Source organism: Musa acuminata, chromosome BXJ2-3, assembly GCF_036884655.1.
Source record: "Musa acuminata AAA Group cultivar baxijiao chromosome BXJ2-3, Cavendish_Baxijiao_AAA, whole genome shotgun sequence".
Taxonomy (NCBI): Eukaryota; Viridiplantae; Streptophyta; class Magnoliopsida; order Zingiberales; family Musaceae; genus Musa; species Musa acuminata.
In genome coordinates, this window is record NC_088340.1 from 8,639,053 (window position 1) to 8,779,397 (window position 140,345).

The following is a 140,345-nucleotide window of genomic DNA, read 5'->3' on the forward strand; positions in this document are numbered from 1 at the left end:
ATAAATATAGGCTCACAAACAATAGTTTTCTCTATCCAGTCTCGGTAGCAAAATCCAAGTTATTCTATACATCTATCATCAAATCTGTCATAAGTTTTCTTTGGCAACTTCCAACTTTAAACACATATTTCCATACTCCAGCCTTCTATGATAATAAAGGCATAAAGAACAGCAGGTTGTCATGTGTATTTTTATAGGGCAGAGAATTATCTTAAACAAAGTAACACTAAATGATAGCTTCACAATCTTTTGCGTGCATTTCAAACACCAAAGAACAAGAGTCAAGATATCGGACAGTCACTGATGGACAATCAATGACGAACAGTACAACAGACTATTTAGTATAACAAAAATTCCAAACACGCTAATTATATATTATCCCCTGTAATTAGTTATTTTTAGTATTTTGATCCTATACTTTGAAAAGTTAGGTTGAAATCCTTATAATTATTAAAGTAAACTGTTTAACATCGTTTTTTTCTCACAGCATCTTACTCCAGGGAGAAACGGATAAAAGATAACTAATTACATGAGCTAATTTATAATTAGCCATCGCTGGTGTGGTCGCCAAATTCCAAGTCCCTGGAACACATTGGATCTAGAAGTGCCGCCGAATCACGAGATCCTAATGGCTGAACATATATTACGGCTCCAAACAAAGAGTGATAGGCTAGAAAACCAAGAATGCTCCAAAAACTAAACAAAAATTCAATCCATAAAACCAAAAGCAAGAATGTTCCAAGCTTCTTTAACATGAACGGAATCGGCAAGAAACATCAGCCTTAACTCCGATGCTAATCTTTCCAGTACCAGCTCAAGCAAGATCGAACAGATCGCCCAAAACCAGGAGCGGACTTTAGGAAATCAAGGATCCGCCGAAGATTGAACAGCTACTCAAACCATCGAACCAAAAGCAAGAATGCTCCAGGGTTCTCTACCGTGAATTCTATCAGCAAGAAACATCAATCATAACTTCGATGCCAACCATTCCAGAACCGACTCAAACGAGATCGTACGGATCTCGACAAGATCACGAACGGACTAAAGAAATGCTCCTCAGAAGATCCAACGCCGGCCATTCCAGATCGCGCATCAAACAAGATCCGGTGCAACTCGCGGTACCAAGAAGAAGCAAACAAAACCAAAGGTATGATATTCGTCGGATTCCTCCAAGGAGTGAGAAAAAAGGACACCGACACAAAAGGTAAACGACAGGAAACCGAACAAGAAGGAGAGAAGAAGAAGAAGAAGGGAAAAGGGATCGCAGGGAGTGAGACTCGAAATCCTCACCAAAAAGCTTCGCCCCTTCGCCTCGAATGGCGTCTCCTCTTCTTGATCTTTAACTCCCAAGAACAAGAAAGCAAAGCACCGGCATACTCCCGCCCATTAGAACTCGCACAAATGCCGGAATCCACCGGGGTTCTTTAACTCGATTTAATCGCCGGTTTGAGATCCGAGCAAGAACCGCGTTCCCTCTAACCCCTCCCCACCGTCCCACTCAGTGTGTGGTTTACGGCTGACGGTCACAGGGTGAGAGAGAGCGGAGGGAGCTGCTTTAAAGTGAAGGAGTTGAATTCACCGCGCCGTGTGATTACCGATGCCACAACGAGGCTCTCAAGGTCCCACGCCACGTGGACGCCGTACGATTCCTGTGAATCCTCACGTTCGGTGAGTGGCACCGTGGGAGTCGTGTGGTTCGTGATCGAGGAACACTTTGCCGCCCCTGCGATGGAAAGGGTCCCACCGCTCACACTACCGACGCACCCTAAGGGACGCGAGTGGTAGAATAGGGTAAATGACTGACGGGTGAGAATAATATCTCAGGGGTGATTTGGGTGACCGGGAGACGGGGTGTCGGTGCGTGGAGATCACCGAGAGGTCCCGGTTCGCTGCCGTCAGTCATTCAGCTATACGCCCGACGCGTGCCGGTGATAGGTGGGGGAGATGGGTCCACGACAGCCATACGCCGGTTGTAGTTCCGTAGTCCGTAGATGACAAAATAATCGAGGCATCTGCAGGTGTATGATATGGAGAAATGATGTAAATCCTGTGGAATATAATACCAGGTTGTGCCAGCAGACCAATTATTTACATTAGCAATAACAAGTTCTTTTGATTTCAGCTTCATAATCGTGCTAATGGAGTCAGGTCGATCGTGATGCTAATGTGAGGTAGCCTTGTAAGCTTCCAAGCCAAATATGGTAGAACTGAGTTGACGATCAAGCGGTAGAGATCTGGGCAAGCAAGACAGTGGATAGATGATACAGAAAAGAGATGCAGAGTGGTAGGTTGACTGGCTGGCTGGCTGGCCAGAATGCGAAGTGGTAGGTGGGGAGGCAATTCCCTGAAGGGGGCCAGTACAGAAAAGAGAAACCAAGTCACCATCTCACTGTACTCCAACTCCTGATGGGCAAATGTGACAGAGATGCAATGTGTGTAAACCGGTCATCACCGGAGTTGCGACGAAGGGAAAGGCCAAAATAGTCGATAAACGAGTTTACGTGGATGCAGTGGTTGTCCTTCGCTGTGGCCCAAACCGCAATTATGTTCGATGAGATGTGTGGAAGATACACCGATCATATGCAAACGGAGTTGGGAGGATGGATCTACATGCGTCTTACATGAAGTTTGTGAGCAGGTTTGCTTCGGTAACCAAAGATGATGTTTTTTTTTTGGGACTAAACTTAAAATAATTGTTCGGCTAATGGGATGAGGAGACCAAAGAGCATATTCTAAACCAGCAACATGTGATGCGTGATTAAGCTTCTTCCTAGTAAGGACAGTGATAAGTGACTGTAGATTCAGAGCAAGATGTACAGATCGCATAGAGTTGGGTGATGCAAGCTGAGGATGGGTGAGTGACTCGCAAGGCAAGCAGAAGAAGGTTCGGCACGAGATGGAGGGTGTGATGTTGTACAGCCACCCACCTCACCCTCTCCGCCATATTTTGGAAGATGTGAACTTCCTTTTCGGACGTCTGCATTGTTTTGCTTGAATTCTAAGGATGTCTGTTTCGATTCCTTTTCATTGTTCGTCGCCAAAGTAAGAGACTACGATGCAGTGATATTGTTTGTTTGACACATTAGTCAAGTAATTCGCATGATCGATATAAATGATGTAATGACATTAATTGCAACATCTAACAGTTGAGATGATTCTTTCATCTTTGTATCCAAATAATATCTATCAATCATATTTTTGTTGGGTACATACTCAAAATTAGAATACACCGTAAACATAATGAACATGGAACCACAATTCTTACCGGACGGTATAGTGAATTCGCGTGGTCCACGTCTACTACAATCGATCATCATCTCTCGCCGACAAAAGCTGTGCCGCACTAAGTCCACGCACTACTGGCGTCCGACGTGTATGCATGATGGACGCCGTATGACCACGACCACGTCATCATTCTTTGAACATCGGATGCTACCTTGATTTCTCACGATTTCCTATGAACACACGTCACCATTTGCGACGATTTCTCACAATTCCCATGCATGTTGTGTGAGCCAACTCACGATCGAAAGCATGCAGTTGCATCGAAGGATTGGGGAGGGGGTTTAGCCATCATGCATGCCTTCCCGCGCCAGCTTTTGCCACCCCTCTCTGTCGCCTGCCTCTCGTTCGTGCATCGTCTTGGCAACCGCCCTGATGAAATCTTTCGACTGGGGTGCTTCTGCTTCTTGAACCTTCGGTTTTATCATGACTGATGTACTTTTAGCGAGTATCGGATCCAAAGGGACACGACAGCATCGAAAGATCGCAAGTAGGTGTAGGAGAAGGGAGCTTTCTTTAATCGGCTATCGCAAGATCCCATTGTAAAATGCTTGTTGCATGTCATGGGTGTAAGATCGACGAGTCGGAGAGAAGGAAACAAAAAGAAATATGGAAGCGTAGTTCTTTATTTATGGATAGATGTGGCTACAGAGTCGTGGATATAATATGTTGTAGTACGTCGGCTATGGATGGGGGACATGGAAAATTAAGTTGATCCGATGCAGCTTTTGACCAATCGCCATGGGAACCTATATAAAAAAGAAAAAGAAAGAAAAGGCAAACATCAGGGACCGTCGGTAGAGCTGTCGCAGTCGTCATTTTAAATGGCCAATGGAAGTATTCTTGGAACAAAGGCCTCTCCTCTGTGGAGGAAAGATGAGAAGGGTAAAGCTATTTACGTGGACCACCGGAAACCCTACTCTTTTTCCAAAGCTCAGTTACGCAAATTGGAACTCCTGCACCAGATTAGGTTTCTTCGAACCTGTTTTATCAAGCAGATGAGGAGGGGCTTGCAACTGACCATCCCAGTTCATGCGAAGTCGACAGGTAAAGGGTGTTATCCGACTGGATCCATCGACTTACGATAGACAGACATGTAAGTATGTTCCTCCGGTTGATGAACCAACTACCCATATCGACTTGTATTGTCACATCAACATCTCGTATCTATAGTCCACCCACAATCTATAAAGGAGTTTGGAAGTATCGTCCGAGATACCATTTCCGAGCCTCGGGTTCCAAAGGACTGATTTTGATAGGCGAGCGTCATCTTGGGAGGTGTTTATGGTAATTGGTCAGTCCAAGAATCCCTTCTTGTCCATCAAGCAGCTGCTATGGACAAGGATGGAGAAAGCCAGTTACTTTGGGGCATCTCGTGGTCCTTTTGAGATGTGGTAAGAAATTTGGTTCTACCAAGCTAAGAAGCATGGATGAAGGACGTCTTCGTGTTCGACACATGTCGGACACTCGTTGGTGACCTTTTGCTCATATGATCATCATGCGATAATCATATGCTTTGTAAAAAAAGAAAAATTATGAATGAAGATCTGAATATTATTAAGTATTATTTGATGCACTCAATTTTTATCTCGAATATTTAAATTTAAAATTTTTATTTATACTATTCTTTTATTCACATTTCCGAGTCAATAAATACTATAAGACTCATGTTAGTCAAATATGATATATATAAATATATATATATATATATATATATTAAAAATTACATGTGTCATCGTCTTGTGCATATTCTAAGTTTTTTACAAATTATGTATCAGCGAGTCCGTGCTTCGTACCATCTCTACTCCCCTCTCTCTCTAACTCTCACATATGTTTGGTTTAGGGTGATACGAATACTACACCATCAATCCAATATATTGATATATAGATCTAAATCAGAATGTCATAACCCTACTGAAATAAGAAATCTTAATCAAATCCTTAATTAAAATTAAATTATAATTCTAACATCCTCCCTTAATTTAATTTTTTTCTTAAAACTTTCAATAATTTTGGTAGGTGCTCAAATGATTCCATCTTTAGAGGCTTTATAAAGAAATATTTAACTTATATTTACTTCTACAATATCTAGACGGTTATTTTATTCACTTGATGTCTTATAAAGTAAAATATCATGTCTATCATTATTGATTAGATTTTTTTATAATTTGGAAGTCAAAGAATTATCACAGAAAATTTTAGTTGGCACACATATATATATATATATATATAGTATGTGTATGTTTGTATGTATGTATGTAATAACAATAATAATAATAATAATAATAATGTCTAACTGATAAACTTACTAATTATTTTGAGTTGCAAGTGAAAGTACTAACATCACTGTTTTGTCTAGCAACTAGTGCAGATGCTTCATTATAATCTATCCCTTTTTTCTACTTGTAGCTATTTGCAATTAGTCTAACTTCTCTTCTTATCTTAGCTTTAGAGATCCATGAAATAATATTTTTATCTATCTTTCTTGATAGGTTAACTTCATTCCTCTTTTTATCTTCTTCTCCATTAAAAGTCAATTTTTTTATTCTCTGAAAAGCGACAAAAAATCTCTATCATCCATCACATCTTTAAAATAATCCAAAATATATTTTTTAAATCTTCCAATACAAAAAAAATTCATCATAATTTTTTTTAATCTCTAGTAATCTTTTTTAAAAATCAAATTTAGACAATAACAAAATCCAAAATAAATTATAAAAGCCATCAATTATACTTTCAATCTTCTTTTTTTAATATGATCAAACTTTTGATCTTTTTCTATTAATTAATGGGCATCATGGTGATTTCTTTATTTAATTATCTTTCTTCTATTGTAATATAATCTATCGATTGATTTCTTGATCTCCGTAGATCATTTTATTTGATAATTGTATAAGTAATTATTCTCTCTCTAATTTTTTTTCTCTATTATTTCTATCTCCTCTGTCTCTCTCTACTATTTAAACCTAAATGACAATATTATAATCCTAACGAAATAAAAATTCATAATTCAACTCATATAATTATTAAATTATATATCTTTCCCCTGTAATAATGTTATGGTAAACAACCTTGAGCCGTGGCTTCGGGGCCGACGCGGTTCGGTTCGAGTCCGGATGACAGGGGATCTTCCCGAGACGGCCTTCGAGCCCGTCGGGGTGGTCGTGTGAGGTGGTCGGGACGGGACGAGGTCGTCATTTCCTCAAGGAGGCTGCTCCTCGCCTGGGTGCCTAGCGGGAAGCCGTCGTCTTCGCACTTGCACAAAGGTCGGGTCGGGGTGCTCGGCCCGACTACTAGTCATAGGTGCCCAGCAAGCCAATCACATGAGTGATGACACGTGTGACTTGATACAGAATCTTTTTGCTTATTATATTTTGGTGTATATCACTTTATAACTATTGCATAAATGCATACATATATTGTGATGTCCTTGGATTTGTGCAACGGGAAACGGATAAATCACGATAGTGAGATCGATTCACCTTTAAACACATATCCTAAATAATTTCGGTCATAGGTTACTCGAGAGGGATATCGTGATAACCGGACAGACTGGTGTGCTGTATACCCATTCATATGATGGATGTAGTTGGTCTCATAGCTGCTTGTGTAGGGACACTAAGGATACAATACATGTGCTCATTGGAGAATGAGTTCACTGATTGATCCGCTTATGGAATGCTGGATGGTTGATGATGCCTTATTGTCAGACAGCGATTCCGTAGTCCTAGTGGTGTATCTGGTCCTTAGACTTGAGACACCAATGATGTCCTGTATGAGTGCTCCACTCTTTGATACCAGACTTATAGGTTTGGCTGTCCCAGATCTAGTACAGCTGGTCATTGGGAGTGGTAGTTGACCTTACGAGGGCTATTGAGTGTCGATAGAGGATCATCCACTCTCGGCGTCATGAGAGGAATATCTCATGTGTTCTTGCTCAGACAAATCCCTGGCTAGGGTCATTCGGGTTGAGGGAGAAAGAGTTCTCCGGGAGAATCCGATTAGAGCGAGACTCGAGTAGAAACCGTATGGGTTTGACAACACCATGCTCGATATACGGTCTCTGGGATATTAGATGGATGAGGGACTATAGGTACACGGTAACTGAGGATAGACAGGTCCAATGGATTGGATTCCCCTGTATCGTCTGGGGACTACGGCATAGTAGCCTAGTACGTCTGTAGTCGATGAGTCGAGTGAATTATTACAGAGATAATAATTTACTGAGTTAGAAGGAGTTCTGACAGGTATGACTCACAGCCAGCTCGATATTGGGCCTAGAGGGTCACACACATATGGTAGGCATTGCGATGAGTAGAGGTTCGGATATGAGATATCCGACGGAGCCCTTGTCTTATTGGATGCAGATCCAATACCCACTAGGGGAGGACCCATTAGGGTTTGACAGGTGACCTCTATAAATAGGAGGGATTCAGAGCCCCATAGGCTAGAGAGCTCTTGCTTGCCTTTCCTATTTTCCTCTCCCTCTCCACCTCAGAATAGGCCTGGAGTTTTTAGGAGCGTCGTCGCAACCCTGCTGTGTGGATCACCGCTAGAGAGGAGGACGCTTGACCTCCTTTATCCTCTCATAAGGATTTGCAAGGAAACAGAGATATACAATCTCCCTATGTAACACAATCTACTCTATACGCAGTTTCATGTTTCACGGATTTTTTGCGTACCAATCTTCGCACGACGACGAACATCTCTTTGGGAATCAGGGATTTTGTTTTCTTGATCTTCCGCTGCGCATGTGATGTCGCCCCCTAAGATTTCCCAATAGTGGTATCAGAGCCAGGTTGTTCATGCAAATGATTGGTTTTGAACTGCGTGTGTTGTGTTTAGGAAGAATTTTGATGTCAAAAATTGTTGACGCAAAAACAAGGAAGGGCAGCAACAGTTGCTACCCTCGATCTGCGTGCGTGCAGCGCAACCGAAGGCGGGCAGCACGGGGGCTGCATCTGCTGCAGCCGGCCGGCGGCCTACTTGCAGCAGGCTTGCTGCCGGCGGGGCTGGCAGCCCACGGGCAGAGGCGCCGTAGGGCAGCGGCGCCTGCCGCCGCTGCTCCCGCGGGCGAAACCCCCCCACAGGGGTAGTCGCCCGGCAGGACAACACCACCTGCGGGGGCGGCGGCACCCGAAGGGGGCGCCCACTCGCAGCGGCAGCGCCGCCAGCGGGCTTGCCGCCTGCAAGCGAGGGCAGTGCCCTCGCTCCGCCGCACAGGCCGCCGCCGGCAGGGTGGCGGCAGCGATTGCAGCGAAAAGGGGAAAGGGCATTAGGGTTTTCTGGGCAAAAGATAGTTTTGCCCCTCGGAATTTGAGAAATTCCAGTTTCTGTCTTTTGCCCAAATTACAAAAATACCTCTATGAATTCAGAAATTCCCTATAATGTCTCTGATTTCAGAAAATATTAATTAATTAAAAAGTTTAGTAGATTATTATTTTTTTATTATTATTATATAGTAGTCCTACATGATGATGATTATTTATACATGTGATGTATGATGTGTGGACGGATGATCATAAACCGTGTGATGTGTATACCTATGATTATTATTATTGAGGTCTGCGAGCCTTCATTATATTTCTCATTTATTGTCGGACCTACGTGCCTATGATTAAGTTGTAATCACATGAGGAGGCGCAGCGGGAGCGTGGATGCGATAGTGGGACCCACAAGACGGAGGATCGTGATGCATAAAGATGCATCAAGATGTCGACGGAACCGACGAGGACGAGATGGACGATCACAGGGCATGGAGATGCACCATTGCACACATAGATCTTGATGTGAGTGATTAGGCCTACTGGCTCAGGCCTAATCATATTAGGTTGTGGTCCATGATCATCTGGTGTAATTGCTTATACACATAGTAGATATGTATATATATTTGCATGCGATGTAGATATATATTAAATATGTATATGTGTGACATGTCATATTAGGAGACCAAATCATAGAAACATCTCTCGATAATATTAAGTCGGTAAACGTGAGGCAATTAGATTGACCCACGTGGCCTTCTATCGTTATAAGTAGGAACCGATTCCCGGTGTAGGTTGAGTTGCTCGAGTCCCTCGAGACTCACCTATATCGCGATTCGCTATCTTGCTTATCACATAGAGATGTCACCGGTGACCTGAGGGCATGGTATACTTGGTCGAGTCCCTCGAGGGTATATCATCAAATCAGACTCATCTTGTAACGAAGGTGTTGACTTAACCAAGCATCATGGTTGGTTGAGTCCCTCGAGGCCATGGTGATTCGGAGGCCGAACAGGACGGGAATCACAAGGAGTTGTGATCGACAAGAGTTGCCTACCTTTTTGGCTTAGTGTGATTGGTTGAGTCCCTCGAGGTTACACTAAGACGCTGATTGGATCCTGATCCCCACTAGAAGTCTGCTAGAGACTTCCGTTTCACGTGTTGAGGGTGTCGCGTGACTCGTTAGTAAAATAGTGTGAGCATATTAAGATAGAAGTCCATATCTTAATAGTTTATTTCTTGCAAAATCTGCATGTTATTCATTTCTGCTGTATCTTTATTTTCAGAAAATGTGGCTTTTAAATCCCTTACGTGGCATACTTGATGTCAACCGCCTCACTGGTCCAAATTATACGGATTGGCTCCGTAACTTGAAAATTGTTCTCACAACGGAGAAAATCATGTACGTCCTTGATACAGTGATGCCTGCGCCCGAAGAAGGGGCAAACGAGGATGAGATCGCTCGCTACGTGAAGTACATTAATGACTCCACTCTTGCTCAGTGCTATATATTGGGCTCTCTGACTCCTGAGTTACAGAGACAACATGAAAAGATGGATGCCAGATCCATTCTCCTACATGTTCGCAAATTGTTTGAGGAACAGGGAAGGACTCAGCGATATGAGATATCTAAGAGCCTCTTCCGCGCTAGGATGACTGAGGGGACACCGGTTTAGAACCATGTCCTAAAGATGATTGAGTGGATAGAGAAACTCACAGGTCTAGGAATGGTCCTAGAGGATAACTTGTGTGTGGACATTGTACTTCAGTCCCCACCAGATTCCTTTTCACAGTTCATAATGAATTTTAATATGAACAAGCTTGAAGTGACTCTCCCAGAACTTCTCAATATGTTGAGGGAGGCAGAGAGTACTATCAAGAAAGAGAAGCCAGTTCTTTACACTGGTGAAACCAAAAGGAAAAGGAAAGCAGAAAGGTCCCTTAAGAAGAGAAAGGGCAAGGGCAAATCGGGTAAAGCAAAGGTTGCTAAGAAAGACCCAGCAAAGGACAAAGGCCAGTGCTTCCACTGTGGTAAAGATGGGCACTGTAAAAGAAACTGCAAAGAGTACCTTGCAGAAAGGGCGAAACAAAAGCTTGATGAAGCTTCAGGTACATTCATGATCAGTCTCCATTTGTCAGACTCTTATGATAACATATGGGTATTGGATACCGGTAGTGCTTATTATATATACAATTCGTTGTAGGTTCTCGTAAGGCCTAGGAGACTAGAGAGAGGCGAGATGGACCTCAAGATGGGTAATGGAGCAAAAGTTGCTGTAGTAGCTGTTGGCGAGGTCGCCCTACATCTGCCTAGTGGAGCTTTTATTGCATTAGATGCATGTTATTTTGTTCCTTCTATTATCAAAAACATTATCTCCATTTCATGTTTAACAGTTAGTGGATATAAATTTGTTTTCGAGAACAATGGTTGTTCGATATTATTAGATGATAAGATTATCACGAAAGGAACATTGCATAATGGTTTATTTATGTTAGACACCACTCCACATATCATGAATGTAAATGTGTTCAAAAGGAAACGAGATGAGTTGAACAGTGCATACCTGTGGCATTGTAGGCTAGGTCACATCCATGAAAGAAAGATTCAAAAGTTACTAAATGATGGATATCTAGATCCATTCGACTACGTGTCATATGCAACTTGTGAACCTTGCATTCGTGGAAAATTGACCAACTCTCCATTTAGTGGAATTGGAGAGAGAGCCACTGAGTTGTTGGAATTCATACATAGTAATGTATGTGGACCCATGTTAACTCATGCCATTGGAGGTTACTCCTACTTCATTACATTTACTGATGATTTCTCAAGGTATGGATATGTGTACTTAATGAAGTACAAGTATGAGGCCTTTGAGAAATTCAGAGAGTATAAGAATGAGGTGGAGAACCAGACTGGAAAGAGTATCAAAACTCATCGATCAAATCGAGGAGGTGAGTACTTAAGTACAAAGTTCACTCAGTTCCTCAAGGACCATGAGATATTATCCCAATGGACACCTCCTTATACACCTCAGCTCAATGGTGTCTCTGAAAGGAAAAATCATACATTATTAGATATGGTATGGTCCATGATGAGTTTCGCTGACCTACCCATCTCATTTTGGGGATATGCCCTAGAAACCGCAGCTTACCTTCTGAACATAGTTCCAACTAAGTCGGTAGTGTCTACACCATATGAGATATGGAAAGGGAAGAAGCCTGATCTTAAGGTTGTTAAGATTTGGGGCTGCCCTGCCCATGTTAAAAGACACAACCCCGATAAGTTAGAATCAAGGACAGAGCGATGCAAATTTATGGGATACCCCAAGGAAACTTGTGAGTATTATTTCTATCATCTCGAGGACCAAAAGGTCTTTGTAGCTAAGAGAGCAGTGTTCCTTGAGAAGGAACACATTCTTGGCGGAGACAGTGGGAGAATGATAGAATTGAGCAAGGTTGGAGAACCAAGCTCAAGCACCACTCTACAGCCCGAGTCTATTCAAGTACCTAATACACAAGTTTCAACTTTACGCATGTCTGATAGAGTATCCCATCCTCCTGAGAGATATGTGGGACATATTAGAGGAGATGATATAGAGGATATTGATCCTCAGACCTACGAGGAGGCTATTATGAATATAGACTCCGGGAAGTGGCAAGAAGCCATGAATTCTGAGATGAATTCTATGTACTCCAATAAGGTTTGGAACCTAGTTGATGTGCCCGAAGGTATTGTACCCATCGGTTGCAAGTGGATCTTTAAGAAAAAGATCGGAGTAGATGGAAAGGTAAAGACCTATAAAGCAAGGCTAGTGACTAAGGGGTATCGTCAAAGGCAAGGTGTTGACTATGACGAAACCTTCTCACCCGTAGCAATGCTAAAATCCATCAGAATTCTATTGGCTATTGCAGCACACTATGATTATGAGATCTGACAGATGGATGTGAAAACCGCATTCCTCAATGGAAACCTTGAGGAGGAGGTGTATATGATGCAACCTGAGGGATTCATGTCCAAGAACTGCCCAGATAAGGTGTGTAGGCTGCTTAGATCCATTTATGGATTAAAGCAAGCTTCCCGAAGTTGGAACATAAGATTTGATGAGGCAATCAGATCTTATGACTTCATTAAGAACGAAGATGAGCCTTGTGTATACAGAAAGGTAAGTGGGAGCACTATCACCTTTTTGGTATTATATATGGATGATATCCTGATCATTGGGAATGACGTAAGAATGCTATCCACAGTAAAGGCTTGGTTATCTAGACACTTCTCCAAGAAGGACTTAGGGGAAGCATCTTATATTTTGGGGATTAGAATCTATAGAGATAGATTCAAGAGGATGCTTGACTTGTCCCAGTCCAAGTACATAGAAACCATTGTCAAAAGGTTTGGCATAGAAAATTCCAAGAGAGGTCTCATACCGATGAGACATGAGATATCGCTTTCTACGAGTATGTCCCCAAAGACTCCAGAAGAAAGGGCGAACATGGATATGATACCTTATGCCTCAGCAATAGGGTCTATCATGTATATCATGCTATGTACTAGGCCTGATATAGCGCATGCTCTGAGTGTCACGAGCAGGTATCAGGCGGATCCAGGCTTGGAGCACTGGAAAGCAGTAAAGTGTATCCTTAAGTACTTGAGAAGGACTAAGGATCTTTTACTAGTATATAGAGGTAATAGCCTTAAGGTTGAAGGCTACACTGACTCAAGTTTTCAGTCTGATGTCGATGATAGCAAGTCAAATTCAGGGTATATGTACACCCTGAATGGAGGAGCAGTGTGCTAGAAGAGTTCCAAGCAAGATACTACTGCTGACTCGACCACAGAGGCGGAGTACATTGCTGCATCAAATGCAGCAAAAGAGGGAGTCTGGTTGAAGAAGTTCATCACAGATTTGAGAGTCGTGCTGGGTAGTGAGGAGCCGATCTCCCTATATTGCGATAACATCGGGGCGATTGCTTAAGCAAAGGAACCTAGGTCTCATCAGAAATGTAAGCATGTTCTGAGGATGTTCCACCTTATCAAAGAGATCGTAACCCGAGGAGATGTAGTAGTGGAAAGAGTTCCATCCGAAGATAACATTGCAGATCCACTGACAAAGCCGTTGTCTCAGATTTGTTTTGAGCGTCACAGGGGTCTGATGGGGATCAGACACATAGGTGATTGGCTTTAGGGCAAGTGGGAGATTGCTAATCATAGGTGCCCAGCAAGCCAATCACATGAGTGATGGCACGTGTGACTTGATACCGAATCTTTTTGCTTATTATATTTTGGCGTATATCACTTTATAACTATTGCATAAATGCATACATATATTGTGATGTCCTTGGATTTGTACAATGGGAATCGAATCGTGATGAGATCATGATAGTGAGATCGATTCACCTTTAAACACATATCCTAAATAATCCCGGTCATAGGTTACTCGAGAGGGATATTGTGATAACCGGACAGACTGGTGTGCTGTATCCTAAATAATTCCGAGGGTAGTTCCCTCGCCCCGCCGCACAGGCCGCCGCCGGTAGGGTGGCGGCGGCGGCAGCAGCGAAAAGGGGAAAAGGCATTAGGGTTTTCTGGGCAAAAGACAGTTTTGCCCCTCGAAATTTAAGAAATTCCAGTTTCTGTCTTTTATCCAAATTACGAAAATACCCCTATGAATTCAGAAATTCCCTATAATGTCTCTGATTTCAGAAAATATTAATTAATTAAAAAGTTTAGTTGATTATTATTATTTTATTATTATTATCTAGTAGTCCTACATGATGATGATTATTTATACATGTGATGTATGATATATGGACGGATGATCATGGACCGTGTGATGATCAAGGAGCACGACGTAGGCGGGCTGGCCACACAGGTGTGTCTCGGGAAGCATGGAACCGAGGAGCACGACATAGGCGGGCTGGCCGCGCAAGCGTGATCTCGAGGAGCATAGAGTCGAGGAGCACGACGCAGGCGGGCTGGCCGCGCAGGTGTGTCTCGGGGAGCATAGAGCCGAGGAGCACGACGCAGGCGAGCTGGCCGCGCAGGCGTAATCTCGAGGAGAATGGAGCCGAGGAGCACGACGCAGGCGGGCTGGCCGCGCAGGTGTGGTCTCGGGCATCATGCGGCCGAGGAGCACGACGCGGGCGGGCAGGCCGCGCAGGTGTGGTCTCAGGCATCATGCGATCGAGGAGCACGACGCAGGCGAGCTGGCCGCACAGGTGTGGTCTTGGGCATTATGCGGCCGAGGAATGCGGCTCGGGTGGAAAGGTCGCCTTAAGGGGAACTTGGCAGTCTACGGCTGAGAGATGCAGCTCAAGCGGAAATGCCGCCCTGAGGTGGACTCGGGTAGCCTACGGCCGAGGGACACGACTTAGGCAGGGAGGTCGCCCTGAGGTGGACTCGGGTAGCCTACGGTCGAGTCGTGTAGATACCGAAGGGGGTTAGGTCGGAGCTAACCGCGAATCGGGAGGCAGTCAGATAGATACTGAGCCTTCGCTCGAAAGAGACTTAGGCAGGGCCTAGATTCCTTTTACGAGGACTACATCGAATAGCCACCGCGGGGTGCTTGACTTCTTCTATGGAGCCCGCTACTAGAAGTTATCCCTTCTCCTCACGACCACCCCGGCCTACGCCGCGATGTACCGGTTAGCCCGTTGGAGCATCTCTGGCACTGTGGTGGGAGATCGCTCCGTGAGGGACCAGAGGAATATGGAAGATTGCAGGCCTATCATAAATGCCTGCACTAAAAGAGAGGGGTGAGTGTCCGGCAAACCCCGGATTTGTGTGGCAAAGAGATCCACAAAATGTGAGAGGGGCTCGTCCTCCCTTTGTTTGAGTCCGAGGAGCAGTGCCGCGGAAGGCTTCGGCCGTGCATATGCTATGAAGTGGAGCTCGAAGTCTTTAACGAGCTAGTCGGAGGAATCGATCGTTCCGATCTTCAAGCCGCCATACCATGTGTGGGCCGGCCCTCTCAGAGTGGTAGGGAACGCTTTGCACATCAAGGCATCAGAGGTTCCATATAGCACCATTTGGGCACGAAAAGCAGCTACATGGTCCGCTGGGTCGGTGGAGCAATTGTAAGCGTCCAGAGAGGGGAGCTGGAAGTCCGGGGGGACTGTCTGATCCCGTATCCTGGGCGTGAAGGGAGACCCTCGGTGTGCTCCCTCCCCGAGCTCTCCCTTGGACCTGCGAACCTCTTTCTGCACCTCATCGAGTCGTTGGCTAACGAAGTGCAACTGGGCCCGTAGGGAGTCTGAAGAGAGTGCCTCGGGTTCTGGGCGGGCGCTCGGGTTTGCCATCACTCGATCCCCGAGTGGGGCCGATCGGACCCGAGGCGAAATGGGGGGCTCCGGAGGTGTCATGTGGGCTCGAACGGGTGCCTTGCGTTGTCGCAATGGTTCGATCGCAGGCTGGTGCGCCAGATGAGAAACGAGCGGGATAATGGTTTGCACTATACCCATCAGAGCTCGGACGACACGGGCGAGGGGTCGACGGGGGCACCGTCGGGCGGTGACAAACCCGGGTCGTTGAATATCCGCCAATATCGTTCTGAGGTCGTAGCGGGGTGTTCGTCACGATAGTCTCCGTGCGGGGGATGTTCCCCTGAGGCTTCAGTCGAGTGCGACCTCTCAGTCGTGGGCTCATCTGAGCCGCTCTGGTGATTATCCGACATTCTGGGTCCCCCTTCTAGCGCCAAAATGTTGTTGTAAACAACCTTGAGCCGTGACCTCGGGGCCGACGCGGCTTGGTTCGAGTCCGGATGACAGGGGATTTTCCCGAGACGGCTTTCGAGCCCACCGAGGTGGTCGTATGCGGTGGTCGGGACGGGGCGAGGTCGCTGTTTCCTCCGTGAGGCTGCTCCATGCCTGGGTGCCTAGCGGGAAGCCGTCATCTTCGCACCTGCATAAAGGTCAAATTGGGGTGCTCGGCCTGACCCCTCCGACGATCAAGTTAGTTGATGTGAAGGAGATTTCATATGAAGAAATCTTTTTGGTGTGTCTCTCCCCCCCCGTTCAGAATGCGAGAATATTTATAGGGAAGCTTACTGTTTCATGATGTGCCCGCTTGTAGGGGCAAGCTGGTAGCGTTTGACATTGGTGTTGGCGTGGCATGAAGAACCGAGCTTGAGCAGGCGTTAATGTGCCTCGACCGACGTTATGATCCGTTTGACCAGGAGTTATCGTGTCGATCGAGGCGTGAGGTGTCATGTGACATCAGTCGAGTCTTATCATAATTGCTATCAAATAGGATGGATCAAATTAGTGATATCATACCCTTACCCTTCTCTCATGCAGCACAAAGCAAATCACCATGTTTAGCTTCATCAGCAGCGCAAGTCTCCAGCAATTTGTACTTCCCAGATTCCGTTGGCAATCGAAGATGGAGACAGAGAGGGAAGGGTAGAAAAGTAGGGTAAACAATCCATGGGGAACCGACTTGCTGTGACATCCCTTTGACGCCCTATTGCTTCTCAATCAACCGTCTAAGACGAACGCATCCATAACCAACGGCTCCGATCACCTTCTCCTTCCCTTTCCCCCAAATATCAAATTACGAATCCCGTTCCATACGAAAGGCCATGGTCAAAACATTACCTAAATTAAAACAGACGCATAGCGAGCCAATCTCTTAAGAAAGAGGAAGATGAGGTAGTTTCGGCCAAAATATCCCACAATCTTATCCCCGATGTGGACTCCGCTCTTCCTCCTCCTCCTCTATTTCGCCGCCGCTGATCATGGCGGAGCCACCATCATCTCCGTTACCGATCACGGAGCCGTGGGCGACGGCAGGTGCTACGACACGGTGGCGATCCAGGCGGCGATCGACGCGTGCGCAGGGGCGGGGGGCGGGCGCGTGCGGTTCCCCGCGGGCGGGGACTACCTGACCGCCACGGTATGGCTTCGAACAGGTGTGGTGCTGGAGGTGGAGGCCGGGGCGCGGATCCTCGGAGGGAGGCGGCAGTGCGACTACCCGGCCGACCCGGCGCGATGGTATGTAGTGGTGGCGGAGGGGGTGCAGCGAGTGGGGATCACCGGCGGCGGGGAGATCAACGGGCAGGGCGAGGCGTTCGTGGTGCGGCGGGACCCGCGGAAGAATGTGATGGTGAGCTGGAACGCCACCGGATCGTGCCGCGGCGACGAGTGCCGCCCGCGCCTTGTCGGCTTCATCGACTCCGTCGATGTCGTCGTCTCTGACGTCACCCTCAACCAGACCGCCTACTGGTGGTGCGTTTCGCTCTCCCACTCTCTCTCTCTCTCGCTTTCCTTAGTATTGAAGTACATAAACACCCTATCTCAGTCCACCCTCGAAGCTGAATTTTTCTGACCAACGTTAATTTGGGTTGGGTTAATGCTTCCCTCAGTTTTTAGGAGCGTTTGGCCCATTTCATGTGGGCTGAATGTGCCCAAAATAGCTGTCAATGGGCATTTGTTCTCTATTTTATTCATTTAATTCGTTCAAAACAATTGATATTCGATCTCATTTCTTATGAGGAATTAATACCTTGTAGATCATGACGCAATTAAACTTACTAGGACAGGGAAATTGAAGTGATGGCATCTTTCTCTTCTGCAGTTTACATTTGGTGAGGTGCGATCACACATTTATCCGTAATATCTCGATTTATGGAGACTTCGACTCGCCCAACAACGACGGGATCGATATCGAGGACTCCAACAACACCTTCATCACGAATTGCCATATCGACACAGGGGACGATGCCATATGTCCCAAGTCCTCCACGGGACCTGTGCACAACTTAATAGTCACGGACTGCTGGATTCGGACCAAGTCATCTGCGATCAAGCTTGGAAGCGCGAGCTGGTTTGACTTCCGGAGATTGTTGTTCCACAACATCACCATCGTGGATTCGCATAGAGGACTCGCAATGCAGATTCGAGATGGAGGTACTTCTTCTTTCGTATGCTTGCCTATGCTTTGTTTTTGGCAGTAACAACAGTGATGATCTACGCAGGCAATGTGAGTGACGTCGTGTTCTCCAACATCAGAATAAGCACGAAATACTACGATCCATCATGGTGGGGAAGAGCAGAGCCAATTTATATCACAACCTGCCCGAGAGATCCGGGTTCTAAGACCGGATCCATTTCAGACGTTCTCTTCATGAACATCTCAGCCGTGTCGGAGAACGGAGTGTTCTTATCGGGTTCACCGGGAGGACTCATCAGCAACCTCAAGTTCAAAGATATCAATCTGACGTACAAACGGAAGACGAAATATCCCGGTAACTTGTACGATTACCGGCCGGGGTGCAGGGGCATGGTGAAGCACCAGACGGCGGGGATGACGTTGGAGCACATCTCAGGACTGGAGATGGAGAATGTGAAGATGAGGTGGCATCGGAGCAACGTCAAAGGGTGGAATAATCCTCTTTCGATCACACCTTCCACCGTAAACAAACTATCTTTCAAGGAATGGGCCTCTGAGATCTGTTAGCAATTTATTGGTCATCGTTCATCGTTCCGGCATGGAGCACAATAGATTATTACTCTTCTGAATGCTCATATAAGAAGTAGAGATGGAAACAATAAAAAAGAAAGAACACAGGGAGATCTATTATGTAAGATATATAATATAACTTATCTTAGACTTTTGTCTATATACTCTAAGGGCATGCACAGACGCACATCTGGTCCTGTGAAATAATAAGAAGAGAGAAGAAAGGATAGTTCCTCTTTGCAAATTGACAGCGATCTTAGATTAAAGATGGTGCCTTGTAGATCAAACATAAATCTTTAAACAGATGACATAGATCTTTAAACAAATACATCAAAAGATACGCATCGTTAAATTAGATCTAAGTATTTGATTTTAATCCAGGCATAAAGATTATTTTCGTACTTAATATAGCATATTACAGTTTTTAGCTTGCAATTGGTATCAAAACTTAGGTTTTTCAGATTAAATATAGTAGATCTATTATTTTGTTTACGATGCATGATTGATCCCTTTTTCGCTTATGATCGACCTTGCTACGAATCTGTTGATGGTAAAATTGTGCTGGGTAGCGCAACGCAGCAGGCATACGCGGGCATCACAGTGCCCATGCGACGATCGATCGCACATGGCCAGAACCCGTCCATGCGATGATCGCATGTAGATCATCCAATCTAAGATCTAAGATGCATCGTAATCCCATTATCATTATCCCATCCCAATTAGTAAGATGGCATCGCAATCCCATTATCATCATCTGACCTCTGCTCATCCATTGACTATGGAGGTCCATGGGCCTGCCATAACATGATCCGCTAGATCCTTCTTCTGCAACCTTGACCGGATCCGGATCCGGATCCGGATCCGACCAATGTCCGGTAACTAAAACCCTGATTCCTAATAAAACAGAAGCAACCTTCGAAATCGGACTATCTCGTGAGCCGGTCACCAACTCACGTAATTGGGTCTTCCAACGGGACGAAGACAAGACGAAGGCCCGAAGCCTCCGCCACACGTCTTGACAAACCGAAACTCGAACTTCCAACTGGGCTAACGTTTATGCTCGACGAGACAAAATGAGATCGGATCAAGTGAATTAACTACGGCGCAGTACGCCGGACGGAAGGAAGCTCATTTTTAATTTTGGCTTGGCGGGCACTAAAGCAGCAGAGTAGCTGCCTGTGGTACCATTACCAGTAAAGCGACAAGAGGCGTGAGTAGTGGACAAAAAGCTTTCGCTTCGCTCCCTCCCCGATGCGCTCCTTTACCACATCATTTCAAATGGCCTTTCCTGTTTTTTTACCATCTCACCCCTCGGCGGCTCAGCCGACGACACACTCCGTTCGATCATGTCCATTCTCGACATTCCATCAGAACCCTCACTCCCCATCCCACTAAACCTACCCCTTTCCCTCTCAGCCTCTGCAACGCCTTGCGGCGTCAATGGCCAGGTTGTAACCAAAGCCCGAGGGAATGATGTCGAAGCAACCTGGAAGAGAGGCCAGGGCGGAGGCTGTTGTGCTCCTCCTCCTCCTCCTCCTCCTCTTCTCCTCTGCTGCGGCACTGACCACCGATGGCCTCGCCCTCCTCGCTCTCAAGTCCGCCGTCTCAGTCGACCCTACCGGTGCCCTCGCCAGCTGGCTCGACTCCGACGCCAGCCCCTGCTCCTGGACCGGCATCACCTGCCGCCTTGACCGCGTCGTCGCCCTTTCCCTCCCCGATCGCGCCCTCGCCGGCTACCTCCCCTCCGAGCTCTCCCTCCTGTCCGCCCTCGAGTCGCTCGCCCTCCCCGGCAATCGCCTCTCTGGTCCAATCCCCGCCGCCCTCGCTGCCCTCGGCGGCCTCGCCGAGCTTGACCTCTCACGCAACAACCTCTCCGGTCCCATCCCGCCCGAGCTCGGTCAGCTGACGTCCCTCGCTCACCTCGACCTCTCCTCGAACATCCTTAGCGGGCTCCTGCCCCCGGCCATCGCCACCCTTCCGCACCTCTCCGGCGTGCTGAACCTTTCCTGCAACCTGCTCTGTGGTCCGATTCCGGCGGCGTTCGGCGACATTCCGGTCGACGTGAGTCTAGACCTCCGGCAGAATAACCTCTCCGGCGAGATCCCGCAGGTTGGGCCCCTCCTCAGCCAGGGACCCACCGCCTTCGCCGAGAACCCAGACCTCTGCGGCTTTCCTCTGAAGAACCCGTGCACGACCCCGAGGCAAGACCCCAAGATCCCCCAGCCGAACCCTAACATCAGTCTGAACCCCAGCGATGCTACCCCTCGTCCAATCGATGCGGAAAAGCGGAGGAGGTCGGCGAGCACGATCCCCATCCTCGCCGGTGTTGTGCTGGCTTCCATCGCCTCGATCCTCCTCCTTCAGTGGCACTTCCGTCGGCGGAGCGCCGCCGGGGAGGGCAAGGCCTCCAAGATCGAGATAGGCTCCTCGCCCGGCTACGGTAGCTCTGCGGTGGGGGGCTCGCGAGCTGAGGAGCGTAGGGAAGGGCACGCGTCGGAAATTTACGCGGCGGTGGACGAGGGGTTTGGGATGGAGCTGGAGGAGCTGCTCCGGGCGTCGGCGTACGTGGTGGGGAAGAGCCGGAGCGGGATCGTGTACAAGGTGGTCGTGAACCGGGGGGCCTCCTCCGTTGCGGTGCGTCGCCTCAGCGAGGCAGACGACGACGACGATCCCGGGGCCGGAGCAGGCGACGAGTGGCGGCGGCGCCGAGCGTTTGAGTCGGAGGCGATCACAATCGGGCGGGCGAAGCATCCCAATGTGGTCCGCCTGCTCGCCTACTACTACGCCCCGGACGAGCGCCTACTTATCTACGACTACATTCCCAACGGCACGCTGCACGCCGCCCTCCACGGTCAACTTCCAAATCTGTGTACCGTTATCTTAATTACTATGCCTACCGTCGATCATTCATCAAATGTCGTGAACTGCAGGTGGACCTCAAAATCCGACGGCTTCGACGCTTCCGTGGGCGACGAGGCTGAACATACTTCAAGGGGTTGCGCGCGGGCTAGCTTACCTGCACGAGTTCAGCCCCCGGAAGCACGCCCACGGGGACATCACGTCGTCCAAGATCCTCCTTGACGACGACTTCCGGTCGCACATCTCCGGCTATGGCCTCGCTCGTCTCGTCTCCTCCGGGTCTCACCAGAAGCTGGCCCACTCGGCGTCGAAGAAGTTGGCGGTGCCCAGGGCGGGGAACGGGTACCTGGCCCCGGAGGCGCGAGGACCGGGGGCGTCTTCGGCATCATCGACGCAGAGAGGGGACGTGTTCGCGTTCGGGGTGGTGGCGCTGGAGGTGGTGACGGGCCGACCGGCGGACGCAGATCTGGAGGCGTGGGTGCGGGGGGCGTTCAAGGAGGAGCGGCCGCTATCGGAGGTGGTGGACCCGGCGCTGCTGCACGAGGTGCACGCCAAGCGGGAGGTGCTCGCCGTGTTCCACGTCGCCCTCGGGTGCACCGAGGCCGACCCGGAGCTCCGGCCCCGGATGCGGACCGTGGCCGAGAGCTTGGACCGGATCGGCGCGACTCGGTGACCCGGACCGCCCGGTGCGTTTTGTTTGTGTCTCGAACTGCTGTACCTTTCTCTATGCATGAGTAGGTAATATTTTTATTTAGATTAGAGCAGAGAGGAAGGGCTTCTTGTTCTACCCAAATTGCACGTTATTTGGGGGGTGGGGCGGCGTTGGTGGTAGTAATGGTGTTACTGTCGGACCAGTTTTTGCCACTCTGAAAGAAGGTAAATTTGGGCGTTGGTGGTGGTGGTGGTGGTAATGGTGTTACTGGCGGACCAGTTTTTGCCACTGAAGGAGGTAAATTTGTTGTTATTATTAGTGATGGCAGCACTCCAGCTTTGGCCCGTGTACGTTTGTCCGTCTCCGGAGTGCAAGCTGATGCTGTTCTCTGCCGACTGCCCAACTCTGGATTCTGTGATATTCTCTTTCTCTCTCTTGTAAGAGACACTGGTGGGTTTAAAAACGTTAATTATCATTTTTCTTGTTTTGCCTTCTTTAAGAGAAAAATGCAATTGAGTGCATGCTATTATATATAACACAGCAGAATCAGAAAACGTATCTGCGTCACTGAAAAGAAGCTTGTCTTTTCGACAAAGCTATTGCTACTACTAAGGCTGAAGAGTGCATCTCAGCACATGGTGGTGACTTGGTTGCCATGTTCATAGCACGGTGGTGGTGAAGATGAATGGGGACAGCAGGAAAGTAAAGCCATTGTGCATAGCATAGTTGGTGAATGATGAGACACAAAAATATGCAGGGTGCTATGTGGTCGTTCCTTGAGAATTCACCAGCTACATTGGGCTTCCCTTCCTATCGGGACTTCCTTAACTGGGCCGAGTGATGTTTAGTTCTCTTGATGCACTTTCTCTCTCTTTTAGAGCAATTTTAATGGGGAAATATGCTGCATAAAAGATGCAGTCAGTATTAATCAGTTCATTAAATAGCAGCAGTCATCTGACGCACCTCACAGGCGTAATGCAAGCAGGCCTGGAAATGAATTGTGTTGGTCCCCTTGCATTCATTTCCTGCTAAATCCATGCTTGTAGATCCATAATGACTTGAATTTGCATGGTGGATGGACCACGACTACTGGTGAGATGTACTCTGATCTCTCAGATGTTGATGCGAGCATGTATTGGAATTATATAGCGGAACATAGGAAACAAGGAACAATTAAAAGCATTAGCATCTGAGGAGGAGGATATGCTACCAAGATCTCCATGGACGAGGGCATCGTACTCCAATCCCATCTGCCACAAGAATTCTTTCAAGTTACAGATTCTTGGCATCGATGGAGGTCGATTCCAAGGTCAATATCTTGACGACAGCTTAGGAATTAATTGGAGCAGAGGCGCTTGCGGATGTCTTCTGCCGAATCCATTTCAGCAATCAAACAATATTTCCACCACGTCCGGAGAGTTCACGGCAACAACACCACTGCTCTCAACCTTCTGATCGAGAGTTGACCCTATCAGTTGTCTCACCACCGTAGCCAACAAAAGAAATGTCAACGGGATCGTCACGCACAAACAATAAAAAAAAGGATGCAACTCACATTTCACCACACCTAAAGAGGGTCGGTCAGCAATCAATCTGCTTTGCAAGAAATCAAAGGTCCGTTTGTCAGAACATAAAAAACTTAGTCAAAAGCGACTCGGCCGTTCCCATGCCATGAGGCGTTGAAATCAATCTCTCTACTTTGATACTACGGACGTGAGTGATTGAGGAGACCCCAAATGCGATCGAGGGCATTGTTAGCCTTCCTTGCTCCTATGTTGATCGTCTCATCTCCATCCTAGTTTGACTAATTCGGAGGCAACGGACGGAGTTAGGTGAGGCTTATTAGATTATCCAAGCAGACACGTAAGTTCGTCGAATTCGCGAATTATAACATCATATATGTGGATGAAGCTACAGGTTTTCTCTTCCATGTCGCTGGAAAAGATCACCGGCACCGATTCTGATGAAATCTATCATCTCTCCATCTGCAATTTTGAGCACGAGAAATGGCAGATCACGTTTCGGAAAGTGCATAGTTTCTCTTAGGAGACGACAATAGAATTCAGTTGATGTGCAATTTTTAGCTCTGCAAAGCGAGGGAACACATGAAAGAAACACGAGAAGCTTTAGATGACATTATTCCAGGGAATAATAGTTTCCAAAATAATGATCTGCTGCTCGTACCGTCTTCTCCTCTGAAGAAGTAGATCGATGGAAATATCCATACAGGGGACAGTCGATGAACAAAAAACCCAGGCTGGCTTCTTTCTTCCTCCATAACCCGAAAGAGCTAAGGTTTTCATTCACTTATCGAACCATTGTTCGACTAAATTCTATCTTATCCTTTCTCTGATCGAGTAGCCAAAGAAGGCACATGACGAGTCAAATCAAGAGAATACAAAAAGAGGAAGGAACAGATCAAATCGTCAATCAAAGAGTGAGGAGGGTAAAGCGTGAAGATTCCATGAAATGGGGCACAGCTTGACAAAAACGTGAACTCTTATCTGTTTCGTCGTTCCCGAAGTGGGATCGCTCGACACAAACATCGTCATTCGGAGGAGGTCCGAACAAAACGATGGATAGAATTGACATCGTTGTTTATGTTCATTTTTGTGTGCATCGGCAGCCTGTTGATGTCTCATCTCAACACATAAAAATTGCCCCACGCCCCCGCCTCCTTCAATCATCAATCATCCGATGAGTAGGGGGTGGCTGGGTGCCGTGTGGGTTCCACTTGTGGCGTACGGCCGCACTCAAAAAGGACGGTGCGTATCGCTTCCCTCGACCGATCCCATCCTTCCAATCATGAACGGACGGTCAGAGATCCTCCATGCTTTAAAACAAACGACCAAAAAAGTCAAACTTCCGCCCTCTCTCATGCACAATCAAATTAACGGGACCCCAAATTAGCAGTAATAATAATAGCAAATAATGAACGCCTCAAATTCCGTTCCCGCAAGCTTTCTCCGCATCCGTTGCACTTGGCAGAGGAACCCACCTCTTTTAGTGGGTCCCACAGGAGTGCAAAGGGCGGTGAGAGATCCACGTGGGAGGTGAGAGGCTCTTTGGGTACGGATTTGGGGACGCCAAGAAGTATCCGTGAATACCTCGAACAGTGATCTAGTGTAGATTTTTCTGGAGAATGTTATGTTGTGGAGGGCAATTTAGTCACTCAAACTGTATATATGCAGCGGCGGAGGCCAAACTTTGATTAGTTGACGGTCGTGAGAAGAAATCCGTGGAGAAAATATGTATGAATTTAAAAGGGGGAGGGTCAATTTCAGAGATTTGTGGTAGAAAATTTTGTGTTCTGACCACGTTTCATCGATTCGTAGATGACGAGCTGCCCAGGATTTCGGAGACTGCAGTTGTGTATTGACACTCGGGGAATTCGTCTCTGCTTTTGGAGGATTTGGAGCCCCAAACAAGGTCTTTTTCCTTCCTCTTTCCGGAGTTTCTTCGATGGCGATATGGCGGAAGCTTGAGATTTTGTTTCCAATCTGTTCGTGTTAAGGAGCTACAGCTTCGGATCTTCTTAAAAGTTTTGGTGAAGGAATTAAAATATAGATTCTTTTGAGGCAGAGCAGCTCAAGAAGAAAGAAAGAGGAGTGATTTAGAGGCGAGAAGAGGAGGATAAACGAAGGAAGTGATGTACGGTTCTCCCTTGGCCTCCTCCTCGTCGTCGAAGGGCCTAAACCTCCCCCACGCGCCCACCGTGCCCTTTGGCGGCCACCGGGAGGAGGACGCTGCGTCCGAACTCTTCCGCGGCCACCCACACCATCACCACCGTCAACAGATGAACCCGGGCCTCCTCCGTTACCGTTCGGCCCCGAGCTCTCTGTTTGAAGAGCCCTGCGAGAACTCCCTCCGAGCCACGCTGTTGAGCGCCGAGACCGAGAACAAGGGCGGCACGGTCGGTTGCCAGAGGAGCCCTCAGTTCCGGCAACCGCCACCTGTGCCCTCTTCCGAGATGGTCAGCTCTCAGCAGAGGCCTGCTTACTCCTCTGCTCTGCCGACGATGTACCATCACTGTCAGCAGCAGCTGCAGATGCACAACATGCCGAATCATAGCTTGGCAGAGATCTCACATCGGGCGGTGGGATCGATGGCGACGGAGATGCAGCGAATCGAGAACGGAGCCGGCAGGAACTCCACCAATCTCACTCGGCAGAGCAGCTCTCCCGCCGGTCTTTTTTCTCCCATGGACGTGGATGCTGGTAATAATCTCTTCCTCTTCTCCTTTTGGACTAGACAACTATAGATTCATCTCGATTGACACAGTTCTTGTTTGCGGACTATTACTGATTCTATAGCAACAGGATGACTGTTGTGAAACGTTGGAGCTTTTCAGCGTTTCACTTGTTGTACTTTACCACGTACATGCCGTTGGATGAGAAGCAAAATAGAAATCAGTGAACGCCTTCTTTTACGGGGAAGTGGGAACAGGCGGTCGATATAATGTTGGCCGAGGAAAACAGCGGAGAATTGGATTATTGGACTAAATTGTTATTCGTTCGATGTGTGTGTAGGTTATGGTAAGATGATGGGATTGGATGGTTTCGGAAATGGGGATCTCCTTCCCATGGGAGACGCCGCAAACAGGCTCAAGGATCAGATGAGCTTCCTACCGAGGCAAAACTCCCTGATGTCTAAGATCCCCGAGTTGGGGAGCGAGGAGGTACAGAATGGAGGGATGATGATGAAGCATGTGTCGGGTCTCAGACATCAGCTCAGCCTGCCCAAGACCTCGTCGGAGATGGCCGCTGTCGAGAATTTTCTACAGTTTCAGGATGCAGTCCCGTGCAGGACCAGAGCTAAACGGGGTTGCGCCACCCACCCGCGGAGCATCGCCGAGAGGGTTATTACTCTCCTTCCTCCTTACTAGTTAGTAGTTTACTCCATCCCTAAGCTTCGATGGGCATGATGATGCTTAGCTATCGAGCATGGATTTTGTCAGGTGAGGAGGACTAAGATCAGTGAGAGAATAAGAAAACTACAGGAATTGGTTCCTAACATGGACAAGGTAATTCTCGCTTGTAATAGAATTCGACCGCACCACTCTGAGAATTGCATGGATGGTCTATCAAAACTCCTATTTTGCAGCAAACCAACACTGCCGACATGCTAGATTTGGCAGTTGACTACATCCACGATCTCCAGAAACAAGTCAAGGTATTGTAATAAATGAACCATGCTGGTCTCGTGATATCTTCAGTTCACGTCCGTCCTTAAGATTGCTTTTGATATCTTTATTTTTGCGTTGTGGACTCTGTTTCAAGGCATTAACCGAAGGCCGGGCGAGCTGCACCTGTTCACGGAGCAAGCAGCAGTCTTAGCTGAGCTCACGAGTTCCAGATTGCTCAAGACAGACAGAAATGTAGGTGACGATATCTGAATTAGAATTGGAATAAGCTTTTTACTGGTGGAGGAAGGCCCGCCGTAGCATAGCCATGTTGCTTAAGACATCATATACGTGCTTCGTCTTTATGTATTCCTGTTTCTTTCAACCAAGAAGATTTTACCAAGGATGATCGATTAGATGGTAAACACAACTTTTGATCTCAAGAAATCAACAACGCTCTTACATTGCTTATGGTAATTTAGATTGGCCATGAATGGTCCGTGCATCATCCACGCCAAGTCTTAATCCCATTCTTCTTTAGATGGTTATGCCAAAAGAAGTGTCATATATATGCAACTCAATCTTGAATCAGAAAACAGAGTTCCCTTTTCTCGAGAGGAAGATGAACTGTGAGGATGAAGAGGGAGAAGAAAGGTAGAGAGCAGCTGGAACCAACGAGGCGATAGCTCCTGGAAGAAGAAAGGCGAAAAGCAACCTTCTTTTTAACTCTCACTGTCGGTGGGAGTGATGACCACGTCATGGTAATACGTTCCTTCTTCTTCGCCTCACCATCCAAAGTCAACTCACTTTGTGTCTCGGCACAGCATCAAAGATCGCACCTTTTAGACTCCGCCTGTGAAGAAGCTGAAATCTCGATCTGTTTCCTTTATTCGAGGGCAGAAGTATCGCGAGAGAGAGAGACAGAGACAGAGATATCCGCCTCTTGCTTGGGTTAAATGTGGAGGGTAGATATAGTGATAGAGAAGTTTACACGGCAGGAGCGACGTCCAATGGTCAATACCAATAAACATCAGCGACATGGAAGGGAAGCACAAAGCGGCGATGGTAGCTGTCAAGTGTCGCCGGAAGATTCACATGATTATCGCCAAATCGAAGAGATAAAGGTGGTACGTATCCATTGCCTTCAAGCAGGCCATTGCCCATCCAAGCATGAGAAACATGTTACAGAGAGAGCTCCTGCGGTCAGACCAATTTAGGCCTCTTGCAGTAGGTTGCAAGAGCTTCATCACATCGGCGAAACACAAAATGCTCATCCAATTCACTGGGATTTGCAGTCATGCTATTGAATCCAAGGAAGTCTTGAACTCCCACAATTGGACTCTGCTATTCTCATTTAGAACAAAATAAAGGCCTTCAAGGAACAGACAATGAAAAGAAGAGGCGCCCTCGTCATAATATCTGACAACAACAAAGAAGAGACATGAAAAGAAGAGTCGATGCGACACAGAAAACAATTTTCTCAACTATTTCCTACATTAAGAGTGAGAGTGGAGTGGGAAATCAATACAAAATGGTGCCACGTTAATCCAGTAACAGATTCAGTAGATAGGGTTCCACGAAGAAATGTTTGACTTGTCTGTGACTTGCGCATGTAAGTCAACTTCCCGAGTTAAGCTTTTGAAGGCGAGTGTGATGCTACAGAAAATTGCATGTTGCGCTAGCACAAGCACAGCCAATCTTGACGAAGTCGCTCGAAAGGAAAAAGTACTAGAAGACATCAACCGGGTAGTGATCACTGACAAACAATGTCGGCTTCCATCACTCGAGACATCCTTCCTAGTTTCCATGTAAAGTTCCGATGAAGCTCCCATGAGGAAGAAGAAAGTCCATGAACTCAGCCTTTGGCAGTCAACAGGGAGTATTATATGTAGCACGGTAGGCTTCTGGAGCTAAATTACGCTTTGACGAAAACACTTGGGCTGCAAACAGATACTTTGGAGGAAGTATGATGTCAAGTAATGGAAGCACATCAATGGGAATACGAGCATACTTCTTTGCATGTTTGTTGCAGCCATTTTTGATTCTTGTAAAGCTTCCAGAGACTACTTCACTTTCAACCTAAGCTGAAAAGTAAGCGAACATTGCGCAGTGCCTTCAAATTCATAAAGCTTAGAATAATAATTCAACAAGTATTGTGTAGTTGACCCACAAATAAAAGCTGTGAAGAAATGCCTAAACCATTGAGCCATCCAAATCAGATAGAAAAATCAAGCTGAGAGACATGCATCCTACTAATGAAACATTACACCTGAGAACTCAAGACTGTCATAAAGATTTCACATGCTACTCTTTCCAGGCCAAACAAGCAGCTTTTCGAGTGTCGCCATTCATGGCTCGTATTCTTGTTGGGCAAAGCCGGTATTCCCAAAGATACAAGTGTCGACATTGGGAGTAAGCATCTTACAAGCTAACTTAGCCATGCAAGTGAAGACTGCAGACGAGAGTCTGGCAAGTACGACAGTCTCCGGGAATGATTGGAGCAAGATCACTGATAATTCTCATCATCACTCTCAACGCGTGTCGTCCCACCATCATTGCCTTCGTCAAGCCCAACCTTATACTGTTGGGAAATGGCACAGACTTCTCTCGAGGCATTCCTCATCGAGTAGGGATGTAAACATCCGTTCTTAGGACAGATTATAATTGAGGAGACTGCTGGCCAACTTTTTGATCTAAGATTTTGTGCGTTGCTTCGACTGTTTCCACCTATTCTCTCGCTTTCTTAGTTAGCTGTTCGGCACTTATTTTGATCGTTCACCCGCATTCTCATCTTTCGTTCTTCTTTTTCTTTTTCTTCCCTTTTCCATTGACCAATACGAGTTCTGTCCTTCTTATCCATTTCCCTTCACGTTTTGCTTCCCTGTTTCCCGGCGTGTGGCATCCGCCGCACAGCAACACCCACGAGAGAGCAAAGCGAACGCTGACAACATACCTTCCGTCGTCTATCAAAAATTTCTCTCCTTTTTCTTTCATTTTTTATACTTGTTTATGATGACTTTTGATCGTTGACCAACTGCCTTGCAGGCGCTCGACGAACACACCCGGGTGAGGCTAACCAGACGGAGAACACCGTGCCAACGCACGAACGGAATGGCCCCACCCTTGCCAGCAACCGCAGGCGGCGAAGGCACAGAGGAAACGTAAGCGCCAGCCGAGCCGTCCACGAGCTGGTGAGTTCACTTCCCGTGACATTTCTGTCGATTTCGGCGATCTACCGTCCATTTCGTTTGATCATCAATTTATACGGACGTCGGTGATCGTTCTGCATGTCGATCCTGTGGTGGAACCGCGAACCATCTCCCACGTCTGAACGGCTCATGGGTTTCTCGATTCCACGCCTTCTAGTGGCGGTGGGCCCCATCGGCGCACGCGAGCCGTGTTCGCGCCATTCTGTTGGGCCACCAAGATCCAACGGTTGCCATCGGAGATCAGCTTTGCACGAAACCGTGTACGCGCTCCAAGTCATCAACGACTGCGATCGCGAGGCGTCCCCACACTAGCCGCCCCTAACCCTGGCGCGGTTCCCCGTCACGCCCGAGACACGGACGACCGGTTCTCCCCAATCGCCAAGGCCAATCCCACAGAGGATTTGGCACTGGGACGAGACGTTGGGAGCGCGGCCGCTGTGAGCGAGCGGAAAAAGCTGTTCCCTAACCTGATGGGTGTAGGAAAAATCCATCCCCGGCCGCACTCTTCCGTCATCTCCGACAATTGTACTATTTTAGCTCAGCACTGCATTTACTATGCCTCCAAAGCCCAAGTCTCTCTCTCCCTCTCTCTCTCTCTCTCTCAGAGACTGCCTCTCTTTCTAAGATCAGGAATCTCCATTGAATTCGATTCAAAGAAGAATTTCTCGGTGACAGGCTTTTTGGTCTCACGTCCTTCTTCTTCTTCTTCTTATTCGATACTGGGAGGATTGGTGTGGCTAGAGGGAGCGAGGACGACTGGGATGAGAATGGACCGCCTGCGGCAGTCGTCAGAGCGGGCTTCGGTGGTGGCAATCGAGTGCGTGGCGGGAAGCTCCAAGGCGGAGGAGTGGTGCGGGGACATGCTGCAGACCGGGGACGTGGTGGAGGAGATTCAGATCGGAGGATCCCCGGCCGTCCGCTCCCCGTTCAAAGGCGGCAAGAGCGGGGTACAGAAGCTGCTCCACTCAGCCTTCAAGCGCGGGGACACGTCCATCGAGGTCAGGGTCCGGCGTTGCGGCGGCGCAGCGGCGGAACTCCAGGCCTGCATCGTGCCCCACAGCGCAGCAGGGCGGCGCCAGTACGCGTTGCGCTGCATCCGCGACCCCAACTACGCCGTCAGGTTCGTAGACCGCATGGAGAGCGAGTGCATAGCGTTGCAGGGTACGGCCTCTGTCCTCTTATGACTCCCACAGATATCACTATGAATTCACCTTCCAAGTTGGACAGGGCATATTATTCTTACTGATTCTTTAGCATGTACTTGTTGGCATGAGGCACCCAATTTCTTCATTTAATCTGCAAACTCCACTTTAATTCAATTCAATTCAATTACAAGCTATACCACAGATAATATAGTGCCTTTATTATCCTGTTAGTTAAGTAATTAACCTACTATATCGTAGAAGATTGTAGTCGTTGGAAGAACCTCAAGTTTAGATCAATTATGGGAAATCTATACATAAAAAACCTCAAAGATCATTGACATGTTCCTTTGCATGACTATAATTAAAAGGTTATACTTCTGTATCCTATCTTGAACGAGATTCATACAGCTTTGTATTGAGCGAAGATTCCTTTCTATACTCTTACTCTCATGTGCAATACTGGATTCCAATTTGTTAGGATAATTGCCAAGCTAGCAATAGTATATATACCATAAGATTCAAACTGGGATGTCGGAAAACAGTTGTGTCTCAAAATCTTGACCAAAATGTGAATCACTTTTTCAGGAGTTGGTCAAAATTTCAGCTATCATTCAAGCACATAAACCATCTCGTTGACTCCATAATTTGGATGTATTTAGAAGTTACTACCTTAATGAAAGATGAATATAATGCATGAAATATGAGGAGTTGTTGCCAAGCCATGAAAATTCTGAAACCACCACCAATAATCTCATTCATTCTCAAGGTTCAAGGAGCTCGAGGGTGGTGTGTGCGCTGAGCACTGCCAAGCTTCAGGATGGGTATGTTCCGTACAATTGGGAAAAGAAGATGCAGGAGTTTCTCCCAGTTTCCAACTCAAGCTGCTTCCTCTCGATGCTGATTCTTCCCAAGGAATTGGACCCGCTCGCTTCCCGCTACAACTCCCTGCAAGACACCTTGGCCCGTGCAAATGCTTGGCTCTGCTCCTCTCAGACTTCAGGAGTCCCCATCGAGTTCATGAACGTCCAGACCGAGGCTCTCCTAACCAAGGTAATCTTATCGACGCCATCCATGGATTGCTGGAATGAGTTACACCAGCTGATGGATATGCTAGGGAGTCTCGCATTGTTTTCCCACAGATATCTGGGGAGACTGCCTCTGCAACCGTGAATAGTGGATCACTATCGGACCTCTCAAATCTCGCAAATGCTAGCCTTTATGGGTTCGAAGACTACCATGGGGTCGACATTGGAGTGGTGAAGGCAGTCCGGCTTTGGTACACCCCAGCCGCTGGGGAACTGGCAGTAGACATTAGGCTTCAAGAAGGTGACACGAAGTTGGGCTTAACGATAAGCCGCACCGAAGAGGTTTGCTGTACTCTCTCTCTCTCTCTCTCTCTCTACCTGGCCGAAGCACGAGATCATAACCTGACTCGAGCTGCATTCTTGACAGGGTTTCATCCACATTTCTTCGGTAGATGAAAGTGACAATGAAGCAGCTTCAACACGATCGGGCCTCGGAGATCTGTTCAGACGAGCACGGAACTCTTCCAAGCTGCTAGTGATCTCAAGGGTGTCCAACGAGAAAGTCCTCCCGTGGATGGTGTCTTCGGCAGGAGCCATTCGTTGCTTCGACACCATCTCGCTCGGCCAGAAGCTGTCGTTGCATAGGCATGCGTTGAAGCCCATCCGAATTCATGTTCTGCTGTGGGAGCAGGCATCAGCTGGTGCGGTCGCGCGGTACAACGCGGCGCCGCCACTTTGTGTCCCATTACCTCCATCAACGGCTGAACTGCCGGTGCATCTCGTTGTCGCTGATGCATCTAAGATAGGGCTCGAGAGGGACACTGCAGGCGACGTTTCATTCAGGTTTAATGAAATCTGCCTGTCATAGCAGCCGAGTCCGACCACTTCGCACGATCGCCTCCTCCATTGTATATATCAGTTTCAGTGAGTTGAGAGCAGATCTGTTCCTCCCATATATATTACTTCTATAGCTGTGCGTGCGTGTGTGTGCGTCACAGATTAGTCCGAGTGAGGTTAGATCATCAGTTATCTTTGTAATCTATAAGCTGTAAGACTGTGCTTTGAGTTGAAAAGTGAAGTAGTCAACCTTTCATGGAGCTATAAGATCAGAATCACAAATTGATTTGGGCTGAAGGATACGCTTCTTGGACGTCGTGCTTAGCCCAGAGATAGTGTTGGCCCCAAGGAAATGAGATGGTAACAGAGCATGTACACTGTTTAATCAAACAGACAGAATAAAGCTTCTCTGTCTAAAGCTTCCCCGCCATGATCTAAAAGCCTTAAGAGTTCTGCATCTTTTGCTTTGCTTTGGATCCCGCCTTGGTTTTACCCTTGGAACCGGCGTCCATAGAAGAAATGGTGTAGCCATTAAGAGCTAGCTGAGTCGCTCAATGAACTCACCGAAGCTAATCGGCGAACCGGCAGTGATGACTGCTCCATTAACCTCTCGAGAGTTCAGTCCATCAGCGATTAAGTTAAGGCGGCCACCAACCCACCACCATCATGGTGTCTTTATTCCCTCCGCTTTCATCTTTTAAATACAGCCCGAGGTCGGCCTTCTTCCGCACCTTTATGTCTCATGCTTGCTCACAAAGACGGCTTCTCCATGAAAGGAGTCATCTTCCTGGACAAAGCACGCCACCATCCATACACCGAAAGAAAGGAGAAGTATTCGCTGTCACCTACTTTGCTTGGAAATCAAGGTTAAGTTTCCCGGGGGTGGGGCACTTCCGGGCTGCGTTCCCGGCAACATAAGCCGAGAATATTGGCGGGAAGGCAGGACCATGATGCTGGTGGTGGAGGTGGTGGACGCCCATGATCTTATGCCCAAGGACGGTGAAGGCTCATCGAGTGCGTTCGTGGAGGTGGACTTTAGCAACCAGCGTAGCCGAACTCGAACCGTTCACAAGGACCTCAACCCCGTGTGGAACCAGAAGCTCTCCTTCCGCCTCCACGACCCTGACATCCTCCCCAAGCAGAGAGTCGAGGCCAGCGTGTACAACGAGCGCAAGACCTTCCCTAGCCGCAATTTCCTCGGGAGGGTGAGAGTACACGGCGCAAACATCGTCAGGCAAGGTGAGGAAATCCTTCAAAGGTTCCAGTTGGAGAAGAAGTGGCTTTTTTCTTCCATCAAAGGTGATCTTGCACTGAAACTCTACATCTCCCCTGAACCAAAGTCTCCTCCGCCTCTTCCACTTTCTCCCACAAACCACAACTGTCCAACCTCTGCTGTCACTGAATCTGATACCATTACCAGCAAGACAACCGCCACTAATAGCACAATCGATCCTGCTGCTTCCACCGAAGCCCTTGCAGTTGAAAGTACTTCTTTATCCACTGACCCAAAGCCAGCTGCTACTGAAGAAGCAGAGTTGAACCAAAGACCAACTGAAGTGAAGCTAGAGACCACTTACTGCATCAACAAGCATCAGGTCTCGCCGCAGCCGGGGAAATCCGTCGAGCAGCAGAGCCCTGCCACTGTGCCTGTGGTGCCGATCATGGCATTCCAGCAAGTCCACTACGGGCAGGCCCAGCCGAGCCGCGCAGAGGAGTACAAGCTCAAGGATACCAGCCCCCAGCTCGGGGAGCGGTGGCCGCATGCGAGGAGAGTGGGATGGATGGGCATGGTCGGCGGTGGCGACAAGCTCACGAGTACCTATGACCTCGTCGAACAAATGTACTACCTCTATGTGCGCGTTGTCAAGGCCAAGGACCTGCCCCCCAACGCCATCACCGGCAGCTGCGACCCTTATGTCGAAGTGAAGCTGGGTAACTACAAGGGCATCACCAAACACTTCGACAAGAAAAGCAGCCCTGAATGGAACCAGGCGTTCGCCTTCTCCAAGGAGCGCATCCAATCGACGGTCCTCGAAGTTTATGTGAAGGACAAGGAGGTGGCGGCACGGGACGACTACATCGGCAGGGTGGTGTTCGATCTCAATGAGGTGCCGACGCGAGTGCCTCCTGATAGCCCATTAGCCCCCCAGTGGTACCGGCTGGAGGACCGCAGGGGGGACGGCAAAGTGCGGGGCGAGATCATGCTGGCGGTGTGGATGGGGACGCAGGCGGACGAGGCCTTCCCGGATGCGTGGCACTCTGATGCGGCCACCGTGCAAGGCGAGGGGGTGTCCAACATCCGGTCCAAGGTCTACGTCTCTCCCAAGCTCTGGTACCTCAGAGTGAACGTCATCGAAGCCCAGGACGTGCAGCCCAACGACGGAAGCCGCCCCCCGGAGGTGTTTGTCAAGGCACAGGTCGGCAACCAGGTGCTAAAAACCAGAGTTTGTCCCACAAGGACGATGAGTCCGATGTGGAACGAAGACCTCATTTTCGTGGCGGCCGAGCCATTCGAAGAACACCTGGTGCTGACCGTCGAAGATCGCGTGCACCACACCAAGGATGACTTGCTCGGGAGGATCGTCCTGCCGTTGACACTGTTCGAGAAGCGACTCGACCACCGACCGGTTCATTCCAGATGGTTCAACATGGAGAGGTTCGGGTTTGGGGTGCTCGAGGGTGACCGGCGAAAGGAGCTCAAGTTCTCGAGCAGGATCCATCTCCGCGTTTGCCTCGAAGGAGCCTACCACGTGATGGACGAGTCCACCATGTACATCAGCGACACCCGTCCGACGGCGCGGCAGCTGTGGAAGCAACCTATTGGGGTACTTGAAGTAGGCATCCTTAGTGCCCAAGGATTGATTCCGATGAAGATGAAGGACGGCAGAGGCACCACGGACGCGTACTGCGTCGCCAAATACGGCCAGAAATGGGTCCGAACCAGAACGATCATCGACAGTGCCAGCCCGAAATGGAACGAGCAGTACACATGGGAGGTCTACGATCCCTGCACCGTGATCACGCTCGGAGTGTTCGATAACTGTCATCTGGGAGGCAACGAGAAGCCCGCGGGAGGAGGTGGAGCAGCGCGGGACATGAGAATTGGCAAGGTGAGGATCCGGTTATCGACCCTGGAGATGGATCGGATCTACACGCACGCATACCCCCTCGTGGTTCTCCAGCCATCCGGGGTGAAGAAGATGGGGGAGCTGCACCTGGCAGTGCGCTTCACATGTTTGTCCCTGGCAAGCGTGATCTACCTCTACGGCCACCCGCTGCTCCCGAAGATGCACTACGTGCATCCCTTCACCATCGGCCAAGTGGACAGCCTGCGGTACCAGGCGATGGGCATCGTGGCAACGAGGCTGGGGCGAGCGGAGCCACCGCTGCGGAAGGAGGCGGTGGAGTACATGCTGGATGTGGACTCCCACATGTGGAGCATGAGGAGGAGCAAGGCCAACTTCTTCCGGATCATGTCGCTGCTCTCGGGGACCATCGGAATGTTGCGGTGGCTGGACGACGTGTGCCACTGGAAGAATCCCATCACCACCCTCCTCGTCCATGTCTTGTTTCTCATACTCATCTGCTACCCGGAGCTGATCCTGCCGACCATGTTCCTCTACATGTTTCTGATCGGGTTGTGGAACTACAGGTTCAGGCCGAGGCTCCCGCCCCACATGGACACGAAGCTGTCGTGGGCGGAGGCGATACACCCCGACGAACTGGACGAGGAGTTCGACACGTTTCCGACGTCGAAGCCGCATGACCTGGCCCGGATGAGGTACGACCGGCTCCGGAGCGTGGCGGGGAGAATACAGACGGTGGTGGGCGACTTGGCGACGCAGGGGGAGAGGTTTCAATCTCTGTTGAGCTGGAGGGATCCGCGGGCCACCAGCCTATTCGTGCTCTTCTGCTTGCTTGCAGCGGTGTTGCTCTATGTGACTCCATTCCCGGGGGTGGCACTGATGGCAGGGGTGTACGTGCTGCGCCACCCCAGGTTCAGGAGCAAGCTGCCGTCGGTGCCCGGAAATTTCTTCAAGAGGCTTCCTTCGCGGATCGACAGCATGCTGTGAGACGATGATGCCGAGTCAAACAACATATAAGATTTGGTATTGGTAGTGTTAGTAGTCAACTTTGTCGTGGGATGTTCTGTCAAATGATGTGTGGGTTGTTAAAACTTATTTGGTCTATCTGTTGTAAGAAGCTGATGCCATAACGTGTGACCTCACGCTTGCCGTGTGATATAAGCCTTTCTATTCCAAGCTCTTTTCACCGGTCATGAGAAGATGAACTGAGGACTAACCCAATCCTTATTCTCGCCCGCCAGCAGCATTGATAAATGAGGAGGATCAAAAAAAGAGCTGAATAAAAGCATTAAACTACGACGAGCCTACACAAATTATATATGCATTCTTACTCCTCCACTTAGTTATGCTTTGGCTTTGATGGATTAGAATAAGGTTCAAAACATATAGTTTACTAACTCGAAAAGCGATGCTCGTGATGAAGGAAGGAATCTCAAAGATAATATACCACTAAGAGAGACAGAACATGTCCTTTATCTTTATCATCGCAACACAAATGACAAACTAAATGTTGCAAGAATAGGAAAATGCTAATAGGAACATGTCCACTTGCATCATTAATCATTAAGTTGAGGCCTTGAGATACCTTATTTCTCACAGATAGAAGACAAGTTCATGTGGTACAGAGAAAACCTGGCACCGAAGTTGGGCTGAACATGTCTGGAACAGCTTCGTTGGCTTCGATCAATGGCAGGAGTTTCCTATATTTCGACAAAAAGCAAGTTGTAAAATGAGCAATGGATCGAACATCCAAAAAATGTAGTAAATCTTACCGGTAGAGCCCATTGCAGACGAGTCTCCTATGGTTCAAAGAATTTCCCTTCGGTTCTTAGTCTTCCTGTTTTGACGAAATAATTGTCTTCGAATTAACTCAACTTCAATACCAGAAATATCAATCTCGATGGCCATTTGGATAACATAAACTTAAACTCACGTGACGATGGGGAACAGCATAAGTCTTCCATCGATCTTGAAGGGTCCTGCAGCAGGCCAATACAATGATGCACTACCAACAAATACATTGGTAAAAAAGAAAAGACAACCTGGAAACTGATGGATATAATAAATGTCAATAAGAAGAATCAACAAGATCTCAGTAATGAAGCAAGGGAGGAATCTAGAGTAATCTGATGTTTTATGTTCATATCATAATTTTGTTTCTGCAATTTCTTGAACAAAATCAAAATTACCTTTCAGGGTCAGGTTTATCAAGAACATGTTTATCAAGACCAGAGCCAACAAAAAAAATGCTTACTAGACATCAAACATTATTCACCACAACCAAAATCTTACTAGCGTCCTCTGAGGGTTGGGGCCAGTCACAATTCATGGCATGAGAAACACCTACATGCAGTTTACTTGCTATGCTAGGCATAGAACTTGTCAAGGTTGCAGAGATTTCTGACATTTAACTAATGCTTGTAAAACTTTAATGGTTATGTTATACATGCGACTCAACGAGATTGCACATGTTTCCAACCTTGACAACATACCAATTGAATTCATAGAATGCTTAATGCTAGACAATCACAAGTGAATAAGCTCAATATACTAATTAACAATGAATTCGACTACTAAGATATGTTTAAGATCATGCAGAAGTACTACCACCACGAAACCATTTCAAGAGAGCCCATAATCAATAAGCTTCGGAATGTGGATTAAGGAGAGGAAGATTTACAAAGCAACAAACTAGTCGAGGGTTGTGATCGCTAACTATAATGCCCCCAACCCAACGGAGAGTCAGGACTGCCGGGAATGGTAAAACGCTGCAGTTCTCATAAGTTTTCCTGTGAGAATTGCTAGTTCATCACATAACTCAATCAGTAATCTCATAAAAAATCCATAAATACAATATATAATAAGTTTATCACATAACATCCAAAAATAAACTTATTACATCATGATTCTTAAAAATTATAAACATTAAGACAACACATTTTATTTCCTCCAAGCGAAACCATAGACGCGATCCAAAAAATTTTTATGAACAAATAATGGTCAGTAAATACCAAAACTCATATGCTAGCAAGACTTATTTCAAAATAATATGTTTCTAAAATTCTATATTTTGTATGCATTCATACTTGCATTTAAAAATACACATAAACTTCCCTTTATACTTATAAAAGATCAAAACATAAACTTCATATGCATTTCAAATCATAACTTTTTATAACTAAGTGATCAAATCTCAGCTCATGTATAATCATAACTATAGCTGAGACTACATATTAGAACAAAAGTCATAAATCCAGACAAGATCAAGAACCATGTTTAACCCCCGTGATATTGGTAATACATTTGCCCTTATGTGAGGGCCCAAAAGAAACTAGTTTTTAACTTATAAACAAAAACCTCATTTGATAATACCCATGACTGTTTAAACAATTGAAAATATCTTTTCAATGAATAAGATCATAAGCATATCATTTCAAATTTGACATAATATATTATTTAAAACTACAATAATCAAACATTTTCTTATCATTTTAGACAAATGTAATATTGACATAGATATGTTCACAAAATAAGTAATTGATTTAACACTTACAAATCATATAATTTTATCGGTTGAAAACATTTATATTATTACTTTTGTAAATAAAATGAACAGAACCATCGGATACTTATCTAGACTATTAAAACCAACACAATAATTAAGATTCTTCCTTTTTTCTCAAATAATTCAAATAGCATAAATCAATATAATAAAAAATAAAAACCTAAAATTATATTAATCTTTAATTTATTCCTTTATTCTTTCCTTCCTTAATAGTAATCTTTTATTCTTATTCTTACTCTTTTCTTTTTTTTCCTCTCTAATATAATATTACATTAAAATCAATTAATCTATAATCGTATCTACTTTATCATAAGACATACATAAATATAGTTTTTATAAATTTAAAGTAACTCTCTTGATATAAAAATGAGACTTCAGTAAAATCACATACTTTTTTCAATTTCTTCTTTTTATTTTTTATTTTTTATTATCTTTCCTTTGCACTTCTCTTCCTCTTGTTGTAATACCTTCCCACACGTCATATCAAGTCGACGATGGCTTGTTGTGCAACACCAACTTCCCTTTTCTTCTTTCCTTTTTTCTCTTTCTTGCCTCATGTACCCTCTTCTCTATGTATAATCGAGCTCACATTGTGGTACCGCATCTTTTCTTTTCTTTTCTTTTCATTCTTTCTTCAGACTCATTTTTTCTTACATCTTCTCTCAAGCAACCAAGCTTATCCCCCAATAGCACTCCCTTTTAACTCTTTTTTTTAATCATTATAAGATAAAATCATATACCAAACAATGATCAAGATTCATATTAGATCGAACTTTACCATAAACAGATCAAGATCCTTACTTTCTATAATTAAAAACCTTGATGAAGAAATCATAAAAGAATATTATAATGCTTACCTAGATCGATACTCTTTGGTACAATCTTAATCCTTTGATCCCAAGATGAAGTCTTATTTTTGTTCTAGAGATCCCCAAGGAAAGAGTTTTTTCCCATGAGCATAGGAGAGACGGCTTTCGAGGAAACCAATACATGTTATGCACTAAAACACCCTAATACCTCATTTTTTTCAAATATGCTCACCTTGGTAATACTAATTACACTTATGTCCCAAATAAATCTTATGGGTATTACATTTTCCCCGAAAGAATAAGTTTATTCCTCTAAACATAACATTCCTGAATTAAAAAATAGTTAAGGATAATTGATCAACCTCTAAATACCCTAATACCTCACTATGATTACTCCATTACATCTTAACATATAATATCATCATTCTTCTTAAAATTTGGTTATTTCTATCAACATAGGTTGCTCCTCATATGATAAATCTGTATCGCAAGGATTACATGATCTGGATCTTGAATATATGTCCTCAACACTAACATCATGTGAAGGTTTCAGTTAGGTAAACACTTTGATAGTTTATCACAAGGTTCTGGGCTCGAATCCCACCTTCGTTACTTACCCTCTGCACCAAAAAAAAAATTATTGGCATCATGAGCTCCAACGTTTGAAAACCTCAAATAATATAATACATCTATAGCTCAACTTGCCACTTATTGTATATCTCATGATATTCATAAGACTTACACGTAATTAATATTACCAAAAAAGACATATGTAGAAAAATGATATATTAGGATATTTTAATGCATAACATCTATTATTTCTCGAACCTCATCTTTCTTTTGCTCATTGGAAGACACTTTCTCCTTGGGCATCTCTGGATCAAAAATATGGTTTGATCTTGGTATTGATAGCAAGAGATTAAATCGTACTAAGGAGGATTGATCTAGGTATGGATCATGAACCATTTTATTATATGATCTATTTTATTATTTTTTTTATCAAAATTTTATATTATAGAAAGCACAAATCTTAATCTGTTTATATCATAATTCCATCTAATATGAATCTTAATCTGTTTATTTTATAATTCGAACAAGTATTTTGATCTAGTATGAATCTTGATCTCTATTTAGTATATCATTTGATCTTATAATGATTAAAAAAAATAAAAAGGGAGTATCATCAGGTAGCTATGAAAGAATAGGCTCGATTGCTTGAGAGAAGAGGGAAAAAAAATATATGAAAGAAAGAATAGAAAACAAAGGTCCTACCAAAGTATGAACTCTGTTATATATAGAGAAAAGAGGGTACAAAAGAAAGAGAAGAGAAAAAACAAAAAGAAAAGGGAAGTTAGTGTCATAGCAAACCGTCAACTTGATGTCCCATGTCTTGGAAGGTATTGCAGCAAGAGGAAGAGAAGTGTAAAGAGAAAAAAATTTAAAAAAAGAATGCCACAAAGCAAGCCTGTGGCTTATTGTCGTGCGTGAGAGGAAAGAGAATTAAATTGAGCATATATATATATATATATGATTTTATCAAAATATCATTTTAATACCAATAGAGTCACTTTAAATCTAGAAAAGTTATATTCATGCATGTTTCTGAGCTCTTATATACTTTTATAATAAAAAATAAAGAAAATTATAAATTATTTTGTTTTAATCCTTCAAATATAATATGATCCTAGAGGGGGAAAAAGAAAAAAGAGTAAGAATTCTTATACATGAGCACACTTAAGAAAGGAAAGAAGAAATAGACATTAATATGATTTTAGAATTTATTCTTTATTATATTGAAGAAGATGAATGATCGATCTTAATTATTATATCAATTCTAATAGTCCACAACCAAAACTAATATATATATATATATATATATATATATATATATATATATTTGTAATCAATAAAATTATATGTTTTGAAAGTGTTACTGAATTATTGATTTAAAAATTATCTACATCGATATTACATTTATTTAAAATGATTGAAAAATATTTGAATATTATAATTTTAAATGATATATTATTTGTCAGATTTGAAATGATATGTAAAACTTGTTCATTGAAAAGATATGGTGATACAATATTGAATGGTATTGCCCGGTACGGGCGGTACGTACCGGTCCAACAACATACCGGTACGTGGACCGCTCGGTACCGCTACAGTGCTACAGTATTACACTGTAGCAGTGCTGCAGTGCTACAGTGCTCGGTACGCCCTGGTGTACCGCTCGGTATACCGGTATCGTACTATACTGAGCCAACCTCGAAACATCGGTATGGTACGGTATTGCATACTTTGATTTTAAGTAGCCTTTAATTGCTTAGTGACTTTGGCTATAATCTGACCTTACCAATGAGGTTATACATTGTTTATGATTATAGAAGCTAATTTCTTCTATGCTTCTAGGCTTTGACATAGGAATAAATGCGTTATCAACATCATGGGGGTTAAAGACGGTTCTGAATTTTATCATAGGATATAGTATGATCATAGTCGTTGATTTGTACCCTACAGTTATGACTATTTAAGTTTAGATGTGAAGCGCTAATTATATTTATCTATAATTAGTAAATGGTATCCTTTTGCGCCTAAATTTCGATGCTTATCGAGTTGTGTTTACTTGTACCTCTATTGTCAAAAATGTTCATACCAAGTCTATAGTCTCCCTTAAAGAAAGAAAATGTGTTGTTTTAATGTTTCAATGTTTCTAACTTTTGGGACTATGTAATAAATGTTTGTTTGGATGTTATGTAATAAATACATAGTCTCCCTTATGTATTTGGAAGCAAGGATTACAATTTTGAATAATACCGTCTGTACCGGGTGGTACGTACCGGTGCATCAGCAAACCGGTACACGGACCACCCACTACCGAGCGGTGTATATATATATATATATATATATATATATATATATATATATATATATATATATATATATATATATATACGACGTCGCGTCGCCTCGGCGATGTTGCCAAATTTTTTTTTACTTATATATATATATATATATATATATATATATATATATATATATATATATATATATATATATAGGTGACGTCGTCCCGCTTGGGGAGAAGAGAGAGGCAACATCGCTTCGACGATGTCATTGAATTATATATATATATATATATATATATATATACATACCAAACGATGATATACCGCTAGTATACAGTATCGTACCATACCGAGCGAATGTCGAAACTCCGGTACGGTATGATATTTCAATCTTTGTTTGGAAGTATGATTTGTTATAGATGTTATTTATGAATATTTTGTAGGATGACTGATTGAGTTATGTTTGGGTGCATGGATTTAGGTTTTGGGTTTTGTATGGGTTTAGGCCTTACAATTATTGCAGAGAAACTTATGAGAATTATGGTGCTATGGATTTAGGCTTTGCAATTCTCGTAGAGAAACTTATGAGAATTATGGTGTTACATCGCTCACGGCTTTCCGCTGGTTGGGGGCATTACAATTTATAATATTAGAGCCAAGGTTCGCAATATCGTACCGTACCGGTATTTCGACCTGAGCTCGGTATCGGTATGGTACGGTGTACCGAGCGGTACACCCAGGCGCACCGAGTACTGTAGAACTGCTACAGTGCACTGCCACAGTGTACTGGTGCACTATACTGTTACTATAACAGTGCACTGCAACAGTAAACTGTACTATTATAGTGACACAGTGCATTGCAACAGTGCACTGATACAGTGCACTGCAACAGTGTACTATAATGCTACACTGCTACAGTCGGACTGGTACCGAGCGGTCCGCATACCGTTGGCCTGTCGAACCGGTACGTATCGCCTGTACCGGGCAGTACGATTCGGTATGACAGACCTTGATTAGAGCCTATATCATGTTAAGTTAAGAAGGTTGTTAAAAAGAGACAATTTGGGAGTCTACTTTCTAATATGATGTCTTTGAAGTTGAATAATTACTTGACATAAGGATCAACGTACAAGTGATAGTCATACATATTTGTGATTATTGCATAGTTATTAATGCTAATGATGTTTTGACTATCTAGTTGAATTTAAGATGAAATATTTTGATATTGTCTTTCTAATTGATTGGTAGAAAGAAATATAAAGGTTATTTAATCGTGTTGACATTCAATCAAGGTAATATGAAGTTGATAAATATTATAATGATATATTAATACTGGTACTTCCTAGAAGAATTGATTGAATTATTATTAGATAAAGGTTGAATTTCTTATTGATTTAATACCTTGTATTGGATTGACAATGAAAAGCTCCCAATGAAATGACATTAGTTAAATTGAAAGAATTATTGAAAAACTACTATTTATTCATGATAACATGCAGCTCATGCCACACAAAGGAGCTTAAAAGCTCCTGATAGAATGACATTAGTTAAATTAAGTTGATTACGAGAACAAGTGCAACTTCTGTTCTTTCTTGTACAACTTCCTAAATAATTAAGCATGAAGAAATGAACTATGAAACTAATTCCATCTAGTTTACACGGGAACCCTCAAACTATAACCACAAGGAATATTACTAAAGACACAACATAACACTATCTTATTTTAAAAAAAAGAACATTTTCAATTTCGATTGGAATGCAGACCACCTTTTTTGTTAACACTAGTCTCACCACTCAATAATTTCATTCATGTTGCATCAACCAAAATGAAATTCATTCAATATCTTATTGAAGAGCGAGTGACATAGAACAAAAGGATATCAAAGCATTTATAAATCCAGATATAGTACCAATATCTCATACAATAACATTGAGAATAAATGATTGTACACTACTGACATCGTTTTAGAAAAAGATTAGAAACAATTAAAAAAAATTATTTAATTTTCTTTTCTTCTAATCGAGAATAAACAAACACAAAGCCAGAAATTGAGACAAAAAAACTAGCATCATGCTGAAGAACAGTAATTTTTTTAAGTAAGCAAAACATACAATCAAAAACTTCATTTACTAAGATTAAACATCAAAACAATCATAAAATCACATAGGAGACTTGGTTGATTTTGTTGAATCTCGGATTTTGATGATGAAGTCAATTGTCATTTGTTGTCTAACCTATATGTTGAGATAAGTGTGCAGGATTAACTACGATGAAAGTAAGACATGCAGCAGGAGTTGCGCCGGAGTCATGACAATGATCACGTTGGGAGTTCGAGAGCTCGACGGAAGTTCGGACAGTCGTCGGAGGTTCTGCGGGAACAAATCCGAGAAGTCCATAAGCTTGCTAAAGAAGCTCGTCGGAACTCGCCAAGTGTATCGTCGCAAGTCCAGGAGTTTGCCGGAAGTCCGCAGGAGCATCACCGAGGGTTCATCGGATGATCGACGGAAGTTCGCCAGAAGCTCGCCGGAAGAACCGATTGACGCACCGGAGCAAGCTGCAGTAAATGTCTAAGGAATAATCGTAGTTAGCAAATTGATTAAGTTGGAAATGGGAGGTGATCCCATTAACTTAATCTTGGGGCAATTGGGCCCCTGAAAAACCCAAATCGGGCCGAATGGATCAACCCATTCGGACCCTGATTTCTGCCAGGCGATTGAACCGCCCAAGGCAGGAGGTTGCACCGCCTGGGCTCAGTCTCCGAGCGAGACTGGGAGGTGCAACCGCCCCAGCCAGGCGGTGGCACCGCCTGGGGCTCAGTCTCCGAGCGAGACTGGGCGGTGCAACCTCCCCTAACAGGAGATGGCACCGCCTGAGCTCAGTCTTCGAGCTCTGGCAAGAGGTGCAACCGCCCCTGACAGGAGGTGGCACCGCCTAGAGGCTCAGTCTTCGAGCTCTGCCAGGCGGTGCAACCGCTCCAGTCAGGAGGTGCAACCGCCTGATCCCGGAATTCCGGGAATTGACAGTTTTGAGCTCCAAATTTGAACTGGGTTGGGGCTTATAAATACCCCACCCATTCAGCACTGAAAGGTAGCAATTAAACATCGAAATCTTGATCCTTTTCTGTGATTCTTAGAGCTCAAAATTGTTGTAAAGCCTAAAGTTCTTCTCCCTCTGTTCTTCCAAGTTCAAAGTTGTAAAGAGAGGAGAGAAAATTTCTGTAAGGGTTGTCTCCTAAGCCCGTCAAAAGGAGTGAAACTGTAAAAGGGTGGTTGGCCTTCGCCTATTGAAGGAAGGCCTCTAGTTGACGTCGGTGACCTCGTCGGTGGAGGAAGTCAAAAGTGGAGTAGGTCAAGATTGACCGAACCACTCTAAATCTTGGTTTGCATTTACTTTGAGCATATTATCTTTACTGCAAACCTCCTCTGAAGCTTACTGCCTTCTGCGCTTTTACGAACGGGTTTCAATCCTTTTACTTTCCGAATCAGTGTTTAGACGTAAATCTGCTTTTTCGTACGATCATCATATTTCAGATTGCGTTTACGTTTTGAGCTTTACCATAACTGCAAACTGCCTTCATACTCTTGCTTAAATTGCATCTTGCCTAATCAAGTGATTTACGAATCAGCATTTAAACGTAAATCAACATCTTCGTACGAACGTCGGATTTCAGTTTGCGCCTATATTCTGGTTTTCATTATAGCTGCAACCTGCTTGCATAGATTAACTTTAATATAATCTTGCTTAGAATCGGATTTTACACAGAAATTTTTTTTATCATTCGAACGCAGTTTCGTTTTAATCGCAGAAAGTTTTCCGCTGCACTAATTCACCCCCCCCCCCTCTCTTAGTGCTCTCGATCCTAACAGATTTCTCACTTGCAAATTTTTTTTCCATTTTTAATCAGTAATTATCATGACCATGTAAGAAGAAGAACAACTCAATGATGAGCCGCCTAGAGGACATTCATGCACTAATTCATTTATAAAATAGGGAAGAAAGGACAAAGAAAAATAAATGAAAAAAATGAAGATGCCAACACCATTTTCCATGGTGACCATGGCCAAGAAAAATCATATGCTTTAGAAACCTGAAATGGTGCAGCCACCGGAAGATCTGCAACCCATCGTGCTCAAATAACCTCAATACAATTGACCCACGATCCTCTCAGCCCCATCATGGAATATGTTCATATCACTAATTACTTCAAAATGTAAGTCATAACACGTTATTCCTCACACAGATTCTGAAATTAGTATTAGATAACAAATAATAATACATGAATTAAGTTAACTACATTCCAATTCAGAAACGTTGTGAAATAAAACAAATTCAAAGAAAGGTAATCACGACAAAATAAACCAATGCAAAATAACAGGAAATGAATTTAGAATTTTCGTATCCACTCGTAAATTGGAAAAGCTAGAATGACAATGGTATCTACACCGGCCTCTGCGATTTCCATTCCAAACTAGAGTACGACACCAACCCAGCAAGGCCATGCTTAATCATCCTCACCATCCAATACCACCACATTTTATCCTTATATTAGAGCATTAAAAAAAAAGCATACCTATCATCGATCTGATACGAAAATCCACACATTCGCGTCGACAATCAAACAGATACGAACCGAAATCATATCTTTAATTCTAATCAAAATGTACAGCATAGAATATTCATCGAGACCGAAAGAAAAAAAAAGGAGAAGAAAAGAAGGTTGCTTTAAATACATCAATCATAATGTAATACTAAATTTAAAGAAAATAGCAAAATATCTCATAAATTAAAAGAGTGAGTCAGAGACAAAAAAACCCGAAAGCGAATTAGATACTGTCCCAAGGCTACTTCTCGCCCATGCTTGGCTTTGATGGCGCAGTTCACACGCATGGGGCACATCTTGGACCTCGGAAGCCCTAGCCGTAAAGCGTGGGCAAGCTCTGCGAGGAAAACGATCGGAGGGGCCAGTCGATGGGAGTTTAATGACCGTCCCTTCCTTGCCGAGATGGCCGGTTTGGACCTGGATCTCACGGATTTGGATCTCACGGACAAGATTCAAAATTGAAGATCCAAGCGTTGGATTTGATCTACCCGATTCATTTATGTCGTCAGCATGCAACCTGACTTTGCGATCCAAAAATTAAACTAAATGGTAAATCTCAATTTGATAAGGGACTACCAGGTAAGCTATCAGTAGCCCAATTCAAAAGACGCCTGTGAGGGTAAGGAAGATCCAACGGACTTACGGACTTATGAGCAAAGGACTTAGGACTCAACGATGGGCGTCAATCTGATAAGGGACCATCAGGCCAGCATCGGTGTAGAGGTGTAAAAAGACAAAGGAGATCCCGTGAACTTATGAGTCCTCTATTCCCATACTTCTTAATCAACGTGGGACTAAACGTTCTTATCATAATTTATTACATAATTTGATGTCCGGAAATAAAAGAAGAAAGCACTCTTCTTTTTTTATTTATTAATTTCTCTGGAATCTTCCTTTATTTCGGGCCAAAAGGAAGGGAACATTTCTTTTTGTTGCTTATTGTATGCCACCGTATGCTGACAAGAGAAAGAAAGACGAACCAAGTATACTGCCCGACGCCGGAAGCCACATGAGCTCTTTCCCCCTCTCGCTAACGCGAAGTCGTACAAGCATCTTTCTTTACGCTTTGCTCTTCCAACTCGCTTTCTGAGAGGTCTCTTCGATCCGTATACTCCTTCACCTTGCTTTCCTTTTCATTTTACAGAAGTCGTAAAAGATGGCCAAAATCCCTACTTTTCATAGAATTATTTCCTCGTTTGACAAGTAAAGCCAGAGAACAAAGAGAGGAGGACGTCAAACCTAAACCATGCGTTCCCCCACACAATGTATTTCACCTTGCCATCAATTCATCTATGCATCTTCAAATAAGACTCGAATGCATCTCTCTCTCTCTCTCTCTCTTTTCTTCGCTCTGGAAGTCAATTCATTGCCGAGAGATGGCGGTCGCCAACAACAAAGTTAATCCTCGTGCAATGCCTGATCTCCACTCGCACGCAATGCCAGGGGTTGATCCACTCACTCGTGTCGTGGTCGAGCGAGCCAAAGGGAGCTCAGCGCACGGAGCCGGTGAAAGTATTCGGCAATGGCTAGCAAAGATCGTGCCATCTGCCTGGTCGTCAAGATCTGGTAAAGCCGGTGAAGTGTCTGCTGCCGCAGGTTATCTGCCTGAAACCATTCATGCTGTCATCATTACCCACAATATCTTACTTCCAGTATTGGGTGAATTCGCAATGCTAAATACAAATAAAATTTGACTTGCAGTGCACAACAAAGAGATGCTATGGAACATCGACTAACATGATTTTTCTGAAGCAAGTGACGTTTATGCCAATCTTAAAATGTTGCGGCTGCATTTGGTCATGAGAGACTTGATGAGCAACCTTATATTTTCTGCAAGTATTCTGATCAGCAAACCAACTCCTCCTTTTCTAAATGCATATTCTAGAAATGCATGTAGACCCATCATTCATATATTGCTACTATAGAATTTGCTTTCATCCTACCATGCTTGTCAAATGATATCAGTGTTCTTTGTCAAACTCCAAACCACTTATTCAACCTACATTTTTGAACATTGTTTTCAGTGGTTCAAGAATCTTGATATAGATTATGGTCTAGAAATCAACGACAACGAAGCATAAAAGTTCTATCAAGTTACCACCTAACCCATGACAACAGATACCCCAACAATGACTCGGCATAATAGCGAGTAGGAGTCAACCCAATCCACACAGAACCCACCCCTTCGACGGCATCTTCCCCACACTTGAGTCAGGATGCCAGGCCTCGACTGGTTAGAAGTGAATCTATGAACGTTGTCCTTTACACCAAGAAAATAAAAAAGGAATAGTTATATAGAGCTGAAGCTTACTTGTCGAATGAAGCCCTCTAAGGTGGTGAGCTTGTTCATGGCCATGGCCATCTGACCCATGTAATCGGCCACGTTGGAGGGGTAGCTCAGCGCGTCGGAGGTGATGGTGTCCGAGAGAGATTGGTTGAGGGCTTCCAGTCCTTGGCTAAGTGCTTCCTCCGTCTCCTGCGTCGACTGCTGCAGTCCGCAAACCCCCAAGATCTGCTCCTCCGTCAATGGCTCCATGTGGCTCAAAAGCATCTAACAATCATAATCATCGAGCACCATCAAGGAGAGAACTCTCATGTAGCATATGCAGCGAAAAGTAAAAGGCGTATGAGATGACGCTGCAAGTGAGTCTCGAGCCTTAATTTCTAGGTCAAGTTACTGAAGGGTCGAAGGACAATGCATAAGAGACGGAAAGAATTAACTGGCAGGTCATGCTTGCACGGCTCAATGGCTGGTTGCGTAGAATGGTCTGGTTCTTCATCCCTTTCCAGAGCAAAACCAGCACACCTTTATGGCATACAAGAAGACAATACCACTTCCCTTCCCGTTGCAGGTAATGGAAAATCTTTCTTCCATCATGGTTGCCATCAAATGCCCATGCCTCCTACTGTACTTCCACATCACCCCATGACAGTCATGTCAAAATAGTATCTACTGGAGAATTGAGCTAAACCGAGTTAGTAGTTACTTAACCTTTCCATTAAGCAACGACTCCATCTTCCTTTTAACATTTAAGAACTACATATATAGATGAATAAAACTCTTCGCCCAATGGCTGCAATGATATTCCAAGTGTAGTGGTTCATCTTTGAACAAATGGCGACAGAAAAAGACTGTCGGCTGGAACAGATGATTATTCAAATGAGAATCTTACCATTTGGTGATGTCATTCTCAAGTAAACTAACTAAAGGTCCTCTTGTCTTGCTAAACAGCCGACACTGTCTATTTAAAACCCTGTTATACTTAAATGTGTTCTCTGTTAGGTTTGTCATGGCAACTGTTAAGAGTACTGACAGGGTCCAGGGTTTGATGGATATGATTGACCAGTCTCGGATGTAATTGCTAGTTCTACGTTGGGTTTTAATCCCCAGTGTTCTCGACACGCATGCATGCAAGAGATCATGTTAAAGGTTTGGGTTTGGGGTAGGTTGCGAAGGACCTTGATGAGCTCGGAGGGGCGGAAGCCGCCCATCCACATGAAGCAGCGCTCGGCGGGGGTCATCCATACGCCGGAGATGAGGTGGAAGACGTCCGACCTGATGACGATGTTCTTGAGATTCACCATCTGATCGTGGTGCGCGAGGCAACTGTCGACAAACATCCGTAGATGGTTCTCCGGCTGGTGCTCCTGCACCGCTGCACGGAGCTCGCACATAAGCCTATGGTGCTCCTCCAGCCACCTCATGTATTCCATATCGAACATGGCTGCATCTGAGGTCGCACCATCCGCATCAGAAGTAACCCCGCATACCATTAACGACATTGCAACGAAGATACAATATTTGGTACAGGATGTTACCTGCGCTGAGCCCGCCGACGACGGCGGGGAGGCCTTGATCCTCGAGGAGAGCTCCACCACCAAATGATAGACCCTTCAATAAGCACGTCTGTTTTGTTTAGAGATTGAAGGAGGAGTTGGAAAGGGCGTTCGCTGGCGCAAACATGTGTACGAGAGAAGAGCGTAAGAGAATTGGTACTTGTGATCTTGCCCTTTGAAGCTCTTGCTCAAGGTGAGTGAGCTTGATCCTACTGGTCTCTAGCTGTTGAATGTAGGCCTGCAGAACGAAAGGAGGAATTGTTGGCCACAAGCGACAGGTTTTGGGATGACAGATTCTCATTCTGCGTTAATTGTCTGACCTTCTTCCTGAGCCTGCTTTTCCTGGCTGCCTCCCTATTCTGTGCAAGCCTTCTCAATGTCTGCCCACAAATAAAATAAACACAATAATGTTAGACAGATCTTATACTTCCAAAGAAACAGTTAAGAACCAAGTATAGAAAGATCTACACTAGCTCACCTTAGGATCTGATGTCTTGGACCCAGATGTGCCCTTTCCGTTCCCTTCCTTCTGAAGCCAGAAAGATAGCATAATGTACACAACAAGAACATGCAAAGAAGAAAGCTCTGAGAGAGATGGATGGTAGCTTGTCAACCTTAACCGATGCTGCTTTGGAATCCTTTCCTCGCTCAGGCAGAAGCGGGAGATCATTTTTAGTGTCGCCCAACTCCATGGCCTGGTCCGATGACTTCTTAGAGCCACTGCTTGCTGGAGAGTCCAAACTCATTCCACCCTATGAATAATGGATATCATATGAACTCCTAACCATACAACAACCACCAAAGACTAAAGTAGATGTATCGAAAGACCACGGAAGCGCAAGCGAAGTCGAATTCTAACCCGGCGTACCTTTGTCGAAGGCTCTACATGCATGGGCTGAGAAGGGAAAATGTTCAAAGTCTCTGCACATATGAAGTCATGTAAGCATTAGATCCCCTCGAGTTGCACCTCAAAGCAACATCGAACCAGAAGACTATAAATGGGCAACGGTTCCTCTTTAAGAATAAAAGGGACCAACTTTTGACTCCACAGACAAAATCATGACAGAAAAATGAAACTTTTCCAGAGAGAAACAGACTCATAGGAGATTGTGTGTCTGACAGAGAGCGAAAGCAAAAGAAGCATGAGACAGATGGAGTCGGAAAAAAAATCAAAGAGATTACAGAAATCGATCTCTACACCTCGGAAAAGAAAGAGATCACAGAAATCGATTTCTACACAAGAACTTCCAGTGTAATCATTAGCTGTTCGTTACATGTCACAGTCTACAATAAATATCGAGATTATTCAGATAAACTAAGTTTGAGAAAGATTAGATGCCAGATTTGGAGTCTTATCAGCCAAAATCTGGCCAATTACACGGTACGGCAAGATCTGTTGGGCATGATGTTCTCATGACCCAAAAAGGCTCCTGGGAAAGGAATCTCAAATAGCCATCTGATTCCCGTTCTTCATCCTGCTAGTTCCTTTGGTGTGATAACCTTTTTTTGGGTGTCAGGTAAGCATGTGATATATAGGCGAAGAAGCCGATATCAGAGGGTATTAAAAGAAGCGACGATGGAATGGAAGGACTCACGTCTTTGTTCTTGAGCCGGCGATGATGAGTGATCCTGCCCATCTAAATACATGAACAGTGCTTGATCCAGCTCTCCCAAGTCGTAAGCTCCGGCCTCGTTGCTTCTCCTGCATCATATCAGCACAAGATTTCCAATAACAACGAACAATCGCCCCAACTCATGCTACTACTCCTGAAATGAATTTAAGCTAACTTGTCGCCAAGAAAAGAACCCACTTCCATCAATTGAATTTTAGGTTATATTTTCGCATGTCTATGCACCAAAACCTTCAAATTTCTTTACCAAAATGAAGAGTTTTATGATCACTAGACTCCTAGAAGCAAATCTACACCACGTTGGAACAAAACCGTCCTAGAAAACCCGGGAACAAACTTGGTAATCTTTCATTCTGTAGACATGCGATAGGAACCTAGAGCAAGAACATAGCTATCAAGAACATATAACCAAACCATTTCCTATCGATGTATCGCATACGAGAAAAAGACAACTTTCCTCCCCTCAAAGCACATGAAAAAAAGAAGAGAATAATTTTCGAGACATGGCTAGTGGCCAGGTCCAGCGAGATGAGTAGTACATGAAGCTTCCATGCATGACGGAGGAGGAGGACGAAGAAGGATGAATCATGGCGAAGGAGATCTGCTGCGGCTGCCCCTGGCTGGAACTCCCCTTGTTCGCCATCAAATTCCTCGCCAGAACCTCCTTTTCTGGCTCTGCTTGCTTCTCTCTCTATTTCCCTCCCGCTTGGGCCAAAACAGCTCATTAATGGCGAAACCGATTTCGTTCTTTACTCATTGGCGATCTCTCTGTGCTCCAGATGGTATAACAAAGCCGATCTCTCTCTCTCTCTCTCTCTCTCTCTCTCTCTCCTCCTGGGGATCCTAAAGTTAATCTGCCACCACTACCGCTGCTACTAGTAGTTTCAAAGGAAATATGAAGGCCATAGAGGCGTGCACCATTTTATTTTCTGAAGCGTTAGTGGAGTTGCTTCGAGATAGACAAGAGGGGAAGGAGGGCGGTAAAGTGACCTCCCTAACGGAACCCGATAACGCGGACAAGAAACGCCGTCAACCAATTGAAAGCTACATGGGGAGAAAGTGGACACCGCTTCCGGCCGTGAGTTGATCCAAGGGCGGTTTTCCGAACGCTGGTTCGGCTTACCCCTTTTTCTTGGACCGTATTGCCCCTATCTCACACTCAACGGTGACATAAACATGGGTTTCCATAATCATGCGCCTTGCATACGCGACCATTGAATCCTAATAGTGATGAGGTTGACTGGTCAATTTGTACGTTGCTACCTTGAGATGTCCTACATGAATATGGATAACGTAGGTCTCCTACACTTGGCCCAAAACGTTGTAGCGTTCATATTAGAAGATGTTCGGACTACGAAGAAGTTTAGGAAGTACGCGAGCTGTAGTCTCCACGCTCATAAATGACTCCGAGATATCAGAAATGTTCTTTTGGACTGCTCGGAGTCGTACATGGCACCTGTGTTGAATGGGCTACGTCTTTTGACACATGATTCCTTTGCCGTAGCTTTTCTTGCAGCGGATGGCACCGACTTTTTGGACCATGGAAAGATTAAGTACACGCGGTCGATTGGGTTAATTAATTAGGTCATCTTAATTAACGGAAGGATTTGGGCGTTTTCGTCTTTCCACCGTTCGCGTGGGATCCTCGACGACGGCTGACGCAATCGCCACGGTTCTCGGGGGACCACGTGGCCGGTGGGAGAGCCCGGCCCGTCTCCCCGTCTCTGGAAAGTTGGGGAGCGTTGGACGGCGGACCCCACTTGATCCGAGAGCGGGACCAGTACGGACGGCCTCGATCTCCTCCGTCAGAACCCCATCGCGCGCACTCCACCACCACTCGGCCTCACCCCATAGGGCCGGGGACGACTCCACTTCGTGGGCTCCGGTGCAACCACTTATAACCTGTGGGGTATGCGGCTGGGTGCATTTCGATGCGACCTTTGTGTCGACAACAGGCGGGAGGGCCCCACTAAAACCCTGCGTTGCTTGAGCGTTCCCCTTCGGCGGTCCAACAACTCCCGCAACGTGGCCTTTTTATGTGGGACCAGCGCATAAAATAGTATGCGGAGAAACCAAACGATTCATACACCCTCGCCATTCTTCCTACTCTAGTCAAATATTAAACTCGTGGACAGCCAGCCAGATGAACAAGAGAGGTTTATTGTCTGTACACCCTTGTTGTATCCTACTTGACTTAACGGGAGAACGACGGTATACTAATCCCACATGACATCATGGGTGAATTAGACTGCTGGTTAGATCCATTGCACAGACGATGGAAAGCAAGCAGAGATTTTGTTGACTGTTCTTTGTTTATAGTTTGTAGATAGAGTTCTTGTTGTTGTCTGTTGCCTAAAGTTTCCTAGTGATCTTCTGGTGTAGTTGTGCAAGAAGGCTGCACCTTTTAGAAATGGATATCAAGGAGTAGAAAGGGAAGGATCCTTTCCTTGATTTCTTTTAGAACAAACGAAAGAGAGAGTGCGCGTGTGTATGTATATTTTGAACATGAACAAGAAGACCCTGTGCATCTTCAGAATGAAATGGAGGTTAAAGCTTGCCAAGATATGGTTTCAGAGTGCAGAGTTTAATGGTTTTAGAGTAACAACACTTGTGATGCTGGCATGTAGCAGCCAACATGTATGTTTACATGAATCTCCAGACACAAAATGCTTTTGGTGCTACAGCTGATGCTTGCTACAGTCAATCTAAAGCATTTATATTCAGGATAAAACAAGGATTGAACAAGCGTCTTTGTAGCTAACGTATCTTCCAGGTTCAGATAACTCGTACCTGCTCTGGTGCACTAAACCTAGCTACTATTCTTAAAACAGATACATAACGATGAAAGGCTTCTTATGTCGTTAAACTTGATGAACTACGAACTCACATCTATCAGCCATAGACCTCTAGATATATTTCCCATGCATCATGTCTTTTTCTACAGTAATAATAATCTTAGTCAAAATTGTTATACATCTTAACGTTGAAAGAAGCATAGTATACGCGTCCCTTGTTGCTTGCAAACACAAGAAAACTATAAGCATTAAAACACAAGGCTATTGACAACCACCTACTTGAGATTTAAGTAGATATTTTGCTTGGCGACTTTCTTCTTAACAGTAACATCAGAAGGCTATTGAAAACACGAGAGGAGGAGCGATCAGGTGCAACTGGAGATTAACTACTTCACTGTCCTTTTTTCTGGATACCGACTGATACGTAACATATCGGAGGAAGAAGTCTGACAACAACATCATGTCTTCAACGCCTTTTTATTAATAAATCGTTTTCACTGTCAACTTCAAAGAAGTTGGACTATTCTAATTGTGCGAGGGAAATAGGAACAGGAAGCCTTGTGTCACATTCCGCTTGGCCGACAGACAATACTTTTTGTTCATGTCCACGAAGATAATTGGATTAGGTATGTTCCGCAAAGCATGTTAATTCGTGGGGACTTGGATATGGAGATTAATGGGAACGATGCTCCGCCACCCACTCCCCTCGATGGGGCAGAACCTTACTTGAAAGTGATTGCGTGAATCAGTGAAGGGATGCCATGGCTTCGGTACGTACTGTAAGCATTAAGAGAGTCTCACAGACCACCACAGGTGCTTGTTGTGACTATTCAATCATTCATTCAAGATCAGACTCTCCATTTGGTCAACTCTTACAATGTTTTAGAACGAACACCTTTTACTTCTCGCATTTTATCGGTCAACGTTTACGTCCAACGTTCCCGTGTTGTAGTACTCGGTACAAAAATGCCAAGCGTGGAGGGAAAAACTTGCGAAGAGCAACTTTATACTTGCCATATATAAACCTTGCGGTGAAATTATATATCAAAGCAAGTTTTCAAGGTGTCAATCATGCACCCTCGCAATTCTATTACAAGTCTGTTTGGTCGGGCGTAGGTAATCTGCATGCAATTTGGAGTTGCGATTTAGGTGTTCACTCGCTGTTAGACCCCAAAACAATATAATATAAGGAGCTCCCTCAGAGTCGGTCAACCATATCATTAGGGTGGCCCCTCTTAAGGTGCCACGTAAATTTGCTAATCTTAAAGAAGATGATGACACATCGATGTGCTAAGAAAAAGAGGAATTAGATAAGAAAAAGAATGCAATTCCTCTATCGGCCTTCTAAAATAGAGATTAATGCTAACCAGTGTCTAAGGTCCAAGAACTCGTAGCGATTGCACTGTTTCCTCTGTTTTCCTTCTCAAAATAAATAGACCCATTAAAGATTTCGATTTCATCCCAAAAGACGGAAGGTGGCCGCATGCTGCATCGCACGTGGCAGCATCTTATAGGCCGCCTGCACGTATGTCATGCAGAACTACGCATGACGGCTTACGTGGTGACACGACAGGATGACGGCACCTCACCAAATTACACTCCGCGAACCCCGTATATTACGAAGTTGCCCCTTCCTCGAAGGGTGACTCGCGGATCCCATCCGCCGGAACGTCGGTTGATCAAATGCCGTCCATTAGGGGTGGGCACCACACCACCCGCCGCCACGGGTACGTCATACCTAACCCGTCGAATTAGGATGTTGATGATTAGCATTAAATTAGGAATAAAAAAGGAAACTTCCGCTGACGGATTCCAAGCCTGTCAAGGATGGAACTGTTCGTCATTACGTGTTTGACTCTCTCTCTCTCTTTCTCTCTCTCTCTCTCTCCAAATCTGACATTTATCCTGACATGTATACCGACAGTACTATCCTCTACAATGCAAGAAATCACTTAAGACATATGTTTAATTATTTATTTGTTGTATCTCTTATTTTCAGAATTTTCTACGTCAAAATTTTACCCTTTTAACCCAATTATTTGTTGCAAGAGATATGTGACAATTTGGTGCTAGCGACGGCAGGCCACGAGGATGAAATATAAAGGAGGAGGATGAAGATAAAGAGATGCAGACATGAAAATGTTACCTGTTCCATGTGATTTTGGTTTTTTCGTTGAGGCCGAAAGAGAAAGAAGACAGAATTGAGGATGAACAGCAGCATGTTGAGGGGATCGACCATTGTGCCAACCAAAAACTCAAATGATATATTCAGCATGTTACCATTTCAAGGATCAACTAGAAGGCGATACCATTCTCTCTGAATGAACAGGGTGGTGACGAGACCAACCAGTCTGAAGAGAATTTGCAACCTTATCCTTGGAGATAGTTGATCGGATAAAACATAAACCGGCAAATTTAGCAGAAAACAATGACAACAATTCTACTTATGTCCCCAAATACTCCATCAGGTCATCATCTTGCAATATGTCACCAAGGTCAGGGATCAGATCTGTGCTGCCGATCCTGATAAAATCTAGTGGCAGTGCGCCAAAGGAATTGTCAACTAGCTTATCTGGTTCACCGTAGAATGGTTCATCTAGGAATAGATGCATCTCGCCGGTGACTGTATGCGAACTTGCATTAGGTGCCATCACATTTTCATAAAGATTGTTCTCTACGGAAATAATGCTTCTGTCAGACCTTATTCCATGATTAGTAATCGACATGGGGCGCTGCTGCTTATCTTGCAAGATGCCAAAGCCTCCTGATGAGCTATATAATCCATCGTTGGCTCCCGTATCATATGTGGTAGCATTCTGCGGTTCACTATTCCCAAGTCCTGGATATGGTAATGGTTGGCCACCGATATATATGTTTTCTGAAGCAACATTAACACAAGGGAAGCTTGCCAAGTTGCTAATCCCAGGTTGTGGTACCAGATATTGGCTTCCAGAATCTCTCTCTTGATGTGTTGAGTTGGGGTTCATACAAGGCTCGCGGTTGACACTTGGCCTATGATGAGCCAACGTTGTCAGAGCGGCACCATTCATATCTGTAGTAGCATTTCTTGTTTCCTCTGGCATTGGCTCACTCTGAGTGGCAACCATTTGCTTGTCAACAGATACAGCACTTCCACGTGGTCTTTTTCTCTTTGGCTGTTGGCTCGTTTTATCCTTGCTTAAACCAAGTTGATTGGAATTTTCAGCTAAGCGATCTTCCCACGAAGTAGGTGTTATATTCCCTGCACAAGCTTGTGTTTCAACCTGCAGATTTATCCCATCATCTTTGGATGAAATAGATCCCGAAACATCTTCAAGGACATCAACATCATATTCATTGCTACTGCTGTTTGGCTCCTCCCTATCCCGCCCGTGACCACTATTCTCAATTACATGAGACATCCCATTATCACAGCAGAGTTGATTGACAGTCATTTCTTCTCTAGACAGAACTCCCAACCAGATGGAGCTCTCTTTAGCGCTCATCTTATCCTGCAAGCATTTTGACTTCCGTACATGGGTTTTGATCTTTTCAATATCAGGAGACATATGCTTGATTACAGCTGTTAGTACCCCAACCTTCCACACCTTCTTTAGATCATGCGGCTTCTTATATGGGGGTCCTTGACCCTTTGGCAAGCCCAAAGATATCCACCATTCTTCATTACCAGAGGGCCACCAAGGTGGTGAGATGCCCTTCTCCAATGGGTATTTACGCTGTGGTGGATCACAGTGTTGCATCAATGATGATAGAAGAGATCCCAGCGTAGCATCTTGGAGATCCATAAGACTATGATGATGTTTGCTCCTGCTGTTCTGTGCATTCTGGGCAGCAAAATTCTCTACCTCGTATTTGGCTATGGCAGCAGGTCCATTCTTGTCAAACCTCACTTTCTCCTTCCACCAGGCTCTTATATTGTCTGAAGCACCACTTACTGGCTTTCCCTTTTCAGGAATGATTCCATAAACAAACCCACGAACATTACACACCTCCATTAGCTTCAACATATACTTAAGGATCCCATCTTGTGCTCTGGACATCTTTTTCCTACGAGCTTGGTCAGATGTATGCTTTGGCTTAGACCTCTCCGAAGCTGCACGTTCGGCGGCAAACTTTTCCCGTTCCTTGATTCTTTTAAGCTTAATTCTATCTTTCCACATTCTTCTCTCCAACTCCTCTGATTCGATTTCTTCATCGCTGACATCATTATCGTCGAGATTGTTATGCTTGACACCATCCACCTCGAAATTTGAAGCATCCCTGCTTAATTCCTGAGCTATTATATCAAGATGATCCATGATACAGGTGACCACTAGCCAACAAGCCTTGATTCACTCCACTCACAAACCTTCTTCCCCCCTGCTCATACGAGGCAGATTCAAAACCTATCAAGGGTTTATCCCACCAAAAGGAAGAAAACAAAATAAACTTCTGAAGAAGAAATCAATAGTTCAGCAGAATCAGAGTTTGTCATGCAACATAACTCCAGAATCCAATTCTAAGCTAATTCCAATACAAGCTAGCTACATGAACTCAGAACAAGGGACAAAATGAGCCTAAGCTGCACATGAGAGGAAAACAAGTACCAAGACAGGGAAAATTCATGAGATGAAAAGTCCTGAGATCAATCAACACTCTAGTACCATTTCAGAGGATCTCCTCTGACTCTAATCTCTGTAAACAGCTTCTTTACAAACGCACCGACATCAAAGAAGAACTTAACATATTAAAAAATGCCCTCTTTCTCAATCATTCCAGTACTCATGTCTTAACGAACCAACATTACATCTCAATTACCATTAGACTCAAAAAGTTAAACAAGCCGGATTCGATCAACCACAAAAATTAGAAAATCGCGTGCAAAATCAAGCTTTTCCATTTCTCTCCACCAAAGAAAACCAAAGAACCTTAGGCTATACTTCCTCCATGATCAAAGAAAACAAAACCCTCGATTCAAATAAGAGGCAAAAGCAATGAAAGACGTTTTCTCTTTCCTGATCGGATCAGAAGAACTCCATCTTTTTACTAGAAAATAATGATTAAAATAATCAATAATAAGAGGCATTTCACCGTGGACATCCGATCAGAAACCGACCTAGATGCAGAAGGATTCAAGCAAAGGGATAGCCGGAAAGGACCGAGCGATTACCGGACTGGGAGTCGGAGAGGCGACGCGTAAGGATTTATTTCCACAGGAGGTGAAGACGCCGCCGCTCGTCGGAGGCTCCCGTTTCCGACTTGTTCTTCTTAGCCAGGCGACGCGAGAGACCGACACCGGGGATTTGGTCGCGCGGCGGTGACGGCGGAGGGATCAAGTTGGATTTTGACCGAAACCGGAATCGAGCGGGCGCGCGGACCCTCTACCGCTTTATTCCCAGCCCACGATCGTCATGTTCCACGAGCCCAAAGACTCGACCGCCGAATGGGGAACGCATCCCCAGCAACACACGCGTCCCACATGCTGCGGGGCCCGCTTCACCGCCCAATGATATGGTCTACCACGAACGCCCTATTAACCGTGCAATGATAGCCGATATCTTTACTACTTCCAAATGTGACAAGCCAAGCAGCAGAGGCTGCTGCGTATCCATCCATCGATCGATTGGCTTCTTCCCGTCGCTCTCGAGTACATGCAGAGGACCAGCAATGCGGGCAGATGAGATCAGATTCATCGCCCCTAGGAGAACTCTCGTCTTGCCCATCACATCACCTGTACCTTAGCACGTTTTTTTTCTTTGGTTTCTTCGATTCGGCAGATCTATTGTTTGCGTCATCGCGGACACGATGACACCAATGACACCAAGACATATCATTGACCATCTACAGAGAAAAGGATGTTACCACGGCTACGGAAATAGATTAGCAAAAGGGCATCACAACATACTAATGCCTCAGAGTAACATAGGTTTCATACAGATGGATAAAGGCTATAAGATATTAAGCAGTCGAACTACCATTCGGAGAGTTTTTGGAGTTCATGATGCTGTTCTTCACAAAAAACATCCATCCAATCCACATGGCCAAGGTTTCTTCGGGGTCTACAGAGACCAATGCATGCCAAGACTGGAATGGCCATATGACCTAGCTGAACCATGGTCAAGGCACTGTCCATTCTCCTGCAAAGCCAACTCCACCTGACCTGAGAAATGAGCATCGCTGGCCTCCGTTGCTCCCGCTAATCCCGCTGCGTGCTGGATCTCGTGCGAGCTAGTCCTGCTTCCATGGCCTCTGAGCCCCCATGAGCTGGTGCCGTAATTGTCGGGGACGGCTGACTGGGCCATCGGAGGGCCATCAAAGGTGCTGCTGCTTGGTGCGATCGCCGGAGCACGGTTTCTGGCAGAGTTGCTGCTCCACGGATGAGTTGACAGAAGAGAGAGAGCACAGCTTGAGTCGGAGACTCCTCCAAGACATTCACCGGGTGGAAATTCCATGGGAGAGCAGAAGGTTGCTGCCGGTGGCCCTTGAAAGCAGGCATGAGTGCCATGCATTGCAGCAGCACCAGGTGAAGTATCAAAGGCCACATGCCATTCATTGGAAGCCACCCGATCGCCAGCCCTTGCAGTTGGCCAAAGGTTTCTTGCAGTACTTGAGAGATACGGATAGCTGAAGTCCATCAAAAAGCTCCTGAATCGACTCGGATCTTCTGTAAAACAAAACATATTAGCACGACACCGGAATGCAGCATGTTTAGAAGGATATCGGCACGACAATATAGATGCAGCTGTATTGAGATGCTTCTGACCATGAACGGATGATGCAAGGCGCCCATAGCGTGATGCAAATGGACCGGGAGGTGGCTTCCTTCGACGCTCGTTATGCCCTGCCAAACGTCTACGACAGCTGCGCTTTCCTTGGTCAAATTCAGACAATTGGTGAAACCTGTAATAACGTAGCCATGGTGTTTAAAAAGCAAAAAGTATTTACTGATTCAAACTTCCCGGAAAATAAACTGCATATTGTGCATCGAAAATAACAACAAATTAGGTCAAGAGAAATGTTAATACCAACTCTTGTAATTAACATCACCACCGTTCTCTAAGCCTTCTATCAACATAGGGAGGCCATGAAGAATAGCTAGCGCATATGAAAATGCTCTATGGAGCTTCCCAAATAAGTCCACTACTTGTTCTCAAGGCTCAACCTCATGTCAGTTTGTGTGAATCCTCTCCAATGTACTTTTTCTCGAGGAAAATGTACTAAATGTTTACTATATAAGAGTGAATGAAGAAAATTCTAACTCACATTATTAATGGTGGTTTGAATCACAATTTGCATGAATTTGATAAATAAGTAATATTGTCAAATCCCATCTACATGAAACCTTAGCATGACATGAATTGAAACTCCATCGAATGAGACAGCCATTGAGGTTCATGTGATACCAACTTAGCGGTGAAGGGTAAACAAGTTGATCTACGACTCTAGACCATGCATGACCTCATGCACTAAAAAATAAACCAGTCGTACAAAACGGATTCTAGCACAGGGGAAATATTGTTCTCGTCCGGTTTAGTTACAACAATGTCAACCATCTTATGTTCAGTTCCACCTTTTCACATTCTAAAAGTCATGAGTTTAGTGAACAATAAATGCCAACCATCTTATGGACATATTTTATCCATCAATGCAATTAGGGACAAATCCAATGGAACACAATACTTGATAAATATCATTTGGACAATACCATTTTATAATTCTTAGGATGAACAAAACAATAGATTAACATCACTTGTAATATTATATGACTAATTAGGAGTTCAAGCATAAGTTCATGATATTTGCCACAACTTAATACTGATTCATGGTCCAAGGCATCAGTTCCAGTTTGTTATATGTTCAAAATATAAATGCTACTTCTATCAGCACTAAACTACCTAGTTTAACTTCCACATCATTTACTATGTGATTATTCTCAGAGAGCTCATGACAGCTTTAGGCAAAGAAAACAGAAAATGTACAGCTACTACGAATGATAGGAAAAGTATGATTTACACTGGGGACTCTAACACAACTCAAATATATTACAGAGGAGCTCCAAAATAAACCATGTGTCCTCTGCTGTTACAACTTTATTCGCAATTAAACCACTGATGTCTTACCAGAGTGATCGTGTTCTCCACCCAAGAGAACAGGTCTCGTGCTAGATATTCTGAAAACTATAACATTACCCCCCTCAGCATGAAGTTTTATCAATACAAATTTGTGTCAGTATTAATTGTTGAGTGAGTTTTATTTCTTGGGTTTTCTTTGCTAACAGATTATTCACATTATGTAATAGGATTGGATGGTTATTAGGGAAATAAGTAAGCAATTAAAATGATAATCCAGTATCAACCAAGCAATGTAAAAGACAAAAATCAGCTAAATTTGGAGTATGAAAGTTTCCCTGGTCAGGCAGCCAAGATCAAACGTTTCTTGACGGAACTTTCCTGAGCTAGAAATAGACACAGATACATGAGAAAGGCTGGTAGATTTTGAACTTAAAGTCTTGTGGTTTAATTATTAGTAGGGAATCAGAAAATAACTAATTTTATAGTGTTTTTTTCTTTTTAGTAAAAATTTTGTGGAAAAAGTTTGTCTTTGTATAAAATTCTTGGAAGCCGACGACTTATCTGACTACTTTTTTGTTAACAAAGTTTATGTATAAGCCGGGTGGAGGAGTCCAACATGGTAGTGCAACAGCAGCAGAGTTAAACTGAAAGAGAAGAGGGAAAGAAAGAGTGGGAGAAAAGAGAAACGGGTAGTGGTGGTTGGTGGTCTTTGGCCAAACACATTACATGGCAGTTGTATTGCCAACGAGTAGAGGTGCAAAGATCTAAGAAACATAATACTTTTTTTTTGCTTGCAACTCAAAGCATGAAAATATGTGATAAGAAGTAGGAAATAAAAGAGAAGATCCCGAGTCAGTGGAATAGGACCACCAACAAGAAAAAGAGAAAAAGGTAAAGAAAACACTGACATGATACCTCTCTTTGGAGTCAATACATAATTTGAAAGACAATCTGAAAGAATCCTGCCTTCCAAAATGCAGCAAATGAGTATCCTATCATACGGTTGGACTAAACTGAGGTTTCATGTATTCAAAAGGAAGCAAATACAAAATAAAACAAATGAAAAAGTAAAACATGTGAACAACTGCTCTTGTTTGAGAAGAACATGTGAACGACTGTCTGATTTTGAGAAAAATGTGTGAACAACCGCCACACTGAATTGTCACAGAAAGGAAAACAGGTTAATCCACTGACAAATGCTGTAATCAGAGAGAAGACACAGAATTGGTCAAATCAATTAAAGAAGAACCCTGAAGTCAGGCCCCATTTCTGACACGGGAATCAATTTATAGGCTTACCCACAAATATTATTAAAATCATTAGATTTAATAACTTGCACAAGTAAAATTCTTTAACTAGATCATAAAAGATTCATATCCCTTCTTTTGATGGATCCATAGCTGCAAGAAAAGAGATTAATTTTAACTTGGGCTTTTGGTTTGTGACCTAATGACTCAAGCAGATAGCAACAGATATCAATGAGAACAGCATCGTAAGTCTTGTCAAATTTAATAAACGGACAGAGAGGCAACTTCCAGATAGACTGTCCCACAATAACCAAAATGGAAGTGCATACTAAATGTTCTGAAGGAGATGACTGACATAATAGGGACACATGGGAATCACAAATCTGAAAATATTACCGTGGATTGAAACTCAGTAATACGTATTAAACTGAAAAAATGATAAAGTATAAAAAGAGGGGAAAAAACATACAAAATCCTGTGACCAACATCCTAAATACTCATCAGTGAGGCTATTTGGCTTGGATGGAAGGCACCATGGGCCCTAAATGTTTATCCCAAAATCAAAATATTTATGTGAAAACTTCTTCTAAACCGACTTCCTACTCCGAACTACTTATCCCAAATCCTCCATTCCCAAGTTGGCCCCTGCCACATTTGCAAACGCTTCACACTCTCCCAAGCAATTTTTTTTTTTCGAGTGCGAGCTGTCCCAAGGTTCTTGGTTACAAAACTCACCCCTCTGCTTTGATTCAACCCTTCTAGCTCTGAAGCATCATTGCTTGATCGTTATGCTATATCTGGCTAAACTGAAATAAAACCTGTTTTCGCAACCCTCAGGCCAATCCCTCATTGTTATGGAGGAAGGTGGTAATATCCACCAATGATCTTCTCCAATTGGAACTAAATCTGGGGGGAGCATCTCCAAATCAATCAGCAACTCTGTCATCTATCATCTTTCCGGATCATGACTTCACTCTCGAATGCAATGGAGATTTTTTGCTTAACTCTTAAAATGCTGGTTGTGGTTACATCCTCAAGGACCGACATGGAAACAAATTAGCTACTGGATGTTCTCCTTGTCACGTGGCATCTCCAACACATGCTGAAGGATTTGCCATTCTCAAAGGCTTACAGAAAGCTTTAAGTGCTGGGACTGCACAACATGCGGCTTCTCTCCGACTCCTTGAACTGCATTAGTTTCGCTTCTAATATAAATATGGCATCTTAGATCTTTGTTCCAGGGCATTCTGAATCTAACCGATGAGGTCAGTCTAGTCCAACTTTGTCACATTCCTAGAGGCAACAATGGTGAGGCTCACATCATCTTTCTACTAGGGGACTCAGCACTAACCGGGAAAAGTTACCTCTGCAGATGATCTTCCCCATTTTTAACTCTTCTGTAATTAGCCCGGCTTTAGTAATACACAGTCTTTTTTCTTTTTAAAGAAAAAAGAGAACAACCTTAGATACTCAAATGCCACAATATGAAACAAAGTAATAAATCCAGTACCAATAAATCATGCAGACGAATTAGAGAAGACTAACCAGAAAGCAACAAATAAGAGGGACAACATAGCCTGTGTAAACGATGTTAAGCATTCTATACAGACAGACTAGAATTCAACCCAACAAATAAGTTATTATCTGATAAAACATATTATCAAGTGGCAAGTTCACAGGACAACGAAGATGATCTCTTTTTTCGAACAACAAGATGTACATATATGAACTGTTCAATCAAAAGGCAAACAGGAGAATAAATGAAATTGCGATATGAACTGAAAAGTAACTTCACAAGCATCCAGAACTCAAGAGTCCGAAAAGGCAAAACACTCCCAAAAAGGTCCAATATCAGCCTGCCTAACAGTATATGTAGGAAACAACAATAATAAAGGTGAATCTTCAAGTCATTATGATTTTTGCTTCTTAGAGGTCATTATTGTTGGCAACAGAAAGCCCAAATTCCCATGAACTTAAAACAAAGCCTATAGATTAATAAATCCCAAACCTAACACATGAAGCCGACAAACATAGAGCAACAGCAAGCGAATTCCTTATCAAGACTCGCTTGGAAGAGGGCTTAACCCACGACTCAAGATCAAGATCAACATCTATCTCACAAAGTTTTATCCTGAAAACCAGATTCAGAAGGGGGGCATACTAAAAGGAAAAATATTTTTTCGCTGCCTCTAGGAAAACACAAGGCCTGCAAGAACAAAAAAGATCAAACAGGAAGTAAATCTTGCCTGCTACACTGCTGACAGAACCTCTGCTCCAAGCCTGCAACTACGACCTTAGGCGCCTTCGAGTGCATCCCACAAACCTTATGCCTACAGTAGTAAGCCTTAACCCCCGTCAGATCGACATTGCACCCCTCCACTTGGCACCTAGGCGGCTGCTGCCCCCCACCTTGTGCCACGCCCTTCCCCTTCTTTGTCGGAGGCGGTGGCGCCGCCGCCTCCTTCGCCGGAGCTGTCGGTGCCTTGGAGGAGCTTCCGCTCCCACCACCACCATCATCAAAGTAGATCTTTTGCCCAAACTTGAGCCCATGGAGAGCATCACTGGCGCCACTTAAGGCCCCAGAAGCTTTGAGAGAGCTTGAGTCCATCCTCACTGTTGCAGCTCTCCCTACAGCCCATCCATGGACTCACAAACCAGAGGGAGACCTAAAACAGGGCAGTTGGCTTCTTTAAAGAGAGCAAGTGGGGCTAAAAGAAGGGTTTTTGTGTCTTTCTGCTGCCTCACAAAGCTGCCACTGCCATATTGAGGAGCTATTTGCTGCATAATACCATCAGACTGGAAAGTATTCAGACAGAGAGATTGTGCCTGTACACTTATTTACTATATCCTACCCAGGATGAACAGTGGCAGTACTCTTACGGTGCTCTCCGAACAGTGCTCCTTTACGCGAATAGAGACCTTCACCTTGCAGAGTTCATTCTGCGAACACATTTTACTTCCTTCATATATATATATATATACAAAACATATATCTTCCTTGAGTTTTCTGGGGGCTGAGGACTGTGCATGTCTTGGAAAAGCAACTTTTGGTAGATCTTTGTGCTTTTGCTCTGATAAGATAAGATGTGCCTCCTTTCTTTTCCTTTTTATAATATGGAGTTGTGTGCCTGAAGAGAATCTTATTGGTGGAGAATCTTTTTGGAAGGAGCTTTGGATTTGATTGAGGTCGCTCATGGGTCTTCAGGTTCTTGGACTTTTGCTGTTACTCACAGACTCCTTGGGAACTGACCGCATATCTAGCAAATTAAAGGATGAAATCTAGGAGTTGAATTGCTTAGATTCTCAACCTTCTCCCTCTCCCTTCCAAGAAATTACACTGGCTGAGGACTGGACCACTATTTAATGGAATTAAAGTTTCCATTTTCAACTGTTTTGAGTCAACTAAAACTTTCACCATTTGTTGATGATTTTTTTTTTATCTATCTATCTATCTTAGGTTATATTAATCAAAATTGAATTTTCTTTTCTGATGGTCCCTCTATTGGTTTCCTTATAGCACACAACATAAGTCATCTTAAATGCTCCATTGATTTCTGATCAAGACCATTCATGGTTGTTCATACATACATAAATTTTTCATGCAATCTTTTTCTAAATCCTAATATCATCCTCAACTGGACAACACTAATCTTTAAGTTTTATCTTTATAACTTGTTAATTCGAATCACTGTTTTTTTTGGGAGTTGGGAGTTGAACAATCTATGTAGTTGATGTTGTCCTTTTATCTAGTTTTCTTTTAGCATGAAAGATTTGGATGGGTTGAAGTACCACACCAAAGTGTAGATGTAGCCCTGTCTTGGTGACACATGGTTGTTAATTTGGCAGAACAGGACAATGAAAAAGAAAGAGGTCCTTTCTGATGCACCATTATCAAGTATGTGGAACAAGTTATTGATTACTGTATCTATCTATCTATCTTTCTCTTTCTCTTTCTTTTCATCATCAGGGAGAATTAACAGCCACAACAAAAGGTTTCACAAATGGAATGAAACCATTCCAATGACTGCCATGAAACTTCCCTGGGAACTTTGCTGGGAGAACAAGTCCAGTGTCGGTTCCTCTTCTGGCTTGATGTCCTTTTTTCTTTATGCAATGACAGCAACCCCAAGTTCATGTCTCTTCTCTCGTCTTCATCTCCATCGATCATTAGCTATGGCTGCAAAACATCATACGAAACGATACAATCAATCCTAGTTTTCTTGGACCAGCCCGAGTTGAGCTAATGACAACACGAAACCAAACACATGGGCAACACAATCGGCCAACTCGTAGTCTAAGGTCAACTTAATAAGCTGGATCGAGAGGTGTGTGTGTGTGTCCTCTCATATGACCTTCAACTTAGATAGATTTTACTGTACATGATGCTTGCAGAACTATTTAGTAAGACCTAATTCATGTGCTTCGGTCTATTCTTTTGTGGTACCCTCCAGTATAGTTCTGTATTATCTAGATATAAAGATATATTTCTGTAGCTTACTACATCTGTCTATATCATGTAATTTGGTCATCCACTGCACCGAGGCATTACTACAAATGCACGCATCAGTAGGTATCAGTTAATGCAATGCGATATTTCTACGAGCGCAGACAAATGAATGTGTCCAAAGCGTAGCCTGGACCAGTGGATCCCTTTCCACAACCACATGAGCAAAGGCATTTGCATCCACGCAGCATATCCAACCCATACGAAGGAATCAGAAATGCAGATTAAATCTACCGAGGAAAGTACGTAGAGGCTACTCCAAAAATGATATGGATTCACACACACACACACACACACTCTCTCTCTCTCTCTCTCTCTCTCTCTCTCTCTGTGTCTGTCTGTTGCATCTGCTAATAGTAATTTGGGGCTGAAGACAGCAAAACAAGGAGAATTCCCACGAACAGGATGGCACTATTGCAACACATGGTGTTGGAGGAGTATCCATGTCACGACTCAGAGGTCGGATATCGACTGCAGTCGACGCTTCGTACAGACTTTGTCTTTTGGCCTTGACATCAGCGATAAGAGATCCAAGGAAGACACACACACACTCTTTTTTTGATCTTCGAAAACAACATCGTTTATAACTCGCTTGCTGTATGATTGAGAAGAGCATAAGGTAATTCTAGTTTGTGTATTAGATACTGTTCTCTTTTACGACGAGAGACCAATCTTACCTTCTGCCTCTATCTATCTGCCTTTGTATGTGTGTGTCGGGATAAAACAACAGTGAGAGAACTGCAACATAGACGGCATGCATCAGTAATGATTGTTCAGAAGAAGTAGATGGCATCAGTAGAGATTTAAATGCAAACCATGTGCATTGAAGTAGCCTCGAAAACACTCGTACATCATCAAACAATTACCCTTCTTTCTCTTATAGGTAGAAACTTAATGGCCCTTCTCTGACAGAAGCCGCAGGCGGAAAGAGAGCCTGTCAAAATTCAAGAGGACAAAGTAATGTCGAACACATGTGACATGCATTGGTTCAGGAATCAATCCATGATGCTTCGCACTCCCAGATTTAGCCAAACAAAATAGCAGCAATCAGGCCAACATCAAATGTTCATGGAACAACTTCCTCAAAAGAAAAGAAAAGGGGGAATCATTCATGAATCAGATCAAGGATCTGATGTCAAAAGCGGAGATCAGAGCATAAGACTTCAAAGATCCACATACAAATCTCCTAGAATTCACGGAGGGAGAGAGAGAGAGCGAGAGATGGTTAAAGAAAAAGCGGCAATTGCCATCAGTGTGGAACAGAGAGAAGGACAGCAGACCACATTATAGCATGTAGCAGAAGTTACTGGGAAACCTTCAGTGGTGGACCGACGCATCCTCCGGAGTTACATGATTTGTTCGCGTCTCTCTTTCTCGTTTCCCACAGGAACAGATCCTCAAAAGTCATGGCGTGGATGAACCAAAAAGACTGTGGTTGGATGAACTGATGAGGACCACATGCAATCACCGAGCAATACAGCATCAAAGAGGGTCGCTGCCCGGTTGATGAGAGACATTTGCCCCTTCGTCGCACGTCGAGGGTTGAAATCATCCTCCCCAGCTGCCTTCCTGCATTTTTCGCCCGACCTCCCGCGGTGCTTCACCCTCCTCCTTCCACCAGAATCATACTTACCGAGCTACTTCCGGCCGAATCAAGGAACGAAGGTGAAAACGAGTTCCACCTCATCGAAAGCTCTCCGCCCCAAGTTACTGTGATCCTCCGGTTTGGTTCCACGTCGGAAATCCACTTAGATTAAGATCAACTTTAGATATACTATTATTAATTTTATAATTAATAAAATTAATGGATCAATTATCTCATCGAATCGTATTTCTATCCCCATGCTTTATCTTTTTCTTAAACTTTTAATATTTTCTTCTTTCACTCGACAAATCTAATTAGGCTAAGAGTGGGTAGATACATGATAAATATGTTCATTTGGTTACTATAAAATTCAAAAGATCAAGTTGTGTAAGTCATATTGAGATCTAATATTCCTTCTCACATACAAGACCAGCTAGATTAGGTTTGATGATGTAAAAAACTAAAGGCAAGTGTACGGTGTAAATCTGAATAAAAATTAAATATTGCATATATATTTTTAATTTAAAATTATGTAAAATATAAAAGGGCAAATACAAGATTTAAACTTATAATTTGCTTTGACACTGTGATAATTATTTTAAAATTATGCTTAAAAAATTTTATTTAATTTTCAATTAAGAGTGTATGTTTACCCTCTCATACTGTACAAGTATTAAGAATATAGATTAAGAGCCAAAAAATCATATGTTCAAAACTTAACCTAACGACATTTATGAAAAAAATTATAACATCAATATTGAGTCGTACTTGAGGAAAGCAATTTCGATCTTGATCACATATGACAAAACTACATATATGATACATCTATAGAAAATAAAGGCGATAAAGATAGATTGCATGTGTCGATCAGACTCCTTGGCAAAATTGATACATAACCACTATCCACAAACGATAAAAAATATAAGATGTCTAAGATACGAGGATCAGACCTAATAAGTTAGCTCCATAAGATAGACTACCTTTAATAATAACGCAATCGAAATAACCCAAACCTCTACATTTGATAATATCATGATCGAAATAGCCCAAAGTACTATATTTGATAACAACACAATTAAAACAACTCGAAACACTAGTATGATCAAAATAATATGAAGCGCTACATTCGACAATAGTATGATCGAATCAACCTAAAGTATTACCTTTGATGACAATATGATCAAAATAGCCCGAAATACTACTTTTAATGATAATGCATTCGAAATAACCCAAAGTGATGCCTTTAATGACAATACGGTCAAAATGACTCAAACTATTACCATCATTATGATCAAAATGACCCAAAGTTACTATTAATGATAGCATGATCAATAATGACATGAAGTGTTACCTAAATGATAACATAATCGAAATGGCCTGAGGCCCTACCTTCAATGATAATGACCAAATCGACTCAAAAGGTTATCTTCGATAATAACTCAGATTGAAACAACCAAAAGTATTACCTTCAATTGTAAAATTGTAAAGTGATTGAAATAGTTCGAAGTGATATAGGGACCATAGCACCACTCAAATTACCTAGATAGATTTGTATTAAATTGTAAACTATTTATTTTATGTATGATCCATAACCCAAAAAGATCACCCAATACTCCAACACTACTCCGCATTGCCAAGGCATGATGAAAGGCAAATGATATGAGAAAATGATACTTGGTAGGTTGTCAACACCTCAATAATATATATGATCCTTACCTCAACAATATATGGGTGATACATTGCACCATATTAAAGAATGCTTGAATTGACAGAAAAATCATTAAATAACTTTGAGATATCTGAATTTAGTGCACAATTTATCACATAGTAATGTATTGATAACTCATAGAATCTCCAACTCTAATTCTCATGGATACTCTCCTAATTCTCATAGTCATCTATCTTATTATATAAACTCTCATATAGTAACAATAAGGGACTCATGTTTGATCTATTCAATCTCTCTTGAGATTCAATATAATTTAAATCTTCTGAATATTATTGCTGACTTAAACATAGAAGGAGCTTTGTTAAGCACAACCCTAGTGCAAGGATTCAGTATTTTCACTCGTAATAAACTTATAGCATTCTCAAGAAAGGGTCACCATGAGATCCGAATCATCAACCAAATCGGAGAACCATATACTCTTATAACAGTACATATTTTGAATTCATGACCTACTGTCATGTTAAATATTCTGATTTGATTACCAAAAGATCAAGTTGTGCAAGTCTTAACATTCTTTTTAACGTACAACCCAAAGTGTAAGTCCGAATAGAAATAGAACTTTGCATGAATATTTTTAATTAAAAACTATACATAATATAAAGGGACAAATACAACGTTTAAACTTATAACTTGTTTTGAGACTTTGATAATTATGTTTAATTGATCATTATCCAAACTATGCTTAAAAATTATAAATAATTTTCATATATTAGGTCGAGCCATATTATCACTTATGCATGAGAAGTATTACGAATATAGATTAATAAATTATATCTCATCTAACAACCTAAGTTTTAATGACAGTGACCAAAATTTAAGGTGAGAGAGTGCCAAAAGTCATGTGTTCAGAACTAATCCTAACTACGTTTGTGAAACAAAAAATCTAAGATCAAAATTGCATATGTGGACTTGTGGTTGAGGAGAGTGATTTCTATCTTTTGCACTAAAATTTCACCATAAGGTAATTTTATATACCATTTTTTTATATGTATAATGGTGGTTCAAACAGTTTGCTCCATACAAAAATAAATCACTTATACTCCATGCAATTTTCCATCTACCCAACTGATTCTTCTCCACAATTTCTTGGCTCCTCCCATATTAGAAGCCAAAATCTTGATTCATGTCAATAGTTGAATATGAAAAGAGAATGTAGGCAAAGTCCCACTGCACTATGTTTCTTCAATGAATGCAGCATCTCTTCCCCCAACAAACTTTCACTTGAAAATACTTAACATATTGGTACAGAACTTTCAGTCAAGTAAATCAAAATTCCAGAGAAGCAACATTTAGAACTTAGATACATTGCAGGTTATAAATGGTTCTTTCACCTCAAGAGAACAAGAAATGGTCTCAAAGGGAAGATGGATTATGGTTTATACTTGGAGCTGTCAAACGATCTTAGCAACAAGCTTTTTCAAGCATGATGTAGATGGTAGATTGTGGAGCAGCTTTAATATATTAGTATCACATAACACAATCATAAATTTATCTTAATTTGATGGGATTTAGTTTAGTAATTTGATGGGACCTTGGTTTGTACATGGGCAAGCTTTGACGTTTGGGAGAATTTTTGACTCTTGTGTGAGAGGATGATGGAAGGCTGAGGCTATAGCTTTCTAGAAGATCAGTGAAAATATTATGCCCAAACATCTTTACAAACTCACTAAACTAGTGGGTGAACCTATTAAATTAGACAACATCATACTGTGTAGCACAAGCGAAAAGTATATAAAAATACTCTTCCACAAGGAGCGTGGATTAAGAATGATTTTACTAGAATTTTTCAATCCATCGTCTACGAAAATATTCTAAGTTTGTCCTTTTCTCGTAAAAGAGTAGGGCATCGAACTAATATCTACTTGATGAAACTAATGGAAACAAGGGAAATTTGTTCACAAGAGAAAAATTCTAAGGCTTTCGAACAACAAGAGGTTGAAGACGATATGTTGTACGAACCCTGGATTTGAGTCCAAAGGAAGCCACGATATATTCAGACTAGGTCCGATTGTTCGAATCAGGTGGTTGAGGTGAATCAAGTCGATGTTGAGGATAAGTAAGACTGTAACAAATATATTAGATAGATTAAACCCGAGTATAGGGCTCAAGGGGACAAGTTGAGGGGGGGGGGGGGGGGGGGGCAAGGAGGCAAGGATTGAGAAGCTAAAGGGGCTGTAACGGTTCACTTTGTTGTTTTATCCAATGGGCCTAATGAAGGTATAGATGGTATAGGAGGAGCGTCTATATATAATAGTTTCCCAAAATACTAATCATTAGATTCAGAAAGATAGAAGGATAAATAATTTATCCTGTAATATCAATGTAAATGTTATTGTCAACAGAGACAAGGGCAAAGATAATAGAAAATGAAGATTAAATAGCCTTGAGACTAAGGTTAGAGATATTTACGTAGAAATTGATTTGTTTGAATCTAAAGATAAGTGCATGGGTCTTTCTAAGGGTGAGGACAAAGCTTTCATTAGCTTAAACAATGTTATTGCTTTCAATCACTAATTGTATCATAATTGATGAGCTAAAGTCAAAATTTAATGGGTTGAGGAAAGTGATATTAATACTAAGTTTTTTTACATATTTATCAACTATAGAAGAACTTGTAATACTATTAATTATATCATTTTTAGATTATAGTACAATGGTAGAAAGATTTGAAGATATTTGATGGGGCATTGGTTCAGTTGAGCTAGAGGGATTCTCATCATTTTCCTCATATTGCTAGTAAAAGATACTCTTTTCTTATAATTATTTTTTTTAATAAAAATTTATAGCGTCCTAAATCAAATGGGCTCGGGGAAAAGTCAAACCCTAATTTATTCACTATTGAGTTCTGTAAAGCAAGATAATATTCGTGACCTATCTCCCTTCTAGTTGGGGTAATATATTTTTGGTGTTTACCTCTAAGAAACCTAATAGCTCTAGAATGAGAGATTATCGACTCTTTGCTTTTTGTAATGTAATATTCAAGCTCTTAACTAAAGTCCTTGTCACTACGACTAGAGATCATCTTAAGGGGTGGGTTAATCAAGAACAATCCACTTTTGTGTCAAAGTATAATATCAATGATAATATAGTTATTGTCACAAAGTTAACTTACAAAATGCTCAAATCTAAAAGAAAATACATATTGATTCTTATCAAACTAGATTTTGAGAGATCTTGTGATAAGATTTATTGGGTGGTTATGGAGGAGGCTATGAACAAAATAAAATTTCCTCTTCAATTTGTTAAGTGGGTCTCACCTTATGTTTCCTCTGTCCCGTCTAGTCAATGGTAAGATCTCAAAGTGTTAGGCAATGAGATCCAATCTTATTTTATTTTTTCATTCTTGTCCAATAAATTCTTAGCAGCATCTTGCATGACAAGACTACTAAAGATAGAATTATCTCTGTTAACATCATGACGAACAAGTTTATATGCATATGATATTTTATGATCTTTTAAAGCTAATCCCAAATCTTATAACATCATATTAGTTGCTCATAATTTTTTTTTAGCTGTACATAATTTTATCCTAATTTATTCTCGAACTCTGATTCGACATGACTAAATTAATAAAATAATTTTCTTTTCATAAAAAAATAAAATTATTTTAGCATCAGGTTAATTACAAGAATGAATAAAGTTTAATTTTTATTTTCAATTGTCAGACAAATTATCATGACAAGAAGAGTTAAGCAATAGCCTCCTACCACATATCATATATGAATGAAATAAATGTGCAAATTTGAGGTAAAACAAGCAGAGGTTTTTCTTCATTTAGACAATTACTTTTGATCTTACATTGTTCTTTCATCTGAAGCAGTAGAAACATTAGTTTAGGATGCCATCTACTCCTTGAGGTAGGATAACTCATCTACCCAATATTGACTTGCAACTAAATGACACTGCATGAGAAGACTTGTCATGGATCGAGTGTGACCATCAGGCAATACAGAGAGTATTGTACAAGACAGAAGCATGCGAAACACACACCAAACCATGTACTCATAGCAGTACAATCTGACACAACAAGCAGGAAATGGCATATGAGTACGCAAGGCATCCATCTTTAATGCAAATTCCACTGCCAAAACAATACAAACATACAATGGCAGACGTATCCCATTACAAATCTGAATGACAGCAACCAAATTTTCCAGCAATTAAGTTGAATCACATCAGAAACAGATGGGGGCAAAAGCTGGCATCTGAAGTCCCACATATGACATCATACGATCAAGCAATGGCAGAGAATGTCATGTAATTAAACCTGGAAGATGAGAAGCATCCCAAAAAATGTTGACACGATTCATGATAGAAGAACAGCGAGGCAACAAAATTGATATCAAGAAAACCTTTTTTTGATGTTCAGAACACTCAGCAAGGAGAAGCTAAGCTAATGTCTTCTTACCAGCTCTGTGCTAATAGAAAATTACATGATATGTCTACTCTCTGGCCTCTGGTGAATTCATCAACGAGATAAGAGTTGGACCGTAACAAAGATCGGCACAAGAACAAGAGAAGTGATCCACCAAGTGAGGTTCTCAGCCATCGACAATGTTTGGCAACGGAAGGAAGGGGAGAAGCATAGGATGAAACCATTAGTCTCACTTGCACTCAACTCCAGCTTCAGCAGCCCGACGTGGCTTGCTCTTCCGCCGGCTCCCGGTATGCCGGAAACCATTAGACCCAGTCACATCATCGTTCTTGGATTTGGATGCAGCTCCGAAGTTTTCCTCCAAGATCAAGGCAGGGTTGTCTTTTGCCTTGCCGTGTCTCTTCCTCTTCTTTCCGTTCACCACCGTGGAGACCTTGGGATCTTTGCTTGGCGCAGAAGTGTGCTTCACATCATCTTCTCCATCCTCGATCTTTTCGGTGACGTCTTCATCGATGTCATCCTTCAAACGTCTCTGAGGCCTTCCTCTCCTCTTATATGCAGGAATCGCCTCTTCATCACCACTCCCTCGATCCTCATTGCTAGTGGCCAAGGTCAATTTCTTCCCCTTTCCTTTGCCTCTACCCATTAAACCGAAACCGGTAATCGAAACAGCTCAGATGATCATTTGTACTGCAAAAGAGAGAAGGAAGAGAAAATATTAAGGAGGCAATCAGCTAGCTACTGGAGAATTCTATCGTCGTCGGTATAGACATCCAAATTGCGCCCTTCATATACCTTCAACATGTTTTGATACAATTTCCAGCAAGAAACCAAGAACAAGGACATCGGGATAAAAACCAGCGATTACCAGAACGGCTTACAGAAGTCAGATCAAGCAAAGAAGCCCAAAAAATAGCGATCGACTCTACATAAATATTTGAAATTTTTAGCATCGGAGGTTCCCGTGATCTGTTTTGTCTGTAAAAGCTGAGATCGGAGCACACCATTGATTCGAGGAAACCGAGACGATTTCGTCTAACGTCAAACGTAAGGAGAAAGAAACAATCTTTATAATTCGGATGCCCGGAAGAGATGAAATTGAGGTTTATCGGCCGTGAGAAGCTCTTGAAACTGACCTCCTACGAGCTTCAGCTCTTCACCGGTAGCAGCCTCTGCCATCACCATGAGTAAATAAGAAAGGACGCATCTTTCTCACTCGGTCAGCATAAAGTCGGGAGTTTGATGACTAAAGAGTGATTCTTGAACGGAAACTCGAGTCAAATTTGACGGAACAGGGAATGTGAATCTCAAAGAGGAGGCGAGCCACAGGAAAGGCTAATAGATGAGAGAAGAGACCGGTAGAAGAGGAGAGTGTGTGGAGGAGCTACTATATACGAGCAGAATCTACACAACAAGCAGCCCACTGTTAGATTTCATTATCTACTTTGTCACAACAAGAGAATCTATCATCAGTATGTTCGATGCAATTATCAAAATGACCCCACTGCGAGTCGATGGGGGCAGCAACACACACGGAACATAGTCCGGGAATAATCAAACTCCTTTGGATTCTTTTGGAAATCTAGTATTGGTTGAGCTGCAACTCTCTCTCCATGCTGGTGAGTGACCTTTTTCTTCACCTGTGCTTGTGATCTCATGAGAGCAGAACCTGCTTGTGACTACCAGGAGCCAAAACATGCATCGATTGTTCGATCGCGTGATTCGTTCAGGACATGTACATGGGACCTCGATCGGGCAATTCCTCTGACATGTAGCATGCGAGTATTCCTGGGCTTTTTTCCGGTGGGAATCTCTCGCTGTTCCTCCATGCCGCGGTACCATCTCCATCGACTTCTGTTGGACTCGGGCGAGTCGTTTAGGTACAGCTGCGCGGGGCGGGACAGGGACGACGGAGACAACGCCCGTCCCCGCCCCTGGTGGCCGGCCGAAGCAGCATCGTCGCTTCGCAGCCTCGTCCTTTTTTGTCTCGGGCAAGCCCGAGCGAGTAGGCAAGGCGAGGTGGGAGCAACCTATTGGTTCTCGGTACCAGACCAAGGCCCCATGGGCACGCAGTTACAAGAAGCTTTCGCGTCCTACAAGGAGGAAGGTGAAGGCAACCCCAAATTCCAAGACTGGCCTGGTCTGCTCTTGCTAGGCCCTAAGACACGGATTCCCAAGCGTACACGAAAGCTTTGAGGAAGGAGTCCATCGGACTCGTGAGCCGAGTCATGTGTTTCGTGGAGACAGCAGAAATGTGAAGCTCCGGCACATCGTGATTCCAGTTCGGAGGGTGCGTTTGGCTGGTCGGATCAACAGGCATCGGCGAATGATTGGGGGAGGCCTGCAGTGGCCTAGTCGGTGCTCCTGCACACCACGATCTTAGGCGTACGGCTCTGATCGCTGGGTCGGCAGTCACACTGTGCATGACGCAGTGTAGGCCCAGTGAATCTGGGGGTTTCTTAAATGCGGAATAGGTGCAGCGGGGGATGCACTGCATATGGGTGTTTACCATGTCATGCACGCATGCATCATCATCTCTGTCTTCTGGCAGATCCTAGTATAGATGTCTTGAGCATACAATAAATTCTATTTCGATAACTTAATGTTTTAGATTCCTTATCATCTAATCATAATTATTAAAAAAAAAATCATTAACATCCTTATCAATCCGACCCGACGTAATCCTAATACACAAAATAAAGGACATCAATATAGAGTAAAATGAGAGTGATGCATTGATTCATCCTGTAGTATGAAATCCTGATAACAACAAAGCAATAGTAAATTTAGCAAATCAAGCTGCAGGCCTTATGTAATTAACAACAAACTTTTTCAAATAGATTATCATATACATCTCAACCTTATCTATAGAGTGGAAAAACAATCAAAATCAATCCATATATATATGTTTATTTTTTATAATAATGTGTTTTTTTAATCTTTATAGTCCCGAATGATACAATTATAATTAATTGACACAATTATGATCGAGTAAAGTTGGATGCAAAAGGAGGCAAATCGAGGGCCCAAGTAGAAAAAGGAGTATGAAAATTGATAGACTTTGCATTTACAGATGAGTTGGCCATGTCCTTGTTGGAAATGCAACAGTGTTATATTTATGACTGTTGATGAGGTTGACACTGATCCAGCAGTGAACTGAATAATCACAAGTTATATACATAGTAAATGGTCATATCATGGGAAATAATTAAGTGATACAAATAATTCAAATGATAATTCAGTGCATGACATTTTAGACGCTCACTTTGAGGAGAAGCCTAATGCCAATGAACCGTGATATCCTGATTGCACACGAAATCTAATATTTTTCATGTAAAGTGCATAAGTCAATATTGATGTGCATTTACTGCCATTAATTGAGAAGTTGAAATGAAATTTCACGGAAACATATGATATGATACTAAGAAATATTTTGCTAATTATCGTATACCTTTATACTAAGAAATATCCTATCAGGCATGCTTCGGTACTCGTTGCTTTTTACATGTTGAATTCAAGATGATAGCTTGAATATGTTTGTGAAGCATGCGTTGCTCGTCCCCGTGTTGAATGCATCCATGCAGCATTAACTCTGGTGACAGATTAGCACAGAGCATTGCAGAAACACAATTATTACCACCATAGTTTCTTTCGATCAGTGTGCTGTTGATTACTCTTTATTTCTTTGAGAAAGGTTAGTCTGATATGTCTCTGTATTGAGGTAGATATCTTCTTTTTAGAAACATGCTTGGGATTAGATCCATGTATGTGATGCATCTGACTTGGAATTCACCAACGCCGAGCATCGATAAGTGAAACAAAAGTCCAACCTTTTCTCAAGTTATCTGAAAGATCAACTGCACAAGAGCCGAAAACAGAGAATCAAATGTATTATACAGCAAGGGAACGTAGAAAAAAAAAAGGGAGTGGCAGCCACTTGGATGACTGAGACGAAGGGAATAGAGAAGGAAATTTAAGAGTGTTCAAGTTATTCCAGGTTCTATGGAGTAGCCCAATCAAGGCTTTAGAACAGGGCCGCAGTGCCTTAACCTGATGGGTTGAGCTTTGTTAGAGCACGCCATCAAGTGGGGCAAAGTAAGTGTCTGTCTATGAAGGAAAAGAAAAAAAGTATTAACAAGAAAATCTTAAATTTCATTTTGTCTAGGAATCTTCATTTTGCTAGTTCCGCTGGGTGTGTTGTAAGAATCTAAGAGTTGATTAGGTAACCAAATTTATGCACAACTTGTTAGACAGCTGAAAAACCAAAACAAGTAAATTTGTTTAAACAGCTTTCTGGTTGGGGGAGGGGGGTCTCTATAGACAAAAAAAGAAAAAGAAAAGAAAAGATCATCTTTAAGTGGCATACATGATAGGGACTGTGGATCACTGAATGACTGCTAAGATAAAAATAAAAAACGATAGTGAAAATTAGTAATCAATACACATCACAACCATCAATTGAATTTTTTTGCATTCCAGTAGACAAGATGTTAGATAGATAGAGTCAACCTATGTGCCAGAAAAGGTACAGTATTACATGCATCATGGAGGAAGCAGGAGGATCACTAGTTCTGGATTGCTGCTCAACTATATTAAAAGGTTAAAAATTATATTAAAAGACAGATATTTGATTGGTGGGGTCTTTGATGCCACAAGATGGTGTTTATCTGAAATTTTTGGACAAACACACTGGTTTTGCCATATGGAACCACAGTCTGTGTCCCTCTTCAGAAAGATGGTGAGAAGGGGTGGGTAGATCCCCCTCTCCAGTGGACAAGAAATAGAATGAAACTACAAATTTAAAGAAGAAAAGAATGTGACAGCACAAGGAAGTAATCCACCCCAGTCTATGTTCTTTAGTAGGTCTTAGATCTGCAGGACAACTCATATTGCCACATAATTCAAGAGATATCATCATTAGTTTATCCGGGAGCATAAGGTGATTAGGCATTAGTTTATCATCTCAAAAATTCCAAGAGATATCATCTTTTTCACAGAATTCAGAGCTCCCATTAATAATACAGGCGTCACGCCATCTATTTTTATCAGTCAGAAAAACATTTTTGACAGCAGTTTCATCTCTAACTGCAGCTATAATTAAATAACATTTTCAGATTTTTGCAGTTCTATTTTCTGATTCTCATTGGCCAAATCGCAATTTGATGAGGTTTCATCTTCCACAATATCTTTCATGTTAAAAAATTATGATTTAGATTAGATGTCTTAACCTCCTCTACGTGACATAATTTTTACCTAGAAAAACAATACTTTATTTTAACCAAAATGTCATCCACATTGATCTAAACTGTCAATCCCTCACCTTCTAAATATATGTGCTTCACAAGCATGCAGTGAAACCAAAAAACCGGAATGGCATCTCATCGTTTGAGTATCTACCTTGTACTCCATCTTCAGTATTGCTTTATATAGTCAATACATGTCACTTCTATCTGTTCACACGTTAAAACTAGAATTTTTTGTTCTCTGTTACTTGTCACATTCAATGTTCTAGTAAAAGTTGTCTCTTAAGTAGTGATTTATATAAGCAATGCATGCCACTTTTAAAGTGTTCATACAAGTTAAAACCATTACTCGTCACATTCATGTACTAGTGACAGCTAGAGATGGACACATAAGATGGACTTGTGGTTAAGCAAATCTTCACATACTTCACAACAATCTCTACTAGCTTTCTACAACACGTAATATTCCACCAGAAGTGATAATTAAGTATAGCTTTAGCGAAAATAGAGTGGTACACAAAGTAAAAGCAAAAAAATTGTCATCACTGCTCTTCGCTTCAAGTAGAAAAAAATTACCTTACATGTTCCATAGGAAAAAAAATGATAATAATATGCATCTTAGACCAACATCAGTTTAGAAGCACACAAGCAGTATAAGAGTGGAGGAATTACCTAACTTGAAGATAATGCAGGCTTGCATGAGTTCTTTAGGTCTTCCCAGACTTTAGGGCCCTCAGGGTCAACATTTACGAACCGCTTCATAAATTTCTTATCAGAACATGCAAGGATGCTGCTTAGAGCTAGTCTACACTTGACCTTTCCTCTACCCTTGAGCCAATTGTACATTGACAACCTTAAACTCACCCTCTGAACAGTGTAACACAAATATGATGGGAATGCCACTAGTGAACTTACGGGATAACCCAGATCATTTGTAAGAAAAGAAATCTTGCTTTCTAGGACATCTATCTTCTGATTTAGGACATGCGGATACACTTTGATCATATTAGATACGTCATTCGGGTCCAGTCCCAATTTCACCAAAAAGTCATAACGATCTTGGAGTTCATCACCCTTGCCACGGCACAGTGTGAGTGCCTTCTCCATCTCTTTCGAGTCCTCAATAAACCCTAGATGCACCAAGAACTTTCTCTTTTCTCTAAGTGACTGTTCGTGCTCATTAGATTTCGCTATGGGTTTGGCCTTTGTCCTCAAGGGTTTGACCTTTATCCCCAATGCATATTTCTTTAACTGATCTGGGTCCTCCTTTATGATTTGACACAATTGCTTTGGACGGACAAGCAGTTCAGTAATAATGGTTTCGGGTGCCTTCAAAGGACAAGAACCAAGCATTTCCGTGTGACTAAGTAAAATCTTGTGAATATCTGCAGTCTCCATTTCAATTTTAACTAGAAACATCACTCCATGCCACAAGTTCCCCATAAAGATACCAAATTGTACATTTGGGAATTGTGAGAATAGACTGAATAACTTCTTTTTGGTTCCACCAGATTTCAGCAGCAATCCTACCAGCAAAAAGATGGCACTTCCTGAACCATCCAGCATAAAACCAGGATGTCTTCGGATCAAGTCCCCCAGCGCCTCTTTTGTAAATCCCAGCTCTATAAAGAACTGTAAAAGTACAAGCATGTGGCTCCAGTTGTATGCATTCTTTTCTGAAAGAACACCTCCGATCCAATCTCTCTGGATACCTATATTCTCCAACTCCTCTAGCACCTTAACGAACTCATCATTGACACCCCCTATGAGAAGAATTGGACTTGAAGCAACAACTTTAATAATGGTACTTTTACTAAGGCCCAATCCTTCGTAAGCCCCGAGCTTTGACTCCAAAACCCTGAAGTGGCACCTGAAAACTTCAGTAGCTTCTTTGTATATTTTTCCAATCTTTCCATGGGCAATGCCATAATTGCAGAGACCATTATAGTTCTCAATCAATTTTTTATCATCAGAAAGGAACATCAAATCCCGAGGAAGAAATGAGCTAATCTCATCTGATGTCAGACCAATGCTCTCAAAGAATGGCTCAAATTCATTGATGGGGTGGTAGTGAAAGAATCGAGACATCGCGTTGCCAATTTTGTCTTCATTCTCTACCTTCTTCAAGAGCTTGGCAAGAAAAACTGGGCAGTGCTTGCTGATGTGCTCTGCATCATCAGACAGTATGCCTCTGGTGCCATGAAGGTAATCCACAAGAGCAGCCTGGACCTCCGCAACGGCAAGAGTCTTTTGACTAATAGTCTGTGATTCTTTGGGAACCACATCGGTGCAAAAACCTCTGAACTCGACCAAAGATAAGTGTCTTACGGAAGAACAAGTGCTGTTATGTCTAAAGATGAGATTTTTCGCAGAACCAAGTAGATTTTTCGTGACAAAGGGCCGTTTCTGGGAACCACTAACTCTGCTGGTAGTAGATTTCCAAGTCGTAAGACATCCAAGATAGATTCTTGATGATTCAAGGAGTCCCTCCACACGAAATCGACGAATAGTTCTTGATGATTCAAGGAGTCCCATTGCGGTTGCAGAAGCAATCGAGAAAGAAAACAACTATCGAGCTCAGAAGCCAAGCAAAAGAAGGGTTACCTCAGGAGCCAAGCAATCTGAGCATCTTCCCCGACGCCGCCGTCGTTTGCCCTCCTCCCCAGAGAGGGCTTTGGGGTACGCTTTGAACCGCTAAACCCCTTCATAATCTTCAATCAACGGTCAAGATACACTCTCTTTGATGGGACCCGCTTGCTTGAACGGTCATCAACCTGTCGGTTTAGGGTTTCGATAACCCGCAATCTCGCCGTAAAGATAGGATTTTCCTCACCGCTTGCCTGACTCGGAAGAAGGCAGAGACGTCCCCAAACGAAACCATTAGAAAAGAAGCCCAAAACAAAAAACAAAAAAAAACTATTTTTCTTGATTTCTGTTCTTTGTTTTCATTTCTTCCGCAAGTAAAACTTCAAAATGTTCCGTCATTTTTTGATTAGGAGGGAATCATCAGTTTCTTTTGATCATAAAGAAAGCGAAAGTAGAAGAAAATACTGGTCAAGCTGAAGCCATCTTTTAAGGAGGTTGAAGTGCTAAACCATCCATCCTTTGCAGCGAGCGGAGGGATCTAAATAGGTAAGTCGCAGATCAAATTGTTTACTGATATCCACAGCACTCTCCGTTGACGCATTTGCAGGTCCTCGTCTCTATGGTAAAGACCTCTGCAGATGTTATTGATTTCTTTCTCTTTTTCCTATTGTGCTGTTTAATTTTTCGTCAATTGTACTGTGATAGGACCTTAAGATTTTATCACGGAAGAAGAAGAGAAAAGGGAATGATCACTTCGAGGGGATCGACCTCCTTGATTACTTCGGGATCGACTATTTAAAGTTTTATCAAAAGACTGAATAATATTTTATTATCTCTAAAAAAATGATTATATCATTATTTATAGAGTTCCACCTAGAATCATCAGACGTAAATTCTTAATAATAAATAAATATTAAATAAATTTTTATTAAATTAAATAAATTTAATAAATATTATTCAAAAACTCAGGATCCTAAATCCTCACTTATATAAAGCCTGAGCTACTGTATCACGAATGCAATTATATCACACGTCTTGCATATTAAACTAGAGAAAATGCATTGATACGAGAAATTACCTTAATAGTTCCCTTTTTTGTTTCTTTAGTCATCGTTTATAGTTATATATATACATACATACATACATTATTTTTTTTATTAGAGTATTTACTTGATTTTATATGTCATGAAGCTGTTATAGGAAAAGGTGAGACATACATACATCAATCACTGGAGAAGATAGGTGAATACAATTCTAACCAACAAAGTATGGTTATAGAATGCTTGATATTGTTTTTGCTGCAACATTTCAGAAAACTATGCATCTAATGCTTGATATTGTTTTTACATTCCTTTTTGCGAGGAATATTGTTTCACATTTCTTAGCTACCGAACTCTTTAATACACTTGACTTGGAAAGTAGGTTGATCAATTGCTTGAGCTCGTTGACGTTCAAGTTCTTCTATTTTCCTACTCACAAGCTCGAATTAGCACATTTTTTCCTTGTCAATGCCAATTTTGGATAAAATTCAGTGTATATATAATATTGTACATGGAAAGATTGTCCTTGTATGCAAAGATATGCATTGGCATATCCACCAATTGAAACAAGACGCAAAATGGCATCTGACCATGGCAAGCATGTTGTTTCTCTCTTATGACACTGTTAAGTGATGTCGGAACAGACTCTTCCCATGTTTATTGGGGTTGTCCTGGTTGAGCATTAGTTCTGATATTGTGGCAGTCCTAATATAGTAGTAGTTGGTTACTTCACTGATCAGGTAGCAAATTATGCTTGCGTGAAACTTTGTCAGTTATTTTTTATATTATTATTGAGCTACATACACTTCATTATTGTGCTTCTAATATTGTGCATTGCTTACAAGCCATATTAACATGAAATTTGGTATGGTTGTGTGTCCAGATGCATGTGTTTGTCCAGAGTGCCATATTCACCTTTTCTATGTTGTGTAGCACCGACACCTCTACTTTGGAGTTCAAGCAAAGAATTTAACTACACTGATGACAGGTAGTGAATGTACAGTCTAGGAAAGATGCACACTTTATTCCTCTGTTAATTGTAATGCATCATAATTTGTCATCTTTCCTGTTTTCTTTTGGTCTTTTCTTGCAGTTATATTAACTTCAATTTTGCCATTAATTAACATGGAAACTATTCTTAATATTGGTGCTAATTTTACACAGTTTGTGCATCCTTTTTTACTAAAATATGCATGAAAGTTTTCCATAACTTGTATGTCATAGCTATATTTAAGCTTAATTTAATATGGATATAAGTTTTAAAGTTATCAACTCAATATGATGGGCAATAAGTCCATGTTCTTGATACCTCTGTGCATAATTTTTTTATGAAATCGACAAAAACATGCATGCAAAAAGATCTTGGATGTATATAACGACAACAAAGACGTAAAGTCTCAACTATCTGAATAAAATAAAATAAAAATGCTAGGGGCATTTCGAGAATCAAACTCAAGACCTCTCGCACCCAAAGCGAGAATCATACCACTAGACCAAACGCCCTATTTGATATTTTCTTTAATTAATATAAGTGAATAGCCAAAAGGGACATAATTGAGTGAGGATCTGGTGTGGTCATTATTTTTACTCTTGGATCCAATAAAATTTACAAATGATAGATATCTCAGTCAAAATATTGTATGATAATCATACAGCACTGAAATAATAAAATTAGATGCATAAAAATGCATAGAAGCATGGATACTAAGTGATTAGGAAATTGTAAGATAATGGTTGTTTAGAGAAGCAGCTAGGATTGCTACCAGGAGGAAGCCTCGAGTGTATATTTCTGAAAATTCATGATCTGAATTTTGTAGATGTCAATTAAATGAAACATAAAATCTACTCCTAAAATCATAATTACAATGTTGGTAAGTTGTCATGCTTTATTAATACTGTTATTATTGTAGGTTGTATGCTGAAACTCTGCTTGCGCATTCTTTCTAGTTTTTTTTTATTTCTGACACTAAGGTTTTTTTCCTTCCCCTTGAATTTAGGTACCGTGGCAGATGACTTCTTAAACACGGACATATACATGTACTTAGATGACCCTTCTCTTTTGCCCCATTTTTATACTCCTGAGATCAGAAGGAGCAAGTGTAACGACCATTTTTGATAAAACATTTTATGTTTGTATCCCTGACAAATTATATTTATATATAGTAGTAGTTAGAGTACGTCCATAGAGTTAGTGGACTTGGGAAGTTTATGATTTTCTTCTTTGTTTATGTAAAGATACAAACACACATCCACTTTACATCTTATGCTGAAAGAAGTTTGCAAGTTACATTTGGCTTCATGGTTGAAGTTCTTATCTAATCAATGATCACTATAAATTTTTGTCCCGCTTTAGGATGACAATAAGTTTAACCAATCCAACATTTTTATGCATGGGAATGGTTCTTGTTTCCTTACAAAACAGCCTCTATAAATTTTATCTGGTAAAATCTTATACTGGAAACTTTTAATGGAAAAAAAGAACTTAGGCCTTTTGTGTGGATGTTAACTTCTGATAAGCCACTTCTATTTCATGTTGGAAGAACTCCTAGCTATTTTTGTTCTTTATCAACAATGTTGTTTAAAATGATTCTCCATCTCATGCATCTCTCATTATTTGGGATGTATGCCTCTGAGGTATGCCTTAACCTCTGTTTCAGATTGCAAAATTTGGTCAATCATACTTCAATGCATGAAAATGAATTTTATCAATGTTTATGCTTTCTCTCTTCTTTTAAAGTAATTTAGAAAGGAAGGGGGTTGAGGTAAGTTCTTAACAAATCTGTTTTTGTTAGTGGGTAGGAACTAAAAAAAAAGTAAAATATAATTCATTTACCTAAGGTATTTATTGTATATAAAAATAGTTTATTTAGTTCCTTCTTTCTTAATTGACATGGAAATCATGAAATTGTTAATTTGATTCCTTGTTTCTCCATTGACATGGAAAATCATGAAGCCTCCCTACTTTTTTCCCCCTTTCTTTTTGGTTGTCTTAGCCAAACAATGAACCAAAAAGAACAAAAAAATGGTCTCCACAACATAGCTCCTTGTTTTCCCATACTAGAAATTAGTTGTATTTTGTGAACGAAGAACCCTGTGGTATTTTTCTGTTTTCATTTTCCGTTTAGTTTTGTACAAACAGTATGTAGACTCTAATGCTTTGCATTTGCAACATAGAATTCCATATCATGTCATGGTAAGAACTTTGTTATTTGAAGAAATTAGAGTATGAATCCATGCACCTTTAGGTTTCTTCATGTTGATTTGCAAAATCACTTGTATAATTTCATTTTGAGAAGATATTGATACATGAGAGAGTAGATGAGAACTACTAGATAACATTCTCAACAATAAAACTAGTTCCTCTAGCATAGTTACATTATATATAAACAGACAGCAACACTAATGTAAATATTGGTAAGGAACAAGCACATCAGAACTCTTTGATACACTGCACTTATGACACTAGTTATTTAAACTTTGAAGAGGTAAGATCCATGTAGTGATGGTTACTCCAAATCATAGGGCATATTGGTGTGGAACTCTTCTCGTGTGCAGTTGCTTAAATTGGATCATTTCTGGTCTGGAATTCTTCAAAATCATCATTTATTGGTTCTTGCTCAACACCTTCATTCTTGTAGTTGTACCTGTTAAGGACCTCACAGATGCTTTCCTTGGATTCTTTAATAACGTTCGATTTCATTGGTGTGTGCATCTTAGCCTCTGTTTCTTTGTTCATCGACTTGATCTGTGGCTCAATCTTAGTCTTCTTTGATTTCACTGGGTCTAATTCTACTGCTATCACACCCTTTCCCTTCCTTACCTTACTATGATAGCTCATATGGCCCCCAAAGGCTTGCGCACTCTGGAACCACACTCGACATGGCTCACATTTGTAAACACGTTTGACCTTCACCAAACTTTCTAATGGATTCAGGATTGACTTACTCCAAGTGGGATTATAAGAGTTACCAATATTGTCTATGTGACCTAGATTTGGATCAAGGTATTTCATGTCTGATGTTTGGGCCACAAAAGTAGAGCTTTGAGTGCCAAATTTGGGAGCATTGTGTTGTGTCTCAATGGGTGTGCTAAGGTTAGGGCTTGGAATTGGGAAAAGGAGTGACATGCTAGCAGGATCTTCAACACTAGGCATTCGGTATATAAAGGGTCCGATCGATCCAGATTCAAAATTGGTACCAACTGAAGTTAGGTTATTTGGAGTGGGGGGGAACATGAAAGATTCAATCGTTGTTGGGGGTGTTTCATCATAGGTTTTGGAATGCTGTACAGATGATTGTTGATTCTCCATGGGAGGTTGAGCGAACAGGTCAATAGGATGAGAGGAAGAATCAGTTGGAACGCTGGAAATATTACTTCTCTGAAGCGGTGAACATGCCTTCGTAGGGAGGTGAGATTGATGAGTCACTAAGAGTGGCCGATGGGGTTTCCTTCGATGTATAAAAGATTTCATTGGATGGCTTTAATTATATAAGGATATTGGATCCAAGGCGATCAATGAAGAAAGGAAGGGAGAAACGTGAAAGCAAGAAAAGAAGGAAATCTTTCGATGATACACTCAAGATATGGTTCATTGCATGGTTGGCTTTACTGGGTGTTAAGAGGAGAAGTGAACGAAAAAGGATCAGAATTAAATTATTTTCGACAAGGATCTGCGATCATGTCAGAAATCTCAGAAAGGTGTGCAAACATGGAAGAATTATTTTTTGTTGTCGTTTTTTAGCATACATATAATAGACATGGTCTCTCTGCTCTCCTTTTAGGGGGTCATGTTTTTATTCGAAGCCACAAGCATAATTTCTTTGTAAATTTGGAAGAGCTTGAACATTATCAGTAAGCGGATATCATGGAAAATTAACTCCCTAAGTTTGAAAACAGCCACAGTATTTATTTACATAGTAGAATTATTTAAAAAGCTGGAGATATAGAACACATTAATAAAAAAATATAGTTCCACTAGCCTTTACATTTTCTTTTCATGGTGTAGAAATATTGAATTTACATTCCTGATAATTGATCATGTCAACATAACACACTTAAATAGAATAATACTTCCAACTACTGAATGCACAAGAAAAGTTATCTTTAACTACACAATATATTAGCTGAATAAGAAGATACTTGAAAAAATGGTTCCATGATCACAATTTATTCAGTGCATTTCAAGTTGTTGAGCTAAACCAGTTTTGTCTTTCTATAGTTACTTTTTGACAATGTAACACTGGTGAAAAATACAATATTTTAAGACAAAATAGCCTACATTGAGTGGTTCTAATTTGTTATTTTAAGGAGTCTCTCTTTATTATAGATTAGATTTGTCTTTATTTTTTAATTTTGTAAAACACACTTTCTGTTCTCTCCACATAAATATTGATATTCTTTTCTTGTATAAGACAATTATTCTGGTGGTATAGACTTGAAATAAAGAGTAAAAGAAGCCTTTATTACCACATCAACTCACCAATAGTTGTCCCATCTTGTAGAATTGCCAAACATCAACTGCATGTTGCTTCCATGCATAAATGATATTTGATGTTACAATTATGTTATAAAATTGTCTTTTAATCTAAAGGGCATATGATGATCATGGAAATTCCTGATACTCGTTTCCAATCTACTTACTCTTCTTTTAAACTATGAACTTCACTTTTGTGGCAATTAAGTTGATTTTAGAAATTCATTAATCAATGACAATAATGACTGCTAGTATTAAGTTATTTAGAAATTCATTAGTCAACATGAGATGGTGCTTTATTAAGTCCTATCGGTCTTCAGTTTTATGAATTGAATATAAGTATGGTTCACTTGTGGTTTAAAGTGCGACATTTAATTTCATACAAACTTATTACATTATAGAATTTCCTTAAATATAAACATGCCTATATCAAAATTTACGTATAGAAAACCCATCACCACGTAGGTGTGGAGAGAGAGAGAGAGACAGAGAGTGAGAGATCCAAACATTGATATTTGGCACGATTTGATTTCTTGACTTGGATGCTGATTTTGCTGTCTAGTATACATTTGAGAAATTTCTAAAATGCCTCACAATGTGAGGAATTTTAAATTTTGTTTTCATTTTTACCATTGCTAATACTTTCTCTTTCTTTTTCGTACTATTGAATTTAGTTTGAAAGTGCAAAATATAAAATTAATGTATGGTTTCTGAACTTAACTTCACCTGTACATGGCTTACATGTGTAAAATGTAATATTAATATATAATTTTTTATGTTTGTATATATTTATATCATCTAACCAATAGAAAATAATAACATAATCTGCTTAAGATTTATACATATAAAATGAACATGCATGTCATATATGTCATATTTTAAAATCATCATCATAAGACAATTAGCAATAAATATCTTATTCTATAACTTCCAAATGTAATCCTACAATGCAGCATAGGCAAAATAAAAAAAAAAATTGATATCAAAATAATTTAAAATATTTGTATATACATATAAAAAAAACATAATAAATAAATAATATAATTACTTAATTATAATAATTATATATTATATAATTAATTATATATAATTATATAACTAATATATAATTATATAATTAATATAATATATTATGTCTTCAATCATCATCTTTTGTGTAATTTTTTATATTACGATTCTCTAGTTATCATTTTGATCTATATTTTATTTTATTTTTGTTTTTTGTTTGGTTCACTGGTTCTTCTGTGGGATCGAATATAACAATTAAATTATATATTTGATATAAAATTTAAAATATTATACTTATATTATGTATATATTTAAGGGTGTCAGCTAATTTAAGTATCTTATTATGTCACATGAGAAATGATATCAAGTCCAATCTAATATTAGACATAATAAGAGCTTAGTAGAAAAGAGTTAATACAATCAAATGAGCTTGTAATACTCTAGTCTAGTACCGCATCAATAGAACATAAATATTTGAATTAACTTACAAGAGTTTGATGAAAACATTATTGCCAGTAACTCTAGTCCTTACATGCATAGATTAATTCTAATCAATGTTAGACACCTACAAGGATGACAAACCCCTAAATGTAAGAGATTGTAATACCTCAATTTAATCCCACATCAAAAGTCGATGAAGAATTAAATGAAGTTAATATCCCTATTTTAGTTTCATATTCATAGTTGATAAATTAAATCTTGATTAGCATGCTTTTATAACGATTCACTTGAGAACAGCCATGTTATTTTTAATAAATTTATTGGTTTCATTAGTCAGCCAATTTTACAATCAGATCAGGAGGGGATAATATGATCATATGCAACTTTTGCAGACTATACATCATCTTACTTATGCTATTTCTGAAAAGAATTGCAATAATTATGCTAATATATAATTTTGGGCTCATTGAGGATACGCCAACAAACAAATTTATGGCTATAACGAGGGGAGAAAGCAAATTAAAAGTCAAAACAGAAACATACAACAGTAACAGACGACCCTGAGAAAGACCCAGAAGTCATGTGGCGACAAACAATATGCTAAGAAAGAAGCTGAGGACATGAAAGCAAGAATCTACCGACTTTTACAGGAATAACAGCTGGTTGTTGGAAAAAGAATTGCCCGACTATCGACAGGATATGTGGTCATCATACATCAATCGCTACTTCTTCTTTCACTATGAAAGCTTTTGCGGTCTCCAAGTCAATCAAAGCATCTATACTGTCATGGAGAAGTCTATCAGCCATAGAAGCTGCCTGGTCACAGATCGAGACATCATAGATTGGAAATTGACGTCATAGAGAGGACGGAAAAAAGAATCGGCCCTCACCAAGAAAACTTTTTATTTCTGATGTTGCATAGGACTGCATCATCGTTTGAGAAACCGAGCGCTATTTCTTGCTGACTTGGCTCGAGACTGGGGATTGTACAGGTGGTAGGAGAGGTCACCTCTGGATGCATATGCCATCGGTTGACCCAAGTCAAGAATATAAAGTCAGAATATGATGCATTTTCCGAAAAACCAGAGTCATTTTCGTGTCGGAACCCACAATTTTTGGGATGACTGAGTCAACCAAAGCATCTTTCATGATTGACTGAAAGGCAGCAGGGTCTCTAAGTCGGTCAACGAAGAAAAAAGCTTCACTTCCTTAAAGTGGTGCTGGTTCATCGGCTTCTATCCTGAGAGCCTCGGCGACTCGGGAAGAATCAAAATGGAAGCTGTTTTGGTTCATCGGCTGTTTCAGCTTCTTTCCATTATTCTACTGCTGCTGTTGCCGCATCTGACAGGTGCAGCGGCATCTGCAGCCTCACTGAGAGGCGGTTGCCCAGAAAAATGCGGGGATGTTGAAATCCCCTACCCATTCGGCATCGGCCCCAACTGCTCCATGGAAGGCTTTGCACTGACTTGCAACATGACTGATGCTGGTGTCAGGAAACCTTTCTTCTTCAATGTCGAGATCATCGACATCTCGTTGCAGCTGGGCCAAGCACGCATGTTGAACCACATATCGCAGCAGTGTTATCATGCGAGCAACAGGTCCAGTACGTACAATGACTGGATTCTGAATTTGGATAACACACCATATAGATTCTCCGATGTCCACAACATGTTCACGGTCATCGGCTGCAACACGCTTGCCTATATCCAAAGCTTCCGAACCAACTACCAGAGTGGTTGTGTGTCCATGTGCCAGAACGAGCTGAGCCTAGTAAATGGCTCGTGTTCAGGCATCGGCTGCTGCCAAACCTCCATCCCAAAGAACCTTACATACTACAAGGTCTCGTTTGATGAAAAATTCAACAACTTGCAGGTTTGGAACTTCAGCCCTTGCAGCTATGCTGTGCTGCTGGAGGCAGATTGGTTTAGGTTTCGCACGTCTTACATCACTACCTATCAATTCTGGAACTACAGCAATAGCAGGGTGCCGATGGTGGTGGATTGGGCAATCGGAAATGAGACATGTCAGGCAGCAAAGCTCAACAAAACCTCTTATGCTTGCAGAAGTGCAAACAGTGAGTGTTTCGACTCCTCCAATGGTCCTGGATATCTTTGTTATTGTTTAAGTGGCTACCAAGGGAACCCCTATCTCCTTGATGGATGCAAAGGTCTATTGCTTATCCCACTCTCCTCTCTTTCTGAGTTCCATTTGACTTTTCATGGTTGGATCTGATATTGCAATCACACTCCATTTGTAGACATCGATGAATGTGTTGATAAAGATCAATATCCGTGCCAAGGCATCTGCCAGAACACGAATGGTAGCTACAATTGTTCCTGCCCACCGGGCACACATGGCAACCCCTTCGCTGGAACTTGCACATCAAACCGGAAACTTCCCTTGGCAGCAAAAGCGATTCTAGGTGAGAGTCCCTCTTCCACCATGATTCTAATTTGTCTTGTCCAACGAATATCTTGCCATATCTGATGCCTATTCCTTCAAATCATCCATTTCCCTTCACTTTTTATTCCTTCAAATCCGTCTACTATCTGCAATTTAGGTTAGGCATCTTGTTCTGATCCATTCAAGAAGGTATTTTTGCCATGAACAATCAGCAATGCATTTAATTCAGAAATGACAATAGGAGATACTCTTGTTAACTTCTGCAGCCTATGTGAACTTCTTATGACTGCTAGTCTCCATGCAGATCTCTCCTAAAAGGTCCTTGGTCCAATGAATTGAGAACTTTGCCATTGTTCTCATATAATGAGGTAGTGGCAAATTCCTTCAAACAACAAAATATCTCTTTCTGCAGTCTAGGGGTTGTGTGATTTATTTTTTTCCCCCAATAATGTCCAAACTGAGTGGAGATATTCTATAAGATATATCCTGGAGATCTATAATTCTTGTCTCTGAATATGCTTTCACAATAGGCCCTGGATAAATTGCAGAAGTACAAACAAGCACAAATAACTTCATGTCTTGCCTTCTATTTTTAATAACCATTAAACCCAAAGGTTATCTATGAAACACATAATTTTCATTTCTCTTTGTTGGTTTTATCTGGCCCGAGAACTTAATAATTACATATTCATTGATATGCAGGCACCTCCAGCAGTATAGCCTTTCTATCATTATGTAGTATGTGCATCTATATGATTTATGAAAGAAGAAAATTTGCCAAAGTTAAAGAAAGATATTTTAAGGAGCACGGAGGTTGGATTTTGATGGAAGAGATCAAAGAAAAACAAGGTCATGCATTCAAGATATTCACGAGCAAAGAATTAGAGAAGGCGACCAATAAGTTTGGTAACAACCAAGTCCTTGGGAGGGGAGGACATGGAACAGTTTACAAAGGAGTTTTGGAGGATGACCGCATTGTTGCCATTAAGAAACCTAAATTTATAAATGAGACCAGCAAAAATGAATTTGGAAAGGAAATGTTCATTCTATCACAGATCAACCACAAGAACATAGTTAAGCTGTTGGGTTGTTGTCTGGAAGTGGAGGTCCCAATCCTAGTCTATGAGTTCGTTCCCAATGGGACCCTGTTTCAATTTGTCCATGAGAATAAGAATACATATCCCATTTCCTTGGGTGCCCGCCTACAAATTGCTTATGAGTCAGCTGATGCTCTGGCCTATTTGCATTCATCAGCTTCACCTCCGATCATTCATGGAGATGTGAAGTCCTCTAACATACTTTTAGATGAAAATTACATGGCAAAAGTTTCTGATTTTGGCGCTTCAAAGCTAGTGCCGCAGGATGAGGATCAGATTGCTACCCTGGTGCAAGGGACTTATGGTTACTTAGATCCTGAGTACCTCCAAACATGCCAATTAACAGATAAAAGTGACGTTTATAGTTTTGGTGTAGTTCTACTAGAGCTGCTGACCGGTAAGAAGGCGGTTTCTTTCAAAGGATCTGAAGAAGAGAGGAGCCTCGCAGCAAGTTTCATGTTGGCCATGAAGGAGAACCGCCTTCTTGATGTCTTGGACAACCAGGTGAAAAATGAAGGGGATATGGAACTGATACAAGAAATTAGCGAGCTTGCAAGACAATGCTTGGACATTAAGGGAGAAGAAAGGCCAACAATGAAAGAAGTGGTGGAAGAGCTAGGCAAATTGAGAAAAGTCATGCAGCATCCATGGGTACCAAACAACACTGAGGAGGTTGAGAGCTTGCTTGGTGAATCATCAAATGATCACGGAATAAATTATCATGGGACAGAAACAACTACCTGCTACAATTCTGAGAAAAGACTGGCATCAAACATCGAATCTGGAAGGTAAATTTACAGAACCCCTCGTTCTTTTTTTTTTTTGTGTGTTCCTTAGAGTGCATCTTAAATAAACACTGGTCATAAGTGTGCCTGTGATTGTATGTTTATGTGAGTGAGTGCGAAAGGGAGGAATATTTCTTTCCCTACTGCTACTGAATAATGTTGTATGTAATAAATGATTCTCTAGAATACTATTATTGGAAAACTTTGTGAAATAAATCTCTACACCAGAATGATAATATTCTTGTCTTTATTACCCTACTTCCAACCATGATTGATTGTTCATTAACAAGGAATGGATAAACAATATCATGTCAACCATTCTCAATCAAAAAACCTACAAATTGTTGAGTTTCTATCACTATAACTATATCTAACACGTTGATTCTAGATTCAGCTATTGAGAGTAAAGTGACAAAATTAGACTCCATGAGTGATGTAGAATCCCCTTTCCCTTTTTCCTAGCCAAAAGTTAGGTTGATGATCTGTTAATCACAGTGTTCATATGTATCTCCTAAATCCTTGGAAAAGAAGACTATTAGATAGCAAAAAACAATGCTCATCCATCTAGGTATAGAATTGTAGCACAAGCAATTGGCCATGATTAAGAAATTACTAATAATGTTAGGTTTTCTTACCATAAGCTGTAGCCGACATGTGCACCTCGCTGTGTAGAAGTGGCAGCATCTGATGGCTCTTGGCTTCACGTTTGTGCCGCGATTCGAAACTGTAAGCCGATGAGAGGGAAGAGAGTTGAGGGAAGGGCGGCGAGGGCAATAGGGAGTCGAGGGAAGAGAGAGAGGGAGGACTAGGAAAAGGCCTTGTGGTAGCAACTGCATCGTGAAATGGAAACAGAGAAGTGTGTTTATGGTGGTCGATGTGTATATATAAAGCTTATGTTTCACGTAAAGAAGCCCATGGTCTTTATCAATCTGTTGGAGATTGGAGACGTTGAGTCGGTCCACCTCAACTCGAGCTCTGTTGAAGGCCGTGACTGAGTTGGTTCGTTCTGTTGTATTGTTTCTGAAGCGGTTAGGGATAGCAATTGGTTGGGTCGGCGGGTGGGTGGGACTTGAGGCGGAAACGATTTAAAACAGTATATTATTATTTTTTATAATATTTATTTTTTTTATTTTTTTTATAATATTATTTATTTATTTTTTATATCTTTGAATTATTCGTTTGTAAAGGACATGCCTGTATTTCTTTCTTCTTTTTTTTTCTTCTTCTCTTTTTATCTTCGTCATCGTCAAATTTTTATTATTTTTCTTCTTTTTCCCTTGAAAGGATAGTATCAAAGAAGTCAGAAGTGAAATTGTAGTGTAAACTAAGGGACGATAATTGATGATGAGTATAAACTCAAGAGCGGTAATCAACAGAGAGCACGAGCTGAGAATCGACAATCAATGATAAGGAGAGTTAGGGAGTGTCGAGGGAGATAGGATGCATAGGTGATAAACACAAGAGATGTGAGGAAGGGAATAATAAGTAAAATCAAAATTAAAAGGGTTGTAAATAAAATTTTATTATTTTATTAATTTTTTTAAGGGATTATGAATAATAAGATGTTGTCAATAATAAACAAAAGGAACTCTAAATAGTAAACTCCTTTAAAATATAATACCATCCCAACCTTGGATGTAAATTATTTTTTATTAAAAAATATCTTTTCTAGATTAATTTTAAATAGTTTTAAAATTATCTTTTAAAATTTTTAAAGAATTTTACTATATTCATTTTTGATACGGGAATGGTAATTGATCGTCACTTCAGCATTACATGATTAACAGAAGTCCAACACCTTAGCACCACGAGGATGCCATAGGATTGACACACTACTAACACCTTAGCACCACGAGGATGCCACAGGATTGACACACTACCAACCCATATCCAACAAGTTGTTAGCATGTGTTGATAGTGTGTCAATATGATTAACACATGATTAACTATAACCAAATCAAATCATATAACCAAATCAAATCAATTGTAATTGTCTTCCAAATTCAGTGTGCCACAATGGTAAGATTGTAATTAAGCCTGAGAGCAATGAACGCATAATTACTCTTCATGATTATTGATGGTCTTGAGAGTATCCTTATAGCCCACTATAAAAAGGGATTCCCCAAGTGCCTTATCCCACAAATTAAAATTTTCTTTAAGAGCTAATCTGAATTGTTTAAATCATAAGTTAATCAACTTAAACATTAGAGGAACATGATTGAGAACACTCCTGACTTAATTTTATAGGGTTGATATCTTCAAAGTTGAAAGAAACTAGGATCGAACTTAGACTGACTCGAGAAGAAATCTCAGTTGGTTAATAAAAAAATAAATAATTTTTATAAGAGTAAAATTATTTTTTCATGATTTAACATATAGAGACTAATAAAAACGATAATATTGGCACCACCATAAAATTTATCACATTAGGTCTTGATTGCTATCCCCCTTGATAGGAAAAAAAAAACTATGTAGAGATAGTTGTGCCTACATCTTTGGCGACTGAGATAGCTGTGCCTATAATATCAACAGTGGCTGTGTGACGACATCAGTTACGTCAATGGACGTTATGCTCGCTCAAAGGTTGTGTCATGTCATTGACAAACATGTTGTCGATCACCTTAATAGAATTATATCACCCAAATGCTCAAAACTAACGATTAAACCATATTATGATATATCTATGATTGGCTTAACCATCTAACCATAAACATTTATAACTGATTATTATAAATAATCGATCATCTTCTTTCTTCTAATCAATTAGAACCTCCTAAAACCACTAAAACATTTATATCTTCTATCTTGACATCGGAGTAGTCAAGACTTAACTGATTTCGATCTTTTGCATGTGTCTCGATGGCGTATTGGAAGATAGAGTGCTCCACATCGATATCTCTATCTCTATTCCATATTTGTAGATCTTTTCTCGGTACAATTTCTCGATATCTCGGGATTTCGTTAGCCTGTTCCGATGTCGGTCTCGAACTATAGCGAGTCATTCCTACCTTATTATAACCGACCCAGCATCCTTACCTGCTACCACCACGCTGGTGGAAGCGTCGTGGCATTCGTGTTCACACTTTACCCTAAAAAAAGGGACCCGCTGATGGAGTCAAAGAATTCGGCTGCCGATCCTCTCCGATCATACATCGAACTCGAACCATACAATTCCAACATCACGACCGTCGGTTGTTGGGACCCAACTATCATCAACAGTGTGTTCCCATCGCCGTCTCTGAATCGGGTCCATGATCCCATCCCAAGTCGCAAAAATGTTGCGGATCCTATCCAAGAACTCGGCCGGCGAGTTCCCATCACCCACAATTGGTGGCGCCAAGTTTAAATAGACCGTCGGTTAACACTGCAAACCGCACCTACTTGGATAGGATCCCCCCCCCCCCCAACCCTAATGGAAACAAGAGAACCACCTCACGAATTTAGTGACGCCATTAATTCCAGAAAACACCTAAAAATAGAAATAAAAAAGTAAACTGAAATAAAAATAAAAGAAGGTCTAATTTGGCAGCTCCAAGGGGGAATCCGAGGGAGGAAGCGAAGCCGCCTCCTGTGTCGCCTTTAGGGTTCTTTCTACTCCTCCCTCTGCCCGACGAGGGGATCAGTCCATTACATCCCCTCTTTCCTGTCGTCGCTTGCCGATGAAAAGTAGAATGACGGTCCGCATGTTTCGGTTATTGTAGTTTCTTCGGCGGATCGACGATTACTAGTTTAATCTTTCAATCGGATCGTATTATATGGCCGGGTGGAAGCAGTCGAAAAGGGTCTCCTGGGCCAAAGAGTTGCATCAGGTAATATTGAACCGAATCCACACCCAGCCCCAAGTATCTCGCATAAGACTTTGGGTTTGATTGAATTCTTGTGTTATCATGCCCTTCAAATCGTTGAGTTCTTGTTTTTTTCCTGTTCGTCTTCTTTTGGTACGATTATGTTGTGATTCCTTTTTCGTTTTGTTCTTATGCTCGCATCCATTGTTTCAATTAGGGTTTTCTTCTCTTGTCTTTTACCCAGTTGGTAAATCGATGGGGGAGTGTCGATGGGTACATTGTTTGTGTTGTGATCTTGATCCGATGTTGCCGTTTGTAGAATGTTCTTTGGTAAATACCTGCCTTTTTTATCACCGGCCTATCTTTACATTCCATTGACCACAGAAAATAGAAAGTTTGCGTGGTAGATGTTTCTAATTGGAAATAGATCTGCCAACTCTGAAACGGAATCTTTTTATTTGGTTTTAAGAGAATCATGCTTGGATTGGCTCACTGGTCGATTGATCTTTGTCTGAACCTTTACCTTAGTATGTTTTAACAGGCCTTGGATGGAGATGTGGCATGATGGATTGGACGTCCAAGCCGATTACAAACTTTATTTTGGTGCCTTATTAGCCTTGTTCAACTTCAATATGCAGATAATCTAACACAGAAGTTAATGCACAGACTACATCGCCTGGCCCCAATCAATGGAATAAATGATTGGGGACCAATTAATCGATGTTAAACAACTAACCAATTCAATGAAAAATGAATAGCATATACATAGCAACTTATATCGCCATGGATTATCAATTCAACCATCTATCAAGATTGGTACCTTGCAATGCTGCAAGATTTTTCTTGAAAATTTTGCACAGCAGTCAGATTGGAAGATTAAACTTTAAAATCTGACAACGAAGCTACTACTCCACATGCTTAACGAGATTAGTCTGAGTACGATGAAAACTAAAAGTAGCAGTAGCACCGCCATCTAAAATAGTACAGAAGAAGATAACTTGTAATGACTTTCTTAATTTAACTGCTTGAGGATAACACAGAACAGAATTGGTGTCCCGATGAAATGCTGTTAATGTTTTTGTATGGGTAAAGAAATGAGAGTCTTGATCAACACTTGCCTGGTAGAAATCACAAACAATTGCTGAACTCTTGACTAAGGGGATCACCTATATCTAAAAGACTTGAGCTTTTGAGTCTTTCTTGACTCGGAAGTGCAGAAGCTGTTCGTACTTTTTCCAACTCATTTCTTTTAGTTGTCAGTATGAAAATTGATATAATAGAATTCAAATATAGATGACAATGTAGATCGCAGTTATTCTGTGTGGTGTTATAGAAGTAATGTGAGGACATGGTTTATTATGTTGCCTGCAATATTCCGGTAAAAACATTGGAACATCGCAAAATTAAGAGAAGTAAAGGTAGTACATCTAAGAAGCTTTTTTATGTATATACTTACCATAAGTTGCAAACATGGTACAAGAAACAAATAATTGAGGCAACAATTTACTATTATTCAAACCGCAACCTGTAAATCTGGGATTCCTGTAAGGACTTATACAATTTTATTGGAATGTAAAGGAATATAAATTTGAGATAACTTGCAAACATGTGAAAATCATAACTGCTTTCTATAGAAGAAGTTCCTTGTAAGTGTTGCTTTAGCAAAAATCATTATTTACTAAAAGATCGAGTCAAAAAATTGGAGTGCCATTACAGTTCTATAGTACATGTTGGTTGATGGAAGTTGAAGCTTATAAAATATCAACTGGCTTTAACTTATGTCAGATCATCATCGCAGGCACAACCATGATTTGGATCACTACCATCATGAGCAACTAATGTAGTTGAAATGTATAATATACTCATACTAGACTAACTTGAAAGAATTATTCTGGATCATTAACTAATTTTATATTAGTTGTATCAACATCAATAAGATTCTGAAAATGTAAATCAATTATTTATTATGAAAAACCATGTTCCTTTTTAGCTGACTTATGAATTATTTTGAAAACTCATCGAACATTTCTTTTTTATAATATAATTTTTTGCCCAAATTTAAGGGAAAAATTAACATGTTGTGAGCTTTTTAATAATAAACCATAACATATTAAAAAAATAATAATCAAACACTTAAACTTACTGAATGATTTAATTTTTTAAGGTCAATCGGTACAAATTTGACTGATCGAAAACTTCGCTAATAGTTGATTTAATTTGTTAAAATCAATATGGAATTTCAAAACCTTATTGATGATAGGATAACTCCTTAACAAATAAGAACATTAAGCTGTAAAGCTACCTTATAATTAAAGCTCTGAAGTCGAGTTCATATAAGTCCCTGGCATAAGCTTTCAAAACGATATATAATAAGTCAATACTTGGCTAATTTAAACATAAGCAGATTTGTTTTGCGAGCATCAAAAGCTTAAGCCTTTCTCATTGGCCTCCTTTTGTTAATTCTCTTATCATTCTGTTAAATCATCCAGAACAATCCAACAGCAGGCGCAATTATACATACCCATAAAATGTTAATTGAAAACTTGGCTAATAATTCATTCTGTTTATTAAAATGAACTTAGATTTTCAGACCTATTGATGATAGGAAAAGTCGTAATTGATAAATAAAAAAATTAATTGTAGAAAGCTAATGCATAAATGAATCTCTCAAGTCAAGTTCATATAATAATATGGTAATGATAAATAATAACTCAGATACTTGGTAGATTCAATCCACAACAAGTTTGTTTTATGGGCAATAAATGTATAAGCCTTTCTGTTTGGCCTCCTAATGTTAACTCTTCCATCATTCTGTTAAAGCGTCAATAAGCTGCAGTGCAAATGCTATTTCACCATACTAGCAATCAAGGGCATGTCACACAATATATAGACTATAAGCTCATTTACCTGTCCCTCCTTTTCCTTTTCCCTTTTGTCTTTTCCATGGGAGGCTTACTGTGACATTAGCAGTGGGGCTTGAGTCACCCTGCTGCTAATGTCCAAGACCAACTAGTTTTTTCTTTAACAGATTGATGAGTGATCAATTGTTCATGAGTCCACCTGTTCCTTGGTCCTGTAGCTACCATCATTAAAATTTTAAGAGATTGAACTTGAAGAAACTGAACAGAAGGGGTTCTTCATCCATCACAAGCCTGCTCTAAAGAAACCAAAGCCACAGATGAACAATGATGTTAACCCCTTCATCTTCAAAACAAGATAAGAAATCTCCATATGATCTGGTAACTAAATTGCTTCTTTTTTTTGCATGTGGCAAAGATCATTGTTGTGCTCGTTGGTTCCTAATAGTCAATTCTTATTTTAAGTTTAAAATCTATGTTATGCTTGTGTTGTAGAAAAAATAAACAATGTGATAGATCAGGATCGATCCTGTCCTTATCCAAAGACATGTTGAATGATGTTATTTAAGTGTCTCGAAATAAGTTCCTAATGCTGATATGATGATTCACTAACAGAAACCTTAAAAAAAAAAAATGAAAGATCGACTGATATTATGTTACCATTATGTCATGTGAATTTGCTGCTTGTGTTGCTTCTCTTTCTCCAACAAGCAATAAATTAAACAAAGCAACAAATTATAACTTAACTACCCGAAGACTTTGAAGTTTTAGTCAGTCTACAGCTTGTTTGTCTAGAAAGTTGAGGCAATACTCAAAGTCCATACCTCTTCCAGGACAGTGGTAAGTAAATGTTATTTGGATGAAAACTATCCAATCTAATGGCAAAGTTCCTTTATCAGGATGGGCTACAGTTTGAAATTTGCAATTGGACATGGTGCTTGTTGTTTCTAGGATAACATGGTCAAATATTGTTTATAGTGTTTTGTTGGACTGTAAAACTTCATGTTTGGCAATATGTTATAATTTATCGATCCCATTTGCTTATTGTTTTGGGTCTTGGTTAGGGCCCTGATAGAGAAGGAAAGCTCACAGTTTAATCTTTTTGCATGGAGAAAGATAGTGTTTAGCTGCTAACCCGTCGCTTTCTTCTATCTCTTAAATTGTCTGTTTTCTTATTCTGAATTCAATTTGAATCGCCAGATCAAGATTTTCTTTTCTTTTCTTTGCTATGTCCCAAATTAGGGACCTATTTTGCTTGTCGTATCACTCTTCTTGATATAGTTGTCTCACAGGTCAATATTAATTCTTGGGCAAAAACTTTTCAGTTGTGCATTATTAGCAATTTTAGGGCTTGTTAAATGTGGTAGCATCTGCCTTTCCAGGTAAGATTATTCTTAGCAGAGGATGCCCCTGCTCTTTCTGGAGCGGGGACCCAAGACCATCTCCAAGCAAAGGGTTCATGGTTATTGCATTCAGCAAGCACAGGCAATGATGATTCTTCTCTACCTCCAGGCTTTGAAGCACCTCATCCTGCATACAAGCTCAGATCTGAAATCTCACAGATTCCTTTGATCAAGTGGACATGTCCTATCCAAGTAATGGATAACTTATTCAGTTTGTCGGTTCCTAAATAGCTTGAAATTTAGTTATATCATACAGAAAATTTCTTAAGTCTGTATTGCCTGTAACATGTCATTTGCTTATCTTTTTTCCAATTTCAGGTGTTATTGAATCCAGAGTGGCTAGTGGCTGCTGGAGAAGAAAGTGCTGAAGTGGCTGTACAGAGTCAAAGACAAGTGAGTCTTCTTGAAGCAATTTATCCACGGTTGACTTCTGTTCCTCCAAAGTAAGTTGTCTTTGTTGTTAACATGATTTGCTATCTTTTACCTGCGTTGTCTTTTCACTAATGCCAAACCTGAATCTAAAAATACAGTCCTTCAGTTTCATCCGTGGTACAAGACTCAGTTTACAATGACTTCCAGACTCCTGTAATTCCTGTAACTGCTATCGAAGATGAAGATTCATCAGAACAATTCGAAACAGCAAGATCAGCAGCTGCATCTCCCCAAGTCCAACAGACAAATGATCATAATTTGCAGGGCATGATTAAAAAGCATGATCTTCCAAACCTCAATTCAGTTACCACACAGATCCAACATCGTGATGTGCAGACTATGCATCATGGTGAGATAACTGCAGGAAGGATTATACAGATTGCGAAACCAGATGTCGCCACTGCTGCTTCTGCAGCTTTTACAGCAATCATGAAAAGCAGTGAGGATGGAAGCATGATAGATCGTGACCTTCTTATTAGTATCCTCAGTAACCCCAGCTTGGTGGAGAAACTGGTTTCAGAACATGGAGCTCCTAAACAAGCTCGGGTGCCTTTGGCTTCTGCAGCAGTCTCACGTCCTCATCCCTTTGTACCAGTTCAGGCACCGGCTCTTGCTCCAGCAGTCCCACCTCAACTCCCCCACATCAATACTGGCACTTGTTCCCCGTTCCCAGTTCTTCAAAACACGCAGATGTATCCTTTTTCCAGTTCCATGCCGCCCCAAGCTGCGAATTCTCATGCTTCGCACATTCAGATCTGTGTCCAAGCAGCAGCAAAAGATGCAAATTATTTAAAAGGTTTAGTCCATCAGCATGGTGGTGAGAAGCAAGATGCCCCAGATCTCAATTTTGTACATGCTGCTAATTACCAAAACAACATTGCGGCCACAAATGCTGTTGATCCTTTTGGGTCTACGCAGCAAAGAGAAGCGAGGCCTAAGATCCCAAGGCCTTGTGCCTACTTCAACACCCCTAAGGGGTGTCGGCATGGGGAAAGCTGCTCGTATCAGCATGTCCCTTCTTTACCGCGGCGGATGGAGCAGCCAAGAGGATCAAAAAGAATTAAATTAGATAGAGGAATTGCTGGCAGGAACTATTAAGTTCTGGTCGATCCGACGTTCTTTTTCTTCTTCTTTCTTATTCATTCGTGGCTAGTACATACACAGCGATCTTCACTGCTTCCCATCATAATTTTTGCTACATTTTTTTCATTGCAATGTAAAATGACAAAGTTGTCTAGAATTCAGAGTCTGTGCATTGATTATACTTCATTCATTATGTTTGTGTGAGATGATTAAGTTTAATTATCCCAAGGCAACAAATTAATATTGTTGGTTTTCTTCACATCAAAGCAAAGCATCTGTGAAATAGCCACAAGCGAATCAGCGATTGCTATCTCATGGATGACAGCGGGTTCGTCAAGTAGGTAGAGGGTCGGGCAAATTCGGAACAATATTGACCGTTGAACAGCATGTATTATGGCTGATATCGGCGTTGTGAGCTCTCTTCTATTTTGGTCATAAAAATTTTGCAGGTTTACTTGTATGTGGTGTTATGAATATTTTTTGATGTCTATAAAATTGCAATCTTACATATACAATTCAACAGTACAACAACAATGATAGTTTGCCGGTATGCTCATTTTCTTATAAGTTCACAAGAGATTACATATTGAGAGGTTAATCTCTTACGAATGGATATTGTAAGAGCTACGCCCGACTCGTGCAAAACTATCCAACTCATGGCGGTATGCATACTGTGCAAAGGACGACGAGAGTGAGGAGAAGAAGAAAGAGGACGAGAAGGGCTGTCTTTGCCTCGCAAGATTACTAGGCAGGAGGAGCAAGAAAGAGAGTATAATATTTTATTAGTGAGCTTACCTCCTACAAGTCGGAGAGTAAAGACATAAAGTGGCTTCGAAACTACTACCGCTTCCTTCCAAAAGGGGTTTAACTTTGTTTCTCATGATTCTCATGTGAAACAACTAATAATGATTCTCATGTCGTCCGATTAACTTTGTTTTTTTTTTATTATTATTTTTAAATGATGATATAATAATATAGTCTTCACTTACTAAATTAGATATATATTTTTGAAAAATATAAAGAGTGAGATTTTAAAACCTCGACGTTTAATAAGTGAATTTACTAATATTTTATATGTACAATACGTGAAATGAGGTTCTAAATCTCAATATTTAGTAAGTAAATCTCTCGCACTATAATCAATCAATATCACAGGTGTAAAATATAGGTTTTGAATCAAAATTAATTTTGAACCAAATCAAATTATATCTATAGAGATAACATAAATTATATCTAAGAACATTATGCAAGTCATGAATATCAAATCAATATTCATGAGATCGCGAGTATCAAATTGAATCATATTATTCAATCGATCTCGCAATCATATTATTCGACTCAGATGAAGACTTGCCTCACTCAATCATGGAACAAAATATAAAGTTATCAACTTGGTCTTCTTGATGCAATGATGGATGAAGAAGATCTTATTGTCTAATCCTTAAGAGGATTGGGGACAAAATATAAAGAATTGATTGTTGCAATCCGCAACCATAATAATCATATCTCTTTTGAAGAACTTATGATAAGATCATCCATCATGAAGAGTTTTTAAAGAAGGATGAAAAGGGTGATGCATTCACTGATACGTGATTTTTCTGATCAACGCAAAAATGATGGTATTCAACATCGCCCTCCTTTACAATGTTGAAATCAATATCATCAAGAAAACATCTTCTGGTGAGTCTCACATTATTTGTCAATATTGTGACAAATGAGGATATACTATTCATAAATGATATAAGTTATTCTCTCGTTTACGCCCCAATCCTACATACTATTAGTCATATTGCTATCAAGCCGATCGTTTCACAAAGTTAGTTGATCGGCTCTACTACCTCTCATCATTTCATTATAGATTTACAAAATTTATCTTAAAATCAAGCTTGTAAAAGACCAGATAATATTATAATCGATGATGATATTTTGGTCTAAATATAACTCATACAAGATTTGCTCAACTTTCCTCACATTCTAGAATATTTAATCTTAAAAAAAATCCTTTGGTGTTTCTTCTATCTAATAAAATTTAATTTCTGTCTTGTTTTTACATGATAAATAGAACATTTATTGAATTTTTTTCCTATTTACTTTGTTGTAAAGGATCTCGCCATGAGGGCACCTCTAGTTGGTGAGTAACATGGCACTCTGTCATAGAGCACTAATGAGTATCAAAACCTTTTGTGGTAATTGGTATCATCACTGTCTTGGATATCCCTCTCCAGAAACTTTAGCTATTTGTTATCTTTTATCTTCCGATAATATGAATAATTTTTCTTGTGAGTCCTAATTTGATAATAAAAACACATATTTACCTTTTGGTATTTCATCTCTTAAGAGCTATAGTCCATTTGATTTAATTTATACTAATGTGTGGGTCTTGCACTCTTTACTTCACATAATGATCTTCGTTATTATATAATTTTATTGATCATTTTATGAAATATATATGGCTATATCCTTTACGTCTCAAATCAAATGTTTCATCTATGTTTGTCAAATTTAAAAATATTATTAAAAAATTTTCAAAACTTCGATTGGAAGAGAATTTTAAAAATTAGTTATCTTGAATCTCATGATATTCAACATCTCAAAACTTTGGCATATACTTTTGAAAATAATGACTTACTCTTTTATATACTATCAAATTATCTTTAATTTTTTGATCATATGTCTTTCAAACAATTGTCTATCTCATAAATCCACTCCCCACACTTTTACTTGATTTTCAATCTCCATTCTTAAAATTATTTAAAACCATAAGTTTTTAGTTATTTGTGTTATTCATGGTTACGATCATACTCACACAATAAATTTAAACCATAAGTTTTTAGTTATTTGTGTTATTCATGGTTACGATCATACTCACACAATAAACTTGAACATTGCTCTCGTCCATGCATGCATTATTATCGGCTATTGTAATGCACAAAGTGCATACAAATGTCTTGATTTTTTACTAATAAAGTCTATATTTCTAGACATGTTTGTTTCGTTGAAAATGAATTCCCCTACCCTAATAAAGCCATCGTTCATATATGGTCTTCTTCATCACCAGCTATCATGTCACCCTCTCTTTTTAGTCTACCCACATCTGAATCCACTTTTTCGTTTGCGTCTACAAATCCACAACCCACTAACACGTCTTATGCAACACCTCACCACCCTAATGCATTATTGTTCATTTATCACCGTGAGGGTCACATCATAATTTTATTGTCACAGACAATAATAGTACGCTCATCACAGGCTAATATTCTCAACAAAAAAAACTTTTATCAAAATCTCAATTTATCTTACTCATATCCAAGATTGATATCTCCAATGGGAGTATCATTTTGCGTTAAATCAAATCAAATTACATCTATAAAAATCACATAAATTATATGAAAAAAGATTATGAAATATCACGAATATCAAATCAATCATATCAAGAGATATTATTTCTTGACATCATACAGGATTATTTATATATTCTTCAGTAATCATTTCATATATTTTATTATTAATTAGCTAAGTTTTGATGTCTAAATAAATGTATCATCATGTAACACAAATCATTGAAGTGAATTAACAATTTCATATTCTCTAATTATCTTTTGGTTCTCCAATTCTTTCAAACCTACTAATGTTTTATATGCACAAAAATATATCCCCTGGAATTACAAATAATAAATGAATTTAGTATACCACCAGATTTGTAATTCAAGTTGAGCATACATAAAAGTGAGCTCGATGCTAACACGCGATAGAGGATGCAAGATTAGCTTAATATTTACAAAGCATGTTATGTTAACAAACAAGATTATGTTAGCTTTAGCTTTCAGATAGAATGACAATGATTAAAAATTTGAGCAATAAAACTGTCAGGAACTTACGATATCGCCAAGAACAGGTAGCTAACTGCCAGCCCAATGTTTATGGTGGTCATCAAAAAGATGAGATAGCCTGTCTTACAGAAGTACATAACAAAACTTGCAACATACATGCATACGATAAATACATTAAACTCACCCTGTAACAAACGCTCAACAGCATCAAACCTTGTACCGCGCACACACATAGTTCATTCCAACATATCACCTGATGTGTAGGAGCTTCTCAGTATTGGTAATGTACACACCACTACATTGTAAGCTCCTCTTCCAAGCCCAATGAGCTTAATTAGAAGCCGACTCTCCTACAAATATAGCATTAGCATCATTGCGTTCAAGTATGGATTCGGATCATATGTTGCTCTTGAGGTTTGATCATCTTTGCCATCTTCTCTCTGTAGAAGATAGAACTTAAACGTGTCAGATGGTGAGAGAAGCCAAGTAGTTAAGGTCGACAAAAGGAAAAAAAAAAATAGTATGTTGGATGATTACTAAGTTTGAGAGCTCATGATGCAGATAATTATCAATTTATTATCCAGAAAATAAAATTTTCCTCGTGCAATATCTAGAATGAAGCAGCACAAACTACCAACATAAACAGTGCATTTCCACTCCCAACTAGAAATAAGCATTTCATTAGGAGGTTATTTATTGTACACCTAAAATAGGGAGATCGTTCATGTTATAATTAAATCACATTTATTAGCATTTCACACAAGAATGCAATAGAATCTGCAGCACCTAGTGTTAATGGAATCAGTAGCTCACCAGCAGAATTATGAGGAGAATGAGCTTCGTTGCCCTTTGCACTCTGCTGGGCTTGTGATGCTGAACTTTGCATGTGTGGCGATGAATTCTGCTTTCCATTTTCAATAGGCAAGGAATGTCTTTTCTTGGGCTGGCTATCATGCAGATCAGGGCTGGATTTTGGAGATGTATTAACATGGGCTCTCGCTCTTGCAGATGCAGTGGCTTGCATATAACCTGGAAGAGAATTGCTACTACTGAGCCTAGGTTCCTGATCAACATGATCAGTCTTTGCTATCCCAAATGAGTTACGCCGCTTGGGAATCTTTGAATCCTTAGTTATACGATCTGTGCTACTTCTTCCACTTGAATCATTATTGGGTTTAGAGGGTGATCTTTTACCAATCGATTGAGACCTTCGCCTCTCAGCAGGTGTGTCATTGTCTTTCTGACTCTTTTTGGCATTTACAGAGACATCACTAGATGGGGTTCCATGTAAATCAGGGACTGTCGCAAGGCTTCTGGGAGTTCCTTCAGGTGATCTAGCTTGTTCCAGCATACCTTCCACATGAGTCGGTACATTGGAATTAGTTGGCTCAGCTGGATGTTGATCAACCTGCGGCAAGTTGATGGAAGCATTCAAGTTAGCCATTGACTGGTCAGTTCCATCAGGTCTCCTGTTAGCATCCAAGTTAGAAAGGTCAAAAGCATTCTCAGCATCAGCAATAATGGCATAATTCTCTTTCTCCAGGGCTCCAATTTCAATAACAATTTCCCCACCTTCAGTTTCAGATTTGTCCGGTGAGTCAAGCGTCGAGGAGATAGATATTTCAGTGCCACACTCTGAAACTGCTGCTTGAATCCTCGAATCATTGAATATCAAATTCTCTGCTGAAATTGCTTCATTGTTATTTGTAAAAGAATTATTCTGAATACTATGGCTCTCTGTTTTTGATTTCAATCCAGCAGCAGAACTAACAGATCGACCAACATTTGACATTGAACTCAGTTCTTCAAACTTTGACTGAGCTGCAACAAATGCTGGATTGCACGGTTTTCTTGAAACAATCACAAATTTCTTGCCTTCCTTCTCTAGTGTTTCAGAGGATGCCCTTTCAGCACTATGCTTGGAACTGTCTCTCACAGATTGAAGCTTATCAGGTACAGTAGTAACTAATATTTCCAAACTTTGATTTGGTTGCAATTGTTTATTATCTGATACACAATCCATATTTTCCTTATTGACCATCTTGGTGTCCGTACAATCTTGGGACATGGTGTTGAAAAGCTCATTTTTCAGTTCTGAATTTTCCACATCAACCCTCAATAAAGGATTGAATGAATTATTTGGAGCAATTACTGGAGTCTGAAACTCGAAGTTGCCAACATTTTCAATCACTGAACTCCTTTTACCATCTGCCAGGATTAGTTCTGCTGGAGAATCCGATAACAATGAGGAAGCTGCATATGGGTTCTCTTTTGCTGGTTCACTCTCTACCATATTAGCATTCTCTTCTACTGACCAATTGTCATGATTCAAATTTTGCTCCTGTTGTTTGCCTACTCCTGATGATATTAAAGCTGTCCATATTTCCAACCACTTCCATGCTGAATCAGACTTTGACGGATCACATTTTATGTAAATGGTTTTTGTCCTTGGTGTAGTTTCCAAAAGCTTGGAAAGAATACAAAGATGAAAGCTCACAGTATAGCAAATCAGACGGAGAGAAATCCAGTAAATCAAGAAAACATAACAATTAGCCATACCTGACGAACAAGGCCATTTGAGAGTACTAGCTTGTTTGATGCTTTATTTGATTTCACAAAAGAATCTCCCTTCTCCTAAGAAAGAATGAAAAAAATAATTAAAAAAGCATTTAATATCATGTTATGGCATTAATGACATTCTCTGTCCGCATTAATCAGTAAGATGTGATGTACATGCTTGGTGAAACGCTCAAACATAAGCCTGACAAGTATTTACCTTCCACTAGAATCCTCAACATCAAATGTCACTAGCATTCTCGATATCAACTTAGCTATGACAACACCATGACCACCATTAGGACCATTGTAATGAATTAACACAGAAGACATTTTAAAAAAGATGAATGAAAGAGATTGTGCTAACGCCACCAAGTTCATGAGGATCTGGAGCCTGTTTCACATAGTTGTGTGCATACAAGCACTGGTTTGAAACAATTGGCACATAAGCAGTGTCAAGATCAAAATAACAGTCAAATATGAATCAACATTCCAAGGAATGACCAATGACTAAGTAGTTCAAATACAAAAAAGAATGGATTCTACCATGCTAAGACACGTCCATAAAAATTGTCAATTCAAGGACTCATCTAAGTCCAAAATGAAAGCAACACATCAAAAGTTCTAGAAGTTCTTGAGATATTGTTCCATAATAATGATCAGGTTAGTAGCATGTATTTGTAAGTTCTAGCGCTCTACTATTCTAGATTTAAAATGTAATTAAAGTAAACATCACTAATAATTTAATGGATCTCTGGTTATCTACCTGGAATTTTTCTTCTGGTGAAGTGAGCTTCCCAATTAACTTATGAGCATGACGAGCCCTTATAAGTGATTGCATTCTTATGATGGCCTGAATACACCGCAAAGATCCAATTGCCTGCCTCTTGACCAAATATCCACGTATAGCGGCTTGCAACTTGACAACAATCTTGAGTTTGAGGAGCCTTTTCTCAGCCTAAAATTATCTTTTAAATATAAGAGAAACTAAACAGATGTGATAGAAATAATACAAGATTCAGAATAAAGTAAGTTTATACCAAATATGCCCTTATTGCTGCCTGAATAACAATAGCATCATATTGACTGAGGGTAGACCCAGCTGGGGTTATACTTCTGTTAGAACTTGATGGAGGAGCTTCAGTATTTACTATGCCTGATGACGATGGAGCCGTTTCAATTGGCTTTTCTTGTACTTCAGCTCTTTCAGGTAAAGAATATTTTGGTGAATTGAAATTAATAGTTGAGATTTCTTGGTTATCCTTGATAGAGCAAACAGAAATAGGTTCTGAGACAGCAGTGTTGCTAAGCACTCGATGCTTGGATGATCTCCTACAGAAGCTCCACCTATGCTTGTCTGATGAAGCTTTGTCCTGAAAAGAATTATATGATATCCGCTAACCAGCTAAGCACCAAGAAGAAGAAGAGAACTTTTGAAGCCAACAAAAGTGTCAATGTCAACATTTATGTTTTGACAAATGCTACATTTAGTTTAGAGAATAGACACCCAAAGTAGCACAAGTTAACCAATACATGACCTGAAGACATATCAAAACCAAGCATTAAATCAAATGCAAGCTTGTAAAACATTCAAGTTGGTCATAGTTAGCTAATGCACTTACCAACTAAACGATGGGTACATGTGACTAGAAATGCCTTATCAACTTGTACTATTAGCTATAGAAAACTTAGTTTATTGAACTATCCTTGAATGAGAGTCAAAGTATCGTTTTGAGGCCTTCACATCAATGAGCAACAGTTTGGTCCATAAAGTGTTGTTTTGCGACAATGATTTGGGTGATATCTCAGAACATAATTTGGTCCATAAACATCATTTTGTCGCAATAAACACCTCTCACCATGTTCAAGCTGCTAAAGTGGGAGACTGAAAATATGCTTATACTGCATCAGTCCATCACCCACACTCAATGTGGCACTGCTTCAGGATATTACTCATTTGCATTCTTCATTTCTGCATTGGCTCGATGAGCATGCAAAAGGATGTCGAATCACATTTTTGTATTTTCCTTAAGATTCCTGCACAATTTGTGCCATGCTTAAAATAGTTTATTTTTGCTTTGTATTCCCATGTTCTATTGTCACCTGATAAACTTCATTTATTTTTGCTTAAGATTCCTGCACAATTTGTGCCATGCTTAAAATAGTTTATTTTTGCTTTGTATTCCCATGTTCTATTCCCACTTTAGCAGCTTGAACATAATTTGGTCCATAAACATCATTTTGTCGCAATAAACACCTCTCACCATGTTCAAGCTGCTAAAGTGGGAGACTGAAAATATGCTTATACTGCATCAGTCCATCACCCACACTCAATGTGGCACTGCTTCAGGATATTACTCATTTGCATTCTTCATTTCTGCATTGGCTCGATGAGCATGCAAAAGGATGTCGAATCACATTTTTGTATTTTCCTTAAGATTCCTGCACAATTTGTGCCATGCTTAAAATAGTTTATTTTTGCTTTGTATTCCCATGTTCTATTGTCACCTGATAAACTTCATGCCTTTTACTTTCCCGATGGATGCTTAATGGATAATATTTTATGAAGTTTGGTAGAAGGAAAATGGTACCAATTCATGAAAACTACCAAAGATAACAAATACCAAATTTTCATGAGGGAATCTAGAAATCTACTCTGATGTTATCCATGAGCAATTGCAATTATTGACTGTTTCAATCAGGATTTGCAGACTACAAATTGACCAAACAAATAACATGTCCCTAAGCTCTAACTGCAAGTAGGTGTCTGATTCCTTCTAAGTTTAGTGGCATAAATGAACAGATATAACATATATTGACTGACTGAGTATGCGACAAAGTGAAAAAGTAAAAACAGGCTATAGTTCTCTCCTAACACTTCCTGTGATGCTGCATTTTGCCAATCTGAGGCCAGAAGTGCAAAATAGGATTTATCATCTTCCTTTTTCCTCTTTCCTTGGTCTCCTGTAAAAAAGGGAATTCCGACAACGAAGAACCATGCCAAGTAACAACTCCATCCAATTCACCCGGTTAAAAGTGCATGGCCAGGATTTGCTGAGCCGGATCTATATCAGCGGCGCTTTAGCATTTTCGTACTCCACAGGCTGTAATAACTTAGCACTGTTCAGTGGCAGATGAATAGAGTACGAGACCCCAGTGAAGAACATCCTTGCTTCCAAACAGTCCCTTAACAACCCTCCTCCTCGGATCCAATAGGATACAGATCATCCACTTAGAACCATACACTGTAAGCAAGGAATCAAGATGCAAACCGGCTGTCCCAACCGTCCACATTCTCAGAAAGCACTAATAATACATCAAGCAAACGAAAAATGCAGCTCAATAAGTCGCTGATTTAGCTAATCGGGAAAGAATTTCTGTTAATCTAGAGGAACCAAAATGATTCCTCATTGTTTGGGATAGAAATGGCACTCGAGAGATCCAGGTTGACGGATCTGAACCAGGGCCCAGCCGAAGCCGGATAAGACAAAGATCCGGCAAGCTTCAGTTCAAACACGCCAGATCGATCAGACAAGGATCCCGAACAAACCGAACAAGAAGATCACGTTACCTCTCCGTGCGCTAGCTCGTCGTTGTCGACCGCGTCTCCGCCACCGCAGCCGATGATCTTGAAGCATGAACAGTTGGGCCTGGCCATCTCCTCCGCCTTCTCGGTCTTCTTGTTCTCCGATCGCTTTGGCTCTAGGTTCGGATTAGGTTTTGTCCTTGAGAGAGAGAGAGAGAGAGAGTCTCTGCTCGCTTCTTCTCGCTCTGCTACAATGAGAGTTCGGTTTCGGCAGAAGAGCTGCTACTAAATCGTAATTTAATTCAGTACTTTATTCCCTCTTCTTCCCTCGAAATGCCGGAACTTAAAAGCGCCTCATCAAACCCGCTTGAATCCGCCCACTGGCGTCCGCTCAGCTTTAGTTCACATACGTCGGCCACCCGCGTCTACAACTACCACCATGCAACTTACCCGACCCAAATCTGGGACCCACGGACGGCCCCTCGTCGTCGCAATGTCGGTAGTACCGCAGGTCTGTTTGTGTAGATTTCCTAGAGACGGTCCGGCGTTACACTTGCCGCTCATGACGATACGATTCTGCACGCGGCAAGGTGTTCGTTGAAACTTGTGGCGGTCACCACACGCGCGAGATATCGTCCACACATGGCCAATAAGTATACCAGATATAACGGCACCTCGTGAATATGGTAAATTAGGCACATATTATGATATTATAAATATTATAAAGTAATTTAAAATATAATAATTTATTTATTTTTTTGTCATTATTTGTAGTCAGTCCATTATGATATTAACATTTTATGTTTGAATTTGATTTGATTGAAATTATGAGTCCATTTATTTAATTTATAATATTTTAAAATAATTTTTTATGATAGTGACCAAAATAACAGATCCAAACACTTGAATATATAATTGGATCAGAGGACCCTTTACATCGTCCTTGGGTTTTCTCACGTGAAACGCACATGCGAAGTTCCGTTTGCGCTTCATATCTCACATCATCGTCATCCATCGCGGGGGAAAGGAGGAGGCACAGGAGAGACCTGTTGCGCGTGAGGTGTCGGTGGCGAAGAGGCCATGGCAGGCAACGTGCTGACACATGCACATGCAACGTGGACCGTCAATCATGCACTTCGGCGGTGGGGCCGTGGCCGCCGACCGTCCGATGGGAGGAAGGCAGCTTCATCAGAGGCGATGAAGGCCAGAAAAGGGCTTGCGCCTGCCGATTGGGTTGTCGCCGCCAATATTATGAGGGTTTACGATGCTATTGATAATTATTATTGGTGAGGTGTACCAACGCGCAGTCTTTTGTTGTGTTGTGGTATGGGGTTGGGTTGGCGGGGGCAGCGACAGCCTACACCACGTTGGGTGGGAAAGGAACGGATGCCTCAGTCTCAACAATCATGCTTACGGGTGGGCCCCTTTAGGTTTGACTCTGTGCATTATAAAGATTTGAAGGTGACTCGGTGGGCACGTCGGACACGTTCGAGTCGAGTATGGCTCGGGGAGTAAATCTCACGAATCAGCGGTCCGCGGCCACCGACAGCAGCGGTGCTGTGTCAGTGCGGGAGCGGGTGACTGTTTCACGCGGCTTACATCTACGTGGGTGTGGGTCATGCCAGGTGTTATCGTAAGCTTTATGTCTTGTGAATAAAATTGGTGTTAAGTGTCGAGAGAGCCACCAACTAAGCACATTAGAGTGACAGATGTCGTCAGTCATTGCAGAATAGACTTCAGATCGAAACGGTGTTGATACACATTGTTAATGCATTTGGAACGTGGTTCTTGAATCAGGTGGTTTTGGTTCTTGAATCAGAACCGTCTACCATATTTGTTATTTTTATTTTTATTTTTATTTCAAAATATCCTTCCGGTTATCATTTAGAGCAACATTTGACCGTTTAAAATTTGTTAACTTATTCGAAATCGAATCATCAAAATTCGATTTCTGTTTGGTTTTGAACAGTTAAATCGTTGACCCAATTAAGTTCTAATTCTTGATCGGTTCGATTTCAATTCGGTTCCAGTTCAAATCAAATCATGAGTGAATCTATATTCATGTACCTTATGATGTTATAAAAATCATATATGTTATATTATTTTCAAATCTTAGTCTAAGGGATTATACAATCAATCCAAATAGTAAAAAAGATAAACAATATTAGTTTTGGAAAAGATATAAAAGTTCAATGAGTACATTAAATTGAGTTTAAGTATTTTGGCAGAATGAATTAATGAGTTACATATTTTCTCAAGACAAGTTATTATATATATATATATACATATATATATATATATATAATATTAATTTATATTTTTATAGTGAATGATATGATTTTTGCTTTATTTTATTATTTTGGCATCTTTTTTAGGATATTTATATTTCAAAATTTAATATTTATTTCCATATTATATATATATATATATAATTAATTTGACTATTATTTATTATGAACGAACTTATCCAATTGAATGTTTCAGTCGAATCGGATAAGATCTATTAAAAGGAAACACGCTCTTCTGAAAATATCGGAGAGGAATAACAAAATTGGAAAAGGAAAATCCTCCTAAATAAAAGGAAAATTAAAAAAGAAAAACCTTAAGGAGGTGGAGCAAAGAGAAGATCCGAGACATCGGTAACACTTGGGATTCCGTTCGCTTTCCGAGGCAGGAACCAGGATCTTTTCCGCTCATGTCGCGGCAGCCAGGTGCCCAGTGGTGGGACCATTTGTCTCACCAAACGATCGGTGCCCGTTGCATATTTGACGATGTGCCCGTGACAGGTAATCCGAACCACACTGACATATCACACATTCATTTGGTCCAAAGTACGGATCGACTAAAAGTGTGCTTATAATGCGATGCAAACTCATCCGACGGGCCGACATTTGATACGACAAATTGGAAGATACCCCACAGTTGCTGTGATCTTGCGATTTCCTATTGCATCTCATAGCTTATAAACTATGGTAGCATTAACTTATATGTAATACATATGCAACTTCCATGCCATACCACCATATGTGCAATTGGCTTCTCCATTATATTAAGCTATCTCTAACTGCAACATCCCAATGTGCTTTTCTTTTGTATTCGTTTTTAAAAGGTGTCACATATTGTTCTTATGAGAATATATACCATTTATAAAAGCTATATTTGCTTTGTACCGTTTTTTACAACATAGCTACAAAATTTACTATTCAGAAGTTTCAGAAATTTACTAATGATCCATACATGGCATTAGTCATCAACTAAACAACTTGCTGTAATCTGCCTTTACTCTTCACTTCCATGTGACAAGCATCAGACTGCAAAGGTGGCTTGCCAAATGGTTTTTTTTGGTGGAAACAGTTAATTATATTTCATAAATATTTTAAAAAAGCAGGCTTTATCCAGGGAAAATAACTGTTTCAAGGACAAGGTTGAGGTTAGCTTCACATATGCAAATTGCTAGTCCAATGCATGGCCTCTTTTTCTTGCCACAATTTGATTGGCATACCCTGCAAGGAATTAAACAGCACTGATTAGAAAGGTCTTCAGATAAAGCAATCAAAATATGACTTGTATGAGAGCAATTTCCTGCATTTCATCAAACCTCTGAGAATTTATCAACTCCTATACCTAGATGAACTGATTTCAATGTGTTTGTGCCTGCCATTGTTTGCAGAATGTGTTTTAAAGCCGTCTATAGAGCTAATAAGCTGGCCGAATATGGGTCATCGGTGTCTATTTTGGAAAGAAAAGATATTTTTCCTGTCATCCGATCCATGGCAAGGTCAGTCCACGTCCTCCAATTGATGGATGTTCTAATTTCAAGTTTATTAACCTTAAGATGAGGAAGAAATCATGTAACTGTAAGTAAACCCAAATAGTACAAAATATTCTTCAAATTAATTCCTGAAATAATGGCATGAATTTCATGGATTGGTAAACAAACTTAACCACTCATTTGTGTATACCAAACCCCTAAATGTACAGTCTTCTTTTTAATTTTTCGATAGATTTTAAACTTACCATGTCATTTTGGAACTATAGCTCCAACAGTTCCTTCGGTACAGATGGTAGCCTTACTTAATGTAAATGATGCCTTCATCTTCATCATCCATATCTCCATCTCCATCTTCTTCAGATGAATTCAGGGGTTCAAGCTGTTTAACATCATTACCTTCTGAACTCTTCTTCTCTTCTTTTAACCTATCCAATATTGCCAACACCTGCAGGAGAAATTTTGAGTGACTGTAGGCTGAACAAAGTTATTTTGGTTGATCAACCACAAAAATATAGTAATATAAGAAAAACTCTGTATAATTCTTTTAGCTAATGATTGATGATGTGTGTGCTACACTGTGAACCTTTTCCTGTTTACCTGACTTTAGCTTAATAGCTTGACATAAACATATACTTGGTAATTACAAAGCTTTCTTTACTTCAAATTGCTAAGCCATACAAATCAAGAAAAGGTTCTTATCATCATGTTGAGGTTCTAATCATGGATTTATTTTGCCCCCCCACTCAACTAATCAAACAAGAAGAATTGCCTTTTTCAGATTTTTCAAAGAAAAAAATTGCAACATACAAAGAAATCAACAAAATTTTCAAAATAAAAAAAGTGAGTTGGATTTCAGCTTTGTTCTGTTTCTCTTTTACAACAGATATCAAACAACTTAATTTTCATGTTTTGAATTTCTAATTAAAAAGAAAAAAATGAAAGGTAAATGGACCTAAGTTTCAAAATCTTCTAAATTCAGTGAAGAAAACAATAGCATCATTTACCATTAACAAGAAGTGAAGAGAGAGAAAGATAACCCAAAATCTTACAAGACAAGCCCTGAAGGCATAAACTTGGAATTGCCTAAAAGGGCATGAATAATATTAATTGCAATTAGGCAACTTGCAGTTTGGAAATGCTGATCAGTCTAATTTACGATAGCTGATAAATTGATCTACAAGAAGACAAGGCATGAAAACAATTATAAGCTAGCTGCATGGATCTTTTCCTTCTGTTGAGTTTTTCAAGAGCAATATTACTAGGTAATTCAAGAGCATCAAGTAAGGAGCAAGAAGAGTAAAAGTTTAAAAACAAACAACTAAAGGACCAATCACAAAGCAACTAAGAGAAATACTACAACTGCTACACTTACATTGATGCAGCCAAGAGAAATAAATTATAACAAGCCCAATAAAGAAAATATAGCTTAAAGAAAGGTGCCATCATAAAGTGCTGAATAGATTTACCCTGCTTCCTCTTTCTAGGGACTCATCCTCGATAAAACGTATTTCAGGAGTCAGGCGCAACTTCATACGTCTCCCCAGTTCACTACGCACATACTTGGCTTTCGACTTGAGTCCAGCAATAGCAACCTCTCTTCCTCGTTCATCACCAAAGACCGACACATATACCTTAACAACCTACAAGGACAAGTGGATAAAAAAGGATAACTTGAGTGCTATATCCATTGCCATGTTAAATAATTGTGTAGTAAACTTATCAAAGTAAAAAAAAAAAAAAAAAACTTAATAAGTTCATTAGCATACAGTAATATAAGATTTATATATTAGTGGATAAATTAGTTATTTTGATCCAAAAGTGTCTTTTGAAATTTGCATCAACGTTTGCATGAGCAGAATGGGTCCAGCCATTCCATGGCAAGTATAACACCAAGGCAATAACGGTGGTTCATACTGAAGACCTCAACCAAATCCATCTTTTGACCGTTTATTAGGAGAAGGTTAAGATAAAATAGATACAAAATATATGTATTGAAAAATGAGGAGAATTGTATAGGAAATAAATAACCCTTCTCAAAATGGTGAGAACAGCTATGCTTTAAAATGCCCAGAAATTAAGAACAATTTCAAGTATTTGGTCCTTGGAAACCAGGCAAATTTCCTTTTTCACGTAAGTAAACCTTTTGAAGATCGAGGGGCCTTTGCCCATTGTGCAATGGACCATATTAATAGAATTTTAAGTCATGATTATTAGGCAGATGCAAGTAGAACCTTCAAACGACTACTTGAGATTCAAACACGGGTATTAGTTTAGAACAAGTGCGCACGGTTGGGGAAAGAGGGTTTTCGTCCAGACATGTTTTGGGTTAGATGACTGATATCCCATTTACCAAAAACCATTATCTAATTTAACTGAATTAATGTTTGATTGGATGGTCCAAGAATATGAAATGTGTTAGACGACACGCTATGATAACCAAGGATTGATGAAAAAACCTATGGACGATTTGTTTCACAGAAGCCATCCCTATTGACTATGCCCCAATTTGGCCTAAGTTGTCACTTGCCAACATAACATTATCCTAGCATCAACCCTAAAGTTTTGTGCCAATCTGTACCTCAAGCAACCAAAAAAGTCTCCTAAGTTAATCTTCCACCAACGCAAAAATATTTTCGAGAGGACTAAGAAATTTACACTTGTAGAACCACCTGCAAAGGAAAAAAAAAAAGTATCTTTTTGCTTAAAATAAGATCTGTTATATGGTCGTCTTTAACAGACGAACTAGTAAAGATCACATCCGTCAACCATAAGAAGTATCGAATAGGTCGAAAGAATGGATTTTGAATCACCTGGAGGTCGCCGGAGACCTCAACGCCGCTAATGGTGGTGAGGGAGGAGAGGTAGCGATCGGCGCCCAGGGATGCCTCAGGCAGGACGGCGTACTGGAGGACCTTGTCTGTGAGCAACATATCGGACAGCTCCCTTTGGATCTGCTTCGCCACCATCTTCACCCGCCGCTGGTTCGCCATGCACCGAACCGACGCACCTCCTCCCACTCTTGTTGACGCCGCGAGATTAGGGTTCGTCCAGCTCCGGTGCGGTAGGAGGAGCTGGTGGCGGCCGCCATTCCCTCCCGCGGTGGTCGCGAAAGGGGCGGCGAGAGTCAGAGGAGACGGGGGCGACCGACTCAATGACATGGTTGGGGATTGCCGTGCTCGTTGAGTGACCGAGATATGATGGGAGCGGAAAAAGAAATCACCGGAGAAAGGAGAGGGCGGAGACGATTTCTGGATCGTTGGATGGATTGAGAGATCAATACGGACGGCTATTATTATTGCATATGAGGTTATTGCCGGAATACTGGAGAGAGGTAACAAATAAATCTTATAATGTGTTTAATTTCCTTTTTAATTCTATAAATATATTCCAGAAATTATTAAATTGTTATTCGAAAAATATCCTGAGGTCGAAATTTAGATAAAATAGAGAGAAAAAAGTGATGCCATATTTTACGATAACATTTATTTCATGCTAGACGGTATAAAAAAATATTCTTAATATTCATAATAATCGAATAAGTATTTTGATTTGTCTCAATATCAATCAGTTTTAATTAGCGGTGGAGATTAACTTTTTGTTTTGTTTTGCAGAATTGTACTTAATTTTGAGGAATAAATACAAAAATCAGTAACTTGTGAGGACTTATATGTAATTTGGCAACCAGTAAATTAAATAGATAGGTATTTGTTATCGGCCCGATTGCTTTGGGCTTCCCATTCAACTTCGTCGCCTTGAGATTATTCTTCGGCTGCGATCGTCCGTGGTCGCCAGGAGACGACGAAGCTCGAGGCAAGTCACCGATCAAAGAAGTTCTCATCAATGCCGCTCGGTGGTTCCGGTGGATCAGGCATCGTTGGTGAGAAATCTCACCCCTTCCTCTCCCCTCCTCTTCTCATCTCTATCGTTTCTTCTAATCAAGATTAGGGGTTCCAGTTAGATCTATGCATAAATCAAGATTAGGGGTTCCGCGAATCGGAACCTAAAAGATTATTTTCGCGGCCTGATCGTTCTTTCGTATTTGAGAGGGTTGAAAGGATCGCAAATTGATGCCCAGGAGGAAAACAGTTCGGTGATACGTCTTGGTGGGGCATCAATGATGGATCTTTAATAGGTTTCTGGCTTTTGGTAGCTTTTTCACACTTAATAGCGAGGCCCCGGGTGTTGGCAGCATGACCTGGAATGGATGCTACTCGTTGGATGATTTGTGACACATATATGTTCACCTTATCTTGTCTTAGACTTTTAAGATTATATGTAAGCTCGCTATGCATGAGAAGTGACAAACAAGATATGGCAATGTTGTTGGAGAGGGATCATCGCTTTTGTTTGTTCCAGCTATCGATATCAGAATTCCTCTATGATTACTGTTGAGGATATCTGCTTGGCACCCTTAATGTAGTTACCTTTGTTGCCAATAACAGTAAGAACATTCTTGTTACCTTTTATTTGATGGAAATTCGAGTTGGAGAAAAGAGACCGGATGCAGAAGGCTTTATTTGAATTTTATCAAAGATTCATCAAAGACATCTTGTTAGACTTGTTATCATGGCATACTTTGATATGACCCCATTGATTTTTGTGACTAGTTTGAAAGCACTAGCCATGCTTCCTTAGCACATTGCAAAGATAATTTGGTATGGTACTGCTTGAACCCCCACTCAGCAGTGCAGCGGCACAAGGATTGGCTCATATATTTATACACATCCTACACTGAATTGCCTTTGAAGTCTTTTAAAATCTTTTCCTCAAACTTATGTCCTCTTTTATGAAGGTTCACATTGAACTAAGTTCATGAACATTTTCATCTAATCCTAGAATTTCAATCTCCATCAGGAAATGCACTTCACTGTATCTTGTTTTCTTTCTTTTCAGGCTCTTGAAGTTCTTGAACTAACACCGTCTTGCTTTACACGCATCCATATCATGTAAAATTTCCATATAGGCTCTTAATTGTTCTTACCACTAGTAAATATATCTGTTACATGTGTAAACCGTGTCGGCTTTTTACACTCATATACACAACTCTAAACTTACAATGAGGGATTGATGAGTAAGTTCCCTGACTTTGGGTGACATTTGTTAAGCCAAACATTAAACAAGATTTCTATGTCATTTAGGGATGGATGTTCATAGTTATCCTCATTGTGGAAACAAAGTCAAACTTTTGAGAAGATAATACAAGCACGATAAGTATAAAATTGTATATGTTGCATGAGGAGACATGCCTGACATCCACCGGGATATTTATATCCAAATATGCTAATATGCCTGATTAATTACATGCATGAGGTGATCTAGGTGATTAGTTTATTTAAAGCTTGGTGCTACCTCATGGACAATGGTATAGGCCATTTTGGCAGTATTTAAAGGAGCTTGAGGTAAGAAAGGCTTGTATAAGTCTAGGTGCTAGCCATTTTACCCTGGCAGTTGTACATAATGGCAACACTAGAAGGAAAAAGGCAGGAGCGAACCATGTAGCTGACAAGTGAGAACAAAGGCAGGAGGATCCCTAGATATAGGATCTGTCATCTATTGAGTCAGGATTTTGTGAGAAATGGATGTTCTCAAAGAAGAAATATTAATAAAGATAATTTTCTATATAAGTTCTCAGCAAGACAAATTGTTAAATCAAGGGTTTTACTGAAGATCTCTTTCTTCCAGCCTGGCGGTTGCAGGTGGTTTCTGAAGTTGCAGCTTTTCTGGCCAGGTAGACTGGGAATAATATAAGATTCAATAAGATATCAAAGCAATGAAAGCAAGAATTTTATCAGTTTATAGAAGTATAAATATACATTAGAGAGGTTATAGCAAATGTTTAGTTTTGCCTGAAATAGATGTCAGAGGGTTCCGAACTTATGGGTCCCAACACAAATCCACTCAATTGAGCTGGGTTTCCCTCAACCTATAAAAGATGTTACTGGGGTCGGCGTGTGCTTTTGGAAAGAAGATGATTTTCATCATTTTGTACTGATTAGTTTTGGTTGATAATTGGTTTTGTTTCATGGTGATAGAGATGGCAATGGCTCCCAGCCCCCAGTCTTCATCTGAAGCTGATTCAGTTGGGGTGGGTTTCAGAGGCATTGGGACATTTTTGGGAAATATGATGATTTTCAATAGTAACTTTCCAGTTTTATTTGAAAAGAGGGATCTAGGAGGAACCAACCAGTTTTGGCGGTGTTGATTCGATTACATGGGAAAAGGGATGGTAATGATCCCTGCAGCCAGTACAACTGCATGGCCAGGTTCAGACAACCTCCCATCCTTTTTCCCTTCTCCCTCTTATCTTCCACAACTTTCTCTCTTCTGTGTTCTCTCTTTCACTCTGGGAAGCCACCTGTTGTGGGCTGTTCCTGACTACTTCAAAATAGTGCATCCTGCAGTTAATCTTACCATTTAGAACTGCCGGATCAGTATCTTAGTTGTTTGGATTTCTCCATTTATTAGTATTTTCACCATGTTGTATGAACCATTGTCATTGATGTACATCACTTTGTTTTGTCTTTTGTTCTTCCTGTTATTAGCCTAGGGTCAGTGCTAGCTGTTTGACCCGTTGGGCACTCCCAATTAGGTGGAGCATAAGCTGGCTTCTTTGGCCATAAATGAAGAGGATGGTCCTACCCATCATACTGCTTGTGCAATTAGTATTTCCTAATTATGTATAGGAGGAAAACAAGGATGACATTGTTTGGACCAGTTTAGTGAAATCTTGCACTTCAAAAAAAAACACTTCCTAATAATTTATCTTGGTGTTTGTGCCTTCTTTTTTTTCTTAATTTGTTGTCTTTGCTTTTACATGATTAATCTGTTTCTATTTGTGTCAATCATCTTCTCAGTTATTCTGTTTTGGGTGGAACTAATGTTTGCACCGTTCCTGCCCTGAACCTCTCAAACTTCAAAAGTATTAGGATACGTACTTGGAGACCTAAGTTGATATTACAATTTTCACATGGGCTTTTGTTTGCTACACATTCTTTTCATTTTAGATCACAGTTATGCATCATTCAATAGCATTATCTTCATTCACTTTGCACGCAGTTCCTCGGAACTTCAGATTGCTTGAAGAACTTGAACGAGGAGAAAAGGGCATAGGAGATGGAACTGTAAGCTATGGCATGGATGATGGAGATGACATTTACATGCGCTCGTGGACTGGGACAATAATTGGTCCTCATAATGTAAGAGACTCCAGTTTTAACTTAAATATCTTGCCATAATTGAACTACGCTCATCTCTTGCACTAGTACTTTTTTACAGACTGTCCATGAGGGTCGCATCTATCAGCTCAAGTTGTTTTGCAACAAGGACTATCCTGATAAACCACCTAGTGTTCGATTTCATTCACGGGTTAACGTGACTTGTGTCAATCCTGACACTGGAGTGGTAAATCTATGCAGCTTAGAATGGATTTACAGATATAGATGCTTTTATGGAATTATTTTTATTGGAAACAACCTGATATTTTGATAAATAAATCCAGGTGGATCCGAGAAAATTTTCAGTTCTAGGGAACTGGGAACGTGACTACACAATGGAGTATATTTTAACACAGCTTAAGAAAGAAATGGCGGCACCACATAACCGTAAATTAGTGCAGCCTCCAGAGGGCACACACTTCTAAGACAATGGGTCTCACCATTGCAAATTCAGATGAAGGGGATGACTTTCATGTATTATTTTATCATCAAATGGTAGTTTGTTTACCTCATGCTTGGGATTGTAGTTTGGGTGGTTATATGTATCGGTGTAGACGCCACTGCACCATTGGTAAAATGTGACTTAGATTGATTGCTCAAATGTCTTATGTATTGCCTTGTTATAATCTTTTTCTTGGTTTTTACGAGGTGAAGGTGTTGTCTCTTTTGTGGAGAAGCAAGTTGAGTCGAAGCAATGACTTTAACCACCGTCATTTCAGTCGTATTGTTGAGTGGCTGATGCGTATTACATATGAATCAGCAAAATTAGTTTCGTGGACTATGTTCTACAGTGGAGCTCGACCAAATCTGTTGTGACAAATGTCTCTTGTTTACTCTTATGTGTTTTTTATCTTTTATCGGCGGCATAATTCTTTGATGTTATATTTCTCTGATGTCATGTTACCAGAATTTGCCAGATTGGTTGGATGAGACGAAAGCTTATTGGATGAACCATGGAGTTATCCTTTAATAGGCCGTGCTCATCTAATTGGGCCTAGCACTTCCTCTTCCTCTGAGTTCGCCCCTTCATATACGTTCGTGGTTTTGACATTGAAGCTGCACTTCCCCTATTCCTCGTCTTCTCTCTCTCTCTCTCTCTCTCTCTAACACTAAGAAATCGTAACAAGTGACTGATAGAAGACGAGAGGATGGTGAAGAGGAAGAAGACCGAGAAGTGGAAGAAGGCAGAGAGAATAACGAGAAGAAAGGGAGGACGCTGCCCTCGATGATCAAGAATAAGGAGAGAAGGAGCGCCGTCGTTGCCAAGCTCAAGCGCGATAAAGAAGATCGAGAAGCGGAATCAGGCCAAGTCACATGACGTCGCCATCAAGAGAGCCCTCGACCTCGGCGAGGAGGCAATGCCCCCCTTCCCCTTTTGACGCATTCACATTTACTCTCTTCTTCGGGTTCTGAATTTGTTTCGGGATCGTAATTTGTAGCCTCCGGAGAAGAAGGTGCCGCAGGGGATAGAGAACACCAGGGAGGTCGATGAGATGGTCTGACTACCAGAGTATGAAAAGGTAGCCATGTTCCTTTGAATAGCTTGATGTGGTAACTGAATATTCTATGATTTGGCAGCAACTTTTTTTTGCATTATTGCAGTCATTTGCAGGGAATGATGCAGATGAATTTAGCAAAGTCCTGTGACGCCAAAGATATTGATCATCGTTTCGATGCCACAGTATGTTTTTGTGTTCTTGCCGCTCTTTACCCTTTTGGAATCATTCTTAGTAATAATTAAGTCCATATCTGCAAGGAAATAAGGCCAGTGTTGTAGAGAGTTCCTACCTTCATTCAACAGCCGTTGTGTGTGATTCCAAATGCTCATTATCATAAGAGAGGAACTAACCTATGAACTAAAAAAGGTAGCACATTTGAACAATCCAAAATTCTGGAGTCTTATGTGGTTCGGGTATTTGTTGTGATGAGCCTTTCTCTTGGAGCAGATTATTGAGCATGCAAAAGAACAAAAAAATCACTTCAATCAAGGTGGTCCATGCGAATGGAAGGGAACCAGGTTTGACACAGTATAAAGGTGGTAATAAGTTGTCTGGTCAATGCTTGGTTGGGCCTTTGTATTTTTCCTTACATCTATAATAGTGCTTTTAAATTCTTGTTTTCATAGATGCTCTGCTGATAACAAACCTGCCTGATGGACCTACGACGCATTGCAAACTATGTAAATTAGTGTTGAGGAAGGATACTAAGGTACATTTACTGCATTCAAGCAAAATTCATAAAAATAAAAAATTACTGAACATGTCAGACTTAAACTTTCTAATTTTACTTATTTAGTTTCATTGGTAAAGATAATTTCTATAAGTTGGCATGAATTATTTCATTCCCAGTACAATCTTTGCTTTTCACTTTCACCTTTTAAACATGGAGACTTCACAGAAATACAATATTTGTATTGCTTTTCACTCTCACCTTTGAAAGATGGAGAGTTCTTAGAAATGCATCCCGTATTTGTATCACGTACCTATAATTGTGTTAATTCTTCATTGAAGTTATATATTTGCCAAATAATTACTGGAGTGTCTGATATTGGACGATGATGATTTCTTGAGAAATCATCATCATGAGCATCTGTAGCTCAACACAAACAATCTTATCTTTTGGAATCTAGTAAGTTATTGCTGGCAGTCGTATACTATGATATCACAGCCACATATGAGTCTGAAACTAATTAATGACAAACTGAAGAGATCAAGTGTGGTATAAGCTAGATCCAAGCATGGTTCTTTGCAGTCTTTTGGAGATCTTTGAACCGTCTCAAAAGCCTCTTGAATCCTGGATTCGAGTTTCAGTTCATGCAGGCTGTTGCGCTGTGCTGGTACAATATTGGAATGGGGTTTTTGCCATGCTCAGCATGGCATGGAGCCCTTACGACCTTGTCGATCACGAGTACTGGAAAATCTTTTAGTTTAGATGTAAACTTTGCTAGACCTGATCCTTCAGTCATTGTTTATCTTGTATGTCGGTTTGGCAATCGAGCTCTTGTTCTTCATCTTATTATAAAAGCAGATGCAATATACTGCTATTGCCTAAGTTGTACTTCTGATATAGTGGTTATCCATACTAGTATGGTTGGCAAAATAGATTTTGTTTGTCCATTTGGGTCATCCGAATCTCATATTAGGTCTAAACCAGTAATATGAAGATCGTATAAGATGGAGGGAGCCCTTTGATACTTGTCCTTATAACAGCTCTGTGTTATGATAACAGTACAATGTGTAGTTAGTTACCTGAAGGATCCCTATAGAATTCACCTCCTAGTTATTTCACCATACTTGGGGCTGTTAAATTACTACCTGAGAGACACATGATTAGATAGTTTTCAGGTATCGGCTCAAAGGAGGAAAATTTTCTTATAAGCCAGAGGAGGTGCTTCAATCTTCATAGTCTTTTTGAGCTTCATCTTATAATTCCCTATTTGAAGTCATAGGTTGGGGGAAATTGATGGTGTATGATAGATAGAAATTTGGACAACCTAATTCCATGGTCAACTCAGGCCCAAAATGCTGGGCTGCTTGGCCCAGCTCCAGCTCAAGCACGATCACTTGCGTTGCATGCGACGCCTCGGTACACCCAAGGGGGAAGAGCTCAGTTGTCCGCCAGTGTGAAACTGGCCTACATTGAGAGCAGGGTTTCCTGCATTAAGCTCATCATTAGCTCATTATTAGCGTATCCTCCTATAGAAAATAGATCAGCTACTCCATACTTCAAATCTCTTATCCGAATTAGGAGGACCAATCCGACATTTGTTCATGATCGAACAGTGTGTAGCAATCTAAGATAGCACTAAAATAGCCTTCAATCATGCAATCAAACCCCAATCATGCTCTTATGATTGCCGAATCACTAGGTGGTGGAGATGTAGGAGCTGCCGGTAGGTCGAAGAAAGAGAGAGGGCCGGGAAGAACGAACCATGGATGGATTTTGGTGTGATCGACCCCCATGAACGCAGTTCCTACTGCTCTATATATTTAGATAAAAAAAGCCATGGGTCGGTGGATCATTGATTCCCTTTTGCATGTGGGAGTTGTTTATGGAGCAAGTTGGGGGGGGGAGGATGGTCCAGTAGCCGGGACAAACCTTTCTCCGTGTAATGCGCCTCCCTAGCGTGCTCGCTTCTCGCCATTCTCGCGAGCAGACAAGCTTCCATGTCCGGCCACATAGTACGTACTTTGTATTGTAATGGTTGGAAAGTGGTTGTTATATACATGTATATTAAACAATAGAAAGTATCCCTTCCATTCCAAAGGATAAAGATTTAGTTCACTCATGCTGGCTTAATGATTTCTTAGTAATGATTACAGCTCCAAAACCCAAACCTCTTCTTGCTCCAATCGCTACGTCAAATCTGACACCGCTGTTTCTCCTCCTGTTTGTACAAAGGACAGCTCAAGAATCTTTGTTTGGTTTCAGCATAATGTAGACGCAGGCTATCATCAAACACTTTTTGTGGTCACGGAGCCAATTGAGTTGGTGAAACTGTAAGACTTCTGATTTCTTTCTTGCTGGTGTTCGTTTTCTTCTTACTGTTTCCGGAGCAGTATGCTATGGTTTGAACGGCAGGCACTTATCCACTGATTATTTTATCAGATGTGCTGATGAATCCATGGCTTGGTGGGCAGAATAACCAAAACACATGGAGGGATTAAGTCACTGCAGTGTCTCTGGGGAACCCAAGCACCTCGTTGTCTTGTCTTCCTTCCTCCGGTTGCAGCGTTCGTCAAGCTGCTGATACCTCGATGAAGATAAGTTAAAAGTTGGAGAAAGTTGTCATTGATGAGAGGGGCTTCGCCCAGCCGTGTGGGAGTCGGCAGCAGCTAGTGTGGCTTTGAATCAGTGACAGCAGCAGCTTGCATGTGCTGTAGGCTTGTAGCTCCTGACTACCACACAACACAAGTAATAACAGCTTCTCCAAGACCTTTTGACTCCATGGAATCAGGTTTCCCGGCTTTCATGAATCAGGGGGCAGCTCCAAAACCAAGTGCTGCCTGTTCTACTGGACTCACAGTTCCTCACATGAAATTGCTTTTAGGAGCAGTGAAGGTTTCTGTTGCGGGAGCAGCCACTCCTGGCACCAGTTTGTCCCATTTTTATATGCCTAATATGCACTGGGGGGATTATTACAGATTCCAGGATGAATATTAATACAGTGAATATGTAAAAATCAGATGAATTCACTGATGTTGATTTGGTGAAGTTGATTTATTTGATTGTTTGTAACTATTTTCTTTGGTGTATCTGTCTGTACCTAAAGCTCTAATTTGGTGATCGAGTATCAAACTTTATCCGATACTAAAGATTTTCACTGCTGACAGCATCTTGTTCTTTCGGCCGCTCCATGTCACATGTGGCATTGTATCTTTTTTCCTGTCTCGGGTTACCTTCCCGTAGTGATTTCTTTTCTTCCACTGTAGTCAGAGGAACTCTGTCACTGTTGTTTTTTTGGGAAGGGAGGAGTTTAGAGAGAGAGAGAAGCCCATCACTGTCTCTTTTTGTTCTTGGGAAGAGAATGGGAGTTGTTCTCGCTCAGAACATATGTCTCACCTCCAACGAAGATAAGTCATGGGGTTCAGTGGCCATCTCGTTCGTATACTTTGATGCATTCTTGATCTGAACGCGTCATGATGATACTTCGGCGGGAATCGCAACAAAAAAAGAATAAGAAGAAGAAGAAGAAGGGAAGAGAGAGTAGTGGGGATGATGCACAGCCACATGGGTGGGGAATCGAATGGAGGAGAAGGACTAATTGTTTATATCTATTGGTCCCGCCGGCGGAGCGAGAGCCTCTTCGCTGCTCCACCTACCTGCGTTTCTCCATCTCCATGGCGCGCGTACCTGAGAGCTGCACATGCCGCGTCTCCTCCGCCTTTTACATGCACAAGAACACAACACGCATCCTGCGTACGCCTTTTGTTGCATGTGTGGATTCTGTACTCGTCCCCTCTGATTTGTATGAGGCTTATCCTGACACCACGAGCCCCACCCTATCCGTCTCGTATCTACCATCAACTGTACACCATGGTGGGATTAACATGCAAGCTAGTGTTCTTGGAAGAGTGTCTTGTGTTCCACTGTAACTGTATGATTCAATATTATTCACCTTCTCCTTTTGGTCCCCGTGGTTTTGGATTTGTGACCTCTAAAGATTAATTTTTTATTACTTTTCACCATTATAATCTTGAGTTTTTTTATTAAAAAATTGACTAGAAAAGAATTTGATGGAGAGAAGATAATAGTTAGTGCCGATCACAGAGTCAAAGGGACAATGTTGACTTCTGTCACATGTTACTGGGTAATTTATGGAGAGTCAATGACGGCTTAACTTGCCCTCCCTGTCTGCTTCTATCATTTACGAGACGCTTTCTTTATCCTTCCTCGCTGTTGCATGATGAGAATACTACAAAGGCTAAGGGCAATCTTTTGTCGTTCCGCTTATAAAGGCCCCCCCCGGTCTTCCCCACTTGCTTCTCTCCCTCCCTCGCTTCTAGCATCACCTGCAAAGCGTGAGAGAGAGAAGAGCGCAGAAGAAGAAGGGAAAGCAAGAAGCAGGGAGAGATGGGAGGTGTAGGAGGAGGAGGTATGGGGAAATGCAGCAAGATCCGGCACATAGTTCGGCTGCGGCAGATGCTGCGGCGGTGGAGGCTGAGGGCGGCGGCGCTGTCGTCGTTGAGGAGGGGCGGGGGGGCGGGGGCGGCACCGGACGTGCCGGCGGGGCACGTGGCGGTGTGCGTGGGGAGCAGCTCCCGGCGGTTCGTGGTGCGGGCGTCGCACCTCAACCACCCTGTCTTCCGACAGCTGCTCCGCCAGGCCGAGGAGGAATACGGCTTTCCTTCCAGCCCCGGCCCCGTCTCCCTCCCCTGCGACGAGTCCCTCTTCGAGGACATCCTCCGCCTCATCTCTTCCTCTCCCACGAGGTTCGCCAACTACACTCTGGACGACCTCATAAACCTCTCCCACAACATCCCTTCGTCGTCCTCCTCCTGTTGCTGCGACGTCGGACGGTGGCTGCACGCTCCCGATTCGCTGCCGCTTCTCCACGGCCACCACCGCCTCGCCGAGAAGCCCGTCTGGTGACCGACTGCACAGCGTGTAGTGTGCAGTGTGCAGGAGGAGGAGGAGGAGGTGGAAAGCTTCCCATCTCCCTGAACGAGAAATAAAACTCAATTCATTGTTGTCAGTTGAATCATTCTACGCCATTTTTGTGTGTAATACGAGTGAGATCATTGCAATGATCAAAAGGAGAGATGGCGACGAAGCGGCTCAGCCGAGTCATCCCGAATCGGATCACGCACTGCATGCATGCAGAGCATCCATCGACACCAAGGCCGAGTCTTTTCTTCCTTTTTCATTTCTTCTCACACAACTCATCAGAAGGATGTCAGCATTCTTCATTCTTCGTTCTCTCTCTGTCATGTAAATAGTATTGTGATTAATTAATCGTCACCTTGGCATTCAATAGCAACAACTCTTCCTTTTTCGTCTTCCCCTCCCTCTTTATGGATGTGCTGCTTTCGCTGTTCCTGCTTTCCGATTAAAGTCGTATCATATTAAGGATTGATGGTGGGGTGGGCTCACATCACATGGCTTGCGTTTGATTCGGGCGTACGTCCTTCTCACCCCAATCTCACATGCAAAGACGGTAGGATGCTTGTACGTATCATTAATATATTCATGTCCATAATCTCCAAAGTGACTGATGATAATACCAAATATATCTTTTAGAAATTCTCTTAACAACCATAGTGTCTTTATTCATCATTAATCAATTCATCGAGATTTGTAAACTATGATATAATTTCATCTTGGTAAAAATAATTAATATACATGCTCATGATTTGCTAATCTCGACGGCAGGCCTCACTCTGATGCCGATGTTGGAAGAGACATGCATAGACAGTTGTGTGGATGGAGGGTTGAGGGAGGACATCCTCTCTATAACACCTTCAGAAATAGATCTTATTTGTACATGTTGATGGGACTCCCAAACATTTGAAGGCCCGCCATCTGGTGGGGTCGATCTTGGCAAAGACAACTCGTATGGTTACTATATTGTACCTACCATGAGGGTGTGATCTCCTAAATCGAAAATTATTGCTTGGATTGGGTTCATGATCGTCTCACGTTCATAGAAGACTCCATTATTGCTGCCATACGTACACATATTACTCCAAACTTGCATAGCCAATATCCAATATCATGCGCCTGCCATCCATGGATATGAACTTTTGGGATAGAAATCATTTCCCTTTGTTTCTGGCTTTATGTAACTTTGCACTTTCTCTTTTTCTGTCGGAGGAAGGAATCCAGAGACAGTTGGATGCAACATCACATTATCAAGTGGTAGCTCATTAAACAATGATTCTAAATATTAAGGAAATGTATCAAACTGGTATCTCACATTATTTGTCGTGATCATTTTTTCTCACCGTGGTTTAATATATTTTTGTCTATACTAAAGGAAATTGAATCCTTCAACTTATAAGCTCAAACTATAAGTTTCAATCGTTTGTACGCTACTCTCGAAGAATACAAGTTAATTTACTATCGAAGAATTCTTTAAATAGCTCAAATCGACCACTAATAATCATCATATGGGTATTTAGTTTCGATTTCAAATTTTATATAACCAAAATCGTCGGAATCAGTAACAATCTATTTAAAGTAGTACTGATGTTCCGAGTGCAGTGGTGTTGCCCGTCCCCACACGGTTCGGACTTGGGAGCTCCGCTCCGCCTGCGCTGCTGCTGGAGGCGGCCACTGATTGGTCCTCGGGCTCTCATCGATAAGATTCATGGGGGCTCGCCGCCAGCTAAGTGTGGGACCATGAGATCAAACGAATCGAGTAGCAGCAGCGGCACTCTCAAATCGGCGTCCTGTGACTCGAATTGACTTGGCATACCCGTCTCTCCTCGATTATTATCGTGCCATTTCTTCCACAAGCGAGACAGATGAATACAACATTTCCCTCGCACCCAAAATCCTAAATTGTTCAGATTATACGCGTCGACATCGATATTATGTAGTCCACACGGGACCATCCACGGAAGGAAGGAATGCCGGCAGACATGATATTTTGTATTGGATACCGTGCGCCAACTCTTTGGCTTTACCACGCAGGATGATGAAGTACACACAATCTGATGGGAATGTTCTCGTGTGAATGATTGTGTGCTGTTGTTTTACATCCAATATGTTATCGTAACCATCTTAAAGACCTTTTAATTAGCGTTTTTTTTTTTTTTTGGTTGAAAATTACCGACTCTGAGATGCACGCATTCTCGAGCGGGAGAGAAAGAGGAGAGGGGAGGCGAAGCGATGAACATATGATTGGGCCACTCGAACGAAAGGGTCTTCGGAGGAACATGTCATGTGCATGTCCGGGACGATATACCAGCGGCGGTTGATCAAAGGACAGTATACAGCAAGCACAACCCAACACCGTGCACAGTTCCTCTTATCTTCCCTGTGAATGATTACGTTCACAAGGATTACGTTCCTCTCATCGTCCTTGGCATCGATTACGCATGCACCTTGTGAATGATTACGTTCTCGCATCTTCCTGTACGTACTGTTACTTGCAGGGCTTTGGTACCATTCATTCACCTGTGGGTAGCTCAGACAAACCTGGGACTTTTGTCTTGGCGTTCTGATTCCCGAGTCCTTTGCTCTTTCGGTTTGGATTATGTACCTTCGTAATAACAATAACAACAAGATTTTGTGAATGATTGAAGACGTGTTATACTTCTTTCCTTCGATCGACATATATATTTTGCCTTTGACCAAAACATATTCATCCGTTTTTTTCCTTCTTAATTCCAGCGCTTTGATTGCTCGAGTTGGTGGCTCGTTCTAATCAGAATTATTATTGTTGTCTCGAACAAAGACCCAGCTGCATATATATCTATCTCATCACATGAATGGACCTCGGAAAGAAGTGATCATATGGAGGGAGGTTTGATCCACAAACGCATGGTTCAGTGCGAGGAAAGTGACTGAAGCCACTAACTCACTGTTGATAGAAACAGAAGATGAGCCACCGGGGGGAATCATTCATCTCCTCCGGCACAAAAGCGGAGTGATCTGAGGTTTGCTGTGTCTCATCCCTGTGACGTATAACGACGGAGCTATGATGATGAGAGGACAAGTTTTAGGATAGAATAGACTTGGGAGATCATTATTTTATTTTATTTGACACCCTAATACATCAAAGCTGAGCTGGCAGATTGGATGAAAATATCACAATAATTTTAAAAAGGAAAAAAAATAAAATTGTTTTGATTAATTAAATAAAACTTGAATTAACTGAGGATATGTATGTATTTGTTGTATATTCATTTATATATACCATGTGAGAGATCATGTAGAAGCTTAAGTGGATAGGTTTTAGAGTCTAAATAGTGAAGACAGTGGCTTGAAAGGGGCTCATCAGGAGGCATGTCATGTGCATGTCCGGATGCATGAAAATATTATCGACTTGACGTGCACATATTGCCGAATGATGCTCATGAAAATATTATCATGGGATCATGAGGGTGTACGGATGCATGTCCATGGTACACCACCGATCAACTTATTTGGGGTGGAAGATGTCAATTAGTTTAATCATAAACATTTTGACATTGATGATAAGATTTTCCTATTAAATCATCTATTTATCTTTTGTCTATATTTATTATTCCAAGTTGCCATCTCTTCTGTATTTATTTTATAGATTGAAGCCTGAGATTAAGGATATTTTTGTCATCACATTGACTTCCGCATAAGAGTAAAGTAAGTATTCCATCTTAGTCGTTTACTCTTCGTAAAATAAATAAATATATAATAATTTATTAAATCTAAAATTCACTTGAAAATAGTAACTAAATAGAATTATAGTGGTGCAACGCTAATGAGTTGAGTTGGGTGCCTACAGCCCATTGCTCTGTACTTGAAGATGCACTTCCAAGAATCTCTCTCATATGGGCAATGGGATTTTTGTTCATGTGCTTACCTCATCATGTACTTTATGTAATGAATGACCAACAAATAAATCAACTTAAGAATTAGAAACCGACGTGTATGCAGTATTCTTTTTGTTCTTGGTGAGCTTAATCTCCTCAAATGTGTTCTTATAATTCTCAAATGTATTCTTTTGTTTTAAGAATGAAAAATTCTTAATTAACCGACGCAATGAACAGATAGATCATCATCTTTTATGTCACCCAAGTCCATATTAATTTTTGTTTCGATGATCTATTTATTACTTCTCTTCGCCTGCAAGCGTTAGGTTTTGATCTT

At 41.3% G+C, this 140,345-nt stretch overlaps 17 protein-coding genes and 1 long non-coding RNA gene across 28 annotated transcripts in view; 9 read left to right on the forward strand and 9 right to left on the reverse strand.

Moving 5' to 3' along the window:
* Window positions 1–1,564, reverse strand: part of LOC135607228 (uncharacterized) — a 7,630-nt gene extending 6,066 nt beyond the window's left edge. Inside the window, exon 1 of one of the 3 annotated variants that reach the window (XM_065098879.1) lies at window positions 1,291–1,564. The gene's annotated coding sequence lies outside the window, so the exon portion shown is untranslated. Of the gene's footprint in view, window positions 1–810; window positions 901–1,290 lie in introns of those variants that run through there. The other 2 variants (XM_065098880.1, XM_065098881.1) reach the window with 2 other exon arrangements.
* Window positions 1,565–17,146: 15,582 nt separating this feature from the next.
* On the forward strand, window positions 17,147–19,164 carry LOC135607231 (polygalacturonase ADPG2-like). Its single transcript, XM_065098889.1, has 3 exons — window positions 17,147–17,768; window positions 18,118–18,449; window positions 18,518–19,164. The coding sequence occupies exons 1-3, from the start codon at window positions 17,230–17,232 to the stop codon at window positions 18,997–18,999; spliced, it is 1,353 nt and encodes a 450-aa protein (XP_064954961.1). The 5' UTR covers window positions 17,147–17,229; the 3' UTR covers window positions 19,000–19,164.
* Window positions 19,165–20,295: 1,131 nt separating this feature from the next.
* LOC135607232 (receptor protein kinase-like protein ZAR1) lies at window positions 20,296–23,049 on the forward strand. Its single transcript, XM_065098890.1, has 2 exons — window positions 20,296–21,853; window positions 21,933–23,049. The coding sequence occupies exons 1-2, from the start codon at window positions 20,473–20,475 to the stop codon at window positions 22,532–22,534; spliced, it is 1,983 nt and encodes a 660-aa protein (XP_064954962.1). The 5' UTR covers window positions 20,296–20,472; the 3' UTR covers window positions 22,535–23,049.
* Window positions 23,050–25,732: 2,683 nt separating this feature from the next.
* LOC103977895 (transcription factor bHLH130) lies at window positions 25,733–28,112 on the forward strand. The gene is made up of 5 exons (XM_009393548.3): window positions 25,733–26,730; window positions 27,043–27,371; window positions 27,471–27,536; window positions 27,617–27,685; window positions 27,793–28,112. Exons 1-5 carry the CDS (start codon window positions 26,163–26,165, stop codon window positions 27,847–27,849), a joined length of 1,089 nt encoding a protein of 362 aa, XP_009391823.2. The 5' UTR covers window positions 25,733–26,162; the 3' UTR covers window positions 27,850–28,112.
* Window positions 28,113–31,384: 3,272 nt separating this feature from the next.
* On the forward strand, window positions 31,385–34,118 carry LOC135607234 (uncharacterized). Its single transcript, XM_065098893.1, has 4 exons — window positions 31,385–32,005; window positions 32,756–33,039; window positions 33,129–33,356; window positions 33,442–34,118. The coding sequence occupies exons 1-4, from the start codon at window positions 31,606–31,608 to the stop codon at window positions 33,880–33,882; spliced, it is 1,353 nt and encodes a 450-aa protein (XP_064954965.1). The 5' UTR covers window positions 31,385–31,605; the 3' UTR covers window positions 33,883–34,118.
* A 384-nt stretch (window positions 34,119–34,502) lies between these two features.
* LOC135607233 (FT-interacting protein 1-like) lies at window positions 34,503–38,105 on the forward strand. The gene has a single exon (XM_065098892.1). The coding sequence runs from the start codon at window positions 34,799–34,801 to the stop codon at window positions 37,922–37,924; it is 3,126 nt and encodes a 1,041-aa protein (XP_064954964.1). The 5' UTR covers window positions 34,503–34,798; the 3' UTR covers window positions 37,925–38,105.
* A 289-nt stretch (window positions 38,106–38,394) lies between these two features.
* On the reverse strand, window positions 38,395–49,159 carry LOC108952285 (uncharacterized). The gene is made up of 4 exons (XR_001977035.2): window positions 48,974–49,159; window positions 38,871–38,916; window positions 38,710–38,774; window positions 38,395–38,637 (listed from the first exon to the last, which is right to left on the reverse strand). It is a non-coding gene; the product is annotated as an uncharacterized LOC108952285 (long non-coding RNA).
* A 759-nt stretch (window positions 49,160–49,918) lies between these two features.
* Window positions 49,919–55,141, reverse strand: LOC103977898 (bZIP transcription factor TGA10). 5 transcript variants are annotated; one of them, XM_018822820.2, is made up of 11 exons: window positions 54,769–55,141; window positions 54,194–54,300; window positions 53,467–53,519; window positions 53,213–53,350; window positions 53,077–53,124; window positions 52,919–52,978; window positions 52,759–52,836; window positions 52,581–52,668; window positions 52,221–52,492; window positions 51,073–51,312; window positions 49,919–50,381 (listed from the first exon to the last, which is right to left on the reverse strand). In XM_018822820.2, the coding sequence occupies exons 1-11, from the start codon at window positions 54,870–54,872 to the stop codon at window positions 50,217–50,219; spliced, it is 1,353 nt and encodes a 450-aa protein (XP_018678365.2). In that variant the 5' UTR covers window positions 54,873–55,141; the 3' UTR covers window positions 49,919–50,216. The 5 variants fall into 5 exon arrangements, with proteins under 5 accessions (XP_018678365.2, XP_018678364.2, XP_018678367.2 ...); XM_018822819.2 differs by having other exon boundaries at window positions 53,077–53,127; window positions 54,769–55,139; XM_018822822.2 differs by having other exon boundaries at window positions 52,581–52,653; window positions 53,077–53,127; window positions 54,769–55,137.
* A 4,121-nt stretch (window positions 55,142–59,262) lies between these two features.
* LOC135607236 (ETHYLENE INSENSITIVE 3-like 3 protein) lies at window positions 59,263–62,379 on the reverse strand. Of its 2 annotated transcripts, none has more exons than XM_065098894.1 (2): window positions 62,174–62,379; window positions 59,263–61,383 (listed from the first exon to the last, which is right to left on the reverse strand). In XM_065098894.1, exon 2 carries the CDS (start codon window positions 61,320–61,322, stop codon window positions 59,469–59,471), a length of 1,854 nt encoding a protein of 617 aa, XP_064954966.1. In that variant the 5' UTR covers window positions 61,323–61,383; window positions 62,174–62,379; the 3' UTR covers window positions 59,263–59,468. The 2 variants fall into 2 exon arrangements, with proteins under 2 accessions (XP_064954966.1, XP_064954967.1); XM_065098895.1 differs by having other exon boundaries at window positions 59,263–61,409; window positions 62,174–62,345.
* A 466-nt stretch (window positions 62,380–62,845) lies between these two features.
* Window positions 62,846–69,041, reverse strand: LOC103977901 (squamosa promoter-binding-like protein 14). 2 transcript variants are annotated; one of them, XM_009393557.3, is made up of 3 exons: window positions 68,569–69,031; window positions 63,767–63,903; window positions 62,846–63,667 (listed from the first exon to the last, which is right to left on the reverse strand). In XM_009393557.3, the coding sequence occupies exons 1-3, from the start codon at window positions 68,928–68,930 to the stop codon at window positions 63,063–63,065; spliced, it is 1,104 nt and encodes a 367-aa protein (XP_009391832.2). In that variant the 5' UTR covers window positions 68,931–69,031; the 3' UTR covers window positions 62,846–63,062. The 2 variants fall into 2 exon arrangements, with proteins under 2 accessions (XP_009391832.2, XP_064954968.1); XM_065098896.1 differs by having other exon boundaries at window positions 62,846–63,903; window positions 68,569–69,041.
* A 9,563-nt stretch (window positions 69,042–78,604) lies between these two features.
* Window positions 78,605–79,791, reverse strand: LOC135607237 (uncharacterized). Of its 3 annotated transcripts, none has more exons than XM_065098898.1 (2): window positions 79,652–79,791; window positions 78,605–79,205 (listed from the first exon to the last, which is right to left on the reverse strand). In XM_065098898.1, exon 2 carries the CDS (start codon window positions 79,159–79,161, stop codon window positions 78,745–78,747), a length of 417 nt encoding a protein of 138 aa, XP_064954970.1. In that variant the 5' UTR covers window positions 79,162–79,205; window positions 79,652–79,791; the 3' UTR covers window positions 78,605–78,744. The 3 variants fall into 3 exon arrangements, with proteins under 3 accessions (XP_064954970.1, XP_064954971.1, XP_064954972.1); XM_065098899.1 differs by having other exon boundaries at window positions 79,520–79,658; XM_065098900.1 differs by lacking the exon at window positions 79,652–79,791 and adding an exon at window positions 79,311–79,439.
* Window positions 79,792–82,169: 2,378 nt separating this feature from the next.
* Window positions 82,170–86,570, reverse strand: LOC103977903 (transcription termination factor MTEF18, mitochondrial). Its single transcript, XM_009393561.3, has 2 exons — window positions 84,431–86,570; window positions 82,170–82,372 (listed from the first exon to the last, which is right to left on the reverse strand). The coding sequence occupies exon 1, from the start codon at window positions 86,291–86,293 to the stop codon at window positions 84,431–84,433; it is 1,863 nt and encodes a 620-aa protein (XP_009391836.2). The 5' UTR covers window positions 86,294–86,570; the 3' UTR covers window positions 82,170–82,372.
* A 9,008-nt stretch (window positions 86,571–95,578) lies between these two features.
* Window positions 95,579–98,827, forward strand: LOC103977904 (putative wall-associated receptor kinase-like 16). Its single transcript, XM_065098901.1, has 3 exons — window positions 95,579–96,473; window positions 96,564–96,728; window positions 97,412–98,827. The coding sequence occupies exons 1-3, from the start codon at window positions 95,579–95,581 to the stop codon at window positions 98,596–98,598; spliced, it is 2,247 nt and encodes a 748-aa protein (XP_064954973.1). The 3' UTR covers window positions 98,599–98,827.
* A 3,294-nt stretch (window positions 98,828–102,121) lies between these two features.
* Window positions 102,122–108,342, forward strand: LOC135607238 (zinc finger CCCH domain-containing protein 6-like). The gene is made up of 4 exons (XM_065098902.1): window positions 102,122–102,400; window positions 106,617–106,829; window positions 106,956–107,080; window positions 107,168–108,342. Exons 1-4 carry the CDS (start codon window positions 102,347–102,349, stop codon window positions 108,165–108,167), a joined length of 1,392 nt encoding a protein of 463 aa, XP_064954974.1. The 5' UTR covers window positions 102,122–102,346; the 3' UTR covers window positions 108,168–108,342.
* Window positions 108,343–112,034: 3,692 nt separating this feature from the next.
* Window positions 112,035–118,370, reverse strand: LOC135607239 (protein IQ-DOMAIN 32-like). The gene is made up of 6 exons (XM_065098903.1): window positions 118,110–118,370; window positions 115,579–115,911; window positions 115,305–115,496; window positions 114,542–114,616; window positions 112,796–114,449; window positions 112,035–112,422 (listed from the first exon to the last, which is right to left on the reverse strand). Exons 1-6 carry the CDS (start codon window positions 118,194–118,196, stop codon window positions 112,403–112,405), a joined length of 2,361 nt encoding a protein of 786 aa, XP_064954975.1. The 5' UTR covers window positions 118,197–118,370; the 3' UTR covers window positions 112,035–112,402.
* Window positions 118,371–121,200: 2,830 nt separating this feature from the next.
* Window positions 121,201–125,062, reverse strand: LOC103977907 (probable ribosome-binding factor A, chloroplastic). The gene is made up of 4 exons (XM_009393564.3): window positions 124,647–125,062; window positions 123,303–123,476; window positions 122,082–122,281; window positions 121,201–121,567 (listed from the first exon to the last, which is right to left on the reverse strand). The coding sequence occupies exons 1-3, from the start codon at window positions 124,992–124,994 to the stop codon at window positions 122,135–122,137; spliced, it is 669 nt and encodes a 222-aa protein (XP_009391839.2). The 5' UTR covers window positions 124,995–125,062; the 3' UTR covers window positions 121,201–121,567; window positions 122,082–122,134.
* A 494-nt stretch (window positions 125,063–125,556) lies between these two features.
* LOC103977908 (ubiquitin-conjugating enzyme E2 variant 1C) lies at window positions 125,557–129,694 on the forward strand. The gene is made up of 4 exons (XM_009393565.3): window positions 125,557–125,713; window positions 128,893–129,032; window positions 129,112–129,237; window positions 129,335–129,694. The coding sequence occupies exons 1-4, from the start codon at window positions 125,677–125,679 to the stop codon at window positions 129,473–129,475; spliced, it is 444 nt and encodes a 147-aa protein (XP_009391840.2). The 5' UTR covers window positions 125,557–125,676; the 3' UTR covers window positions 129,476–129,694.
* A 5,858-nt stretch (window positions 129,695–135,552) lies between these two features.
* Window positions 135,553–136,562, forward strand: LOC135607240 (auxin-induced protein 6B-like). The gene has a single exon (XM_065098905.1). It carries the CDS (start codon window positions 135,624–135,626, stop codon window positions 136,140–136,142), a length of 519 nt encoding a protein of 172 aa, XP_064954977.1. The 5' UTR covers window positions 135,553–135,623; the 3' UTR covers window positions 136,143–136,562.
* The last annotated feature ends 3,783 nt before the right edge of the window (window positions 136,563–140,345 follow it).

Bases quoted from the DNA above. Each gene is read 5' to 3' on its own strand.
- LOC103977904 (XM_065098901.1), top strand. From the start codon at position 95,579: ATGGAAGCTGTTTTGGTTCATCGGCTGTTTCAGCTTCTTTCCATTATT. The intron at 96,474-96,563 runs GTCTATTGCTTA...CTCCATTTGTAG, and splicing joins TCTCCTTGATGGATGCAAAG to ACATCGATGAATGTGTTGAT. The intron at 96,729-97,411 runs GTGAGAGTCCCT...ATTGATATGCAG, and splicing joins GGCAGCAAAAGCGATTCTAG to GCACCTCCAGCAGTATAGCC.
- LOC135607236 (XM_065098894.1), bottom strand. From the start codon at position 61,322: ATGGATCATCTTGATATAATAGCTCAGGAATTAAGCAGGGATGCTTCA.
- LOC135607234 (XM_065098893.1), top strand. From the start codon at position 31,606: ATGAGAATGGACCGCCTGCGGCAGTCGTCAGAGCGGGCTTCGGTGGTG. The intron at 33,040-33,128 runs GTAATCTTATCG...GTTTTCCCACAG, and splicing joins CCGAGGCTCTCCTAACCAAG to ATATCTGGGGAGACTGCCTC. The intron at 33,357-33,441 runs GTTTGCTGTACT...CATTCTTGACAG, and splicing joins CGATAAGCCGCACCGAAGAG to GGTTTCATCCACATTTCTTC.
- LOC135607233 (XM_065098892.1), top strand. From the start codon at position 34,799: ATGATGCTGGTGGTGGAGGTGGTGGACGCCCATGATCTTATGCCCAAG.
- LOC103977907 (XM_009393564.3), bottom strand. From the start codon at position 124,994: ATGTCATTGAGTCGGTCGCCCCCGTCTCCTCTGACTCTCGCCGCCCCT. The intron at 123,477-124,646 runs GTGATTCAAAAT...TTGTCCTTGTAG, and splicing joins AGGTCTCCGGCGACCTCCAG to GTTGTTAAGGTATATGTGTC. The intron at 122,282-123,302 runs GTAAATCTATTC...TTTCTCCTGCAG, and splicing joins CCCTAGAAAGAGGAAGCAGG to GTGTTGGCAATATTGGATAG.
- LOC103977903 (XM_009393561.3), bottom strand. From the start codon at position 86,293: ATGGGACTCCTTGAATCATCAAGAACTATTCGTCGATTTCGTGTGGAG.
- LOC135607240 (XM_065098905.1), top strand. From the start codon at position 135,624: ATGGGAGGTGTAGGAGGAGGAGGTATGGGGAAATGCAGCAAGATCCGG.
- LOC103977901 (XM_065098896.1), bottom strand. From the start codon at position 68,930: ATGGACTCAAGCTCTCTCAAAGCTTCTGGGGCCTTAAGTGGCGCCAGT. The intron at 63,904-68,568 runs GCAAGATTTACT...ACGTTATTACAG, and splicing joins TTCTGTCAGCAGTGTAGCAG to GTTTCACCAATTGTCTGAAT.
- LOC103977895 (XM_009393548.3), top strand. From the start codon at position 26,163: ATGTACGGTTCTCCCTTGGCCTCCTCCTCGTCGTCGAAGGGCCTAAAC. The intron at 27,372-27,470 runs GTTATTACTCTC...GGATTTTGTCAG, and splicing joins CGCGGAGCATCGCCGAGAGG to GTGAGGAGGACTAAGATCAG. The intron at 27,686-27,792 runs GTATTGTAATAA...CTCTGTTTCAAG, and splicing joins ATCTCCAGAAACAAGTCAAG to GCATTAACCGAAGGCCGGGC.
- LOC135607239 (XM_065098903.1), bottom strand. From the start codon at position 118,196: ATGGCCAGGCCCAACTGTTCATGCTTCAAGATCATCGGCTGCGGTGGC. The intron at 115,497-115,578 runs GTATAAACTTAC...AGATAATTTTAG, and splicing joins CAGCAATAAGGGCATATTTG to GCTGAGAAAAGGCTCCTCAA. The intron at 114,617-115,304 runs GTAGATAACCAG...ATTCTTTCTTAG, and splicing joins CACCAGAAGAAAAATTCCAG to GAGAAGGGAGATTCTTTTGT.
- LOC103977908 (XM_009393565.3), top strand. From the start codon at position 125,677: ATGCCGCTCGGTGGTTCCGGTGGATCAGGCATCGTTG. The intron at 129,033-129,111 runs GTAAGAGACTCC...ACTTTTTTACAG, and splicing joins CAATAATTGGTCCTCATAAT to ACTGTCCATGAGGGTCGCAT. The intron at 129,238-129,334 runs GTAAATCTATGC...AAATAAATCCAG, and splicing joins TCAATCCTGACACTGGAGTG to GTGGATCCGAGAAAATTTTC.
- LOC135607232 (XM_065098890.1), top strand. From the start codon at position 20,473: ATGATGTCGAAGCAACCTGGAAGAGAGGCCAGGGCGGAGGCTGTTGTG. The intron at 21,854-21,932 runs GTCAACTTCCAA...CGTGAACTGCAG, and splicing joins GCTGCACGCCGCCCTCCACG to GTGGACCTCAAAATCCGACG.
- LOC135607238 (XM_065098902.1), top strand. From the start codon at position 102,347: ATGGCCGGGTGGAAGCAGTCGAAAAGGGTCTCCTGGGCCAAAGAGTTG. The intron at 102,401-106,616 runs GTAATATTGAAC...CTGCCTTTCCAG, and splicing joins GGGCCAAAGAGTTGCATCAG to GTAAGATTATTCTTAGCAGA. The intron at 106,830-106,955 runs GTAATGGATAAC...TTCCAATTTCAG, and splicing joins AGTGGACATGTCCTATCCAA to GTGTTATTGAATCCAGAGTG.
- LOC135607231 (XM_065098889.1), top strand. From the start codon at position 17,230: ATGTGGACTCCGCTCTTCCTCCTCCTCCTCTATTTCGCCGCCGCTGAT. The intron at 17,769-18,117 runs GTGCGTTTCGCT...TCTCTTCTGCAG, and splicing joins AACCAGACCGCCTACTGGTG to TTTACATTTGGTGAGGTGCG. The intron at 18,450-18,517 runs GTACTTCTTCTT...TGATCTACGCAG, and splicing joins AATGCAGATTCGAGATGGAG to GCAATGTGAGTGACGTCGTG.
- LOC135607237 (XM_065098898.1), bottom strand. From the start codon at position 79,161: ATGGGTAGAGGCAAAGGAAAGGGGAAGAAATTGACCTTGGCCACTAGC.
- LOC103977898 (XM_018822819.2), bottom strand. From the start codon at position 54,872: ATGGCGAACAAGGGGAGTTCCAGCCAGGGGCAGCCGCAGCAGATCTCC. The intron at 53,128-53,212 runs GTTGACAAGCTA...TTCTGGCTTCAG, and splicing joins CCAAAGCAGCATCGGTTAAG to AAGGAAGGGAACGGAAAGGG. The intron at 52,669-52,758 runs GTACCAATTCTC...TAAACAAAACAG, and splicing joins TTCAAAGGGCAAGATCACAA to ACGTGCTTATTGAAGGGTCT.